This window comes from Colias philodice, chromosome 18, assembly GCF_061535455.1.
Source record: "Colias philodice isolate Cphi_HAF_F1 chromosome 18, ilColPhil1 Martin Lab GWU primary, whole genome shotgun sequence".
Taxonomy (NCBI): Eukaryota; Metazoa; Arthropoda; class Insecta; order Lepidoptera; family Pieridae; genus Colias; species Colias philodice.
Window position 1 is genome coordinate 1,957,743 of NC_143103.1, and position 122,141 is coordinate 2,079,883.

At 34.3% G+C, this 122,141-nt stretch overlaps 6 protein-coding genes and 1 long non-coding RNA gene across 13 annotated transcripts; 3 read left to right on the forward strand and 4 right to left on the reverse strand.

Moving 5' to 3' along the window:
* The first annotated feature begins 20,533 nt into the window (after nucleotides 1-20,533).
* On the forward strand, nucleotides 20,534-32,905 carry Cpsf100 (cleavage and polyadenylation specificity factor subunit 2). 2 transcript variants are annotated; one of them, XM_089706624.1, is made up of 13 exons: nucleotides 20,537-20,970; nucleotides 22,757-23,022; nucleotides 23,439-23,684; nucleotides 24,369-24,556; nucleotides 25,593-25,816; nucleotides 26,135-26,284; nucleotides 26,759-26,957; nucleotides 27,333-27,423; nucleotides 27,653-27,839; nucleotides 28,754-28,844; nucleotides 29,053-29,167; nucleotides 31,694-31,878; nucleotides 32,767-32,905. In XM_089706624.1, exons 1-13 carry the CDS (start codon nucleotides 20,822-20,824, stop codon nucleotides 32,857-32,859), a joined length of 2,184 nt encoding a protein of 727 aa, XP_089562750.1. In that variant the 5' UTR covers nucleotides 20,537-20,821; the 3' UTR covers nucleotides 32,860-32,905. The 2 variants fall into 2 exon arrangements, with proteins under 2 accessions (XP_089562751.1, XP_089562750.1); XM_089706625.1 differs by lacking the exons at nucleotides 31,694-31,878; nucleotides 32,767-32,905 and adding an exon at nucleotides 31,022-31,348 and having other exon boundaries at nucleotides 20,534-20,970.
* Nucleotides 32,906-56,261: 23,356 nt separating this feature from the next.
* On the reverse strand, nucleotides 56,262-60,223 carry LOC149480254 (uncharacterized). Its single transcript, XR_016316984.1, has 2 exons — nucleotides 58,764-60,223; nucleotides 56,262-57,940 (listed from the first exon to the last, which is right to left on the reverse strand). It is a non-coding gene; the product is annotated as an uncharacterized LOC149480254 (long non-coding RNA).
* A 273-nt stretch (nucleotides 60,224-60,496) lies between these two features.
* ERR (estrogen-related receptor) lies at nucleotides 60,497-89,935 on the reverse strand. Of its 5 annotated transcripts, none has more exons than XM_089706321.1 (9): nucleotides 89,623-89,935; nucleotides 89,061-89,164; nucleotides 71,593-71,721; nucleotides 67,682-67,924; nucleotides 66,396-66,614; nucleotides 63,504-63,689; nucleotides 62,449-62,607; nucleotides 61,743-61,915; nucleotides 60,497-60,697 (listed from the first exon to the last, which is right to left on the reverse strand). In XM_089706321.1, exons 3-9 carry the CDS (start codon nucleotides 71,713-71,715, stop codon nucleotides 60,535-60,537), a joined length of 1,266 nt encoding a protein of 421 aa, XP_089562447.1. In that variant the 5' UTR covers nucleotides 71,716-71,721; nucleotides 89,061-89,164; nucleotides 89,623-89,935; the 3' UTR covers nucleotides 60,497-60,534. The 5 variants fall into 5 exon arrangements, with proteins under 5 accessions (XP_089562447.1, XP_089562446.1, XP_089562444.1 ...); XM_089706320.1 differs by having other exon boundaries at nucleotides 89,056-89,164; XM_089706318.1 differs by lacking the exons at nucleotides 89,061-89,164; nucleotides 89,623-89,935 and adding an exon at nucleotides 86,627-87,306.
* A 1,644-nt stretch (nucleotides 89,936-91,579) lies between these two features.
* Nucleotides 91,580-96,342, forward strand: bai (Transmembrane emp24 domain-containing protein bai). Its single transcript, XM_089706572.1, has 5 exons — nucleotides 91,580-91,899; nucleotides 92,181-92,301; nucleotides 93,275-93,345; nucleotides 95,390-95,516; nucleotides 95,813-96,342. The coding sequence occupies exons 1-5, from the start codon at nucleotides 91,723-91,725 to the stop codon at nucleotides 95,932-95,934; spliced, it is 618 nt and encodes a 205-aa protein (XP_089562698.1). The 5' UTR covers nucleotides 91,580-91,722; the 3' UTR covers nucleotides 95,935-96,342.
* Nucleotides 96,343-99,095: 2,753 nt separating this feature from the next.
* On the reverse strand, nucleotides 99,096-103,238 carry ZnT86D (solute carrier family 30 member 7). Its single transcript, XM_089706571.1, has 3 exons — nucleotides 102,788-103,238; nucleotides 101,760-101,977; nucleotides 99,096-99,813 (listed from the first exon to the last, which is right to left on the reverse strand). The coding sequence occupies exons 1-3, from the start codon at nucleotides 102,975-102,977 to the stop codon at nucleotides 99,181-99,183; spliced, it is 1,041 nt and encodes a 346-aa protein (XP_089562697.1). The 5' UTR covers nucleotides 102,978-103,238; the 3' UTR covers nucleotides 99,096-99,180.
* Nucleotides 103,239-105,905: 2,667 nt separating this feature from the next.
* Nucleotides 105,906-108,349, reverse strand: LOC149480258 (uncharacterized). Its single transcript, XM_089706846.1, has 6 exons — nucleotides 107,766-108,349; nucleotides 107,503-107,595; nucleotides 107,104-107,169; nucleotides 106,412-106,483; nucleotides 105,978-106,278; nucleotides 105,906-105,936 (listed from the first exon to the last, which is right to left on the reverse strand). The coding sequence occupies exons 1-6, from the start codon at nucleotides 108,058-108,060 to the stop codon at nucleotides 105,906-105,908; spliced, it is 858 nt and encodes a 285-aa protein (XP_089562972.1). The 5' UTR covers nucleotides 108,061-108,349.
* Nucleotides 108,350-109,225: 876 nt separating this feature from the next.
* On the forward strand, nucleotides 109,226-121,445 carry Rox8 (TIA1 cytotoxic granule associated RNA binding protein Rox8). Of its 2 annotated transcripts, none has more exons than XM_089706643.1 (4): nucleotides 109,226-110,282; nucleotides 110,355-110,450; nucleotides 115,569-115,632; nucleotides 118,975-121,445. In XM_089706643.1, exons 1-4 carry the CDS (start codon nucleotides 109,419-109,421, stop codon nucleotides 119,082-119,084), a joined length of 1,134 nt encoding a protein of 377 aa, XP_089562769.1. In that variant the 5' UTR covers nucleotides 109,226-109,418; the 3' UTR covers nucleotides 119,085-121,445. The 2 variants fall into 2 exon arrangements, with proteins under 2 accessions (XP_089562769.1, XP_089562768.1); XM_089706642.1 differs by having other exon boundaries at nucleotides 109,227-110,282; nucleotides 115,551-115,632.
* Nucleotides 121,446-122,141: the final 696 nt, after the last annotated feature.

The following is a 122,141-nucleotide window of genomic DNA, read 5'->3' on the forward strand; positions in this document are numbered from 1 at the left end:
TTCGCCCGCGTTTTCAAAGAAAAACCCGCATAGTTCCCGTTCCCGTGGGATTTCCGGGATAAAACCTAGCCTATGTTACTCGTGGATAATGTAGCTTTCGAATGGTGAAAGAATTTTTAAAATCGGTCCAGTAGTTTATGAGCCTATTCATTACAATCAAACAAACAAACAAACAAACAAAGCTTTCCTCTTTATAATATTAGTGTAGATAGTTATAGCCGGGCGGCCGGCTGGTACCGCCGCAAACGCTACGTCCCGCAATTTTTAAATCTGTAATATCTTCGAAAATATTCACTTAAATCCATGTGTAAAAGGCCATATAGATCTATATTAAATGAACAATGTATTCAAGGTCTTTAATTGGTTAAGTTTAATGCTGTATTGGTTAAAATCGCTTCGAAAATTAGCCATTATTTGTCGTAAAAAGTAAATGATAAAAAAAGTTATTGTGGGTTATCCATAAGAGATAGACATATACCATCACGGACTTTTCTGTAGACCTTTTCAATGTAGTTAGTACATTATTTTGATAAAACTCGTAGGGTGCCTCCGTTTGCACTGTAAGTGGAAAAATTGTAATTATTTACGTAATCACATTAGAAACCTCAAAAATAACAGTAGGTACTTCTCCACTATTTAATGGATGTTATTATACATATAAACCTCCCAATTGAATCACTCTATCTATTTAAAAAAAACCACATCAAAATCCGTTGCGTAGTTTCAAAGATTTAAAGAGACATAGGGACAGAGAAAGCGACTTTTTTATACTATGTAGTGATGATGATAACAATATTAATTCATTAATCTTAATTCTTAATATATATACATAAATCTCGTGTCATAATGTTTGTCCTCAATGGACTCCTAAACCACTTAACCGATTATAATAAAATTCGCACACCATGTGCAGTTCGATTCAACTTGAGAGATAGGATAGTTTATACATGTAGGTACCACGGGCGAAGCCGGGGCGGACCGCTAGTATACCTACCTATATAAATTCATGCTAACTACTTTAGTTAAATTCAATACAAACTTAAACATGCGTGTGTGTGTGTGTTCACGTGTGTGTGTCGTGTGTGGTATGGTGTGTGTGTGTTGTGTGTGTGTACGTGTGTACATCAATATTGAAACAAACTTTCTAGTTGTTTACAGATGATGGAATATTGGAAAACAATAACAATTACTTAGACGATAACATAAATAATTCTGACAGTGTGAGGAAAGATGATGATGATGATGATTATGAAGATGGCTTTTTAAATTTAACAATGTAATTGTTTAACCTTCATTGATATAGTTTTTATTCCATTCTTTTCAATGTATGGTAACTTTAATTTATTTTTCACTTTTATGTTTTTTTTTTTCATTTTAGCTTTTATTTATAAGAACAAGTGTAAATAATATTGTATTCTTGCAATTATTTCCTGTCGCATAGTTAAAATACACTAGCTGATGAGCTGCATGCTTCATTACTTTTTTTTATTTATACACATTATTTAATACTTAACAATCGAATTAGCGTCTGGCTAATTAATTTTAGATTATATTATGTTTGAAGAACATAATATGAAATTTACAGACATTCTAAAATAATTTGAATTTTTTATAAAAACGAAATAAAAAATTGCGTCTGGTACCTATTTAACAACGAAAAAAACGTCTTGCAATAAAAAAATTATGTCTGATGGATCTATCTAAAGGTAAAATATTAAAAATTACGCGTTAAAAAATGACTTCAAATTAGGGAAATTATCCTGTGCAGATGAGATGCGCACTAAAAAACGCAACCACTGCGACCAGCCAGACAGCCCGGACTCTAACCGAAATAGCAAGAGGAACAGTATATCAAAGAACCAACTATACTAAAATGCTCTCTTGTCAACGTTGGTAGCTCCTATACGATAGAAGGGCTATAATGTCATAATTCGTATGAAAACCGCTGTCGCCAAAATCAACACATTCAAACCGAAAGCTAAACAGTACACACAAGTAAACTATGCCTTTTATTGGACAGCTTGATTTTAGTGAAAACTAACTTATCTATTAAATTAAGCTTTAGAATATGTATCCTAACGCACGAATTTACGGTTTATTTTAGAATAACATCCCTAAGTATATGAGACTTTTTGCTCCAATACGAACAAACGTGATAATAAGAATGGTCGACTGTGTCATTCATTGTTATTTCGATTACTATGGTGACAATCGTAATACTTGTAAATATTCTATAATTTTAAGGAAAAACGGCATTATTTCTAAAAAAAAATATTTTCCGATGAAATATTATTCCTTTATAAGTATAATTACAACTTGTGGAAGAATTTCCGCAATGGGAATTGCTGAAACACACCATGTATACACTCATAGGTCTCCAGAGCAACTGAACAGTGACGAATGCACTGGTGATGTGCAAATCACCTGAGTGGCGACAAGGTCACGCACGCTTACGACTTCTAGTGTCTTGTTATTTAGATTTCTATGGATTTTTCAAACTTAAAATGTCTTTATGTATCATACATTGCACTTGTAAGATAATACATACACACACATATTAAGAAAAAACACTATTTTTAACGTTCATGATATTTTTGATGTCATTTTTGTTATTTAAACTAGTTAAAAAACAGTTTAAAAAAGTTCTGTCTTGGACGTCCGTGTGTCTGTATGTGCGGATCCTTTTTCTTGTTAACACGATAGCGACCGAAATACTTTACTAATCGAGTCTTTTTTTTTCTCTTACGCTTGAGTATGCTCAGGAATAGAACCCTTTCATTTTTCAGGGTCTGATTCGATGTGGTTTAATTGTTATTAAATAAACAAAAATAATAATTAATAAATATTTATTAAAAAAAAATTATGAGGCGTGCACTTTTGGATTTTCCAAATTATTTTAAAATGCAATAATAAATTTAGTTAGATTTCATACAAAGTATACATAGCTAATTTAGTATATAACTAGATTTCCGCCGCGGCTTCGCCCGCGTTTGCAAAGGAAAACCCGCATAGTTCCCGTTCCCGTGGGATTTCCGGGATAAAAACTATCCTATGTGTTAATCCAAGTTACCCTCTATATGTGTGCTAAATTTCATTGTAATCGGTTCAGTAGTTTTTACGTGATAGAGTAACAAACATCCATACATCCATACATCCATACATCCATACATTCTTACAAACTTTCGCCTTTATAATATATTAGATTAGATTAGATTAGATATTAGATAGATTTTGATGTTAAACAGGTAATCTAAATTTTTAATTTGTGATAGAAATTTATAATATTTGTCACATATTCATCAGTACACATCGAACCTACTTCCTTTTACATACAGTCATATCAATCTACTACTCAACCAAGCGGTGCATCGTATTACTACGCAGGTTCATTAGAAAAAATTAATCCTCAAACCGGATATAACAATTAACATAACATTACAGCCTTTAACATTGCTGTGACATTCAACAAAAAAGAAATAAAAAATATCAGTAAAAAATTACCATCTCATTGACATTAAAAAAAAAGAAATACCAAACCAATAAAAAAGCTATCTCATTACATAAAGTTACACATTTACCTTTTCAATAGTGATTATTTATTCCTGGCAACATTAATTAGAAAAAGAGCCGACTAGGAGCCGACTACACTTGGTGGTTACTGTATTCTATACATTATATCATTTTGACGCTGGCTATAAATCTCTCTATACGCACCTGAAGCGCATTACCATGATTGCAAACGAGTGCCGCTCCTTGCAGTGTTGCCATTACATGAAATTTCACCTGAAATTTGGCTTTCGAAAAACAAAGACAATTTTATTTTTACTATCATAGGTATGTGAATAGTGCAGCCATACCAATTTGATTCATAGCTAGTAAAATACAGAAACGCAGAGTTAGTTTTTATGTAGGTAAATGTGAAAATAATATTCCAAAAAAGCAATTGATTCATAGCGAGTAAAGCTAGAGCCAATTAATATGTATTTGAATTTAAATTATCTACACAGAAAGAGATATTCTAGAATAAATTACGTTTATTTATCTGTAGATATATTTATCTCTAATAATAAACAAGCATAAAATTTTAATTAAGTATGTCATTTTATTATTCAATAACAAAATTTCCCAACTTTTCGGGAGGCCAAATCAACATAAGGTAACCCCACTCGTAAATTCAAACACTCGTGTAATAACCTCAACTGTGCATTCCTTTTGTGATATATGTTGCTCATATACCTGTTTGAAGTTCCCTGCATTAATAATAAGGGCAGCTTCCTTGAAATCTATGCTGAAAATATCTGAGATTTATTGTTTTTTCAGGTAATATTTACTTACAGTTGTTTACGCAAGTTTCCTTCTGAGAAATGTATTTATTATCTATACTAATATTATAAAGAGGAAAGGTTTGTAATTATGTATGTGTGGTTTACAAGCATAAACTGCTGGACCGATTTTGATGAAATTTGGCACAGATAATCTTTAGACCCTGAGAAAGAACATAGGCTACCTTTTATAGCGAAATATGTACCACGGCCGAAGCCGGGACGAACCGCTAGTGTATAATAAAATGGTGTTTATCATTAATCTCAATATCATTATTTCTAGTTAGCCTCTTAACAAAAATACATACAATCAAATCTATCAAAATTACTGGATGATAATCATCGTCACTCTAGTATTAATCAGTAAAAGTATTGTTACCTGTTTAATTAAAAAATATTATCTACCTTCTACTTTTTAATTAAACAGCTTATTACTTTACAAGTCTAAAACAGGCGTATGTAACAAACTAATTACTTGAGTACTATTTCCTCACACCTTATTACCCGCTAAAATCCACGACGTCACTGCGTACGCTTCATTGTTCCACCTTCTTTGTTACTCGCACGGTAATGACTAGAACTTTCTGGAAATTAAACACGACTGCGGCGCGAAACTCCACACTCATATTACAGTTGTATTACACGTTCAGTGTAAACTAATTTTCCTCTCATTTAAGTTTGCCGTGATATATTATCTTAGACGCACAAGGACTAGCGGTTTCGGTATTTTCTTTTGGTTATCTGTTTGTTGGTGAGCCAAACTTCGGTATGAACTTATTAGTACAACGTAGTATTATATGTGTCGAATATAAGTTATAATGTTAATAAGTTATTATTATAAGACTAATGTTGGTGTTTTCATTATTAAGAAATATTATATGTTATTGAGGGTTTTCTGTCTTTGCAATTGCCCCGGTCAAAGTAAAACTATGCAATATGCATACAATTTAATCAAAATATTCTACAATGTACAATAACAGTAATTATAGTAAACTAACATATTATTAGATGTATATTCATACCCGGTAAATAAGCTAGTATTTCGCAGCAGGCAACATTCTTAAGAAAACTGCCGTCACACAATTGACGAGTAAAATTGCAATTCAACTCCAATCGTATGTTCGATTGTTGTAACAGGGTGTAACACACACCCGTTCCAAGTGAACTATAAAAGGCCACGTTCAAGTTATAGACACTACGCAGCGATAAAGTTGCTCGGAAATACTAGACTACATTGAATAGCTTATAACGTGGATGGGATAAACCTTAGATACGATATTTTCTATACTTATATTATTCTGTTGTCTGTGGTATTGTTAACGGTATTTTACTGTAGTTTATGGTACATACTTCTTTTAATGGGATTAAAAAATATTACATTTAAAAACATAGTTTCATTTCATTTCATCATTCAATTTAATTATAAATATCTACGCTATTTTATATTTATAAATATCTAAAAAAATGCAATGCCAGTAGCATAAATGAAAATTGCATTAATATTTCGGATTAACAGATAAATTAATCATCGCCCATATAGTCACGTAACAGTTAGGTACACTATTCTGCATCTAAACGGGGTGATTACCATGTCATAAAATATTAATAGGACATTGATGAGTCCCTAATTCGTATATCGCCACATTTGCATACAGCTGATAACCCTATAGACTACAAGCCCGCATAGGACAAAAATATGGGTCAAATGAACCACCAGGGGACATATCTAGAACGATAGCAGAGCAAAAAATAATAAGATTCATCACTATGCCGTCACTTGTAAGCTGTCCAACTGAGTGCAGATGAGAATTGAAAAGTACAGGTAGACTCGGTAAATTTTGGTCATATATTTTTGTACGGCATTCTTAACCATCGATAGATCCATTAAAAATAATAAGAAACCGCTCAGTGCCGTACAAAAATGGTGGTCCACCAAGTCGGAATTTTTATTTAATTTCCGAGAGTTGCCGGGGGTAAATTTGGTCATTTGACCATGTACGGCATCTGTGTCATACTATTGCTATACTGCTTTTAATCCATTATTCCGCAACGCCGTACAAAAATCATGGGGACAAGGGGAAAAAATCGAGAGTTGCAATCCCCTCTCTTTCCCCACTCCACGGGGTCATTTGACTAAGTACGGCTTCGGTTCCAAAACATTATCTAGCACTCAAAAGTACTATTAAAAGCAATGCCGTCAAAAAATAATTGTTCTTTTAAATGTATACCAATAATCATCTTAATTTCATCGAATTCTTGATATAAAGAGCTGTAAGGTCATTTGACCCTGTACGGGAACTTTTTTTTTAACATGATATTGTAAAATTCAATTGTTGTATAGTATTGCCGTTCAAAAGAAACCGTTCTAAAAAAAGTTATAGAGAAATGCAAAACCAGAAATTTTGTTAAAGTTTAAACATCGTAGATTAATGAAATATAATAGTTTTCTACACTTTATCCGTTGTTTTAAATAGTATTAACATAGATAAATTAGGAAAAAACGATGCCGTACATTTTTGTGCAGACCACATTTTTTAGGCTGATGAAAGCGACGAAAGCTACAATTTTAAGGGTGCTTTATGGCCATTTGATACAGTACGGCATTAACATATTTTTACCCAACTACGGCAAAGCAAAAGGAGGGTTATGGTTGTTTACAGGTCATGTATGTATGTTCATCTATTCCCTCGTAACTTCTAAACTACTTATCAGAATTCGACAAATGACATATCATTAGAAGCGTCTGAATTGTTCACTGGATAACCAGCGACCAGCTAGCTAAAGGCCATATGGGGTTTCACAAAATCTAATGTGGCGCCCTCTAGCGGACAAAAAATAAAGTTAAGATAAATATGCAGTATTTGGTATCATTTAAAAGCGCTTTACTTGTACATTTTGAATATGTATATATTACTAGCATTTGCTTGTGACTTTACCTGTATTCATGGACTGATTGCATATAATTCATATCTTTTCGTTCATAGCTTTTTTATTAGTTCATCAATTTAACGGAGTCCATTCCACCTGACTCCGACTTTCCAAGGTGATAATTAACCACCTCGAGCTTCTTAATATTAATGTATATTGCACGCCTCATAAGCGAAGCGTTGAGGTGGGTACTACTGTCACTTCGCGCAAAACATCTGATTTTTCAAACTTAAAATGTCTTTATGTATCATACATTGCACTTGTAAGATAATACATACACACACATATTAAGAAAAAACACTATTTTTAACGTTCATGATATTTTTGATGTCATTTTTGTTATTTAAACTAGTTAAAAAACAGTTTAAAAAAGTTCTGTCTTGGACGTCCGTGTGTCTGTATGTGCGGATCCTTTTTCTTGTTAACACGATAGCGACCGAAATACTTTACTAATCGAGTCTTTTTTTTTCTCTTACGCTTGAGTATGCTCAGGAATAGAACCCTTTCATTTTTCAGGGTCTGATTCGATGTGGTTTAATTGTTATTAAATAAACAAAAATAATAATTAATAAATATTTATTAAAAAAAAATTATGAGGCGTGCACTTTTGGATTTTCCAAATTATTTTTATATTTTATTATAAAAATATAAATAGACCGGGAGATACTGACACAAAATTTCGAGTCATTTGTAACAGGATGGCGGTTCTACAGGGGTCTTAGTACACAATGACAAAAAGAAAAATGATGGTGTGAACGCTGGTACCGGTGGGTTAGTCGCGTGGGCGTTAGTCGAACTCGTCGGAAAAATAGCGAAAGTCAAACGATTTGTAACACAAAAATTTTAGAATTTACCGATAGCCCATAAAAAAGAAGTAGGCGGTAGTGTCATGCCATACTTTTCCGGTATGACTTACAGCCCGCCATACCGACGCGAATGTGTTGATTTAAAAAAAACAATTATTCAACCATTTGTACCAAGCTAACTTTTGCACAGGTAACCATCGTCGTGCAGCCATTTACGAAAATCGCCATGCCATACTTTTCGGACGATTCCAAATGGTCGCCATACCGCCGAAAATCTGCAAATTTTTTTTATTTCGCCTATCTTTTTGTACCAGTATTGCATTTGGCTTTTTGGAGAGTATTTGATAAAATGTGACCATTATTATATTTGCCATACTTCTAGTAGGGGGAAAAAGTGCTGTCATACTTGAAAAATAAATTTATTATTAATTTATATAAGTGAAGATTTCCAACACCTAGATCTTTGAAACTTTGTATTTATATTCGTTGATCCTCAAACTTACAGGAAAAATAAGTGCCATACTGTTACAAATCGTTTGACTTTCGCTATTTTCCGATGAGTTCGACTAACGCCCACGCGACTAAGCCGCCGGTACCAGCGTTCACACCATCATTTTTCTTTTTGTCATTGCGTACTAAGAACCCTGTAGAACCGCCATCCTGTTACAAATGACTCGAAATTTTGTGTCAGTATCTCCCGGTCTAAAAGCAAACATTTCGTTATATGGATTTTTTTCTTTTTCAGATTTTTCCCCTTTGAACCAACGAAAATGTACGGCACATGAAAAAATATTATCTATGCATAAAATACTTTAAAAATAAATTTATTTCGTGTTGTGTCAAATGACCCCCTGGAGTGGGGAAAGAGAGGGGATTATAACTCTCGATTTTTTCCCCTTGTCCCCATGATTTTTGTACGGCGTTGCGGAATAATGGATTAAAAGCAGTATAGCAATAGTATGACACAGATGCCGTACATGGTCAAATGACCAAATTTACCCCCGGTAACTCTCGGAAATTAAATAAAAATTCCGACTTGGTGGACCACCATTTTTGTACGGCACTGAGCGGTTTCTTATTATTTTTAATGGATCTATCGATGGTTAAGAATGCCGTACAAAAATATATGACCAAAATTTACCGAGTCTACCTGTACTTTTCAATTCTCATCTGCACTCAGTTGGACAGCTTACAAGTGACGGCATAGTGATGAATCTTATTATTTTTTGCTCTGCTATCGTTCTAGATATGTCCCCTGGTGGTTCATTTGACCCATATTTTTGTCCTATGCGGGCTTGTAGTCTACTATTGCCTCCCTCATGTTGGCAAATTGCCAAATTATTTTATAAATTTCAACTATTATTTGATTTTAATTAGGTAATTCAATTGCTTAAACACTGGGTGAATTAAATTTTGATGTTTTGTCTATGAAGGAATTAGGAATTATTACACGTACCTAACTAATATACTTCGAAATTACGATAGGTACTGTATAACAATATTGTAAAATGGCAATATGTACTGTAAATTATTAGCTACTAGCGGTCCGCCCCGGCTTCGCCCGTGGTACATGTTTACGTTTTCTCTACGTAAAAACCATCCTCGTACTTCAAGGAATATAATAAAAAAAGAATTATCGAAATAAGTTCAGCCGTTCTCGAGTTATGCGCTTACCAACACATTTTGCGATTCATTTTTATACAGGGTTATTATTATTTGTAAAACACCGGCAACCTCGCAGGACAAGATAGCTAACATCTTAAGTAACAACATTTGATCTACGACTTTTGGCATAACGCAATAAATTATTTTTAAATGATTATTTAAGCTTTTATTGTACTCTCCTAACATTTGTAAGTCTATGTTCTATTCATTATCGAAAGGACGACGCGACGCCCCCTTTCCCCTCCCGTTCGCTTCTTGTTTACGTAACTTTTGGAATGCGCGTAGAGTTTATAATATTCAAACGGAAAATTAAATGAATATTTATTTTTGTATGAAAATAAAATCTAACAAATTATCAAAAGTCGTAGAACAAATGTTGTTACTTATGATGTTAGCTATCTTGTCCTGCGAGGTTGCTGGTGTTTTACAAGTAACCCTGTATATAAGATTCTTTTCTTCAGGAGCATTGAATGAAGACAGATACATTATTCAAAGGAAAACTATAATAGGTAATCTTAATAAGGTATAAGCTAAAAAAATTCTCATATAATATGTATAAGCTTGTATAAGTATTAATATCATAGTCAACAAGCGCGACGTAAAATTTAATATTGTAATAAAGTTTTTCAAAATTTCATTTCTAAGCTCTGGCTCCAAATCTGGCTTACATCGTCTAACATGTAATATTATGAAAACAATAACAGATATAGAACGTGCACCAAAATAAACACAAAAGGGTGTAATTATCCCCGCCATAAGGCTTAATAAGTCCTATTTATTTTCCCTTCCTGTGATAACGATCACATAATGTGCTATCAACATTCTTGCTTCTTGCATAGTTTGTTTTCTGCCCTCGTACCTCGTCTTAAAGCAGTATTATCTCCCGTGTGGAAACATGATAGCGCTATATGCGTCGTATAGCGCCATCACTTTTCCACACTGGAAAAAATACTGCTATAGCTTGTAAGACGTCATGAATATGATACATACATACGAAGCCTTTAATTCCGTATTTTTGTTTATTTATTAAAACTTCTCTGTTACCAGGCACGACGAAAATAAGCACAATTCTCAGAAACAGCTCGCAAGCCTGGAGGGCGCTACACGGCTATAATAACAAACAAGCTAGTCCTTCCCTTGATCTTAAATTTCTGTCTCATTGGACTGTTTGACATTTCAAGCGGGAAAAATGTACATTATAATTAAACGTACTTTTCAGAATGATGCCTTTTGTTCGTTTATTTTGTGTTTATGTTTAAACATTCCTTGTTTATGTTTATTATGCAGCAGTAATACATCTCTAAAAATGTATTAAATTAACTTAAATTATTATTTTAATTTGAAGGGGAAATATTTGTATTAATACCTGTAAAATAAGTATTATTATCACCATATAACAACAGCTAACACCTAATATCACTAATAATAATGTTGAAATATCTTCTCCATATATTTCGTATCTGCATGTGTTGGAACAAGCACGTCTGTGCCTAGGCACTGTCTGCGTCGTCAATATTGGTTAATTTGCTCCAAGCTCTGTTCGCAAGTGGGAAAGTTAAACCTTACCTCCAATATCTTACTTCTTTAATGAATGTAACTACTTACTTTGTAATTTAAGCAGTATTTGATTAATGTTTTGGAACAGGATTGTTCTAAAGAAATTAAAAAAAAAAGAAAAACCAATCTCCCGCCAAAATTTGACATTTATGTAACAGGCTCAGGTCAACAGTCATACAGCCAAGTTTATTTGCGCAAAATAAAAGCACTACGGAATATACAAAAACAAAACTGAAAACAGCAACGCTTCTGATGGTACCAATCTTCCTGCCAGTCACTCACAATAGACCCGATCACTAAGTGAACAAAATGCTGTCACAAACATTTCCTATGTGGCGAATTGAATCTGCATTTTTGAACGCGAAAATTTTTAAAGCCTTTATATTTCAGGCTTGCCTTTCATCCGCAGAATGAAATTCCACAATAGATTTTTTTTTTGAGAAATTGTATAGGAGTATTATGTAGTGAGCCATAGACAATGGTTTAAACTTCGAACTTTAATTAAAAACTAAAACGTCGACGAAAACCAAACGAAAACCAAATACCGTTAGTAATAACGGGCCTATGTTAGTATTTTGGACATATAGTCAGAGCTTTTAAAAATATAAGTGTTTATTATAAGTGATTTATATTATATAGTTACAAAATGAGTGATACCTACAATCTTCTTTGTGATTTTTTTAAAATTATTCACCCGTTGTAATTTCTGACGTGATCTGACAGAGTAAACTTGGCAGATAAATAAAGTAAATAAAAATACTGTTGTAAGTATAAATGTTTTCAGTTTTCAGTTAAATATTTATATTGTATCAAGAAACAGTAAGCGTTAAAGTTAGCAAATAATAAGAACTCTCAAAGCTCAAAGCACGTTTTTTGTTATGTTCGAAATATCTGTTACAATTTTATTTACAGTAAGTAAAGAAAGTTCTCAATATTAAAGAAGTATATTTTTCATTTTTCTTTTGATATGGTAACGTTTAACGTATCTACTATCTACATATTACTACCTAGTACGTAGTAATGAATGTAAGAACAAGTAAAATAAAACAATTGTTATGATTGTTTCCACAGAGCAATTACCTAATATTGTTTCTAAAATATATTAAAGTACTAAAATCGATGGATAATATAGAACTCTGAACTACACTTAATTATGTGAAGCGTATTTCTCTTTCATCACGTTATGTTCTCTTGAAAAATTAGCCTGTCTTTTCCCAAGGTCGAAAAGTTCATCGAATTTACAATTTTGAATTTATTTTTAGTATCCTTTAGAGTTTAGATATTCGATTTTTGTTGCCATTTCATAATATTATGCACTATGCAAGTATGCCTAAGTAGAAAAAAATAATTTGGAAAATCCAAAAGTGCACGCCTCATAATTTTTTTTTAATAAATATTTATTAATTATTATTTTTGTTTATTTAATAACAATTAAACCACATCGAATCAGACCCTGAAAAATGAAAGGGTTCTATTCCTGAGCATACTCAAGCGTAAGAGAAAAAAAAGACTCGATTAGTAAAGTATTTCGGTCGCTATCGAGTGTTAACAAGAAAAAGGATCCGCACATACAGACACACGGACGTCCAAGACAGAACTTTTTTAAACTGTTTTTTAACTAGTTTAAATAACTTAAATGGCATCAAAAATATCATGAACGTTAAAAATAGTGTTTTTTCTTAATATGTGTGTGTATGTATTATCTTACAAGTGCAATGTATGATACATAAAGACATTTTAAGTTTGAAAAATCAGATGTTTTGCGCGAAGTGACAGTAGTACCCACCTCAACGCTTCGCTTATGAGGCGTGCAAAAACATCAACATCAACATAATTCTGGAATATTCCACATAAACGTATCAGATACAATACTACAGATACAGAGTCAATAAATATTGAAATACAATGACAAGCGCACATTGTCCGCAGCCACCGAAACTGGAGTGGTGGGCGTTTCTGATAATGGCCTTTGGTGTGTTCGCGATATTCCTGCTTATCAACTTTTTTGTTAAGAAAATCAATGGTATTTGTTTGTTATGTGTTAATTGTGTAGTAGTTGTAATGTATTAGTTATTGTTTCTTTATAACATTTTAGTTGATACTTATTCGTATGCTTAATATCAAAAACAGAATGTGTGTTGTAATGTTTATTAGAATCACATGGTCTATGGGGCAGATGCATGTTTTGAAATATCAATTTTAATGATCAATTTTTTTTACAAAGATGTAGATGTTCCTTAATTTGTACATCTTAATTTAGCAGTTTTACACGAATATATAAAATATTTAACAGTAATAAATTATAGATACCCGAATCGAAGAAAGATATAAAAGGATGTCCGAAAGATCCACCAATCAAACTACGCAAGTCAGGGAATCTCTAGAACTGGGGTATCAAAAGGAAGAAATTAATCCAGCTAACGTTTCACTTGTTTTCAACAAAGAGGACAATTTAAAAACCAGAAATAAAGAATTTTTTTTTTTTTTTTAATCTTTATTTTATTAACGAGGGTTTGATCAAACATGATCATGCCACCCTCATTGGCATTACAAAAAACAACTATCTACGCTTAATACCAAGATTAACAAATTTGTAAATAAATCTAGCTTCCTTTGAAGAAGGAAGCGCCAAAAAAACATTAACATTGCCCAACAATCTAAGGTTCAACTCAGCAGCAGATCTCTCAGCCTCGTTCCGGACACACTCCACCATAATATGGTAAACATCCTCCACTATGTTACACACACTGCAATTGGGGGATGACGATTTACCCATCAGATATGTGAACATATTTAGTGGGATATGTCCAGAACGAAGTCTGAGAGCAATTACAATTTCAGATCTACTTAAATTGGAACTGGTAAACCAAGGATATTGCCAAATGTGCGGCTGAATGGTTTTATACCAAATCGCTTTCGATAACGATCTCTCGTCGAAATGCTCCTTCCACATCTGACCACAAAATTCTCGCAAACAATAGAAATAATCGGTGTGTAATGGCAGGCACGTGAATGGTACTCCTTCCGTAACTGCGGTCCTGGCAAGGGAATCAACTTTTTCATTGCCAGGAATACCCACGTGAGAAGGGATCCATTGTATCTTAATTGATTGATTACTATTGCAGGAACCATTCCACAGCATTTTCAAAATGCTGTAGGCAATCGGTGTGCCTCGAAAATTCGAGGTACATCGAGCCAGGTGATATATAGCACTTTTAGAGTCTGTTAATATAACAAATTTACCATCTCCCAATGAATTAATATATGAAATAGCTTCTGCAATAGCAATCAGTTCAACGTGCATGATAGAAATTGAAAAATTAATGTGCAACTGAACGGAGCAGTTCAACTGAGGATCATAAATAGCTAGGCCGCATGAGTTGCCCAGTTTCGAGCCATCTGTGTAAATATGATAGAAATCTGAGTAATTGGAATTTAAATACTCTATCGCGAGTTGTTTTAACATTTGAGGCTGATATCTCATTTTTGGTTTATTAATACCCCTGATTTCCAGTTCCAACACATCCCAAAGATCCACATTGCTGACCCAAGTTTGTAAAGTAAACATATCCAACTGACTGCTAGAATGCATAGGCTTTTCCTTTAACAAATCATGAGCCAAGGCTAACAAAGGAGTATTACGGCGGGCCCAATAACCGTTTTTACAAAGACTACTCAACTCATTTATGATATCAACTATATTATTATCATAAAAAGCTTTGCTTTTTAGCCAATACTTGCCAGCTAAATAATATCTACGCACCCTTAGGGGAGGAAGAGATAACTCATTCTCCATAACATGTATAGCCGTTGATTTAATAAAACCACCTATAACTCGCATGCATTGATTTTGTATCTTATCCAGAATACTTAAATTAGTTTTACAGCTATTACCATATAGAACACACGCGTAGTCTAACTTACTTCGAATCATTGCAATATAAATGTGTCTTAACATAATTGGATGAATGCCCCAATCCGACCCAGCGATCACTTTGAAAAAATTTAACAACTTGAAGCATTTTTCTTTGACATATTTTATATGAGTGAACCAGCGCAAAGATCGGTCAAGCCACACCCCTAAATATTTTACGCTATCAACAGACTGTATTGGGATACCTTCAATGAAAAGATTAATAGACTCTCTACGCCAACCCCTTTTGAATATGCAAAATTTTGTTTTATGGATCGAAATGTCCAAACCAATAGCACACAATAGTTCGACTAATTTATCCAATGCTCTCTGTAAGTGAAATCTTCCATACTCCGCGCTACGGCAATTAATAAAAAGAACAAAATCGTCTGCGTACTGTGAAATAGACACATTATTTATATTTTTACAAATATCTATGGTAACAATATTAAAAAGGAGTGGAGAAAGAGGGTCTCCTTGGGCTAGGCCGCAAGAGGTAGATCTTCGAACAGAAAAGTAATTAGATCTAATTTCCAAGCGTCTGTCCTTCAAAAAATTCCAAATATATCGACATATTTTGGGGCTAACTCCTAACTTTTGCATAATTCCAATCAAACTTAATACATCGACATTATTATATGCGTTATTTATATCTACAAATGTAGCGAGGCAAATATCATTTCGAGAAAAGCCCATTTGTATTCGCGAAACTAAGTTACTTAAATTATCAAGAGTAGAACGGCATCTGCGAAACCCAACAGTATTAGGAGAGAAAAAATTGTTTCTTTCGATATACCACTCTAAGCGTTTAAGAAGAATATTATGAAAAACTTTGCAGAGGCAAGAAATAAGCGATATAGGACGAAGGGAACTAGTACTTTGATCATTTCGACCGGGTTTTGGAATAGGTACAATCGTGATATCTCGCCATTGTAATGGTACAAAGCCAAAGGAATAAAAAACATTAAATAACTTCAGTAAAACTCGTTGTCCGTTTTCAGGTAAATGAGCCAGCATAGAGTATGAAATATTATCACTTCCTGGTGTCGAGTCCTTATGACGCATACAAGACTTTAATTCCTGCATGGAAATTTGGTTGTCCAAAATAGTCATGCCAGCGTCAAAAATAGGATCCTTAGGGACGGCCGAGTCGGGTGTCAAATTCTGTAAGAGATTATCGGCACTCTCTTTATCGACACAAGGGCGCGATGTGTTGATGCCTTTCAACCAGCTTATCTTATGCCACATTTCACCTAACTTAGACTGGCCATCAATAGAAGAGTAAAAATCGTGGCGTGACCGATTTTGCGCTTCCCGTATCAAGCGTTGAGATTCGCGGACTTTAGTTTGTAACTTTGCAAAATTATGTGGAGTCGGGTTGCGGCGAAAAGTGGAAAGAGCTAACCGTCGATCTGCTACACACTTTGATAAGATTACATTCCAGTAAGGTTTCGGTTTGAAACTACTTGCTGGATTGTGACTTAGCTTAACAAATGGAATATACAAATCGGCAGCTAAATTAATAGAGTTAATAAAGTTATTATACAACGATTGAGGATCTTCATTAGAAAATACCCAGTGATCAAATTCTTTTTCTAAAAACAATGTATAAGACGACCAGTCCGCGTTTTTAAAATTACGGCGCAAAGTATAATGCCCTCGTGTGTTATCCCATTGCGAAGTTATTTTAATGATAAGATGATCGCTACCTAAATTTTCACTTAAGATGGACCATTTCAACTTTAAAGCTATATCGGTAGAAGCCAGGGATATATCCGGCGAGGACTGTTGCAAATTATTATTAACAAGTTTTAAACGCGTGGGAGTGTTACAATTATTCAACGTAATGAGATTACTATCCAAAATAGCGTCCTGAATATTAATGCCACGCGTGTCTATTTTATTTGACCAGTTTGTATTATGTGCGTTAAAATCGCCTAATAACACACATTTCTTATCAAAATTACTAAAAAGAAGATCCCAATCTGATTTATTTGTATTTATCGAAGGGGGACAATATATGGACGCAACATATTTTATACCCTCACAATTAAATATCTCAATAGCTACAATTTCAATACCCGACCTTATATTAGTTAAGTCACATTTTAAAGTTGCTCTAACTGACCGGTGAACGATTAAAGCAACACCACCATACCCGTCACACCTATCTTTACGGAAAATATTGTAGCCACTTACTCTTAACTCACTCTCAGGCTCTAACCATGTCTCATTAACAGCAGCAATGTGAATCTTTTCTTGGTTCAGTAACTGTTCTAATGCATTAGCTTTTGGGCGAATACTCTGAGCATTCCATTGTATCATATTAAGCTTTATTTTGTTTTTAGTTACAGACATTTGTAATATTCAATAAATCAATAACATACTGTAAGATTGGCCAATCAGAAATATTTTCCACAATTACAAGCATTACCCATTCAATACAACTTCTAATCACACTTTGCACTTTAGTTTTAAATGTGGCTCCTTTCAGGAAGATTATGTCCTTTAACCTGCTTAAAAGCTCACTGAACTTAACGTCTTTCTTCTCCTTATTCTCTGTTGTATTCTTTACTTCTGATTCTTCTACTTTTGAGGACGTTTCAACATCCATAAACTCTTTAAAAATATTTGTCCTTTTTGGTGTATGAGAAAAGCTTCTACTCCTTCTGCTCTTCGATAGAAATGAGTCTTTGACGACATCCGCGTACGTTGACCTCCGACTTGGCGTTACCTGAATAGATTCAACAGGCAGAACCTCAAATGAATTACCGTCGACGTATTCATTTATGGGGAAATAATCTTCATTATCAGCAGAGTGTGAGACCTTATTTTTAGTAGAATCCGACGGAACGTAGAGAGAAAGTGCTCTTCTATAGGTACAATTATACTCCGCCATCAACTCTCTAAGCTTTCTTTCCTTTTGGTAAGACGGACAAGAACGAAACAAAGACATATGTTTTCCTCCACAATTAGCACACTTGAATGTTGATGTATCACAGTTAGGATGGTTCTCAGAACATTTTGGACATACTACTTTTGAGGACACACATTTGCTTTTAGTATGTCCAAGCTTCCAGCAGCGCGTACATTGTGATACGGGAAATACGTAAGGGTCTACTTTGATACGCAATCCATCTACCGATATATAGGGTGGGCGGTAAGAACCTTTAAAACAAATGCGAATGGATTCGCACGACTTCCATCCTGAACTCTCGCTACTACTTCGGCGGGAAAGTCTGTGAACGGAAAATACCTCGCCCGGTTCTGGACACGAAATATTTTTAATAATCTCTTCTTCTTTTAAATCCAAATCTACATCTTTTATAACGCCATACGAAAAATTAACTTCCATAGCCCTTTGAATTCTCCACCCCATTTCTTGAAACTTTTTAGACTTTTCAAGTTTTTCCACCATCTTCTCGTTACACACGTCAACCCTAATTCTATAGGGGTTTATATATTTAACACTCTCAACATCCAAAATATCTTCACCGCTAAATAATTTAGCTAAAGAAAACTGCTTCGGTAAAATTTCTTTTGAAGAAATATAAACTTGAAGTTTATCCTCCACAATCTTAGTTTTGCATCTTTTTTCTTTTCTTTGAATTAAATTCCAATCATCCTCATCCCTCCCTCTTTTACTTGGTTTATGCTCACCAATAGTTTTCTTCGGCGTCTCAGAACAAACTTGTATGTCTTCTGAGGTATCGTCAAGTTCCTCGTGACAATTTGAGTGGTTTAAATTAGTAATATTAACGCTTTCGCGCTCAGAATGGATTAGATTATCAGTATCCATTATTTAATTCAAAGGCCGACGCGCGGCTGCCGCAGGTAGAAACCTAACGGTAACCGCGGTGAGCCGATACCGCACGCGATGACTCAGTACGCAACTTATTACGAAGTACGCGTTCACCTCGATCGAGTGACGAACCGAGACTGAGAAATAAAGAAGACCTAGTGAAATCTGGACCGAGTTTTTTAGACGATAATTATGTATCCGATTGGATGATTGTTTATGGTCGAAAAAAAAGTAATAGTTACGTACAAGATAACGGTAATGGTAAAAGAAATAGCAAAAACAGTAATTTTGAATCTGAACGTGACGATCTGAAGAAGTGGGTTGAAAATCTTATTATCAACATAGTTAAAGACGCTATGACTTTTAAATAAAGTATCCCACTTATAGAATTATTTTAGAAGTAGCCCTAGTTTTATATCGATTAAGGACTGTGCTTAAATAAATACTTACATATAATAATGAAAGTGTTTTATGAAGTGAAATGCAATTTTTACTACCTTCACTCTTAACCTTTTTGAATAAAACTAAAAGCATAATTGTGAACTTATGTATAGTTACCAAAAAAATAATGAAGGTAGGTATTTGTATTACCTATTTTTTGTATGTCCTATACTTGTACGTATTATATGTATGAACACAAAAGATCGATGAAAAGTTATAGGTACAGGATATCGGTACCCTTGTTATTTAATGTTCCGTGACTAATGTTATGTGCATACTATTATAATAATTCCATTAAGTATTCTTTCTGATTTATTTTGGGGTCCCAAACTCCTAATATCTTCAGCATTAATTTGTCTACTTGTCAAAAACCGTACATTATTAATTTTATTCGTAAAGAAAGTATTACAGGAATACGTGATTTTTCATAGCAAACATCATCAAATAATTTTGTGAGAGCCGAAACCTTCGACTTTATCAACATACTCTTTCGAGACTTTCATATCCTAGTTACTATTAACGCTGGTCGATTACTGTTTTTATGAATAATGGAGACCAGTGGATTCAAAATAATGAAATAATTTCTGCTTTAATAATAATAATACACGAATAATAGGTGGACTTGCTCACACCCCTACGGATTGCCTTCGGACGATGGCGGTGGTGGTCGCTTACCATCAGGGCCATCGAAGTTATTGTACTTTGACGCTATCTCAATGTTTGACGCAAATATTTTTAAGCTATTACATAGCTTTTATCTCAGAATTTGAGCGCGGCGACCGAATGTAAAAAATTCCAACCGGCACAGCGATGCGATGCTGCTATGAAATAGCTTTACCGCGGCAGACCTCGAATGCCACACGTATTTTTTTTTTTTTTTTTCTGCAACGATATCAGCGAGAACTGCAAGATCTCGATGCATTCTATGTAATAAGCGATGATTCTAAATGCACAGATATTAGGAAAAAACTAATGCATCTGTGGTCCTGTAGAATTAAGAATGTTTTATTGTATAATGTGAACCGGGTACTGTATATTGTGAATAGCGAGGTTAATAATTATTTAGGCTAGACGAATAGAATACATATTTGCAAATGCACCAGGATATATTAAAATCTCAAATTACCATTATGAAAAATTAGACTGTCAATGTCTCAAGCTGTCAGTGATTACTGGCAATGTCAGAATTTGACAAACGAATTTGCCGTTTGTTTTTGTGGCAGTATCGCGGCATTTATATTTGTTACTTTTGTATTAAAATTTAGACCAAAAGTTTGAAATCGAGCACTTATAATTCAATAAAGATAGCTTCTATTCGTGAATATTACGTTATGATTAATTTTTAATATATAACTAGATAGCTCCTGCAGTATTAAATTTTGTAAACATGACTTCAATTGTAAAATTACACTGTATCTCTGGGGTTGGTGATGAATCTCCGCCTTGCTATGTATTACAAATTGATGAATATAAGATCCTGTTGGACTGTGGATGGGATGAGAAATTTGATATGGACTTCATAAAGGAACTGAAGAGGTAATTTGAGGTTATATAGTAAACAATAAAAACGAGCAGTGTTTTTAAAGTGAAACTTTTATTACATCGTCTCAAACTTTTTGGTCTGTGTAGCGCATGTCGCGTGTATCGCGGCTGCCGAGTAGGTATACCTACTCGGCAGCCGACCGTCACGCGACATGCGCTACACAAAGCAGTGTTCGGAACCGTTCGAACAGTTTCACTTTTACCGTGGTTTCATAAAACCACACAACATTTTTTGTTGCAAAATCATTTATAATTAAGAATTTATTATAAATAAAAACTATATTATTTATTTAGGAGTAACAGAGACTCGTTAAATTTTACTTATACTCTTATTACTCATATTCAAAAGTAGAACAATGTCATTTACGTTACAATTAACCTTTAAGTATGGACGTGGAGTCTCACAGGCTACTCAATGTTTACGTTTTCATAGTTTCACCTATTTCCCCCCGCTCCCCGGGATTGAGCGGCTCAGTAGCTTTTGTTTTAGTTGCCAAACTGCCAACGAGGGAGGAGGTTGTGTCGTCCGGTGAATATTACGTGAGTAATAACCATCCAAAAATGGACTGGAGCCTGTCAGGCTACACGTCCATTGTTGTCATATAATATATTTTATAAGGGCGATTATGTTTGTTTCAGATTTTGTAGTACAAAATATCAAATTATAAATAATGCCGGTAATTTTTCACCAAAACTACCGTCTACGACTTCTGTTCAGGGCCCTGCGCAAAAAATTTCCGTGTCGCTGATCCAACTTTCGAACAAAAAGTGAGTGAGTTGTTAGCTACGGATTAGTCTGACAATGAAGAGAATATTGAAGGTTTTTTTTTATATTGGAGTCCGAACTAATACAAAATCATGAGAGTGACAGTGATGAAGATCAGGACCAAGATCAGGACCATGATCAGGACCAAGATCAGGACCAAGATCAGGACCGGGAACCGGACCAGGTCCTAGGAGAAGAATCGGACAGTTCCAAAAGCTGTGGAAAGAGGAGATTTTTTAAAAAAATCTAGCACTCGTGCTTGTAGTGCCTCATGTGCAAAGACGTGTTATAAATACTTCATTGCCAAGAGAACTGAGGTTGACTATGAATCGCTTTTTAGGTAATGATATGGTTACAGAAGGTGTCCAGGATCAAGAAACCATTCAAGGGTCCAGAAGAGCATGTAGAATCAGTCCCGCGAAAAAACATAGGATAACTACCTATGTTTGTGTTGGGTGCAAGAAACCTGTGTGTCTCCAATGTTCTAGACCTTTGTGCACTGACTGCCAATAAATTAGCGTTATTAGACCGTTGTCAAAATTTTTTGTATTAGTTACCTGAAGTAGGTATTTTGTGTTTTTGGTTCCTTATATATTATATTTTAAGAAAAAAAGACTCATTTTGTTATAGTCATAAGTTTGGCTGTTTTTAATATCTAAAAATGTAGCCTAAGTAAATTTAGACTTAAAAGTGTCACGATTTTTTATTTTTTACATTTCTATATTTTTTTTAATAAAAGTTGATTACATAAGCACGTTATTTTATTACTAAATCCCTTAAATTCAATATCCAATCAGCTTTAAAGCAACCTTATATCAAATTCTCAAAAAAAAAGTATGTACATATAGGAGCCTGTGAGACTCCACGTCCGCAGTAGTGTTAAGAAAAAATGACGTCCATACTTAAAGGTTAAAATTAATACAGCTTCTATAATAACGAATTTACAGTAATTAAACCATAACCAAAAAGATGGATCAAAGAATTGGTAAGACATTTCAAAAAAATAATTTCCAGGCACATAAACAGTATAGATGCAGTGCTGCTATCTCACTCAGATCCCTTGCATCTCGGAGCTTTACCATACGCAGTGGGTCAGCTTGCTCTCAACTGTCCCATATACGCTACACTGCCAGTGTACAAAATGGGCCAAATGTACATGTATGACTTGTACCAGTCACATAAAAATGTGTCTGACTTTGATCTGTTCTCACTAGACGATGTAGACACAGCTTTTGATAGGATAACACAGTTGAAATACAATCAGAGCGTGGATATTAAAGGTATGTTGTTATAACTTAGTAAATAAGTAACTTCTATATCACAAAATCATCATTAATTCATAACCAAGTCTTAGATATTGAAAAAAATTGTATCTTCATAGACTGAAATTGTGTGTTATCAGAACAGTTACATCATACAAAATTTTATTTTGAAGTGAAAACTTCTTTAGCGGCGTTGAGCACTTTTTCTGTAATGGGTATGAAATCTTAAACTCACGTCAGGACACATGACCTGATCGAAAAAGCATAAGACGGATACCATTCCAAAATATCAAACATGCTCAACGTTAACAATCAAGTTTTCACTTCTGCCGGCACTCCCGGAGTGCAACCAGTCTTTTTTTTTTTAATTTTATCAGGTTGTATGAAATTTATATCCAGTCCAAAATTTTTAATATTCGACTCCAATATTACAGGTAAAGGTATAGGCCTGCGCATCACACCATTACCAGCTGGACATCTACTCGGAGGCACCATCTGGAGGATAGCTGCACCGGGCGAGGAAGATATAGTCTATGCACCAGACTTTAACCATAAGAAGGAGCGTCACTTGAACGGCTGTGAAATAGAAAGAATTATGAGGCCGTCTCTGTTGCTTTTGGGCGCTATGAACGCTGATTATGTACAACAAAGAAGACGGCTTAGAGATGAGAAGCTTATGAGTAAGCATTTTTACTTGAATTAGTTTTCAAATAAAGTAAAATTATACAATTAATTTTACATAAATGGATGTACATTTATAAAAAAACTGTGATTTTATAATAAACTAGCGGTCCGCCCCGGCTTCGCCCGTGGTACATAATATTTACGTTTTCTCTACATAAGAACCATCCTCGTACTTCAAGGAATATAATAAAAAAAGAATTATCGAAATCGGTTCAGCCGTTCTCGAGTTATGCGCTTACCAACACATTTTGCGATTCATTTTTATATATAAGAAAGATTAAATTAAACAAGCATAGTAAATTTGATAGATTAGTATAGATCTATACTAATATTATAAAGCTGAAGAGTTTTTTTGTTTGTTTGAACGCACTAATCTCAGCAACTACTGGTCTGATTTGAAAAATTCTTTCCGTGTTAGATAGACCATTCATTGAGGAAAGCTATAGGCTATAATATATCAACTTGCAAGTTAGTTAGTAAAGCTTAATGTTTATTAAAATTTAATCCACGGTTACTTTTAATTGGCAGAACATTTTATTAAGTTCATCTCATATAGGTAGGAATATATTAACCCATTGAGCCCCAAACGGCCCGATCGGTCCATGACACAATAGATTTTCTATTGTGTCTGTGGTTCCTGAGTTATTAAGCAGATTATTGATATAACTACTCTTTTACAGCAACAATCCTCACAACTCTCAGAGGCGGTGGTTCAGTCCTAGTGTGTACGGACACAGCTGGCAGAGTGTTAGAACTTGCACACATGTTAGACCAATTGTGGAGGAATAAGGACTCTGGTCTTGTAGCATACTCGCTGCTTCTGTTGTCGAATGTCAGCTATAATGTGGTCGAGTTTGCTAAGTCACAGGTAAGTGGATAGACTATAATTTAGAATATTATTCTACTGTGGGGCAAGGCTGCAGATATAGAAACTATATTTATCTTACAGAAAAGAGCCATTCGCTCTATATATAATTTACGTGCTCGGGACTCACTAAGAGATCATTTTAAGAATACTGGTATCCTTACTGTACCATCACAGTATATATTTAATAATATTTTGCATGTACACAAAAGCTCCGACTTGCACACAAGAGTAGGAGATAGACACGATTATGGCACAAGGAACAGGAATAGAATTGAAATGCCATTTTTCCGATTAGCTAAAGTTAAAAATTCATTTATGGGTCAAGGTATACGCTTATATAATAGAATTCCTCACAATATTAAAGAGTATAGTAGTTCTAAATTTAAAACTTATATAAAAAATGTACTAGTTCAGAGAGCGTACTACAGTATTCAGGAATATATAGACGATAAAGACCCATGGAGGGTTATCGCGTAAAAACCACAGGACAGTTCTTTGGCATATTATGATATATTATTATGTAGTTAGATATAAGTTACATATTATGTAATATTGACATGATTTAAAAGAGCAACTATGGAGTTTCTTGCCGATTCTTCTCCGTAGATACTGCTTTCCGAATCGGTGGTAAATGTTAAAAATACTTATGTAATGACGATTCGAAAGTGCTACTAAATAGTAGTCTAATTGAATAAATGAATGTTTGAGTTTGAGTTTGAGTTTGAATTGTTCAATAGTTATTGTAATATATTAAATTTTCAAAATTCAAATTAAAAAAAAAATTGTGTGTATCTAGTTTTCATAGGGTAAATAGATTAAAAAAAAAACAAATTAAAGATTCTCCAAAATAAGTTCTATAGTGTTGAAAAAATACTGTTTTCAAGTTAACAATCAAACTCGCATACTGTGAGTAATTAGAGGCAATAAAAAAATTATATGTATTTCTTTTTGTATTTTTTTTTACATTATCATTAATTATTTTCTGAGAGAAAAATCTATAAAGGTATTCACATAATCTAATTGCAATTTATTACAGATAGAATGGATGAGCGACAAGCTAACACGCGCGTTCGAAGGCGCGAGAAGCAATCCATTCGCGTTACGCCATTTGCACCTCTGTCACTCGGTAATAGAGGTCACTAGAACGCCGGGACCAAAAGTGGTTCTAGCTTCGTTCCCAGATCTCGAAACAGGGTTTGCGAGAGATCTGTTTCTGCAGTGGGCGCCGAATCCTCAAAATTCTATCATTTTAACTGCAAGGTAGGAATAAAAAAATTGCTTTTAAGAAAATTAAATTTCATGTTGTTTTTTTTTTAAGTAGCAATTATCAATTATTATTACCATAAAAATATTGTATTGAAATTCGTTGTGGTTTAAATAAAGGTAGCCTGTACTTGATTTCTGGTAACAAGATAACCGAAAATGAAAACACAAATGTATTTAGTGAAAAACTCCCTTTTTGTATTATCAACATAAAAATCTTATCGACAGACCTCACCATTAAACTATATAGAAAGACAACAGTAAACTGATTATTTCTTGAAAATTTGTTAAACAATTTTTTTTAATAAATTTCAGAACGTCTCCAGGCACACTAGCGCGTGATTTAATAGAAAAAGGCGGTGATCGCACCATAGAGTTAACTATACGAAAGAGAATCCGTTTAGAGGGCGCTGAGCTTGAAGAGTTCTTACAGCAGCAGCGGACCAAAGTCAAGGATCCTGTTAAGTATGTAGAACTGTTTATAACTTTATAGCTACAGTATACTTGTTTTTAGTAATTTCGGGATAACTGATTTGATATGGTTTGATAATATTTGTTCAACTGTCGAAAATTATCTTAACAATAATTTCTTGGGGTACTATCTAAAAATGTATTATAATTCATTATAATATTTGCCTAATCTCATTATTCTAACAAATTAGAAAATATATATTCTGCCTTTTTACTAATGTAAATTATAAAGATTTTCGATTAAACTTATTTTCATTCTATTCATATAAATCTTTCAAATTTAAGCATCATGATTGTTAAGTATGTACTTTGTGGACTTTGCATATTCAGTAGTTTTATTCAATCTGAAAAGTTTGTATATATTGTCTGCTTTTCATAATTTAATCAAATATCCAATCGGAGTAAATACCAATTCCATTCCTATATCCTTATAGGATTTCTATCTACCCTCAATCAAATTAATTCCAGAGAGGAATTGAGCGGCCTTTCATCCGACTCCGAATCGGATGGTGAACTAGAGATGTGGGTGGTGACCGGACGGCACGATATTCCGGTTCGATCGGACCAACGTCCGGCCGGGTGCTTTAAGACGAACAAGCGACACCACGCTATGTACCCGTGCCATGAGGAACGGTCACGAGCTGATGATTATGGAGAAGTTATACGGGTGAGTTTGATAATAAGGTTGCCTGGAAGAGATCACTTCTAAGTGATAAGGTCGCCTAATAAACTATACTGTTTTTTGTTTTGTATATTAGCAATAAGTTTTCTATGTAAGTATAGTTTTATTGAAGAGTAAATAAATAAATAATGGTGGTAATAATGGCATGGCAAGTTAGTCATAATAAAATTTTAATACAAATGCTTGATAAATATATTTTTTTAAGAATAAGATAAAAGCAATTGCGCTGGCAGGATCACGGGTCAGGCGACGCCCCGGTAAGGCAGGAAACGCGGGTTTGAATCCCGCCTCGTGATCGAATTTTTCTATTCTTAAAAAAATGATTAAAAAATGTTATTAACTTATTTCATTCGGTTTTAGCCGGAAGATTACAGACTGGCTGAAATAGTAGATGCTGAGGGTGAAATACGAGACGTGCCTCCCGCGCCGCCGCAGAAACCAGAGCCTGAAGGTACAAACACATTAGCATAAATTGTGCTCCTATCAAATAGAACAAAATATAAGTCAAATTTATGGCAAACCTGGCCTTAGAATAAGAAACTACTTTGTAAAGATTCTAATCTTAAAGGTTTTATTTTTTTTTATTTTATAAAAAAGTATTTTAATATAAATTATTTTCTTAAAAAATAGAAATCTTTCCTCTCTTAAACAATAAATTAATTTATAATAATATTTTGCAGAGGAAGTAACAGAGATCCCTAGCAAGTGCGTGTCTTCGGTTCGACAAGTGGCAGTACGAGCGAATATACAATACATCGAGTTGGAAGGCCGCTGCGATGGGGAGTCGTTACTGCGTGTGGTTGCGCATGCCAAGCCACGTGCTGTTGTGGGGCTGCGTGCTGGGAAAGTGGCCCTTAGCACGCTCAGGTTAGAGGCGCTTTCCGCTTGACACATTACAGTCTTATGATGTACTGCACTCCGGGAAAGTGGCCCTTAGCACGCTCAGGTTAGAGGCGCTTTCCGCTTGACACATTACAGTCTTATGATGTACTGCACTCCGGGAAAGTGGCCCTTAGCACGCTCAGGTTAGAGGCGCTTTCCGCTTGACACATTACAGTCTTATGATGTACTGCACTCCGGAAAAGTGGCCCTTAGCACGCTCAGGTTAGAGGCGCATTCCGCGTGACACAATTACACTCGTATGATGTACTGCACTCCGGGAAAGTGGCCCTTAGCACGCTCAGGTTAGAGGCGCTTTCCGCTTGACACATTACAGTCTTATGATGTACTGCACTCCGGAAAAGTGGCCCTTAGCACGCTCAGGTTAGAGGCGCATTCCGCGTGACACAATTACACTCGTATGATGTACTGCACTCCGGGAAAGTGGCCCTTAGCACGCTCAGGTTAGAGGCGCTTTCCGCTTGACACAATTACACTCGTATGATGTACTGCACTCCGGGAAAGTGGCCCTTAGCACGCTCAGGTTAGAGGCGCTTTCCGCTTGACACAATTACAGTCGTATGATGTACTGCGCGCAGGGAAAGTGGCCCTTAGCACGATCAAGTTAGAGGCGCTTTCCGCGTGACACAATTAGGGTGCCTTTCTACATCAATATGTTGAAATAAAATTTCGTAGACCGCTACAAGCCAATGCTCGCGAACCAATGAATGTCAAATTTACTTCAAACTTTGGTTCGCGCGGCAGCCGCGTAATTTTTACGCACCGCTAAAGTTGTGTGATGTGTTGCTGTTTATGGGTAAAGTTGGTTTTTAAATTTCGAGCCGTTTCTCACTATTTTTATTATTTTTGGAAGGTTGTAATAAAAATGTCTTGTTTTACAGGAAACACTGTGAAAACGAAGGAATAGAAAAAATATTTACACCCGGCAAAGGTGAAATTGTCGACGCAACTACAGAGTCTCATATCTATCAGGTATAGTTGATTTCTTACTTTTTTTGTTCTTGAATCGAACATTCTTTGAAATGAAACTTTTTTAAGCGTGTTGAGAGTAAAATTTCAAGGTCGCGTCATAACAATATCGTCACGGCATGGAGTAAGACGACGATTTTGGTATCTTTCTTGCCAAAAAAGTTTTACATGTGTGCTCACTTTTTTAATATACTTAATTTGTATATTTCAGGTGAAATTAACAGACAGTCTGATGTGCGGTATAACATGGCGGGGGGCGGGAGACGCGGAACTAGCGTGGCTGTCGGCCAGCGTCGCGCCGCCCAGACAGCGGGAGCCCAACAGCGGTAAGTGTGTTTGTTTGTTTGTTTGTGTAAAGTGGCGGGCTGGATTAGTAGATAGAAATGATAAAAATATTTCTTTACTAGATTTCCGCCCGCGGCTTCGCCCGCGTTTGCAAAGGAAAACCCGCATAGTTCCCGTTCCCGTGGGATTTCCGGGATAAAAACTATCCTATGTGTTAATCCAAGTTACCCTCTATATGTGTGCTAAATTTCATTGTAATCGGTTCAGTAGTTTTTACGCGAAAGAGTAACAAACATCCATACATCCATACATCCTTACAAACTTTCGCCTTTATAATATATATTAGATATTAGATGGTAATGCGTACGGAAAGTGATTTCTTAGAAGTGCAGATTACTATGTATCAACTTACACAGGGTAAATAAAAATTAGCGCATCACCTCGCAGGCAGCTTAACTATATCAATCACAACAAACATTTTTTCTATGAATACAAATTTTGATAAATAACCCAAAAAATAAAAATATTTCCTCGTTTATTAATTGCTCTGTATTTTGTGCATCGGCGATACAACACGTGCCGATATTTTGCTTACGCAAGGTGCGTAGACTGTAGAGTAATGCGAGTTCAGAGGCAATAAATAATTGTTTATTTTGTATGAAAAAACTTAAATTTTTAAGTGTTAATTAAAATCAAAGCGTAGAACAAATGTTTTTGGGACTGATGTAGTGAAGCTGCCTGAGAGGTGATGCGCGTGTTTTCATTTCCCCTTTATACGTGTATCGTTAACGTAATTGACGCTTAGGTTTGATTAAAATAATGATGAAAAATATAAATGTAATGGCATATAGACCGGGAGATACTGACACAAAATTTCGAGTCATTTGTAACAGGATGGCGGTTCTACAGGGTTCTTAGTACGCAATGACAAAAAGAAAAATGATGGTGTGAACGCTGGTACCGGCGGCTTAGTCGCGTGGGCGTTAGTCGAACTCATCGGAAAATAGCGAAAGTCAAACGATTTGTAACAGTATGGCACTTATTTTTCCTGTAAGTTTGAGGATCAACGAATATAAATACAAAATTTCAAAGATCTAGGTGTTGGAAATCTTCACTTATATAAATTAATAATACATTTGTTTTTCAAGTATGACAGCACTTTTTCCCCCTACTAGAAGTATGGCAAATATAATAATGGTCACATTTTATCAAATACTCTCCAAAAAGCCAAATGCAATACTGGTACAAAAAGATAGGCGAAATAAAAAAATTTTGCAGATTTTCGGCGGTATGGCGACCATTTGGAATCGTCCGAAAAGTATGGCATGACGATTTTCGTAAATGGCTGCACGACGATGGTTACCTGTGCAAAAGTTAGCTTGGTACAAATGGTTGAATAATTGTTTTTTTTAAATCAACACATTCGCGTCGGTATGGCGGGCTGTAAGTCATACCGGAAAAGTATGGCATGACACTACCGCCTACTTCTTTTTTATGGGCTATCGGTAAATTCTAAAATTTTTGTGTTACAAATCGTTTGACTTTCGCTATTTTTCCGACGAGTTCGACTAACGCCCACGCGACTAACCCACCGGTACCAGCGTTCACACCATCATTTTTCTTTTTGTCATTACGTACTAAGACCCCTGTAGAACCGCCATCCTGTTACAAATGACTCGAAATTTTGTGTCAGTATCTCCCGGTCTAATAATTCAATGAGAAAATTCTAAAAATTCTAATGATAAAAAAGCAAAAAGCTTTCACAATACTATATATTTTTAGACTTTTAGACAGGATAAAATAAATAAAACAGAATGTACATATTATTACATGGTTTTTATTGTATAATAATATTTTAATTAACAATCCTGTACAAAACAATAAATTTCCAACAGAAGACACAGCAATGGACGAGATGGTATCTCTCGAAGCGAGTACGGTAACCACAGCTCGGGTGGCTACATTCGTGAACGCTATATATAACATAATATAATAGACTAGCTTTCCGCCTGCGGCTTCGCCCGCGTTTTCAAAGAAAAACCCGCATAGTTCCCGTTCCCGTGGGATTTCCGGGATAAAACCTAGCCTATGTTACTCGTGGATAATGTAGCTTTCGAATGGTGAAAGAATTTTTAAAATCGGTCCAGTAGTTTATGAGCCTATTCATTACAATCAAAGAAACAAACAAATAAACAAAGTTTTCCTCTTTATAATATTAGTGTAGATAAAATTATGTTTCCACATTATGTTTCTTGTTCAACCGACAGGTCAGGTGTCGCTCTAGTAAGGCGAAAGACGCGGGTTCGATTCCCGCTTCGTCATCGATTTTTTCTATTTTTGAAGTGAAAACTTCTTTAGCGGCGTTGGGTATAAAATCTTAAACTCGCGTCAGGACACGTGGCCTGATCGAAAAAGCGTAAGACGGATGGATATCAAACATGCTCAACGTTAATAATCAAGTTTTCACTTCTGCCGGCACTCCCGGAGTGCAACCCGTCTTTTTTTTTTTTTCATTTTAACTATGTGTTTACAATATTGTTGACCAAAACATTTTTTTTTTCCAATAGAGGACACAGCCATGGACGAGATGATATCTCTCGAAGCGAGTACGGTATCCACGGCTCGGGCAGCTACATTCGTGAATGCTGTCAAGTTATCAGAACTAAGAGGTGCGCTCGGAAAGCACGGGCTTTCGGCTGAGTTCAATGCGGGCGCATTGGAGTGTTGTAATGGCACTGTTGCTATACGGAGGGTGAGTTAAAATATGGGAATATATTATCTTGATATATAATTATAAAGGCGAAAGTTTGTAAGTATGGATGTATGGATGTTTGTTACTCTTTCACGTAAAAACTACTGAACCGATTACAATGAAAATTTCATTGTAATCACACATATAGAGAGCACACATATAGAGGGTAACTTGGATTAACACAAAGGATAGGTTTTATCCCGGAAATCCCACGGGAACGGGAACTATGCGGGTTTTCCTTTGAAAACGCGGGCGAAGCCGCGGGCGGAAATCTAGTGTATATAATATTCTCTATCTACCCACAGTAAAGTGCTCCCCCCCTCACTTTACTTTCATAACAACATGGGAAAAGTAGGTATATGAGGGTAGGTTGAGTAAGGGTGCTTATATAGGTAGTAGGCGGAGGTTACAACGTGTTCATGATAAAGATATTTTCAAGAGAAAACACGCAGTAAAGGCCTAGCGATGCTGTGTAGTTATCACAAACTGAAAGTTGTTAAACTGTTGCTAAACGGAGGGTGAGTAAAGGGGAGGGGGATGTGCCTAGAAAGGGGGGGAGGTTATGGCGGGAAAAATAGGTGGAAAAACAGATAAAGGGGGGAGGGAATGGGTATGGGTAGGTAGGTTAGATTAGGATAGAGGTAAGAAATCTTGTCTCGCAATAATAGGGCTTAGATACCCTGTTTTTATAACAATATAATTTAAGTAGTAATTATTTAATTCTTTCTTATATGCATATTGCATCCATATAGTACAAATCAGTTAAAACTCTAGTAACTTACGATTTATTGTATAATTTGCAGAAAACTAAAACCACATGATTAAAACAGTGTAACTTTTAATACTGGATATGCTAAAATATAGATATAATTAGTTTTTTTTTTACAGTTGGAGAATGGTCGCGTGGCGTTAGAAGGCGTACTGTCGGAAGAATACTACAAAATCAGAGAACTGCTCTACGAACAGTTTGCTATTGTTTAAGTGATAATTTAATGTATAATAGTATTAATAAATTTATTTGTCATAATTTATCTTTTTATTTCCACTACCTCTTCCACAAATAAATTATCCTACAATAAAAACAAAAATCAATTTAACTATATCAATCATACCACAGCTACTTTTACATATAAATCAAATTTCTCAATAATCAATGAATCACCGATATTTAATAAAACAAATTTAACATTTTTATTGCAATATATGTATATCCTTACAATAAAAATAACAGAAAGTATACACCTTCTCTCATTTTTGTGATTTACAAGTTATTAAAACTTAAAAGTATGCCGTATGGTAATTCTTTAGTTAGATACGTATATATACCTACATCAAATATTCAATTTAAACTTTATCAATAAAATGAATGGGTATGCTATGTTGATACTTATGAGATATAACAAAATAAAAATTCCCCGACGAGAAATTGAAAAGGTATAATATCGATAAAGCAAAGCGAAGATGTCGCTCATTTGCTATATTTCGATTATCCGCCCTCTATCCACTTACCACTACTTACACTACTTACCACGATGAAACAACACATTTCCATGGAAGAATATTTGAAATAGGATGCGCATTTGAATACCTCCAAATTTTATAAAATTCGGATAGATGGCGGTGGCGGTGGCGGTTTTGTACTCTATAAGAAACAAATTTGAAGAAATTGACCATTTTATCCTTCTGCATTCCACCCAGACAAATTTCATCAAACTCAAAGACTGCGATAGTAAATATCACGCATCGCATAAAAAATAAATCTAATCATACCTTTAAACACATTACGAATTAAAACATTTGGCCATGCTGAGATTGTGGCTGGGCACATAATATACATAATGTAACTTTTTTATTATTGAAGGAAGGGGAAGCCAAAGGAGGAAAGGTGAAAAGTAATTATACCTTTAGCGTAAGCGAAAAATAGCTTAGAAAATTTGATATTTATAACTCAACAATAGTTACTATTTGTGTAAGTGCACATTTTTTTTATACTTACATAGCTTTATATTATTGGTATAAGAAACCGAATTTAAATAATTTTGCAAGTGTGGCACCGGCCTTATTTAGCACATTTTAAGCTAATTTTTGAGTTTTTTAAAAAGCAAAGCGATACTACTATCCCCTAATAATTATATGCATTATGTTGACATTATGATTTTATGTGTTGTATTCAGGGCCGGACCGTGAACTCTTGGGGCCTTGAAACTACCCAGGGGCCTTTTTTTGGAAATGTTCATATTAGTTTCATACTTACTTTCGCAATTTTGTTATTTTAACATAATCCAATTTTATTTTAAATCGTTTCATTAGTTCAGGAGTCTATCGCGGACAAACAAAGTGACACGTATTTTTTTATACATAATATAGAGATAATAAAAATATAATAAAATAATGTTATCTAATTGATTATAAATTAGTAAAAGAATCTGACAGATTATGTATGAGACAGTTATGTTATTTAAATAATAATTTAGCTAAGTAATTTAGAAATCAACCTTTCTGCATTTTTGTACAGCAAATTATTTTGAAGTAAAACTTCTTTAGGCGCGACTAGGGAGTAACTCAGATTTATTTTCTGACGGAAGTAACGCTTACTATAGTCTGCGTAGTTTCCGCCATTTAAAAATAATAATTCTGATTGGTTGTAAGTATATGTCATATACTACACGCTTCTTGACTTATACGCCAGCTAGTGGCAAATATCATAATCAATTAGGATTATTTATTTTCAAATTTTCAAACGGATCAATTGTGAATAGCAAAGTGAATGAAAAATTCAACAGTTTTAAAAACATTATTTTAAATTGCAAAATTTTTTGAAAATCTCTAAATATACTTGTTTATTTATTACTTTTAAAATAAGTAAATTAAAAATAAAAATAAACATGTTGCGGATTATAATCAATCTATTTTAAATATTGCTGAAGACAAAGTAGTATCCATAGCAACAGATATGTATATAGGTTGTCATTCAGTTGAACAAGAAGCATATGTACGCCAACAATTTCATAAAATGTCAGTTATTGATACAGGAGGATCGCCTTATGAAATCATAATAGTTCTTAACAAATTTTACATTATTACAACCAATATTGATGTATCTGATGGCTTAGCCAACGGTTGTGTTGGAAAGTTAGTGTATATTGAACGTGATGACAGTGATAACATCATACGCTTATGGCTTGAGTTTCCTGGTAAGATAGGAGAGAAAATTAGGAAAAAAGCTGCCCATCATATTCAAACTCTAAACATTAGTAGAACAGCAGTCCCAATTTTACGAAGATCGTCATCTGTACCAATGAATAGAAATAAGACAATATTTGCAAAGAGAAATCACTTTCCATTAGTATCTGCTTGTGCGCTTACAATACATAAGTCTCAAGGTGGTACTTTTGATCAAAGCGTTTATGAATACAATAAAAGTCACAGTCAGCAGCTGTTATATGTAGCATTATCACGAGTAACTGATATAAATGGATTGTTCATTGTCTCAAACACCGATGACAACAAATTTTATCATGGAAGAAAGCGTCCAGGGGGAATAGTTGATTTACAGTGTGAATTTGAAAGACTTTCAAATTCTCGCCTAATAACACAACAGGAAGAATTATATAACCTTGTAAATGAGAGTAACATTACACTATTTTCCTTCAACTGCCAAAGTTTACGTGCTCATGCTTAGATTACAAAATAAAAGACAGATGGAGCGTTGCCGAACTAAACCGAATAATTTATCGTCATTTCCATAAAGCTATGTGTGCTGTCATTTCGCCGTTGCACTGTACGTACACGGTGCTTCTGTGTGGGTGTTATGTTACCAGATATTGAAAATTTTCCCAAAATTTTCCCCGACTACGGAAGAAAGAGGGTTATGTTTTTCGAGTGTAGGTATGTATGTATAATATTTCTTTGACACGCCCTGCAGTATAAACTGATGGATCGATTTTGAGTTGTGACTTATGAGGTGTCATTGCAATCATCTGAATTATGAAGGTAGCTGTGGTGGTAGTGACGTAGGCTACATAAATTATTAGCAGTCATGTTTTAATTTTTATTTTAATATAAATTCGGGTTTTTGATATTATTGCACGCCTCATAAGCGAAGCGTTGAGGTGGGTACTACTGTCACTTCACGCAAAACATCTGATTTTTCAAACTTAAAATGTCTTTATGTATCATACATTGCACTTGTAAGATAATACATACACACACATATTAAGAAAAAACACTATTTTTAACGTTCATGATATTTTTGATGTCATTTTTGTTATTTAAACTAGTTAAAAAACAGTTTAAAAAAGTTCTGTCTTGGACGTCCGTGTGTCTGTATGTGCGGATCCTTTTTCTTGTTAACACGATAGCGACCGAAATACTTTACTAATCGAGTCTTTTTTTTTCTCTTACGCTTGAGTATGCTCAGGAATAGAACCCTTTCATTTTTCAGGGTCTGATTCGATGTGGTTTAATTGTTATTAAATAAACAAAAATAATAATTAATAAATATTAATTAAAAAAAAATTATGAGGCGTGCACTTTTGGATTTTCCAAATTATTTTATAATATTGTAAAAATTATTTTATCACCTATCTACTAAAGTTATACATGGACAAAATAATTTTATTCAATTTTTATTAAATAAATTACATTAAATTTATTAAATAAATTACATTAAAAAAAGTTTTTATTTTTCAAAACATATGAATGCGAATAGCGGTAGTTTTTAGTCGAGAATGCGGGACATTTTATTTTCATCATATCCATCATGTGTTCACATGAATTAAATCGCAAGCGAAAACGACGCTTTTTATAAAAGTAACAAATAAATGTATAATGCTTTTTAAAATAATCTAATAATGACCATGAACTTTTATTGCACTATACAAATAATCACATTCACGATCGAAAAATCCAACAGCACTACCCCGAATATCTTTTAACCATTTTACCCCTAAAAATGGCAAATTCATTTTCAAAATACTGGCAGCATACGTTGAAGTTTTGAATTCCTTCGTATTTGTAAAATTATTATTTGTATACAAAATTAAATAAGCCAAATAATCTACAGAAAATCTGTAAAACGATGTTTTATCTTTTTGTTTGTTTTCGGGAACAAGTTTTACAGCGTTTTAATATCACAAGACAGCATTTTTTTACTAAAATATCAAACCCCTTTTGACGTATTGCATGACACTAGAATCGCTATAGCACTAGCGGAGGAACGTATTCGTTTTTGATTTCGTATTTTCTTTGACAAGGGCGATGAATGATTGACATGCTCCATCTGTCTTTTATTTTGTAATCTAAGTGCTCATGTTTCTGATCTGAATGATAAAGTATTAAAAAGGTCCACATTGCTGTTATTTTCCGAAACTTGGATGAAAAATGACGAACAAATTCTTATTGAAAATTTTTATTGCGTTACCCAATACAAACGACCCAACTCAACTGCTGGTGGAGTAGCTGTATATCATTCATCTACAGATACACTGAACAATGTAACACCAATTCAAAATATTTCACCAACTATATTATCACAAATTTCCGATGAGGTTTCACAAATTGGTGACATCGCCTTGGTTCGATGTGTTAATACGAATGACCAACCTGTGATTATCGTTGTTATTTATATTTCTACAAATACTAGCCTGACAAATATCATAAAATTTATTCATCAGCAATTACTTCACTTCACAATTGAAGGTTCTCGACTTTTAAATAGTAATTATCATGAATTACCGATGATTCTAACTGGAGATTTTAATGTTAATTTTCGCTCTCAGGAATCTCAGCCGTTAATTGATTTTTTAGAAAAAATTTGATTTATCTATGAATACTTCTCGACTTCATTCAACAACGCGTTTCGGTACAACGATAGATGCTGTATTTTCAAGAAAAGTAGCAAATTTAGAGAGTAAAATTTATGTTTCACATTATAGTTACCACAAACCTATAATTTCGTACGTAAGAAATTATGATGACATTCAATTACCTGTTTCGAATGAATAATATTAATATAACATTTAAATAATCTTTGTAAAGCACATGAATAATAAATATAATTAAATTATAATATAATATTTATTTATTTAAGTTAATATTTAATCATTTCAGTGATATATGTCGTCAACGCCAAAGAAGTTTTACTTCAATCGCGCGTAAAGGTTACACGCACACACTTTTTTATTTGGTAATCACTTTGCAAGTCTTTTGTTAGATCACAATTTATGGAAAGAAGTGATAAATTATTTAGCCGATCATCGATTGTTGTTCTATATTTATTTTCTACATATGACATCTTGGAGAAGGAGCGTTCTGCTTCACAGCTAGTGATTTAAAAAAATCTTTAAAATGGTGTAGCAGTTAAGGAACACGTCGATAAGTTTATTTTCGTACATGAGCATAAAAATTATGAACGTTCGCCAAGCGTGTGGATGGCTGTTTGTGTTGGAATGTGAATGTGAATGTGAATTGTTGAATGTGAATATGAATGTGAAAGTGAATGTGAATGTGAATGTTGAATGTGAATGTTGAATGTTAAATTGAATGTGAATGTGAATGTTGAATGTGAATGTGAATTTGATTGTGTTTGTGTTTATGTTCGTGTTCGTGTTCGTGTTCGTGTTCGTGTTCGTGTTCGTGTTCGTGTTCGAATTTGAATTTATTTTTGAATTTGAATTTGAATTTGAATTAAAATTTGAATATGAATTTGAATTTGAATTTGAATTTGATTGTGTTTGTGTTCGATGTTCCAATTTGTTCGATGTTCGATGTTCGTTGTTCGTTGTTCGTTGTTCGTTGTTCGTTGTTCGTTGTTCGTTGTTCGTTGTTCGTGTTCGTTGTTCGTTGTTCGTTGTTCGTTGTTCGTTGTTCGTTGTTCGTTGTTCGTTGTTCGTTGTTCGTTGTTCCAATTTGTTCGATGTTCGATGTTCGTTGTTCGTTGTTCGTTGTTCGTTGTTCGTTGTTCGTTGTTCGTTGTTCGTTGTTCGTTGTTCGTTGTTCGTTGTTCGTTGTTCGTTGTTCGTTGTTCGTTGTTCGTTGTTCGTTGTTCGTTGTTCGTTGTTCGTTGTTCGTTGTTCGTTGTTCGTTGTTCGTTGTTCGTTGTTCGTTGTTCGTTGTTCGTTGTTCGTTGTTCGTTGTTCGTTGTTCGTTGTTCCAATTTGTTCGATGTTCGATGTTCGATGTTCAATGTTCAATGTTCGATGTTCGATGTTCGATGTTCGATGTTCGATGTTCGATGTTCGATGTTCGATGTTCGATGTTCGATGTTCGATGTTCGATGTTCGATGTTCGATGTTCGATGTTCGATGTTCGATGTTCGATGTTCGATGTTCGATGTTCGATGTTCGATGTTCGATGTTCGATGTTCGATGTTCGATGTTCGATGTTCGATGTTCGATGTTCGATGTTCGATGTTCGATGTTCGATGTTCGATGTTCGATGTTCGATGTTCGATGTTCGATGTTCGATGTTCGATGTTCGATGTTCGATGTTCGATGTTCGTTGTTCGTTGTTCGTTGTTCGTTGTTCGTTGTTCGTTGTTCGTTGTTCGTTGTTCGTTGTTCGTTGTTCGTTGTTCGTTGTTCGTTGTTCGTTGTTCGTTGTTCGTTGTTCGTTGTTCGTTGTTCGTTGTTCGTTGTTCGTTGTTCGTTGTTCGTTGTTCGTTGTTCGTTGTTCGTTGTTCGTTGTTCGTTGTTCGTTGTTCGTTGTTCGTTGTTCGTTGTTCGTTGTTCGTTGTTCGTTGTTCGTTGTTCGTTGTTCGTTGTTCGTTGTTCGTTGTTCGTGTTCGTGTTCGTGTTCGTGTTCGTGTTCGTGTTCGTGTTCGTGTTCGTGTTCGTGAATTTGGATTTGAATTTGTATTTGAATTTGAACTTGAATTTGAGTTTGAATTTGAATTTGAATTTGAATAAAAATTTGAATTTGAATTTGAGTTTGAATTTGAATTTGAATTTGATTGTGTTCGTGTTCGTGTTCGTGTTCGTGTTCGTGTTCGTGGTCGTGTTCGTGTTCGTGAATTTGGATTTGAATTTGTATTTGAATTTGAACTTGATTGAATTTGAATTTGAATTTGAATAAAAATTTGAATTTGAGTTTGAATTTGAATTTGAATTTGATTGTGTTCGTGTTCGTGTTCGTGTTCGTGTTCGTGTTCGTGGTCGTGTTCGTGTTCGTGTTCGTGAATTTGGATTTGAATTTGTATTTGAATTTGAATAAAAATTTGAGTTTGAATTTGAATTTTAATTTGATTGTGTTCGTGTTCGTGTTCGTATTCGTGTTCGTGTTCGTGTTCGTGTTCGTGTTCGATGTTCGATGTTCGATGTTCGATGTTCGATGTTCGTTGTTCGTTGTTCGTTGTTCGTTGTTCGTTGTTCGTTGTTCGTTGTTCGTTGTTCGTTGTTCGTTGTTCGTTGTTCGTTGTTCGTTGTTCGTTGTTCGTTGTTCGTTGTTCGTTGTTCGTTGTTCGTTGTTCGTTGTTCGTTGTTCGTTGTTCGTTGTTCGTTGTTCGTTGTTCGTTGTTCGTTGTTCGTTGTTCGTTGTTCGTTGTTCGTTGTTCGTTGTTCGTTGTTCGTTGTTCGTTGTTCGTTGTTCGTTGTTCGTTGTTCGTTGTTCGTTGTTCGTTGTTCGTTGTTCGTTGTTCGTTGTTCGTTGTTCGTTGTTCGTTGTTCGTTGTTCGTTGTTCGTTGTTCGTTGTTCGTTGTTCGTTGTTCGTTGTTCGTTGTTCGTTGTTCGTTGTTCGATGTTCGATGTTCGATGTTCGATGTTCGATGTTCGATGTTCGATGTTCGATGTTCGATGTTCGATGTTCGATGTTCGATGTTCGATGTTCGATGTTCGATGTTCGATGTTCGATGTTCGATGTTCGATGTTCGATGTTCGATGTTCGATGTTCGATGTTCGATGTTCGATGTTCGATGTTCGATGTTCGATGTTCGATGTTCGATGTTCGATGTTCGATGTTCGATGTTCGATGTTCGATGTTCGATGTTCGATGTTCGATGTTCGATGTTCGATGTTCGATGTTCGTTGTTCGTTGTTCGTTGTTCGTTGTTCGTTGTTCGTTGTTCGTTGTTCGTTGTTCGTTGTTCGTTGTTCGTTGTTCGTTGTTCGTTGTTCGTTGTTCGTTGTTCGTTGTTCGTTGTTCGTTGTTCGTTGTTCGTTGTTCGTTGTTCGTTGTTCGTTGTTCGTTGTTCGTTGTTCGTTGTTCGTTGTTCGTTGTTCGTTGTTCGTTGTTCGTTGTTCGTTGTTCGTTGTTCGTTGTTCGTTGTTCGTTGTTCGTTGTTCGTTGTTCGTTGTTCGTTGTTCGTTGTTCGTTGTTCGTGTTCGTGTTCGTGTTCGTGTTCGTGTTCGTGTTCGTGTTCGTGTTCGTGTTCGTGTTCGTGAATTTGGATTTGAATTTGTATTTGAATTTGAACTTGAATTTGAGTTTGAATTTGAATTTGAATTTGAATAAAAATTTGAATTTGAATTTGAGTTTGAATTTGAATTTGAATTTGATTGTGTTCGTGTTCGTGTTCGTGTTCGTGTTCGTGTTCGTGGTCGTGTTCGTGTTCGTGAATTTGGATTTGAATTTGTATTTGAATTTGAACTTGATTGAATTTGAATTTGAATTTGAATAAAAATTTGAATTTGAGTTTGAATTTGAATTTGAATTTGATTGTGTTCGTGTTCGTGTTCGTGTTCGTGTTCGTGTTCGTGGTCGTGTTCGTGTTCGTGTTCGTGAATTTGGATTTGAATTTGTATTTGAATTTGAATAAAAATTTGAGTTTGAATTTGAATTTTAATTTGATTGTGTTCGTGTTCGTGTTCGTATTCGTGTTCGTGTTCGTGTTCGTGTTCGTGTTCGATGTTCGATGTTCGATGTTCGATGTTCGATGTTCGTTGTTCGTTGTTCGTTGTTCGTTGTTCGTTGTTCGTTGTTCGTTGTTCGTTGTTCGTTGTTCGTTGTTCGTTGTTCGTTGTTCGTTGTTCGTTGTTCGTTGTTCGTTGTTCGTTGTTCGTTGTTCGTTGTTCGTTGTTCGTTGTTCGTTGTTCGTTGTTCGTTGTTCGTTGTTCGTTGTTCGTTGTTCGTTGTTCGTTGTTCGTTGTTCGTTGTTCGTTGTTCGTTGTTCGTTGTTCGTTGTTCGTTGTTCGTTGTTCGTTGCTCGTTGCTCGTTGTTCGTTGTTCGTTGTTCGTTGTTCGTTGTTCGTTGTTCGTTGTTCGTTGTTCGTTGTTCGTTGTTCGTTGTTCGTTGTTCGTTGTTCGTTGTTCGTTGTTCGTTGTTCGTTGTTCGTTGTTCGTTGTTCGTTGTTCGTTGTTCGTTGTTCGTTGTTCGTTGTTCGTTGTTCGTTGTTCGTTGTTCGTTGTTCGTTGATCGTTGTTCGTTGTTCGTTGTTCGTTGTTCGTTGTTCGTTGTTCGTTGTTCGTTGTTCGTTGTTCGTTGTTCGTTGTTCGTTGTTCCAATTTGTTCGATGTTCGATGTTCGATGTTCGATGTTCGATGTTCGATGTTCGATGTTCGATGTTCGATGTTCGATGTTCGATGTTCGTTGTTCGTTGTTCGTTGTTCGTTGTTCGTTGTTCGTTGTTCGTTGTTCGTTGTTCGTTGTTCGTTGTTCGTTGTTCGTTGTTCGTTGTTCGTTGTTCGTTGTTCGTTGTTCGTTGTTCGTTGTTCGTTGTTCGTTGTTCGTTGTTCGTTGTTCGTTGTTCGTTGTTCGTTGTTCGTTGTTCGTTGTTCGTTGTTCGTTGTTCGTTGTTCGTTGTTCGTTGTTCGTTGTTCGTTGTTCGTTGTTCGTTGTTCGTTGTTCGTTGTTCGTTGTTCGTTGTTCGTTGTTCGTTGTTCGTTGTTCGTTGTTCGTTGTTCGTTGTTCGTTGTTCGTTGTTCGTTGTTCGTTGTTCGTTGTTCGTTGTTCGTTGTTCGTTGTTCATTGTTCGTTGTTCGTTGTTCGTTGTTCGTTGTTCGTTGTTCGTTGTTCGTTGTTCGTTGTTCGTTGTTCGTTGTTCGTTGTTCGTTGTTCGTTGTTCGTTGTTCGTTGTTCCAATTTGTTCGATGTTCGATGTTCGATGTTCGATGTTCGATGTTCGATGTTCGATGTTCGATGTTCGATGTTCGATGTTCGATGTTCGATGTTCGATGTTCGATGTTCGATGTTCGATGTTCGATGTTCGATGTTCGTGTTCGTGTTCGTGTTCGTGTTCGTGTTAACTGCTTCACCATTTTAAAGATTTTTTTTAATCACTAGCTGTGAAGCAGAACGCTCCTTCTCCAAGATGTCATATGTAGAAAATAATTAATATAGGACAACAATCGATAATCGGCTAAATAATTTATCACTTCTTTCCATAAATTGTGATCTTACAAAAGACTTGCAATGTGATGACCAAATAAAAGAATTTGCAGCACAAAAATGCAGAAAGGTTGATTTCTAAATTACTTAGCTAAATTATTATTTAAATAACATAACTGTCTCATACATAATCTGTCAGATTCTTTTACTAATTTATAATCAATTAAATAACATTATTTTATTATATTTTTATTATCTCTATATTATGTATAAAAAAATACGTGTCACTTTGTTTGTCCGCGATAGACTCCTGAACTAATGAAACGATTTAAAATAAAATTTGATTATGTTAAAATAACAAAATTGCGAAAGTAAGTATGAAACTAATATGAACATTTCCATAAAAAAGGGCCCCTGGGTAGTTACAGCCCAGGGCCCCAAGAGTTCACGGTCCGGCCCTGTATGACTTTCTTCATATTTTAATTAAACGAACGAGCAAACGAATTATGAAGTTGTTAACTGCGAATAATAAAATTTTCGCCAGCGGCCGCCATCTCCACACATAAACACAGCGCTTGCAGCGCCTCTACCAATGATTAATGTAACTACTTTACGATATGATCAAATAATTGAAGTAAAACTTCTTTAGGCGCGACTAGGGAGTAACTCAGATTTATTTTCTGACGGAAGTAACGCTTACTATAGTCTGCGTAGTTTCCGCCATTTAAAAATAATAATTCTGATTGGTTGTAAGTATATGTCATATACTACACGCTTCTTGACTTATACGCCAGCTAGTGGCAAATATCATAATCAATTAGGATTATTTATTTTCAAATTTTCAAACGGATCAATTGTGAATAGCAAAGTGAATGAAAAATTCAACAGTTTTAAAAACATTATTTTAAATTGCAAAATTTTTTGAAAATCTCTAAATATACTTGTTTATTTATTACTTTTAAAATAAGTAAATTAAAAATAAAAATAAACATGTTGCGGATTATAATCAATCTATTTTAAATATTGCTGAAGACAAAGTAGTATCCATAGCAACAGATATGTATATAGGTTGTCATTCAGTTGAACAAGAAGCATATGTACGCCAACAATTTCATAAAATGTCAGTTATTGATACAGGAGGATCGCCTTATGAAATCATAATAGTTCTTAACAAATTTTACATTATTACAACCAATATTGATGTATCTGATGGCTTAGCCAACGGTTGTGTTGGAAAGTTAGTGTATATTGAACGTGATGACAGTGATAACATCATACGCTTATGGCTTGAGTTTCCTGGTAAGATAGGAGAGAAAATTAGGAAAAAAGCTGCCCATCATATTCAAACTCTAAACATTAGTAGAACAGCAGTCCCAATTTTACGAAGATCGTCATCTGTACCAATGAATAGAAATAAGACAATATTTGCAAAGAGAAATCACTTTCCATTAGTATCTGCTTGTGCGCTTACAATACATAAGTCTCAAGGTGGTACTTTTGATCAAAGCGTTTATGAATACAATAAAAGTCACAGTCAGCAGCTGTTATATGTAGCATTATCACGAGTAACTGATATAAATGGATTGTTCATTGTCTCAAACACCGATGACAACAAATTTTATCATGGAAGAAAGCGTCCAGGGGGAATAGTTGATTTACAGTGTGAATTTGAAAGACTTTCAAATTCTCGCCTAATAACACAACAGGAAGAATTATATAACCTTGTAAATGAGAGTAACATTACACTATTTTCCTTCAACTGCCAAAGTTTACGTGCTCATGCTTAGATTACAAAATAAAAGACAGATGGAGCGTTGCCGAACTAAACCGAATAATTTATCGTCATTTCCATAAAGCTATGTGTGCTGTCATTTCGCCGTTGCACTGTACGTACACGGTGCTTCTGTGTGGGTGTTATGTTACCAGATATTGAAAATTTTCCCAAAATTTTCCCCGACTACGGAAGAAAGAGGGTTATGTTTTTCGAGTGTAGGTATGTATGTATAATATTTCTTTGACACGCCCTGCAGTATAAACTGATGGATCGATTTTGAGTTGTGACTTATGAGGTGTCATTGCAATCATCTGAATTATGAAGGTAGCTGTGGTGGTAGTGACGTAGGCTACATAAATTATTAGCAGTCATGTTTTAATTTTTATTTTAATATAAATTCGGGTTTTTGATATTATTGCACGCCTCATAAGCGAAGCGTTGAGGTGGGTACTACTGTCACTTCACGCAAAACATCTGATTTTTCAAACTTAAAATGTCTTTATGTATCATACATTGCACTTGTAAGATAATACATACACACACATATTAAGAAAAAACACTATTTTTAACGTTCATGATATTTTTGATGTCATTTTTGTTATTTAAACTAGTTAAAAAACAGTTTAAAAAAGTTCTGTCTTGGACGTCCGTGTGTCTGTATGTGCGGATCCTTTTTCTTGTTAACACGATAGCGACCGAAATACTTTACTAATCGAGTCTTTTTTTTTCTCTTACGCTTGAGTATGCTCAGGAATAGAACCCTTTCATTTTTCAGGGTCTGATTCGATGTGGTTTAATTGTTATTAAATAAACAAAAATAATAATTAATAAATATTAATTAAAAAAAAATTATGAGGCGTGCACTTTTGGATTTTCCAAATTATTTTATAATATTGTAAAAATTATTTTATCACCTATCTACTAAAGTTATACATGGACAAAATAATTTTATTCAATTTTTATTAAATAAATTACATTAAATTTATTAAATAAATTACATTAAAAAAAGTTTTTATTTTTCAAAACATATGAATGCGAATAGCGGTAGTTTTTAGTCGAGAATGCGGGACATTTTATTTTCATCATATCCATCATGTGTTCACATGAATTAAATCGCAAGCGAAAACGACGCTTTTTATAAAAGTAACAAATAAATGTATAATGCTTTTTAAAATAATCTAATAATGACCATGAACTTTTATTGCACTATACAAATAATCACATTCACGATCGAAAAATCCAACAGCACTACCCCGAATATCTTTTAACCATTTTACCCCTAAAAATGGCAAATTCATTTTCAAAATACTGGCAGCATACGTTGAAGTTTTGAATTCCTTCGTATTTGTAAAATTATTATTTGTATACAAAATTAAATAAGCCAAATAATCTACAGAAAATCTGTAAAACGATGTTTTATCTTTTTGTTTGTTTTCGGGAACAAGTTTTACAGCGTTTTAATATCACAAGACAGCATTTTTTTACTAAAATATCAAACCCCTTTTGACGTATTGCATGACACTAGAATCGCTATAGCACTAGCGGAGGAACGTATTCGTTTTTGATTTCGTATTTTCTTTGACAAGGGCGATGAATGATTGACATGCTCCATCTGTCTTTTATTTTGTAATCTAAGTGCTCATGTTTCTGATCTGAATGATAAAGTATTAAAAAGGTCCACATTGCTGTTATTTTCCGAAACTTGGATGAAAAATGACGAACAAATTCTTATTGAAAATTTTTATTGCGTTACCCAATACAAACGACCCAACTCAACTGCTGGTGGAGTAGCTGTATATCATTCATCTACAGATACACTGAACAATGTAACACCAATTCAAAATATTTCACCAACTATATTATCACAAATTTCCGATGAGGTTTCACAAATTGGTGACATCGCCTTGGTTCGATGTGTTAATACGAATGACCAACCTGTGATTATCGTTGTTATTTATATTTCTACAAATACTAGCCTGACAAATATCATAAAATTTATTCATCAGCAATTACTTCACTTCACAATTGAAGGTTCTCGACTTTTAAATAGTAATTATCATGAATTACCGATGATTCTAACTGGAGATTTTAATGTTAATTTTCGCTCTCAGGAATCTCAGCCGTTAATTGATTTTTTAGAAAAAATTTGATTTATCTATGAATACTTCTCGACTTCATTCAACAACGCGTTTCGGTACAACGATAGATGCTGTATTTTCAAGAAAAGTAGCAAATTTAGAGAGTAAAATTTATGTTTCACATTATAGTTACCACAAACCTATAATTTCGTACGTAAGAAATTATGATGACATTCAATTACCTGTTTCGAATGAATAATATTAATATAACATTTAAATAATCTTTGTAAAGCACATGAATAATAAATATAATTAAATTATAATATAATATTTATTTATTTAAGTTAATATTTAATCATTTCAGTGATATATGTCGTCAACGCCAAAGAAGTTTTACTTCAATCGCGCGTAAAGGTTACACGCACACACTTTTTTATTTGGTAATCACTTTGCAAGTCTTTTGTTAGATCACAATTTATGGAAAGAAGTGATAAATTATTTAGCCGATCATCGATTGTTGTTCTATATTTATTTTCTACATATGACATCTTGGAGAAGGAGCGTTCTGCTTCACAGCTAGTGATTTAAAAAAATCTTTAAAATGGTGTAGCAGTTAAGGAACACGTCGATAAGTTTATTTTCGTACATGAGCATAAAAATTATGAACGTTCGCCAAGCGTGTGGATGGCTGTTTGTGTTGGAATGTGAATGTGAATGTGAATTGTTGAATGTGAATATGAATGTGAAAGTGAATGTGAATGTGAATGTTGAATGTGAATGTTGAATGTTAAATTGAATGTGAATGTGAATGTTGAATGTGAATGTGAATTTGATTGTGTTTGTGTTTATGTTCGTGTTCGTGTTCGTGTTCGTGTTCGTGTTCGTGTTCGTGTTCGTGTTCGAATTTGAATTTATTTTTGAATTTGAATTTGAATTTGAATTAAAATTTGAATATGAATTTGAATTTGAATTTGAATTTGATTGTGTTTGTGTTCGATGTTCCAATTTGTTCGATGTTCGATGTTCGTTGTTCGTTGTTCGTTGTTCGTTGTTCGTTGTTCGTTGTTCGTTGTTCGTTGTTCGTGTTCGTTGTTCGTTGTTCGTTGTTCGTTGTTCGTTGTTCGTTGTTCGTTGTTCGTTGTTCGTTGTTCGTTGTTCCAATTTGTTCGATGTTCGATGTTCGTTGTTCGTTGTTCGTTGTTCGTTGTTCGTTGTTCGTTGTTCGTTGTTCGTTGTTCGTTGTTCGTTGTTCGTTGTTCGTTGTTCGTTGTTCGTTGTTCGTTGTTCGTTGTTCGTTGTTCGTTGTTCGTTGTTCGTTGTTCGTTGTTCGTTGTTCGTTGTTCGTTGTTCCAATTTGTTCGATGTTCGATGTTCGATGTTCAATGTTCAATGTTCGATGTTCGATGTTCGATGTTCGATGTTCGATGTTCGATGTTCGATGTTCGATGTTCGATGTTCGATGTTCGATGTTCGATGTTCGATGTTCGATGTTCGATGTTCGATGTTCGATGTTCGATGTTCGATGTTCGATGTTCGATGTTCGATGTTCGATGTTCGATGTTCGATGTTCGATGTTCGATGTTCGATGTTCGATGTTCGATGTTCGATGTTCGATGTTCGATGTTCGATGTTCGATGTTCGATGTTCGATGTTCGATGTTCGATGTTCGATGTTCGATGTTCGATGTTCGATGTTCGATGTTCGTTGTTCGTTGTTCGTTGTTCGTTGTTCGTTGTTCGTTGTTCGTTGTTCGTTGTTCGTTGTTCGTTGTTCGTTGTTCGTTGTTCGTTGTTCGTTGTTCGTTGTTCGTTGTTCGTTGTTCGTTGTTCGTTGTTCGTTGTTCGTTGTTCGTTGTTCGTTGTTCGTTGTTCGTTGTTCGTTGTTCGTTGTTCGTTGTTCGTTGTTCGTTGTTCGTTGTTCGTTGTTCGTTGTTCGTTGTTCGTTGTTCGTTGTTCGTTGTTCGTTGTTCGTTGTTCGTTGTTCGTTGTTCGTGTTCGTGTTCGTGTTCGTGTTCGTGTTCGTGTTCGTGTTCGTGAATTTGGATTTGAATTTGTATTTGAATTTGAACTTGAATTTGAGTTTGAATTTGAATTTGAATTTGAATAAAAATTTGAATTTGAATTTGAGTTTGAATTTGAATTTGAATTTGATTGTGTTCGTGTTCGTGTTCGTGTTCGTGTTCGTGTTCGTGGTCGTGTTCGTGTTCGTGAATTTGGATTTGAATTTGTATTTGAATTTGAACTTGATTGAATTTGAATTTGAATTTGAATAAAAATTTGAATTTGAGTTTGAATTTGAATTTGAATTTGATTGTGTTCGTGTTCGTGTTCGTGTTCGTGTTCGTGTTCGTGGTCGTGTTCGTGTTCGTGTTCGTGAATTTGGATTTGAATTTGTATTTGAATTTGAATAAAAATTTGAGTTTGAATTTGAATTTTAATTTGATTGTGTTCGTGTTCGTGTTCGTATTCGTGTTCGTGTTCGTGTTCGTGTTCGTGTTCGATGTTCGATGTTCGATGTTCGATGTTCGATGTTCGTTGTTCGTTGTTCGTTGTTCGTTGTTCGTTGTTCGTTGTTCGTTGTTCGTTGTTCGTTGTTCGTTGTTCGTTGTTCGTTGTTCGTTGTTCGTTGTTCGTTGTTCGTTGTTCGTTGTTCGTTGTTCGTTGTTCGTTGTTCGTTGTTCGTTGTTCGTTGTTCGTTGTTCGTTGTTCGTTGTTCGTTGTTCGTTGTTCGTTGTTCGTTGTTCGTTGTTCGTTGTTCGTTGTTCGTTGTTCGTTGTTCGTTGTTCGTTGTTCGTTGTTCGTTGTTCGTTGTTCGTTGTTCGTTGTTCGTTGTTCGTTGTTCGTTGTTCGTTGTTCGTTGTTCGTTGTTCGTTGTTCGTTGTTCGTTGTTCGTTGTTCGTTGTTCGTTGTTCGATGTTCGATGTTCGATGTTCGATGTTCGATGTTCGATGTTCGATGTTCGATGTTCGATGTTCGATGTTCGATGTTCGATGTTCGATGTTCGATGTTCGATGTTCGATGTTCGATGTTCGATGTTCGATGTTCGATGTTCGATGTTCGATGTTCGATGTTCGATGTTCGATGTTCGATGTTCGATGTTCGATGTTCGATGTTCGATGTTCGATGTTCGATGTTCGATGTTCGATGTTCGATGTTCGATGTTCGATGTTCGATGTTCGATGTTCGATGTTCGATGTTCGTTGTTCGTTGTTCGTTGTTCGTTGTTCGTTGTTCGTTGTTCGTTGTTCGTTGTTCGTTGTTCGTTGTTCGTTGTTCGTTGTTCGTTGTTCGTTGTTCGTTGTTCGTTGTTCGTTGTTCGTTGTTCGTTGTTCGTTGTTCGTTGTTCGTTGTTCGTTGTTCGTTGTTCGTTGTTCGTTGTTCGTTGTTCGTTGTTCGTTGTTCGTTGTTCGTTGTTCGTTGTTCGTTGTTCGTTGTTCGTTGTTCGTTGTTCGTTGTTCGTTGTTCGTTGTTCGTTGTTCGTTGTTCGTTGTTCGTGTTCGTGTTCGTGTTCGTGTTCGTGTTCGTGTTCGTGTTCGTGTTCGTGTTCGTGAATTTGGATTTGAATTTGTATTTGAATTTGAACTTGAATTTGAGTTTGAATTTGAATTTGAATTTGAATAAAAATTTGAATTTGAATTTGAGTTTGAATTTGAATTTGAATTTGATTGTGTTCGTGTTCGTGTTCGTGTTCGTGTTCGTGTTCGTGGTCGTGTTCGTGTTCGTGAATTTGGATTTGAATTTGTATTTGAATTTGAACTTGATTGAATTTGAATTTGAATTTGAATAAAAATTTGAATTTGAGTTTGAATTTGAATTTGAATTTGATTGTGTTCGTGTTCGTGTTCGTGTTCGTGTTCGTGTTCGTGGTCGTGTTCGTGTTCGTGTTCGTGAATTTGGATTTGAATTTGTATTTGAATTTGAATAAAAATTTGAGTTTGAATTTGAATTTTAATTTGATTGTGTTCGTGTTCGTGTTCGTATTCGTGTTCGTGTTCGTGTTCGTGTTCGATGTTCGATGTTCGATGTTCGATGTTCGATGTTCGTTGTTCGTTGTTCGTTGTTCGTTGTTCGTTGTTCGTTGTTCGTTGTTCGTTGTTCGTTGTTCGTTGTTCGTTGTTCGTTGTTCGTTGTTCGTTGTTCGTTGTTCGTTGTTCGTTGTTCGTTGTTCGTTGTTCGTTGTTCGTTGTTCGTTGTTCGTTGTTCGTTGTTCGTTGTTCGTTGTTCGTTGTTCGTTGTTCGTTGTTCGTTGTTCGTTGTTCGTTGTTCGTTGTTCGTTGTTCGTTGCTCGTTGCTCGTTGTTCGTTGTTCGTTGTTCGTTGTTCGTTGTTCGTTGTTCGTTGTTCGTTGTTCGTTGTTCGTTGTTCGTTGTTCGTTGTTCGTTGTTCGTTGTTCGTTGTTCGTTGTTCGTTGTTCGTTGTTCGTTGTTCGTTGTTCGTTGTTCGTTGTTCGTTGTTCGTTGTTCGTTGTTCGTTGTTCGTTGTTCGTTGTTCGTTGTTCGTTGTTCGTTGTTCGTTGTTCGTTGTTCGTTGTTCGTTGTTCGTTGTTCGTTGTTCGTTGTTCGTTGTTCGTTGTTCCAATTTGTTCGATGTTCGATGTTCGATGTTCGATGTTCGATGTTCGATGTTCGATGTTCGATGTTCGATGTTCGATGTTCGTTGTTCGTTGTTCGTTGTTCGTTGTTCGTTGTTCGTTGTTCGTTGTTCGTTGTTCGTTGTTCGTTGTTCGTTGTTCGTTGTTCGTTGTTCGTTGTTCGTTGTTCGTTGTTCGTTGTTCGTTGTTCGTTGTTCGTTGTTCGTTGTTCGTTGTTCGTTGTTCGTTGTTCGTTGTTCGTTGTTCGTTGTTCGTTGTTCGTTGTTCGTTGTTCGTTGTTCGTTGTTCGTTGTTCGTTGTTCGTTGTTCGTTGTTCGTTGTTCGTTGTTCGTTGTTCGTTGTTCGTTGTTCGTTGTTCGTTGTTCGTTGTTCGTTGTTCGTTGTTCGTTGTTCGTTGTTCGTTGTTCGTTGTTCGTTGTTCGTTGTTCGTTGTTCGTTGTTCGTTGTTCGTTGTTCGTTGTTCGTTGTTCGTTGTTCGTTGTTCGTTGTTCGTTGTTCGTTGTTCGTTGTTCGTTGTTCGTTGTTCGTTGTTCGTTGTTCGTTGTTCGTTGTTCGTTGTTCGTTGTTCGTTGTTCGTTGTTCGTTGTTCCAATTTGTTCGATGTTCGATGTTCGATGTTCGATGTTCGATGTTCGATGTTCGATGTTCGATGTTCGATGTTCGATGTTCGATGTTCGATGTTCGATGTTCGATGTTCGATGTTCGATGTTCGATGTTCGATGTTCGATGTTCGTGTTCGTGTTCGTGTTCGTGTTCGTGTTAACTGCTTCACCATTTTAAAGATTTTTTTTAATCACTAGCTGTGAAGCAGAACGCTCCTTCTCCAAGATGTCATATGTAGAAAATAATTAATATAGGACAACAATCGATAATCGGCTAAATAATTTATCACTTCTTTCCATAAATTGTGATCTTACAAAAGACTTGCAATGTGATGACCAAATAAAAGAATTTGCAGCACAAAAATGCAGAAAGGTTGATTTCTAAATTACTTAGCTAAATTATTATTTAAATAACATAACTGTCTCATACATAATCTGTCAGATTCTTTTACTAATTTATAATCAATTAAATAACATTATTTTATTATATTTTTATTATCTCTATATTATGTATAAAAAAATACGTGTCACTTTGTTTGTCCGCGATAGACTCCTGAACTAATGAAACGATTTAAAATAAAATTTGATTATGTTAAAATAACAAAATTGCGAAAGTAAGTATGAAACTAATATGAACATTTCCATAAAAAAGGGCCCCTGGGTAGTTACAGCCCAGGGCCCCAAGAGTTCACGGTCCGGCCCTGTATGACTTTCTTCATATTTTAATTAAACGAACGAGCAAACGAATTATGAAGTTGTTAACTGCGAATAATAAAATTTTCGCCAGCGGCCGCCATCTCCACACATAAACACAGCGCTTGCAGCGCCTCTACCAATGATTAATGTAACTACTTTACGATATGATCAAATAATTGAAGTAAAACTTCTTTAGGCGCGACTAGGGAGTAACTCAGATTTATTTTCTGACGGAAGTAACGCTTACTATAGTCTGCGTAGTTTCCGCCATTTAAAAATAATAATTCTGATTGGTTGTAAGTATATGTCATATACTACACGCTTCTTGACTTATACGCCAGCTAGTGGCAAATATCATAATCAATTAGGATTATTTATTTTCAAATTTTCAAACGGATCAATTGTGAATAGCAAAGTGAATGAAAAATTCAACAGTTTTAAAAACATTATTTTAAATTGCAAAATTTTTTGAAAATCTCTAAATATACTTGTTTATTTATTACTTTTAAAATAAGTAAATTAAAAATAAAAATAAACATGTTGCGGATTATAATCAATCTATTTTAAATATTGCTGAAGACAAAGTAGTATCCATAGCAACAGATATGTATATAGGTTGTCATTCAGTTGAACAAGAAGCATATGTACGCCAACAATTTCATAAAATGTCAGTTATTGATACAGGAGGATCGCCTTATGAAATCATAATAGTTCTTAACAAATTTTACATTATTACAACCAATATTGATGTATCTGATGGCTTAGCCAACGGTTGTGTTGGAAAGTTAGTGTATATTGAACGTGATGACAGTGATAACATCATACGCTTATGGCTTGAGTTTCCTGGTAAGATAGGAGAGAAAATTAGGAAAAAAGCTGCCCATCATATTCAAACTCTAAACATTAGTAGAACAGCAGTCCCAATTTTACGAAGATCGTCATCTGTACCAATGAATAGAAATAAGACAATATTTGCAAAGAGAAATCACTTTCCATTAGTATCTGCTTGTGCGCTTACAATACATAAGTCTCAAGGTGGTACTTTTGATCAAAGCGTTTATGAATACAATAAAAGTCACAGTCAGCAGCTGTTATATGTAGCATTATCACGAGTAACTGATATAAATGGATTGTTCATTGTCTCAAACACCGATGACAACAAATTTTATCATGGAAGAAAGCGTCCAGGGGGAATAGTTGATTTACAGTGTGAATTTGAAAGACTTTCAAATTCTCGCCTAATAACACAACAGGAAGAATTATATAACCTTGTAAATGAGAGTAACATTACACTATTTTCCTTCAACTGCCAAAGTTTACGTGCTCATGTTTCTGATCTGAATGATAAAGTATTAAAAAGGTCCACATTGCTGTTATTTTCCGAAACTTGGATGAAAAATGACGAACAAATTCTTATTGAAAATTTTTATTGCGTTACCCAATACAAACGACCCAACTCAACTGCTGGTGGAGTAGCTGTATATCATTCATCTACAGATACACTGAACAATGTAACACCAATTCAAAATATTTCACCAACTATATTATCACAAATTTCCGATGAGGTTTCACAAATTGGTGACATCGCCTTGGTTCGATGTGTTAATACGAATGACCAACCTGTGATTATCGTTGTTATTTATATTTCTACAAATACTAGCCTGACAAATATCATAAAATTTATTCATCAGCAATTACTTCACTTCACAATTGAAGGTTCTCGACTTTTAAATAGTAATTATCATGAATTACCGATGATTCTAACTGGAGATTTTAATGTTAATTTTCGCTCTCAGGAATCTCAGCCGTTAATTGATTTTTTAGAAGAAAAATTTGATTTATCTATGAATACTTCTCGACTTCATTCAACAACGCGTTTCGGTACAACGATAGATGCTGTATTTTCAAGAAAAGTAGCAAATTTAGAGAGTAAAATTTATGTTTCACATTATAGTTACCACAAACCTATAATTTCGTACGTAAGAAATTATGATGACATTCAATTACCTGTTTCGAATGAATAATATTAATATAACATTTAAATAATCTTTGTAAAGCACATGAATAATAAATATAATTAAATTATAATATAATATTTATTTATTTAAGTTAATATTTAATCATTTCAGTGATATATGTCGTCAACGCCAAAGAAGTTTTACTTCAATCGCGCGTAAAGGTTACACGCACACACTTTTTTATTTTGATCATTTCGTGAAAGAACCGCGCGTTTAGTTGCCCATATCGAGAAACGATTTCTTATCATTGATCTGCTCAAACCACATCATGTTGTGGCCAATAGACAATTAACCATTTCATGAAATGCGTTATGCGACCATTTCGTGTAATGATTAATCATTTCATGAAATGAGCAAATCTACGATATGGCCACGGCATATAATAGTATATTAAATAACCAAATAGTTTCAATAAATAAGATTTATTTTCTATAAGTTGAAAATCAACATGCAAACATCCTTTTACATGTTAGCAAAAGTTATTGAAGTAGGTATGCGATTTTTCATCAATTTGTTTTTCGAAAACTACAGATTTTTTTTTTCAAATTATCGCCTATTTTTTTTATCGGGGTTTGGGGGCCCTTTTAACCTATATGTATTTATTTAATATCGTCTGCCCATCAAGCACGGGCTGTATCACATAAATGGAGACTGGAATTTTTTTTAAATTGTGTTTTTCTTTTGCCGCTATAATCGGAAATAACAAAAATGGAGGTTAAAAAATAACGGTTGGATTGGGTGGGTGACCTTTTTTTTGATTATTTGAAGGGAACCACTGATTTATCGCTTTTTTTTTAAACTATACATAGAAGACTAAGAGTTTATAGATCCTTCTATATCATAGATGAGTAAAGGAGATAGTAGCCTGTAGCAGGTCGAACTTCACCCATCTAATGACCAGATGAGCTATTTTTTATCAAATTGGTTTCATTTATAAACACTCAGTATGTCTGTCGTAAGTATTCATGGCTATTTTCTATGAAATTAATTTGAATAAATTAGTCTGGATTTAGTTTTAAGCTATTGCATAGCTTCTATCGCGGGCCTTGAGCGCGGGGACCGAATCGAGAAATTCCGTAACGAAAAAACCTCCCCACTCCGACGGACACGGAGGTGTGGCTTGAAGGCATGCAATAGCTTTACCGCGGCAGTCCCCGAGTGCCACACGTCTTTTTTTAATAAAGAGAATATACGTTGGTAGAATATTGAAAATGACAATTGAACAAACATATTATGTTAATTTGCGACTAAACATGATTGCGTGCAAAATACTATTGTTTCAATTTTCCACCAATTTTCATGGCAAGATTTGGATCATTTAGGTCATTATGTACGGTTAGCACCATAGTAAAGAAAACACAAAGATAATAATTTTATAATTTATTTCACATTTCTCCAGGCCCATATCACCTGATAACATTTTGGAGGCACACGAGAAGCGGGTCATCGATCGAATAAGTGACCACAGCCGCCCATGAGTTCCACAACACCATTAAATTACATTGTTTAAACAAACATACTTCATTCATTACAAAAATAAGACACAAGTCCACCTACTAATAAATATTTAATCTGTAATCCTTGGAATGAATATTCAATATACACAATGCATTTCGTTGTTTCGTTTTATGAAAAAACGCCATCAAATTCCGAACGACCACAGATTAAATTGAAAAGAAAAAGATAAAACTTAAAAGCTAATCTGGCACATCGCACACTTTGTACAAGTATCACACCCGCCTGTATCGCACCAGCGAGAACTTACATACTATCTATAAATATATCAAATATTCTTAACATAAGAATAACTAAAGGACGCTTTATATAACATTCACTGGAAATAAACCCACCGTACCAACTATGTTTTTACGGTTATATTTTTTTTTTACCGCTCAAAAATCTGTCAAATGGGTTCGTCCTTAATTTATGTACTGTAATTCTAAAATACAGTGATTGTTTTTGTACTTTTTGATTCCACCATTTGACAAATACTAGAGCGGTTTAATTTTTTTCAAGAAGCTTATATCTAATACACTGGAGATTTCAGTATGAACATACAGGCGTCATTCAAGGTCATATTTTCTTGTTACAAGTTAATGTTCAAGCTGAAATCTCCAGCGTATTAGATATAAGCTTCTTGATTTTTTTTCAAATAAAATCATAATATTACCTCTCTAGAAACAATGATTTGTATATAAATTTATCATCGTAACCAAATGTCACCATCAAAACTGTTCGATAAAAATACTTAAACTACAAAATAAAGCGACACTCAGATCCTATATTGACTGTTCGCGGTATTTTTTACATTTTTAAATGACACTTGTGTATGGTAACAGATTACTGAGGTATTTTATTGTATATAATACTGTTCCACTGCCCATATATCTATTTTAAATACATAACATTTATATGTACACATATTATGTAGTAGGAATAATAGATATTTTTTACGTCATATAACATTTATAATCCATTAAAAATATAGTATCTGAATACAAGGACATATATATCATACACGTGGAACAGCTGTAAAAATAGTTCATCTTTAAATAAATCTATGAATCGTTATGTAAATATCAGGAGATCTATCAGAAATATAGATAGGGAAATGAAAACCACTATGTGATTTCAATGCCAGTTTAAAAATTGATAGAAACCGGCTTTCACCGCCGAAAACAACTTGTATTCTTCCTGACTTCACGGTCGAAGAGAGAATGCAAGGAAAATTAAAAATAAATGCTTACAACATAATGTTAACTAGATTGTTGTTTTGTAACGAAAAAAAAACGCGACAATTACAAACCGAAACAATATTCAGCAAGCGATAACAAAAATTTAAAACTAGCCATATTGGATTCTTTCTCCGACCTCATTTAATCTCATATCCTCACCGCAAGTAAAACTACGTATATTTTTAATATTATACAAAAATAGTAACAAGTTTTGTACTAAATCCGTCCATTTTGTACATTAACGGCGCGGGGACGCGATATCTATTTTCCCGCCAAATATAACCTAAAAAGCTTAGATTATGGATTGGTCTCCGCGCGCGCGCTATGACTAGATACCGCCGGCGTACTCGAAAAATGCGGCAACTAATAGTACGCCGAATTCGGCGTACCCAAGCCAGTCGTGTCACAAGCATTGTGTGGAGAGGGCGTACCGATAGTTTCTAAAGATTTTGGACAAAACCTGAAGTAAAATGCCCGTTTGTGCCATAAAACTGTTTAAAAAAATACAACAAATAATAAGAAAGACACTGGGATCACGTACCATTAGGAATAATCGTATTATTCGATATTTCACCTGTACTTTGAAAATGTTGTTTACGAAAATACGACGCCATTTAGTGTTGCCGTACTGCATATCCCAAAAACACTTTTAATTTGAACTTATTTTATTCATAATGTTTTTTTTTTCAATACTATTACTAACGCATATATATAAAAAAATGATAATAACAATAATTTATTTCTGTTTAACCTTAAACAAGGTGACTGACTAATATATATGTTATTTTTTTATTACAGCTTTTTTACTTTTAAACAACCTTTGTGATAGTATAGTGGCATCGCAAGTGGATTTGAGTCGCATGTTCATGGGTTCGATTCCCGGCAAGGCCAAAATGAAATAAAAATATTTTTCAAACTTCTTTCCAAGATAGCCCATTTCGCATTTATGTAGCTGGCAGTACAATTCTTCACACACACAGCACACTAGCGTACTTACAAATTGCCTTACACACACTACAGAACTGAGTTGCCACACTCACGGAGCTATTGTTTTTAGGTGGAGCGGTATCTAGTCGTAGCGCGCGCGCGGAGACCAATCCTTAATCTAAGCTAGAAAGTATTTTTTTTTTACAATTTTGATCGTGTCTTCACAGCCATTATATCAGACTCAAGTCTGTAACATAAATTCACGTCCGCACCGAACATAATCCATTGTTTTTCATTGAAACTAATTATCAATTAAAACATAAACAAGGTTTTTTTATACATATAACTACAACTATTTATTCATAAATCATAAAAATAAAATGTGATGTTTGCATTAATATACTAATTGCATGATCATTATTGTTTATGTTATTGATAAAAATACACAAGTGATGGACTATAATAATGAAAAAGATACTGTTTTAAAAGTTTAACAAAACCAATGTGATAAATGCAATAATATTTCATTAACTATATCGCGTCTCCGCATTCCACAACACAAATTTATACAGAAAGAAGCTTCTAGATCCTTCTTTATAACTTTTATGTTTCATGTCAAAGTTTTAATAAAGGAAAAGTCAAAACATTAAATATAATTTGTAGATTCAAAAATCATCAGTATTAAATTATTGAAACAAAAAGCTTAAAAGTTATAAAGTAGTGACCTGACGCACACATTTATTCTGAATTTTTAACATGGGCAGAAAATGTAAACGAAAAAAAATATATCTGTAATTCATCTTTTTTTTTCCATATCCCATTAAGTATACAGATAATAAATAAACAAATGGGAACTATTATAAAAGGTGTCACATCTTCAAATTAAGTGATAGAGTTCAGTTAGTTTGTTCATTTACATTTTCAGCCATTGTTAATTACCTTATATTCTACTCAAAACTGTAAACAATACTTAACATTATTTACCGTCTCCCGACCTATGTATACACATTCAAAGTCTAAAAATTTTTACACCATCAGCCGCGGACCGAGACAGACTTTAGACAAAGTATTTTTACATTTTTGCCCCCACCCCCCACCCCAGAACAAAACTTTAACACTTTAAGCCATAGTTCACACTCTTTCCTACGAGCTGTAGAAATGCAAGTCTTAAATCTTGTACACAACCTTTATAACACAATCCCATTATAGTCTACCATCTTGTTTCCGCTGACACATATTTTTAAAAGTGTGGGTTGGAGGCTGAATCACAGTGTTCAGGCAAATAATCTTCACTTTGTTGTCAACCCAACAGCTTCACAGCACGCTGACAACTCATTGCAACATAATATAAAGACTGGACCTATATTCTGTAAAAACCAAAGTGACTTGCTTCAAGACGGGAACATGTCTGGGTTCGGGCACATAACCTTCCAGTATGAGTTAAGGGCTTGCAGACCGTGCACGGCACACGATAATGTCCCACATATATACATTATATTATGTTCCCTAGCATTGTTCATCCACAAATTCACATTTCTGCAGAAAGAGTTAATCCGCAAACGCTGCGAAATGCTCTATGAAGCCGATTCTTGCATTTCTCCGCTCTAAACCTGTCCGGATCGCAAAGGGTTTCAGTTACTCTATTCCCGTCGAGCTGTCCCCATCCGTTCAATCCACATCGTGTCTCTCTAACTTTGTCGCTTCCAGTCTACGTCTCACTATCCCCTTAGGTCCACATCTCACTATTCCTATCCCCATCCGGTCCACAAATCACTATATCTTTTTCTTCTATCCCTGTCCACTATTCCCTTAGGTCCACATCTCACTAGTTCTTTCCCCTTCGGTCCACATCTCACTATTCCTACCCCATCCAGTCCACAAATCACTATTTTTTTTCTTCTATCCCCATCCAGTCCACAAATCACTATATTATCTTTTTCTTATATCCCCATCCAGTCCACAAATCACGAGCACCTCTACCGCAGACACGCCTCAAGCATCTCCACGAACAGTTTGTTCATGGGCGCACGTCGGTCCCTGTGCACGGCGGCCCAAAAGCGGCGTACTGCCACATCTGCGAGCCGGAGCGCTGGTAGTACTAGTAGGAGTTGTTGGAGAGCGCCGTTCGCGTTGCACGGCCTGTGTGTGAGATATATGATAATTACATTGAGGTATTATTATAAAGAGGACACCACGAACAAAATCCGTGCGACAAGCGCGGCAACGCGGGGTGGCTATACTCGGATTTTTAATTAGATAAAGTAAACTGACGTTTTCTGTGTTGTCAGTTTTTGATGAAATAAAAATAGCGTTGTCACAAAGTGAATGATTGAAAATTGGGAATGAATGAAATTGAATCGATCGTCTAGTGAATATTTAGTTTGTAACAATATAACATCAAATAAACACAACAATGACAACAAACACAACGTAATTAGTTACAATTAACGAAAAAATTACAAAAACAATAACGTAAACAGCGTAACAATAAAAATAAAAAAATGATTATAATTACACTCTACTAGTAACTTATATCTTATGTAGCTTTATATATTATAATTAGAAATAATGTTATTTTATAGTTTGAAATGATGAACTATTCAGTCATTGTTCATTCATCTGATTGAATGAGAAATTAATTCCTCACTATTACTTTAAATGTGGCAACATTATTTTACAAAGTGACATTAGCTGCTGTCAGTTTACTTTATCTAATTAAAAATCCGAGTATAGTGAGTCATACAATTTGCAAATATTCTGCCTATTATTACTTATAAATTAAAACCAATCAATGTAACAAATAAATATTGTTTATGTTATTAAAAAAATTTGAATAAACTTATTAATTAAAACCAATCAATGTAACAAAAAAATGGTTTGAGACGATTGACTCTAACTCGTGTTAGAAAACAGTGTGTATTTAAAATTTTATTTGCAAATACAGTTGATTTTTTTGGTTTGTGTGAAAGTGACAGACTTTACAGAATGTAGTTTTAATTTATTATGTTAATAAATAGTCCCCTGCATATGCTACAAGGGACCAAAAACACCCATATACATAATGGTTTTAGGTGTTGCCTGAGTGCAGAGACCGCGTCGATGAGCACGACAATTGTAGGTAAGAGACTTAGGAACTGTAAAGTATTATTTCGATTTGGTTATACAGAGTGATTATATTCGTTACCTGAGCGCGCTAACAGCGTCGTTGAGCGCTTGCAGTATGGTGTCGCGGAAGCGGCGCAGCGCCGCGTGCTCGTCGATGCGCGCCTCGCTGTTGGCCAGCGCCAGCGCCTTCAGCAGGTAGCACTCCTCGCGCAGCGCCGCCGCGCGCTCCAGCCGCCGCGACACGCCCGCTATCTGCGCACATACATACACATTAAAAGAAAAAAGAAGAAAAAAAGACGTGTGGCACTCGGGGACTGCCGCGGTAAAGCTATTGCATAGCATGCCTTCAAGCCACACCTCCACGCCCGTCGGAGTGGGGAGCGTGAGGTTTTTCGTTACTAAATTTCTGGATTCGGTCCCCGCGCAAAAGGCCCGCGATTGAAGCTATGCAATGCTTAAAAAAATAATAATCGTATCCTAAGTTTAGGTTTTACCGCTTGCATCATATTAACAATCGTTTCATAAGTTTGAGAATCGGTTTTACCGCTTGCTGTTACTGTCCCTAATAGATTATTATTTAATAAGTAACATAAATTATTTGCCATTTTAATTTACACATAACCTAAAACAAAACATAACCAAAAACTGTGAAACCCGCCATAATATATACTTAAACATCAAAATCTTAAAATGAGGGTAGTTTAAAAAAATTCGATTTTTGAGTTCAAACAAAACAAAAGGTACAACAACCATATTTTATCTACTTGTAACAAATATAACCATACCTGCTGGTACAGATCATGTGCACCCAACTCCCTAGCCTGCGCCTCGTCTATCGCGAGGTCGGCAGCAAAGCGCAGACGCAGCGGCGCGCCGCCCGCCAGCGAGCGGTACGCCAGCATCAGGCTGAGCATCTCCGCCCATGTGCTTTGGAGTAGCCGCATCTATGTACACATGTTTGGTTACTCTAATGCTCCTTGGAGAACTTTGCGAAAGCTACGTGTTCTCTAACGAGTCATATTGCAAGCTAGAGTATCTTCTATTGAAACATACTGCATACCTTATAATTAAATAAAAAAAGACGGGTTGCACTCCGAGAGTGCCGGCAGAAGTGAAAACTTGATTATTAATGTTGAGCATGTTTGATATTTTGGAATGGTATCCGTCTTACGCTTTTTCGATCAGGTCACGTGTCCTGACGCGAGTTTAAGATTTTATACCCATTACAGAAAAAGTGCTTAACGCCGCTAAAGAAGTTTTCACTTCAAAATAATAATTATTACCATCAACACGATAAACCACACATAAAGCAGTATACCTTATGGGTACTTAATTTTTTTTTTATTGTACATAACAGAATACTGTGCGGCTCGTGAGTTGGTAACATCGGAGTATAACACTGAAACTAGACATATACCGTTTTCTCTAACGAATCATGTTGCAAGCTGTAGTTGTTCTATCAAGCTCGCAATCCTATTATTTGGAAGATAATGATAAGCACTGCACATAACTTAAATAAAAAAATATAAAAATTTTAACTTAAAAACAGACACAAAATTTAAAAAGTCCCTGGATAGTAACTAATGCCTACAACTTTAACAAAAACCACTTTAACGGTAAAACATATTGTCCAACTTTAGTCATTCATTAAATTGTATTAAAAAATCATATAAAAGTAAAAACAGAAACGCATTACAAAAAATCCCTAGATACTCCCTAATAACTGCAAGATTAACAAAAAAAAAATGTTCTTACAACAAAAAAGATTATCCAAGTACCAGTCATTCTTCCTCCTTCCTTTTTCCTCAAACTGAAATCAAAAATTCTCAACTCTACTCACCTGATCATTCAACGTCAACTCAGTGAAGCCGGGTATCTGTTTGGCCCAACCAATAACGCCTACTAACTCCCGATCATATAGTTCTGCCAATAGGGCCAGTGTCCTTGCTGTGGGGTCCGTCACACCCGCGGGGGGTGCTGCACATGATAATAGTTCTGGCTCGTAGGACGATAGCGCCTCTAGCACCTGGAAATATGGATATATGTATAATATGCTACAGATAACATTAAAAGCTAAAATTTACTCATTTTAGCTTTTGTTGTTTCACTTAACGATTACATCCTGTATACTTACAGGGTGTAATTGTTAAGTGTGCACAGGCGATTATTCCGTAACTATTGCATATATCAAAAAACTATAAATTGATATCGAAAGTACTTAACCTAATGCGTAAAATGACAATAAAAACTTTTTAACACCCTGTATACAAAATTTAGGTTTGGGTCACGCCAAAGTATCCTGTTATCTAACTTCTACATAAAATACGGTGAGAATTGAACTCTGTCATGTTGAGAAATGTTAGTTAGTAAATAGGATGTTTTAAAAGCTGGTAACCATAAGGCAACTACTGATACCACTTCTAAAACTATATAATTTTAGGATACAGGAAATGACACTTTTCCAAATATATTTTCCGCTTCAAGGACATAAAAAATCAACATACTGATAACCATTTTAAATTACTATAATCAAAAATAGGTATTCGTAAAAGTAATTTGTGTTAGAGTTATTTTAACTGCATTATTATGTTTTTATTTTGTGTTATGTTTGCAGTTTATATGATAAAGCATAAAAAAAAGTTAAACATAACTAACCTAACCTAATACGGAAAGACATAACACTTGGCCACACACACGCACGCATTTGTTTAAATAAAAATCTTATGTGTAAATATCTATATATCTTTTTGTCTGCCTCGTCATTTTTACAAGAGTAAATAGTCCTGAAAATTAATTACGAGTAGTCTATACATATAATAAAACAGTAACCAGACCATTTCTGTACATTTTTTTAAGTTTTGTCAAGCAATATGGATGTTTTTTAGAAAACAAAAACACTTGAGAGGTGTCAAGGGGCACCCGGATGGAACGAAGTTACAAAATAAATGTCTTCTCTCTACTAAAGAGAGATAGAAACAGACAAAGAAACACGCACACGCCTTACAACTATAGCAAAAGTGTCGTTACTATGTACTTTTTGTGTAAATTCTGTCTAGCCCCTTTCGCAACGCGCGATGAGAAACTTCGTTCCATAAAAAATATTTATTTCTATTTATAAACATGTACATACAAATAGAAAATGTAATTACATAATATATTTTTATTAGAAAGTTCATTGTCCTTCATATTGTATCTTTGATATTTTTGGTCGAATATAATGGATACTTCTGCGAACATTTTTTCATAAAAAGACAAGGAATTACGATTTTGGTATTAATAATGTCATATAAAAATTACTTTACGATGAAAATAGTTTTGTTTTTTATTTCATTGTCTATTCATGAATAAAGAATAGTCGCAGAATCCGTTATACTCAATCAAAAAAGGTCAAGAATATCCCCAATATGACGGCCACGTGCAATATGTATTGTAACAACAGCTCTCTAATATCTATAAATATGTGACCCTGAAATAGTTGACTAAATTGGCTCTAAACACACTAATCGCCTAAAATATCACATTTGTTAAATTCTAGTAGGAAGTAGCTATCAATTTGTGACAAATAAAACGTATTAAAATTACATTGAGCGTCTACAAAAGGAGGGAATTATCATCAATAATCAATAATATAATAAATTCAATCAAAAAATTGTTTTTAAGAATTTATGCAGCGTGCGTTTGTTAGCTTTAATGTTTTATCGAGTAAATTTTGAATTTAAAGACAACTTCCAGAGCTGGAGATATTTTTATTTAAGTGTGGTCGAAGCATCGATTTATTTGGGCTCAGACGTTGTTTATACGACGTTTGACCCAACTACCCTCACTTTGTTAATAGTCGTTGACTTACTGTGATTTGTTATCAACTGTCTACATCAATTAGGCAGTTGTGTAGAATCGCAATACATTCTTATTACATTCAAACTAATATTTAACCCGGCCTCCCGTGTGTTATTTCATATATTACATATTATATAAGGAAAAATACAAAAACTAAATAAATGTCCTACATAATAATATCGAATTAGGAGTGCGTAGTCAAGTGCGGGAGCGGCACGCCAAGCACACTTTACGGCGCCATCTTATCTCTTACCTCGCGTAGCATGCCCGTGCGCAGTCACTTGCGGAATTGTAACGACTAGCACACACGGCAGTACCAGGGCACTATTGGCTACATTACATTTCATCCAACCGGCTACCCAGCACGAATTGGCATGACTTGCATACTATAGAGAAGTAAAATTGGCACTTCTGGCCACGTTACACAGCACCCAGCTGATCACCCAGCACGCTCACCTTGATATCATCGAGCTGCGGGCGCGGGTGCGCGGGCGCGGGCACTTTCGGTTCTAGCATGATTGGCACACACGACAGAATCAGGGCACTATTGGCTACATTACACTTCATCCAACCGGCTACCCAGCACGAATTGCCTACTGGCATACTTTAGTGCAGTACAATTGGCACTTCTGGCCACGTTACACAGCACCCAGCTGATCACCCAGCACGCTCACCTTAATATCGTCGAGCTGCGGGCGCGGGTGCACGGGTGCGGGCTGATCCGGCGCCCGGCGGTACTTCTGCCGGCCCCCACGCACGCGGTCCAGCCGCACGCCCTCACGCAGCGTGCCCGTGCGCAGGCACTTGCGGGATTAGCACGACTAGTACACACAACAGTTCCAGGACACTTCTGGCCACGTTACACAGCATCCAGCTGATCACCCAGCACGCTCACCTTGATATCGTCGAGCTGCGGGCGCGGATGCACGGGTGCGGGCTGATCCGGCGCCCGGCGGTACTTCTGCCTGCCCCCACGCACGCGGTCCAGCCGCACGCCCTCACGCAGCATGCCCGTGCGCAGGCACTTGCGGAACCGGCACGCTTGACACGCTTTGCGGCGCCGCTTGTTGATCTCGCACTCGTTGGACGCGGGACACGTGTACTCTATGTTGCCCTGGTACCAAAAGCGTTGTCAATTAAAATAAACAATCGATAAAAAAAAGAAATGAAAATCTGGGTACCAAAAAGTATTTTCACACATTAATACAGCGTTGACAATTGCAAATAACAATCGATAAAGAAAAAAGAACTGAAAATCTGGGTACCAAAAAGTATAAGTATACAGCGTTGTCAATTGAAATAAACAATCGATAAAAAAAATGTTAATCTGGAAATGGAATAAAATATACAATTGTTACTCAAAGGATTTCTTCAATTATTCAAAAATCATTAATCATCCCAAAATAATTTAAGTTACTACAGCATTAAGCACTAACACGGAGAAACCTTAAAAATCCCAAACTATTAGTTACATAAATGTATTTTCAAAGATAAGGAAAATGAATGCACTTTTAATTTTTCCTTGTATCCAAACTAGAATCGGTATAAAAATCTGAATACTAAAACAATAACAAAATCTTCATATCTAAAAGCGTTCAACTCGTTACGTAAATATCTTAAAACAACACAGAGTTTAAACTGAACTTGGTCAAACTTTCAGGGTCGCGTATTACGAGACATTACGCTCCGCCCGCAATCAGTGGCGTATTTATTTTGACAGAATCAAGTTTAACATTAAATAAATTAAAACAGTTGCGAAGTATATTAATAGCCCGACCACATACAATATACATTAAACTGATATCATACAAGAAACTGTCAAAATGTTGAGTGCATTATCTTCTTAAACTGAATATGATTCTAGTTTTTAATGAAAAAATTAATACAAAGTTAATATCAAACTCAAACGTATATTGATTCAAAACGAGTAAAAGTTGTTAACCTTTGAATATCTTTCACCGATACCCTTTACCCTATTACTGATTAGACTATAATGTAAAAAATGTTTTATTCTTTATAAGGCCTATGTCAATAATAATTAATAAAATATAAACATCATCTCGATTTCTTAAATTTATCACTTATATAGAGAAAACACGCACGCACGTACACACACACGCACGCACACACGCACGCAACTACGCACACACTTAAACCCTTTTGGGTAGGACGGGCTCTAACCTGTATGGTCCGTTTGAAGAAAGCCTTGCACGCTTCACAACTAGCGACTCCATAGTGGAAGCCCGATGCCACGTCACCACATACGAGACAAACTCTTCGTGGTGCGTCATCGTCTCTAGCCCCACTCGCAGCAGCGGCTGTGGTGGAGGAACAGTGCTGTTGCTCTGGGCTGGCGTTCCCCACGAGGCTTCCCTCGCCGGGGGACACGCAGAACTTTATCTCCTCCTTCGGCTCTATATCTAACTGTGGAAGAAAGTTGTCGTTCTTGTCTTATATCAAGCTATATTGTAAACAACTTTTTAATCGTGCACTATGAATAGAGTCGACTTAACACCATATTCAATGGCTGTTCAAACAAGATAATAAAGTTTAAACCGAAAATGTTTTCTGGACTAAGTTAAATGTCTGTCTAGATTGCTATCTGAGGAAATACGTTGCATTGTTTTTGTGAAAATGAGATTTTAATAAACCATTATTATTCTTATACCTACTTGTAATAAAAGTCAGCAATACACTGACATTCAGAAAATCCATAGCTTATTTTTAAACGTATGTTAAAAATTATTAAAAGAATTAAAGAAAAGTTTAAACACAATTTCCATGTAAAGGTTGAAAAATTGGAAAGTTTATGTTGATTATAAAATTGATAAATGGTTCATGTCACATTTTAAAATTAGTATTTACTACTTAGAAGCACGCAAGTCTAGTTATATCATCCAGTACGCAAAAGAAGAAATGCTGATATTTTTGCTATTGTTGATTTATGTTATGGTATAGTTCCATAAATACAAATATATTTATAATCAGCGACAAAACAAATTACTAACTATTTATAGAGAAAACGTAAACTAATCATGAACAAATTCTACCGCTCAATAAATACCTAAAGCTCATTTTCCACATCCCGCCCACCATATATTTCAAAGAGAAAGGCATTAGAAAATATATTTTCATCACACCACTTGAACTATGATCGTTACCGCCCTTGAAAGTTCACAATATTATGGGCCATCTTCACAATTGGCAGCGCTGGGCGAGTAGAGGCAATCACGATAGTATAGAGAGCCTATAGTAGAGCCATTTTAATAGGCAACATTTGACAGTTCAACAAAATTCAAAAACGTAACCTAGTAACGACGACATAGAATAACATGATATTTCGTTTTGTTAGATCTGCACATTTGCTTAACTTTTTTCAATTACGATTACATATTTATAATAATAATGACCGATACAAGTAATTTTAAGATTTCATTTTACTGATAAACCATTTAGTCCATTGAATAAAAAGTTCTAGAGTGCGTGTGTTAGTAACGTAAGATGTTTCTTCGGAAACATGTCAAGAGTCCCTAGGTAATAAACATACTAAAACCCCGGGCCACTAGGAGGAGCCCCGGAGTGGGGGGAGGGGGGAAATGAGTCCATTTTTTCATTTTTCGCTTAAATCTCAAAAACGGTACATGTTAGAGAAAAACTTTCAAGGAAAAGTTGAAAGGCCATAGAATTATCTACAAGTTGTACCTGAATCATTTTTTCCTATATCCTACCGTTTCTGAGTTATACGCAGTAAAACATGATTTTGGCTCAAACAATTTCCACATCAATCGATCAAAAAATATTTCTTTCTTCCAAAAAACTCAAAAGTGCAACTTGTGACCGGTACTGATAGATTGCTCTTAATTAGGTCTATAATTGGTAAAATAAACACATTCCTCCATGGAAGCCTTTAGGAGGAATCGATTGTCAAAATATTATATTATGGTAGTTTGAGTTACTGAACTTGATCTTTTTATTTTTTTCTTCCAAAAAACTCATAAGTGCAACTTGTGACCGGTACAGATAGATTGCTCATAATTGGGTCTATCATTGATAAAAATACCAGATTCCACCACGGAGGCGTTTACGGGGAATTTAATTTTATTAGGGTAGTTACGATACTTGAACTTTTTATTTTTTTTCTCCAAAAAAACTCAAAAGTGCAACTTGTGACCGATACTGATAGATTGCTCTTAATTAGGTCTATAATTGGTAAAATAAACACATTCCTCCATGGAAGCCTTTAGGAGGAATCGATTGTCAAAATACTATATTAGGGTAGTTTGAGTTACTGAACTTGATCTTTTTATTTTTTTCTTCCAAAAAACTCAAAAGTGCAACTTGTGACCGGTACTGATAGATTGCTCTTAATTAGGTCTATAATTGGTAAAATAAACACATTCCTCCATGGAAGCCTTTAGGAGGAATCGATTGTCAAAATACTATATTAGGGTAGTTTGAGTTACTGAACTTGATCTTTTTATTTTTTTCTTCCAAAAAACTCAAAAGTGCAACTTGTAACCGGTACAGATAGATTGCTCATAATAAGGTCTATCATTGATAAAAATACTAGATTCCACCACGGAGGCGTTTACGGGGAATTGAATTTTATTAGGGTAGATACGATGCTTGAACTTTTTATTTTTTTTCTTCCAAAAAAACTCAAAAGTGCAACTTATGACCGGTACAGATAGATTGCTCATAATTAGGTCTATCATTGATAAAAAAAACCAGATTCCACCATGGAGGCGTTTAGGAGGTATTGAATTTTATTAGGGTAGTTACGATACATGAACTTTTTAACTAACTACCCTAATAAAATTCAATTCCCCGTAAACGCCTCCATGGTGGAATCTGGTATTTTTATCAATGATAGACCTAATTATGAGCAATCTATCTGTACCGGTCACAAAATGCACTTTTGAGCTTTTTGGAAGAAAAAAAATAAAAAGTTCATGTATCGTTACTACCCTGATAAAATTCAATTCCCCGTAAACGCCTCCGTGGTGGAATCTGGTATTTTTAGAAATGATAGACCTAATTATGAGCAATCTATCTGTACCGGTCACAAGTTGCACTTTTGAGTTTTTTGGAAGAAAAAAATAAAAAGATCAAGTTCAGTAACTCAAACTGCCCTAATATAATATTTTGACAATCGATTCCTCCTAAAGGCTTCCATGGAGGAATGTGTTTATTTTACCAATTATAGACCTAATTAAGAGCAATCTATCAGTACTGGTCACAAGTTGCACATTTGAGTTTTTTGGAAGAAAGAAATATTTTTTGATCGATTGATGTGGAAATTGTTTGAGCCAAAATCATGTTTTACTGCGTATAACTCAGAAACGGTAGGATATAGGAAAAAATGATTGAGGTACAACTTGTAGATAATTCTATGGCCTTTCAACTTTTCCTTAAAAGTTTTTCTCTAACATGTACCGTTTTTGAGATTTAAACGAAAAATGAAAAAATGGACCCATTTCCCCCCTCCCCCCACTCCGGGGCTCCTCCTAGTGGCCCGGGGTTTTAGTATGTTTATTACCTAGGGACTCTTGACATGTTTCCGAAGAAACATCTTACGTTACTAACTCACGCACTCTAGACCCCCCTTGGAAGGATTCATTCAATGGACTAATTCTAAACATAATAAACAATTTCTCAATTGAAGAACTGACGTCGCTACAATTTTGTGTCAATAAACCTTTTTTCTTTTTAAATAACAGAGATGTTACTCTAAAAATCGAATTTGACATCTAGAATCGAATACATTGATTACTTGTGAATAAAAATCATCATATAAATTAATAAATTCGATTGACAAATGTTTCAAATCCGTATCGATTAATTCACTTTAATCGATGTTTTTAAGCAGGTTACCTCTCTTCGAAGATAAAATTGATAGACGTCAAATGTTGCCTATTAAATTGGCTCGACAATAAATGTCTATGATCGGCCGTCATTGTAGATGTTTATTCATAATCGCCGTAATTGCATCAAACATCGACGATTTGTTGGGCCAACGCTGCCCATTGTGACAAGGGCCCGTTAGGAACACTCCAAACATATTACAGGCCATTTAAAACCCTATTGCTTACGTCACACGGCTGCATCATTGGCATCGGTCTGGGCTGCTGTTCCGGAGGCGAGTACTGCGGTGGCGGTTCAGCCTCTTGTTTGACACGTCGCAGTAGGGGCTCACCACTCACTGCTGACATCATTTGCACCTGGAATAAGAGGGTAGACGTCAATATCAGTCAGGATACTTGAAATTTCGTTTCGCTATTTCGTCATTCATTGGTCCAGAAACACATAAGTAGGTGAAACTGAACATCCCCTAGATGCAATTAAAATAGAAATAAATATGCAAGCTTCGCGTCCTCTAAGCCGCAGGCGAAATATGTAGTATAATATTAAAATAATACACATCATAGGATCTTATTAAACAAACAAACAAACAAAATATTTTATTGTGCACCACAGAGAAAAGTACAAATAAGGACACAATACATTAGTTAATAAAAGAGCACAACAGGCGGTCTTATCGCTCAGACAGCGATCTCTTCCAGACAACCTGGTGGACAATTTATATAATAATATTTTATATTAAAATATTATATTATATCCGAATACGGTAAACAAATAAATTCTAACGATCAATAAACGCTTATATGAATAAAGATAAGCCCAAAAGAGAGATTGGATACCACAAACGTTAATAATATTCCGAATAATCTTTTGTTTCATAAAAGACTATCTAATTACATTCCTGGAATTTCCGATTACAACCTTAAACGCTTCATCCTAATCCTTCATATTACCTGTTTAAATTCCATACGAAACCGGAGAGCATAAAAAACAACAAAAGAAAATCTCAGAATCCATCAAACGCAGGAAGTAGTTGCTCAAATTCAAAGTATAATTTCCCTTTTTTCAGCTGCAAACGAAAGCGTCATCTATTTATTTTTAGCTTGAAAAATACTACTAAATCGCCTTGAAAAACTGCCGTGTACATAGCACGATTATCGTCATATAATTGTTTCACGCTCTCACACAAACGTTTCATGAAGAAAGTACAATAAAAGTTAAATATGTATAAAATAGGTCACATTATTTGCAAGTTAGGTCATAATTTTATTATTCAGATAGCAAATAGTCGAAAATAAAATTATTATCTTTTACGCAGCCAAGGATTTAAGTTCATCGACCCAATGACATTGCCGGGTTGTGATAAAAATTCTCGTGACGCAACCGGTGCAATAATAAGATTATTAAAATAATAGCTATCTTTCGGAGAGCGATCGGGCCACAAGTGGTTAAATATACTGACAAACACACAAACACAAATTACGCAACACTGGCTCAATATTACTATTCACACTTATGTGACTTCCTTGTTATAATTTATTAATGTAAAGCTAAAACGGAAAATTTTCCTGGTTACTCTTCCAAATGGATACCTACATCTAAGGATGGTCACAACTCAACAGATTCTCGAAAGTTCCAGTATGAATAACGAAAATAACATAGAATTATGACTGTAGGCAATCATCAATACATATAATAAAATCGTAGAAAAGTGATGTCTGTACAATGAAAATATAAAAAAAAAACTTAGCAGGTGTTATTATTAAATCGATCCTGAACCCAAAACTGTAGTTAAAAAAATTTTTGTCTGTTTGTCTGTTTGTCTGTTTGTCTGTATGTTCGTGCACGCTAATCTCAGAAACGGCTTATCCGATTTAGATGCGGTTTTCACTAATATATTGTGGTAAGCTTCACTTAACATTTAGTGTTTATTTCATGTCAATCGGTTCATAAATAAAAAAGTTATGACCATTTAAGTAATCACGGCGAACATTTGCTAAGGCATTCTATACATGAATAACTTTATTACGTAAATAATTATACGCTAAAGTTATTCCTTGACATGTCCAGATGATCATATCGAAAGTACCGTGGGGTGGGGGGGGGGTTTAGCTGAGGGGGGATCAAAGGACCTTTATTTCGATTTTTGCTCATAAGTCTTAAACCTGCACAAATAGCATTATGGTTACTTCTAGGTAAATTTTCTACATAAAATGTCTTTTAAATTATGTCGTAGGTATTATATTTTTAACCCCCAACGCAAAAAGAGGGGTGTTACGTCCGCTATGTGTGTTTGCGTGTCCGTCTGTGCAACCGTAGCTCGCTAACGGGTAAAACGAATTAGATGCGTTTTTTTTTGTTACATTAGTTGTTCTTAGGTATAGTGTATCAAAATCGGTTCATCCATTTATTATATATAGGGGTAAAAGTGGGAATGGAAAAAATGAATGTTGTCAGTTATACCCAAGTGATATAGGTATCAAATGAAAATAGACGACCTGTCAGAAACAATTAGTCAAATTTTATCAAAATCGGTTCATCCATTTATTTTATATAGGGGTAAAAGTAGGAATAAATAAATGAATTTTATCAAATATACTCAAGTGACGTATCTAATGAAAGACATGACGTGTAAAGTACAATAACACATATTTTATCAAAATTGGTTCATCCATTTATTGGATATAGGTATAAAAGTGGGAATAAAAAAATGAATTTTGTCAAATTGGGTATATTTGACAGTGGCATATCAAATGAAAGGGCATGACATGACGTGAGAATTAGTATAATGAGGCATCTAGGTATTTAATCAAAATCGGTTCATCCATTTATTGGATTATAGCGGTAAAAGTGGGAATGAATAATCGAATGTGGTCAAATAATATACTCAAGCGGCATGGCATATCAATTGACGTCTGAATTACAATTAGTCATGTTTTATCAAAATCGGTTCATCTGTTTATTACATATAGGGCACCTTAGGGGTGATATAGTGGGGATAAATAATCCAAATGGAGCACCAAACGAAAGGATATGACGTGTACATATAGGTACAATTAGACATGGTTTACATCAAAATCGGTTCTGCCATTTACTAGGGGTGAAAGGGAAAAGTTGAAAGTCTGTGAAAGTAGAAGGATATGGGAGCGGGAGGATAGCCATACCCTGGAAATTTTGAACTCTTTTGTACCTAAGTTTTTTTAGCTCAGTTTAGTAATAAATTTTACTAACAGTTATTTTGTGTTATTATTTATTTTATTTCTTAACTGTAAAATAATCTGTAAGTACTTATAATTTAGTTGTTTAGTAGTACGTGTTTCAAGACGTGTTTACTCAATAATTGTGTGTTAATTAGTAACTACTATGCAGTCACTATTCCACGCGAACGAAGTCGCGGGCACAGCTAGTATTTAATATTTTCGTATTTGGGGTTGAAAGAAAACTGCAGATATTCTATTTATATATCCAAGATATGAAATCTTGGATAAAAGTTTTTATATGAAACTTATGGAACCCTTTTTATATTTATATCCTATAGAAATAAAAATATTTGATAGTATCAATTAGGAGTCGTCAAAATCTTAACATCTAACATCTGCTGATCAAAACAAGATCAAGCCTTCCACCGCTTCGCATCGCACATGTACACATTCAAGGCCATCCTAAAAACATAAGAGCGATTTGTCAAGTCATCAAGCGCAGAGCCGTAATGTTTACAGCAAGCCTATCCCAACACTAGCGCCGTTGAGCCGGGCCGCGTGAGCCGAGCGGCGAGGCCACCGCGGTCCGCGTAGCCGAATAACGAATTGCCATTTATCTACGAACCTCCAAGGTGACTCCACGGACACACGGTCGATGAACTGGCGCGCTTGTTATTATGAATATCTATTCGCGCCTCAACACACCGAAAATCGCATGCTTACGCGATTTTATCGAATTCAAGGCCACCCGCCCGCCTGGGCTACTTTTTTGTCAGCCAAATACCAATGAACGGCTAAAAATTGACCGTCTATTGGACCTGACCAAGGACAACGTGATTTAGCACACTTTTTACACTTTGGCGAGTTCCTACAGGAGGAAGAGTATCTCTCTCCATTATCATTTAATCCTAAGCAAATGTGATGAACCCCGAAGTATTTATGCATAACACTCCTTAAGCAGTAATCCAAATTTTATTATAATACAGCTTTACCTTTTCATGATTAACAAAGCCAATTACTTTTGTACAATTTACGTAATTAAAAATATAAGTCAGAGTGCTCCTTCTAGAATATTCTCATTTGAGTGATACTAATTAGTAATTACTTACTTTACTTTAGTCACTTCAAAGAATAAGTAGGTTATTTCGTAAATCCCAAACCAGTTCATTTTGAAAAATCTATTACGTTATACATATAATTGTACCTACTGCTCCACATTATGATCAGAATACCTATTCCTTTAGAATTTATTTAAAGAACATTCCAAGTATGACTGACAATGGTTATTCTTATTTATATCGCAATTTTTATTTTTTATCATGTGCATACTCAAAGTTTTAGGCATTAAAATTTCTCTTGAAAATCTTATGAAATTTATTATAATCGCATGCAGTATAGCTCTATGCAATCAATAATTAGTTATTGATACTATACTCATGAAAGTATTAGAGAAATTAATAAATTCACAGCAACGTGTTCATTTATGATTTTTCGCTTATCGCACACAATAAAAGACTAGGTTTTTATTTGCCTCTTTATCAGAAACATCGTGACGTACATTAGCAATAGCCGATAGAAAAAAATATCAGCGACGCGACGCATTGTTTATGAAAATCCCGGACCTACCACAACATTATGATCGTTTAGCATTGCCAACGTCTTTGCCATATTTTTCCATATGTTATCATATCGATATCTCTTGCTACACGATAAAAAATCAACTTCAAATAAAATATCAATTAGCTGTCACGCTGTTGTTACGAAAGTTTTCAATTATAAAGAACCACTTAATTGAATCGTTTTAGGCATTACCGGTTTTTCTTTTGTTCCGCTGTAATATCACAAACATCGATCGAGCTATTTTAAGTTATCTCAAATATCGGATATCGACAAACGTGTGGGCTGTAAAACTCGTTATTAAGGTTAAGAGATTTATGTAAGGAGACTAACAATTCTAACACGGACAAAACGTGTTCGTATCAAAAACTGAGAACATAATTAGTAATTACAAAACTGACAGACTTTTTTGCGAGCTGTAATTTGCTTCGCTGCAACTTTTGACAAATTGATTTAGGTACCTTTTGAGGATATGTTACAAAAAAATGTAATTGAGAATTAACAATCGAGAATTGTATATTTGCTGAATCCGGCATTCCAAATCGGTTACCATGGTAAATGCTTCTGCATGTTATACATAATGCAAATATTCAATCCTTTCCCATACATAATTGAGCCGTGCATATTGCATACACTTTTGCAATGTACCTACGTAATACTACAAAAATACACTTAAATTGAACTCAATAAAAATTTTAAGAAAATTATAGCTTCAGTTCTAGTTTAAATAACTTTTCACCACGCTACTTTTCTTATAAACGCAAAGCTTTTGATTTAAAATAAAATAAATGAATTTTTTACCCAGAAAGTTATTCCTAAGTATTTGGAACGTATAAAATCAATAGAGCTCGTTCGTTGGAAATTCTCGAGATATTAGTCAATGGAAATGTAGCTCCATAAGTATTCTTTTAAGTCTTCAATACTTACAAGAACCTAGCGTTGAATGAACATACTCATCCCACAAGACGATTGACGTTAGAGAAGGAACCGAATTCAGGGCCGTACGCCTGTATAAGAGCTTCGGACGATATTCGGTAAACATTCAAGCCGAGCATTGCTTAACATGTTCTCGAAATTAGCGCAGCGATTGCATTTGATTGGCACGTTAAAAATAGACAAAAAAGTCTACTTATATAACGTGCAGCATTTGCGTGTGGTCCCACAACGTCCAAGGTAACATTAGTTATTCACAGACAGACCGCCCGTCGATGATTTCACTACTCCCAATCAGAGAGTCTTGCAAACAAGTTACACACTTGATCTTTGCGATAGATAGCATGTCATTAAAATTAAATCTAATTGGAATACGGAAGAACAGCTATTTCCTTGACCAGTTTTGACAGGCAGTGTTTATCCTAACACTGTTTGAAATTAATTTGAGAGTAATGAATTCGGAAGACCAAATACTTCCTGCAGGTACTTTTTGAATATACGATTAACGATGTGCGATTATAAATTGCATTTTGAATTTCAAGGATACCTAATTAAATGATCACTCTTTAGTGATAAGGGCGCCCTCTGTGCTAGTTTAGCTATAAGTTTTAGTTTTAAGTAATTTGTATAACTAGCATAGTAAAGTGTTATAAATAAATAAAAATAAATGTCTCTAGCTCAAAAGTCAGCATTATGATTTGTACATAAATATGTACATCATTATTTGTGTCCCACGTACGAACGTACTGTAGTAACTAAATCTATACTAATATTATAAAGAGGAAAAGTTTGTAAGTATGTATGTAAGTATGTATGTATGTATGGTTTTCACGCAAAAACTACTGGACCGATTTCAAAAATTCTTTCACCATTAGAAAGCTGCATCTTTACTGAGCAACATAGGCTATATTGCATTTTCAAAAAAATTAGAGATCCTTACCAAAAATGCAATAATGTAACCCAAGGTGTAAAAAAATCCTCAATAAAACTTCTGTCATCGCGTGCGCTGCGGAATCTATTGAAGATAGAACAAAAAAATGTTCTACGGTATTATAGAATGGATCAATGTCTACAAGAAAGTCCGCGATACCATATGTCCATCTTCAGTAGTTATGTTACTACAACAACTTTTTTACGTTTTCAAAGTAAATAGAAGTGCCGACAGTAATCAAACCATGTTATCCATACACATATATTAATCCTTATCCCATTAAATGATGTTTTATTATAGACTGTTTCAATACCAGCAAAATACTTTTTAAATGAAAAGAATTGGATATTCCATTCAAAAGATATAACGAATTTTTAAAAGTGTCAATCTACAGAAAATAGTAGGTATACTGTTCGAGCAGGCCGTAGTGCGGGGGTCACGGAGGAATTCTACCAATATGCGTCTTGACGGAACACAGTGGGGTTTTGGTCGGTAGGAATCCGACATAACCCACGGCCCCTCCCCCGGAGGCCGTGGGTATCTATGAAAGATTTCCCCACTAAAACAAAAAAAAAGGCCTTAGTGCGGGACGGGGTAAAGGTGATTTTCATGTGATTAAAAATTAAACCTATAGTCCGACCTATAGTAGACTTTTCACTGTAACGATATCGCTATCTATGCGTGTGAAACCGCAGGGCATTGCTAGTGCTATATAATTCATGTCAGGTGCCAAATCACAAAAACCTACGTAATCTCCGGAAGAATTTTATTCTCGTTCCAACTAAAAAAATCAACCGACTCCTACTGTAAAAGTTATTTTTACGAACAAAACAACACAAATTATTCAGATAGTGAGTAATGAAATAAATTTAGAAGCACCAAAGCTACATGTCGAAATAGCATTTAGTTTTATGATTCCAAGTAATCAAATCATAATTTTAAAATATCAAACCTCAGTTAATTATGGGTTTGCGTAATAATATATCAATGTCTACCCGGAGGCGAATCTAAACGGGCCTGGGAGATTCGTGTTAATCGTGAGTGAATAATTTAATTATAATTATCATCTTAAAGAGAATCAGACGTCGCGCCTAGCGTTACGTATATGGGTAGGTCAGGTCCGTGAACCTACAAAGAGAAACCCAGGCAAATTCGGCGGCGGCTGTCGAGGTAAAAATAAATAGAGGGGAGATACGAATAGGGTGGGGTGGGAAGGCGGGTGGAAGGTGCGAGGGCGCGGGGCCGGGGCGGGGGTTGCGTCTAGACGGCGGCCTTGACCGTGGCGTGGTTTCCGCGCGCTCCGACCCACTGTCGCAACTCGCAGCCCACCGACCGACTGCGGAGCATGCCTTGCCACTTCGAGCAACGGTATACGGGAACGGCGAACGTGCAGCGTGCCCTTACTACATTATTACCCTAAACGGCCATCACGTATCACCACTTATATAAAACGACAGATATGGAAGGTGGTGATTTAATTTCAACTGTTAAAAGAACTGTTGCGTTACATAAATAAAATATATAAAATTATACATGATTTGAATTTAAAATAAGCCAGAATTATTCATCTTTATTAAAAATTCTTAAGTGGCAATTTATTAATTTATGAATATTCTTTACAAATTGTTACTTTTTAAAGCAGTTATCCTTGTCCATGTCTACACTCAATATCTAGATATATAAAGTATAAAAATAAGGATACAAGGACAATAATGTTAATGTTAATAAAACTATAAACGCATTAATAAATAAATGGCCCCTCATAATGGCAGCGAAAGCCCAAAGAGCGAGCGATGAAAATGAGCTAGAACAAGGCGGTCGGTAAGGCGCACGCCGGTCTGTGAACTCTAGCGATTCGACATTGTGCCGACATTGAGTCGGGGCTAAATAATGCAGATAGCGCGGTGTCAACGACCGACATCGCCCAATATCACCACGCGGACAACTACCAAAAACACCTGCCCAGCTCTACCGCTCTACCAATCTAACCGCTCTACCGCCCCGACCAATAGGCGAGCGGCTAGATACGACCTACCACAATCTCTAGGCAATTGTGGCAACATTTACATACTTTCTGAAGCGATGCGTGACACACGAAGGTTTCGCAAACATTCATCATAAATCACATCTCATCGCCGTTCTCGGTATTGGGATATTGAAATTCCTTCATGTAAAACAAAGGAAGGCATAAGCAAAACTAATCTGATATAAAAGCAGAACCAAAAAATTCGGTACTTAGCTTGTTTTAATATTGCGTGACACAATCATTATCTTAACGATAATAGGTACCTATATATCACAATTCGTAAAGTATTAGTAGGTACAGGCCTGCAAAATTGATCATGTAAATGGAAAAAAAAGCAATTAATTTAAGTATTAAAAACAGGAGCTAAAAATATAAATGATGTTTTAATTATAAAAACACAAAATACATCAAAATGATAATTTTTAATTGCACGAAAAACATTAGGTACCTACCTACCTACGTAATGCGCATTCTGCATCTTTGTAAATAAAATTGAAAAGGTATGCAAAGGAATAAGGTGACCCAGTCACACGTTACATCATTCGTACCGCACACGACAATGAATGTTAAAAACAATAGAAAGTGGTTAAAACGCAGTGAATACATTTCAATATAATACATGTAAAGAGGGGCTTATGATTTTATATAATTCGGAAATGGTTCGAAGCTCGAATGTCGGTTGATTCACGCAGACGCTGAACTAGATGGGGCGGGGGGTGGTGCGACGGAACGCCGGGTGACATTGCGCGGCCGATGACATCGCGCCCGACCTATACCAAGGCTCGCGCCGCGGAAAACTACGCCTCACCGCTCTCTCCCTAATCACTCTTCAATATTTTTCGGTGGCAATCAGATGAAAAACAACATTTATACATCCATATAAACGAGTTACTTTATCCGTCTGACAATGATTTAGAGCTGATTAACTACAGAGCGAAATAAGCTACATAAAATATAAGCCTAGGGAAGATTAGATCGCAAACTCATGAATTTTTATTCCATTTTAACGATATCTTTGTGCTATTTATGTTTTACCGTTACCTCTAAAATTTCCAAGATATCTTAAAAAATTTAAGGTTGAGTTGGTAATTACGTATGATATCCTCGTCACAAAAGATGGAGTATGAGATAACTGATTACGGGTATTGCATAATATAAAGGACGGGTCAATAAAAGTATTACATTTATGCGACAAGCATGACAAACCGAAAGCCGGGATTACTTATAAATTCACAAAAAGTACAATTTCGAAGGCGCTTTTTCTCTCATACAACCGTAATACGGTCCTGAATAATAACATATTTAGGTCACGCATTTGAGTAGATCCGAGAAAAGAGTAAATACATAGAAGTGAATTTAAAAAGAATGTGAAGAAAATAAAATGAAAAGTCTCGCGGCCTAATAACGTGGTATTTAATAACTGGCTTTTGATAGCCTGACCTTTCAATTAAAACAGTGCTTTCTAGCGACACATCCATAACGCAATATTAAAATAACAAACCATACTTTATCTTTGCAGTGAATAAAATAGTGCATGATAAAAATGTCAAGTGTATTTAGACAGTCATTTTATATCTATTTTATTGCGTAATTAGTCAAAGGTACGGAGTACAAAATTAACGGGTGTTAGGCTATTACCTAAATTAGTTCTACGTGGTACTGGAAGATACAGCAAAGTAGGTAGGATTCTTATTCCTAAATAATTGTCTGGTTTTAAAATTCCTGGCTTGAAAAGAATGGAAGATTTTGTTAAACATCATAACGCAGTCGAGAATATATATTAAATGTCGTAATTATTAGGTACATGCCTTTGATTAAATTGACACGCTCAAGTTTGCTTATCAATTTTCACGGATTACACAAAGAATACTCACATTTTCACATTGCATTCCACACTAATTTTATCAAATAACATCCGATACATTATACACACGTTTAAAAACTGCAATTTCCATAACCGTGATTTCAGGACCATCCAGTTTAAAATTCATAAAGTTTACGACGCGGATATTTACAATCATGATGGGGTCGACGATACAAAACCAGCTTGTAACGTTGTAGATGTAAACAAACGTAGCGACAGTTACGCACTGGCACGCACTGCGTACGCGCACATCACGCCTCGCCCCACCAGCGCACGCGCCGCCCAAGCACGTGCCCATCGCCTTTCAGATTGGTCCCTTCGATAATGCCGCCACGAATAACTCACGTATATATAGCCCTTCGAAATGCAACAACGAATGAGTGCTGCAGGTTAACATTTTCCCAAGTGACCCCAATAAACGGCGCTCACCATTGGCTGGTCGCTTCGAAGATTTACCTGCTTTTACGTTATGTAAGAGTTCGTTGTTTACATCGTTTAGGTTATGTATAAAAGATACAGCGCTGTATTTTAGGGGCTATTATGAAATGATTGGGTACAATTGTGGTACCTAAACATTTTATGAAGTTTCTGAAATAATTTCATTGATGAGATCAAGATTTTAGACACACACCTAAAATATAATTAAGGCCAATTGAAATTGCCGAAAAAAAATCTGCTAATCATAAGTGTATTGTTTATATTCATGCACAAAGACCTAGTCCGAACTTTGAATAAAACATTATATGATATTAAATATATGACCGATAACTATGATGATTTAACGCATGATTCACCACGAGCATTATAAATCAAGCCGAGTGCTTATCGTCAAGAAACAACCACTAATTAAATAACTGTAATTACAGCACTGCAAAAATACCTACACTGAGATAGGTAATTGAAAATATGAAATAAGAATATTTGAGAACGTAATATCTTAAACTATAACTTAAAAAATACTTCAAGTTAAAACCAATCAAATAAAAATTTATCAAAATGTGTAAAAAGTTAGACAACGCCTAAAAGTCTAAAAGACGATACCCAAGGCCACCATAAAAATTAAAGGAACATAAAACAAAGTACCGTTGATAACAGAAAACTAAAAACCCCAAGGGTACATAAATTAAATTAACAAAAGCCATGAACAAAGATAATACATAGCAATACCTGGGCAGACTAGAATTGAAGCAATTAGTTACCTCTATAATTGTTATAAATAAAAAATAGGACAGACTACCAAATATAACAGTTAGGTTTTTTGGCGATGACTCACACACGGAGACATTATACGTATTACACACATAGGTAACAAAGAGCCTTGGCGGCAGATATTTAGTCGTTATCGACAAAGCCTAGGCTGTCTATACGTATGTTGTGTTAGGACAGGCACGCGGCGGCGCGGCGCGCAGCCGACAACCTCGAATTTTGGATATAGGGTCACCACATAATGCCCAAACGTGATTTATAATTGACAAGAGAGCTAAAAGAGCTTTGTCATCTTATGCAACAGAAGTAGACTTCGTTGCATAACATCTTAGACATCATAAAATTGATCTACATTCTTGAAAATATGGTTTTATGTTTCTGAAATCTCATAATCAAGACAAAGAAAATTTGCCTATTAATTTAATCTCAGCATTATCTAATGCGATGATCAATCAGCTCTGTATTACATAATTTATCAGTAATTGTGAATGTGAAGTCTAAACTGGTTATACTTTAAGTTTCACATCTGCTCAGAAATAATTAGAACCACATTGCCAACCCTACGACAATAATAATTGTGTGGGAGAGGCCATTCGTGGAATAGCAGCCTCTAACCTTGTGTGAGTGAGTGCTACGTACAAAGAGGATTTTGGTAGTGTGCGCGCCGCCAGTTCATTGTCAAGGCCAACCGCCAAATTTCCCGCTCCAGCTCCCCTCTCCTGATACCCCTACTTCAAGTTGTCAATTATGTGTATTCGCAAACTATCGAATTGCCAATCATGGCTTTCAATCGAGGAACTCACCCCCTTAGCTATCACCCTGCTACCTACACAAAATTTTCATGTCAAAAGTAATAGGCGAGTGCTTATGTACCAATATAATTTTATCGGAATAACGTTATCACTTTCTCTTTTCCTTGACTCCGTGTATTGACGCATTTCTAAGTTAAAGATTAGAAGTTAACAACAAAGAATAGAGTTGTGCTAATTTCACAAACTTAAGTCGCAATAGGTTACAGATGTTTTATAAAATATCGTAACAATGTAAAGCGAAAATTTCCAATACGATTACGATAAGACTCGAAACGTGTCTGGAGAATATTAGATCTATGAAGTGGTGCAGAAAACATCTATTGCCCTAACTTGGTTGCTCACTACGGAAGTGTTACATTTAAATTATTTCTTATCTATTGAAGACCATGACCAAAGCTACATATGATCTCGTGACCCCAATCGATACAATATCTTTGTTGACGTTGATAATTACAAATGAGATGGATCAAATGGTTGGTGGATAGCGCAAATACATACTTAATAAAATCCATTTAGATCATTGAATAGACGGTGGATTTTTATAAGGCCCGAAATATTTAGACAAGAAATGCTAACAAACTGTGAATGTAACACTAGACAGTTTTATTTCGTGGAGCGCCTCGGCGACCTTCGCACCCCAGACCTAGAAGAAGTCGAGTAGCCTTGATTGTTCCAACACAGTATAATTTTATGAGCCTCCATATCGCTGTTAGGTAAATCGTGACAAAAGATATCACCACCAATAAACGTGACGCTCATTTTTACATGAAATATATCATGTAAATAAATTTAAATATAAAACAAATGCATAGAATTAGGTGATAAAATTTTGGACATAATTTCAAAATCACAAGACAATACTCAAAAAATCGACAAATATCTCAAATATTTTTGAATTCAATGTTCTCAAATACGACTTAAATAAACAGATAGAATAAGGAAGTTTGAAATCTATATTAAATAAAAATAACAATAAGATATAAGTTAATTATAGCATGTACTTAGCATATTACAGACAACATAATATACTTGTTTTATTAAATATGAAAATTGAGTGTTTCATTGAAACATTCTCAATCTAATTGTAAAGTTTTCGAAATAACAATTATCTGCATGGTATTTACTATTTATGCTATAAAAATTCACAATCAAAATTAGAATTTTTGAAACCGCGGGGCACGACAAGTGCAGATCATATTATTTGTGATTCAACAAAATATGAATAAATATCCGAAAAATCTTCGTAAATTAATATTATGCTATAATTCGTCTGTAGATAAGCAGCCAAGGCCAACCCACTATACTATCGTATGCAACTGCAAATCAGATTAGATACAAGTAAACTTCGTTAAAATAATATGGCAGAACTCTCATTTTATCTGTGCCTGCTTACACAGCCGTTACCAAATTTTCTTTACGTCAGAATAACTATAGTTTCCTGATCAGCTCGGTAATATTTTTTGCGACATCTAATGATTTAGAGTTAGTTCAAAACGCAGATGATTAAATTTTTATATTATTTTTCTTACATCCTTTCGTCTGGCCGTATTCATTCTTTATTTCAAACAAAGAACCCGTTCTCAAAGACGCCATAAAAAATAGCCCACAGATGATGGATTAGATTTTTTTGTTAGCTCAATCATGTATTTTTCTTGTGCATAGACTTGCATAATTTTTATTATTAACACCTTTCACCAATCATTTAGACGGCCTCGACCTATACTTCAAGTTGAGCATATTGTTTGACACGTTTTAGCGCTCGTTTTGAAGGACCAATTATAATTAAAATTGAGCACCGCTTCTAAATCAAGTACCGGGTGATCAACGTTAAGATCACTAATGATACACTATCGACATTTTATGTTTAAAGGCAATATTGTGTTCGCAGGTAATTTAGCATTACGTCATACTTTTGGCAGTCTAAACAAATTGCCTGCGTTACGTGAAATAGGAGCGGCGAAACCGTTATAGGCTTCGCTAGACGCAGCTACGGCTCGGCGATCGATCACGGCGAGTTGAGGCAGGTCGGGTCTACGTTACTTTGCGTTTCGCACGTGTAACGTGAACTTTCCGATCCCGAAATACGTGCACATAATGTGCTATGAACATGTAATGTACCCAGTCATGTATATTGATGTTTCAATATAAACATCTTATCGCTTTAAATATTTAACTTCAAAATCGATATAGGATGTAAAAAAAAACAGAATAGTTCGCCTTAAAGGACTTCCGCACCAGGTTCGTGTGTTAGAATGACAAACAGGATTTGAAGGCAATTTTTGACTACTCAATCGACCGATTGTTAGCCACTTGCGAATACTAAATGAGTGCAGAGGCCGATACATAGTTGTGGCTATGTTATTCTATCAGTCTACATTGTATGAGTGGAAGAATTGATAGCATAAATTGTGCTAGAGCACATTCAAATCATATATTATTTTATTACTGCACAGAGAGTGTACAGTTTCAAACGAGCTAAAAGAATAAGGACTAAAAAAATATAGAGCACCAAATATTGGAGATAAGAATGTAATGTTTTGTTATAAATGTGCGATGATAAACTGTTAGGATAGGTCAAGAACGGCCGCTTTTCGCAAAAATGAAAATAATAGAAAATTTCTTTTTACTCCGGCTATTTTAATAGCGCATTTGGAAAAAGAAAAAAACGTACGCACCACATCGTCCATCTCCATCCAGTCCATGTCGGCGCGGTTGTGCCGGATTAGTTTAGTGTTATTTGGGTCTAGCTATCACGCCAAAGCTAACAGTACTGAGCGTCGCGACGTTCGACACGCGAGTGCAGCGTCGTGTCGTATGTTGCACCGAAAATTCGTTCCCGCTCCTCTCCCCTGCACCCCACCTCAACCCCGCTCGCAAAATTTTTCGAATCGCACAACGCCATCTATGGACGATCGGAAGCCCCCTCCCCCTCTGGGTGGCCTTGAACTTGACAACACATCGCGAACGACCCAGTTTCGCCGTTCCCGCCCCCGCGCCGGCCGCGCGCATTGTCACGGCCGCATCAGCTGAATGGAACCGAATGCCGAGTGCAGCATAAAGAATATTTTCGCGCCACACCACTGCAACTCTCGTTTTCATTGTATAATATTACATCACTAAGTGGCGCGCTTATTTACATCGGCCGATTGAAATGAAATGTAAACAAAATCAACAGTACACGGAAAATATTCGCATAATTGCAATAAGTACTTCGTTGTTCGATAAACTACAAACGATTCAATATAAATTAAACTGTATAAGTATTACAACTTATACTTACGCATAAATTATAATACATCACAAAGCGCGTTTGTATAATAACAATGTTTAGCATAAAAGTTCTAATTAAAAAAAGTTCATTACTTTATTATTTTTCCTAATGGCAACGAAAATGTAATTTACAGTTATAGTTTTTTTTATTTCACGATTGAGATATCTCATAAATTGGGATGACTTAATACGCATCCCAATTTAAAAAAATGAGAAAAACATTTTACTTATTTTTTTTTTCCTTTCATACATAAATTTAAGACTTAAGAACTTTTATTGAATAACACTTTCTTTTATTTCATCTTGCCATCTCATCATATGAATACAAATAAATAATATAATTATATCTAAATAAAATAGGAAAACCAAGATGTATGATGACCAAAGAATGTCTATTGATTTGAGAATGTCAGTTAAAAATAGTTTACTTATATTATAATTTATAGATTTTCCTCTAACACAATTCTGCAAAAATAGATAAGTTTTTATTTAATTCTTAATTATAATTGTTGTCGTCCTTGAAACTTATAAATTATTATCTGAGTGATGAAGATTACAGTTTTAAATAAATTGAGAACAGAGCCATCTAGTTAAATTAGCAGAAACTTATTCATAAAAATAATTGTTTGTTATTCCTTGTGTTATAATAATAATATTATCTTCTTCTTATATATAAAAATGAATCGCAAAATGTGTTGGTAAGCGCATAACTCGAGAACGGCTGAGTACGGAAACGATTTCGATAATTCTTTTTTTATTATATTCCTTGAAGTACGAGGATGGTTTTTATGTAGAGAAAACGTAAACATGTACCACGGGCGAAGACGGGGCGGACCGCTAGTTTATAATAATTTTATAACTGGCTGTTTTTAACATTAACTACAATAAAATTTACTTATGCATTAATGGAGCTAGCAACGTTTTAAAAAAAGTCATTTTAGTATAGTTGGGTTTTTGATATACTGTTTCTCTTGCTATTTCGGTTAGAGTCCGGGCTGTCTGGCTGGCGGTAATGGTTGCGTTTATTAGTGCGCACAGGAAAATATACTTAACTTTAAAGTCATTTATTAACGCGTAATTTTTAATCTTTTGCCTTTAGGTAGATCCATCAGACATAAATTTTTTATTGCAAGACGTTTTTTTTCGTTGTTAAATAGGTGCCATGTGCAATTTTTTATTTCAAAATAATTAAAATGTCATCGAAATAACTGAAATTACAGCAACATGTATTCTAAAATTCTCTCTTGTCAACGTTGCTACCTCCTATACGATAATGTATATTTTTTTCTTTATTGGTGATGTGAATTATAATAAAACATTTTGAGTAAAAATAAACAAGGCTTGCAATAGAAAAGTAAAACATGGTTTTAAAATCGATTTTGTACCTGCATTGACAAATATAATATTTATGACATTTAATATTATTATATTCATCTTTTCTATTATTATATTATTTATCTCACTATTAAAACATCAGAAAAATTGCCTAAGACAATTAATGAGGTATTGAAGCATTATATACTTCACAATTGTAATTTGAGAATAGATACTTCATATCTTATTAATAGTTAATACTATGTATAAAATGACAAGTTATCTCTATACTAAGAATATAAAGTTGAAGATGTACTTATGTTTGGTTGTTTGAACACTTATCTCAAGAACTACAGGTCCAATTTGAATTTTTTTGTAGATAGTCCATTTATGGAGTAAGGCATCACATATGACATGGATGATTGTGTAAAAATATAAAAAAAAAATTATATATAGTGAAAGGCCCCTTCACTTGTACAGTTAAACTTATAAAAAAATTATATAATAATAAAGAACTCACCTTACACAAAAAATATTAAATAGTCCAATGCTTTGGAAAGATGCATTTTGCTGGCCGTAGCAGTTTGAGTGTGGTCACTTGTAAGTTCAATCTGGTTGAGCGGCAAAGACTGAAATTTAAAATTTAAAACCATTATATTATATGTTAAGCCTAATATTTTAATATATTTATTAGTTAATGTAATTTTGGTATTGAACGTTATTGCATATTAAACTTAAAAGTTAAAATCTATGTGAACTATCATTCATCACATCATATCATTAAAAATATACACATTGTACAATTGTGAAATGAAAATAATCATTACTTAGAAAGAACCCATATAATAATTGGCAGTAAGTTTTCCACAAATATAAACATTTTCTGTTTCTACAATATTATTATTAATTAATTTGCATTATTGTTCATTGAGAGGGATAGTATTATTTGCATTTGTTACATATAAGGAGTACCTATAGAATAAACAAGTACAGACCTTCCTCATTAAAAGTACCCTAAGTTTCTAGGAGTTGGTATTATGTAAACATGGAGTAATGATACGAAATAATTTTTATGACTCATACTTACTTAACTTTATGTGTTCCAAAACCAACTAGTTACATAGGATAAAACATCCATAAAATAACTTCTCTAATATCTAAAAACACTTCAAAACTTCGAGAATAATAATCAGTGCTCTGTGTTAAATTTATGTATTTGTAGGTTCGAAGAATCGTTATTTACAGTACTAAATGATTTTAGAACCAGAAAGATCTACACTACGGTATTAAAATTGAGGTAATATATAGCATTCGTTGCAAAATATTGCAGTTTTATTAAAAAGTTCCCAATCTAAACAACTTTTGTGGTTATAAAATTGACATTTGACGTTTGTTAATTTTTTTTTTATGTGATTGGGAATTTAGGGTAGCCATAAGCCATTAAAAGTACATAAAATAAAATTAATTAAAAAAAATATTTTTAAGTCCTAAATCCTATCCCTATCTAATATATTGTTTTGTGTTGTGTGATATATGTTGATTACCTTTACACATGGGCTGTGCCTTTATACGTGTCGAAGTGGTATCATATATTATGATCATATGATCGTGCATCGTGCAAATGCAAATCATTCATTCGCTAAAAACTAGTTATTAAAATAGTTTTTAGCGTATATTCTGATTGCGTACAGGTTGATTCAAAATATGAACCAGTTGTAATGTACAAAATTAAACCAACTTCGAAAATTCTGTCATTAGAAAGTGCGCAAACATCGAGTGAATTTAGCCAAATTCTCAAAACAGCGTCGTGTCGACTTTGTTTTCTCTGTGCATTGTGCACAATTTAGCCCTCTATCTAAAATGAACCAATTTTGATAAAACTCACTGATGCCTGGGTTGAAATATAGGTACCTTACATAACTGTGTTACATAATACTATGTAGGTACAACTAAAGAAATCATTTCAATCCTAAGTTATTTTTGAGTTAAGCATGGACAAACATACAAACAAAAAAACCTACTTAACATACACAATATATGAAATTTGAAATTTTGATAACCTCGTTTATTGAAGTTGGTTAAAAAAAGATTCTATGCCTCCTTATGGTATTCATGTATGCTTAGAATACTATAAATAATGATTATTATTGGTGTACATAATATATATGTTAACGGAAATGTATATAATCCGTCATTGTATACAATTCCTAGGAAATGTATGTAATTCCTAAAATCGTACGGAAATGTGTGAAATAAATTATTTTATACACATTGCCTAGGAAATCTATACATTTCCTAAATAGCAATCGGAAATGTAAAACATCTAAGATATTGGAAGGTACGCGGGTCGATGGGGGGCGGGCCGAAAATTCGTAATCAGAATTTATGGTTTGGATAAGGGGGTGGGTTAGGTTAGGTTCGTGTTTTTTAAAATTAGATAGAAATAGGAGCCCCACGAAGTGGGGCTCCGTCGGCTCACGACCGTCTTTTTGTAGAATTTTGGAAAAAGACGAATTTCGGCATATTACAAAATGCCGGCCGTTTGTAATACGGCGGATTATACAATCCGACTGGGACGTGTACAAGGGGTCTAGCGGGACGAGGGGACTGATTACTAACCAAATGAAAATTTGATTTGATTGAATATAAGTTGATTTAAGAAATGTTAATTAGTAAGATAATATGAACATATTATTATTATTTTACGGTAATCACTGTTACCCGATACAGTGTTTTATTACAGAAATCATTTATTTTATACATTTCCTAATACGATATTGGAATTGTATACAATTCCTAGGAAGATTATACATTTCCTAGGATATCTATGCATTAAATAGTTTATTAAACAATATTTTATACATTTCCTAAATGGTATCGGAATTGTACACATTTCCTAGGATTTGTATGCAATTCCTTGATTTCATACATTTCCGGTAACGTAAATAATACGAAAATAAAACGAAAATTTTATAATTTAAAAATTAAAATCTATCTAGCGAATAGCCTCGCATCCACGACATAGTTTCTTATTTAAAAAAAACACACGACGACGTTTCTCTTCTGTCGGGCCAACTCATCGGTATCTTTTTCAAACGAATACGAATTTATGTTTGTTTTCTCCTCGTAAAGTTATGACATGTTTAATACTATTTAGCTTATAAATAGAAGAACATATAATAGCAAAATGGAGGTACAATATCTCGCTATCTTGTTAAGTATATTTTGGTGTAACTGCGATGCTATTATGTGGAGTTTGGCACCTAACACCCAAAAATGTTTAAAAGAAGAGTTACAAGGAAACGTGCTAGTCGCTGGAGAATATGAAATTACAGAAGTTACTGGTCAACGTGTAGATTATGTTGTAAGTAGAAGTTACATTACACAAGTATTTTTGTTAAGGTTACCGCCATATAAATTTCGGTATTCAGTCATTGAGGTATTATTACGTAGTACATAGTAACTCAATGTATTCAGTCCAGCTAGCCTATAATACAAGACAATCCAGTAATTGGTTGAGATTTAATCTTATTAGAATACACATCATCACACATATAAATGAAGTGTGAAAACTGATCCACTCAATATGACAATATTGTAGCCAGACTATGTTCATTTAAAATGTTTATTTGTTTTATTTGCCAGGTCAAAGACTCAAAAGGCCACATCTTAGCACAGAATGATAACATTAAAAAAGGAAAATTCACATTTGTGACAGAAACATATGATACATTTGAAGTTTGTTTCATATCTAAAATGCCACCTGGTAAGTATGAAAAAATACTAAGTATAAGTTGACTTGATCGATAAAAAAAACCTAAAAGTTTTTACTGGACTATGTGCATGAAGAAGTGTATAAACTGTTACTACATAATATGTTATTGATAAATAAACATTATCATTTATCATGAATGATCAATCTATATTTTAACGATAATATTACTTGCTTAACAGTCTCTATACTTTGTTGGATTATGTAGTTACTTTGTTTGTAATCAAAAGGCATAGATAAATTTGTTATTCAATAATTAATGAAAACCCATGGTCCTTAGTGATGGTAACTTTCACCCACAAAATCTAGACCATTGTACTTATAGTAAGTACAAATTTTTCTGCTACATAGTCATCACACCATCTTATAAATTAGTATACTATCATAAACAATTACAATCAACTATGATAATTATTAATGCCTATAACAAATAAGACCTGAATGTTAAAAATCTCGTAATACATTCACAAAATATGACTGTTAATGTGTGTCAGTGACCTCTTATCAATCCATATATATCATTATAAATGCGAAAGTAACTCTGTCTGTCTGTCTGTTACTCAATCATGCCTAAACTACTGAACCAATTTTCATGAAATTTGGTATGGATATATTTTGATACCCGAGAAAGGACATAGGCTACTTTTTATCCCGGGAAAATGACGCAATCCCACGGGAACGGGAACTATGCGGGTTTTTCTTTGACTGCGCGGGCGAAGCCGCGAGCGGAAACCTAGTTTAGTATAAGTTCGATTCATTTCACATTTTCACTAATATGGTTTCATTATGGTGATGACTGATCAGCTTTCGGTCCCTTGCTAAGCTAATTTTTGTTTCATTGTGATTAAACCTAAGACCTCTCTTAAACCACTTGCAACACTTAGATGCTGAGAAATAAAAAAAATGTTATTGTTCATTAATATGAGAAATATATAAATAAATAGTAATGTATTGTATTATTTTTCAGAACGCCGTGGTGTGCCACAAGATGTACATTTAGACATTAAAGTAGGAATTGAAGCTAAAAACTATGAAGGTGTAAGTATTTACTGCACTAATTTTAATAAAAATATATGGTTATATATTATTGTTTCAATAGATTTAGTTACTACTATGTTAGTACTTTTTAGTTTTTACTACAATATAATATGCATTTAAGTTTTATCTTTTTCCACTTTTTATTTATTGAAGTGAAACTTCGTTAGGCGCGTTGACAGTAAAATTTAAAGGTAGCGTCATGGCAATACCGTCACGTCATGGATTAAGGCGACGATTTTGGTATCTTTGAATCTTGCCAAAGAAGTTTCACTTCTGACACATGTGCTCGGCACACACGCTCTATTTTATTACTTTAATTTTCAATGCTTATATTTTATTTTATTTTTATTTCTACTTTTTGTTGGTGCGCTTCACAAACAACAACTTCTAGAATACATGGGTAAAGTGTGCTTATTTACATTGTTGAGTGTCTGCATTATTTTTTTCAGCATGCTACTGTTTTTTTTCTCATTTTTGTATTTATGTATGCTTATGTAATATATTTTGCTTAATGCCTTTTACAAGCTTTTTTTGTCTAATAAGAAAATGTCTAATAATGAAATTATTGATCCATCTGTCCATTATGTCTTCACTTAAGTTTTTTTTTATCAAATAGTCAATATTGGGATCAAAAAATTTATTATTAAGTATTTATTTTACTATTCTAAACTCTAACAGCCGTACAAATAAACGAGTTATAACATTTTATGCAAAGAATAAACTAAGAATAAGGAAAAATCATACAAATAAACACGAAATAAATGTAACCTAGTATAACTTCGTAATAAGTATTCATACTAATGCTATTCCGTCCTTATTACGGCTACCACCCTAGTATAAGTCTGACATAACCGAGTTATAACATGTCTTTTAGTACATTGTGCTGTGTTTTACAAGTTTTAGAAGCAATTTTCAATCTAAACTTGAGATAATAGCAATGAGAGTAATACGAGAAGTAGAAAAAGTTGAGCAAATTAATAATTTCATTACGTACCTATTGAAATGGAAAATTTTGTATGAAATGTCAAAATATACGAAATTATGAAAAACCCTTTTGATATTTATAATGATTTATTTATTTACAACATGCGCCAAACCATATATACATAAAACATATTTCTAAACTTATCACAATAATATACACTTTCGTTGAAAATATAAATCTTCTAAGCCTGGAGTTGTATGTTTTGAGTACCAGTTATTTGGCAACTCTCTATCTCAAGGTGGGTTTATCTTCTGTTCTCCAGATATTGGATAGGGTTCTCTTTCATTTGCTTGCATATTTAATGATATATTTAAATTATTTCCAATAAATATTTAAAAAAAATAAATAAACAGAACATCGTATGATGAAACTTCACAACAAATTCGACGAAGTCAAACGAGCGTCAGCAAAATGACAGCACCAAGGCTTAACCGTAGACAATTTCAACGTTTTTCATAATTTTGTGAATGAATTGCGACGTTGCCGCTTCGCGCCTATTGCATAGCGTGAGCATAGTTACATCGACGTTATTCCAAATTTATTTGTAAGAAATTATGACATCCTTATTCTTATCATATCTATGCATTGCATAAGGTTTGAATAAGCAAGTTTTTATTTGTACGGCTGTAATTCTAATACATATATAGAAAACCAGAAATCAATTTGATTATCACAAAATGTGTGTACATTGCTATTCCATTAATTGTATGAGTGTTTTTAACTATTATCATATTTCCTAACAGCATTTATTGTGTGATTGATATCATTTTATCATCTGTGTATGAGTGTTTAAAGAGTTTGCATGTATTGGCCATTTTATATAGTTCACTACACAAATCCTAAAGCCTTGTTTGTTTTAACTTTTAAAGACATAACCTCACCTTTTTTTTTACTATATAAAAGAGATATTTCTAGCAAGTATTGTTCGTGTTTAAAAAAACCCTTTTAACTAGAATTTGAGTGCATTGAAATAGACTATTAGCAGAACCAAAGCAGACTATTTAAATAAACATACTTGATTTGTTTGTATATATCTAATGTATAATATATAATATATAGATTGGTGAAGCCGCCAAATTGAAGCCAATGGAATTGGAGTTGAAAAGATTGGAAGATCTCTCCGAGGCGATTGTCCAGGACTTCACTCTCATGAGGAAGAGGGAAGAGGAAATGAGAGACACTAATGGTAAAGACATTTGAAAACCTATGTGATTCAACTAAGAGTAAGATCGATTATGCGCCATATAACATATTGTGACGTCATTGGTGTTCATTCAAACGAATATAACCTAAAAAAAATTGTTTGTATTTAAATAAACTAACAAACAATAGACATATGAAAGTCATTGACTTTCCTATTCTTAGCTGAATCACATAGCTTTTTGCGTTCATTTCCATATAATGCAAAATTGATATTTATACATGACAGTCAAGTTTCTCCTGACTTTGCTTAACAATAAAATGTATTTTTTTTTATTTCAGAGTCAACAAACAACAGAGTCCTGTTTTTCAGTATATTTTCAATGGTGTGCCTGTTGGGACTCGCGACGTGGCAAGTGCTCTACCTCCGTAGATACTTCAAAGCCAAGAAACTTATTGAATAACAACTTTATTTATTTGGGTGTAGTCACACTTGTGTCCCGCGCTATTCATATATTATTTACCTATAAAATGATAACATTCTTAAAATAAGTTGAATGAAATATGCAAGTTTTTATCGATTAATGTGCATAAGTAAATAAGTATTAAATTGTCCTATTTTTATGAATTTAATACTCTGTTATGTTCCTGCTTTTGGTTTTGTTTGCACAAATGTCTATAAATTCTGTGTCGAGACTAGAACAAAACTTATCTCTGGACCAATATGCTGTGGCTACACCGTTTTAGATCTCGCGGCGATAAGTGGTCGAGTCGTCGCGTAATATACAATAACTTAAACAGATTTATTTAATATTTTTGTTGTATGTATATGAATGATTTTGTCTAAGGATGTATAAAAGTATTTGAAATAATGGCGTGTTTTTTTGTATTCCAATAAATTCGTAAATAGAACATGAATAGAAATTCTATTACATGATATTTTATGTAAGTTAAAAACCTTTATATATTTATTGAAATTGTGATGTATTATTTACTTAATTTTGGCCGACATTCCTCGCATAATTGGATCGTTATCTGCAAGATATCAGTTGTTTAACTTCTTAAATTATAATTTGAATTTTCTCCAAAATTATATGGATACTTAAGTACTTAATGATAATTGCAGCGTTAACAATGAAAATAAGTAATAAAACACCAGTTTCAATTAATATTTTATTGCTGAATCTAAATACATCTGCTTGGTAAAAAACATAAGTTTGAGTAACTTGTACACTTGTGGATTGTAGAATATTTCTCTTTAAAAACCCTTCCTTTGAAAAACATCTGAACGAAAACCATAAATAATAGATCAAGATGTAACATTAAAATAATTTACATATAAGTTATAAAATTAAGATACTTGAAACAATTTTTTCTTATAGACTATTGTGTAATGTAGGCTATATTCATTATTTCAAATCCATATTATTTGCGAATTCGTATTATATTAACTAATTCCAATAGATGTTGATTTATTACTTTGTGACAATATTTTTAGCTCATCAAGAACTTACCTAATGATGCAAATTATTATATAATTTAAATACAATTTCTTTAGTATCACCATAGTATAAAGAGAGCAAGTAAGTTATCTTCGCACGAAGATACTTCGCGTCATTTGTATGTACTTGGAGCGCTTGGCCACGCCCCCCGTTCATATACGTACGCAAGCTTGACGCACGCACACAACGTCGCTCGGTTACTTCTCATAGACGGTTCTCGTAACTCGTTAGGGGCGCGGGGGCGCTATTGCTGTGAGCGGTCGGTGTTTGTATAAACAATTATTAAAAATACCAACGTGACATGTTAGAACGCTGCGCCTCGGAAGTTTAGGTACCGTGCGCTCCTAAACGCACGGCCTACTTGTTATCTTTATACTATGGTATCACTTATTACAATAATCATCAATAAGTGGTAAAACGATTGCAGGTTGGCATTCCCATCAATAATATTACGTAATAAATTGTTCAATTATTGTAAACACCTTTATAAATGCGATATTTTGTTACACTTAAGCCAAGTAACATTAAAAAGTACCAATTCAATAAGTTCATACATATTATATTAAAATTGGACAAGAAAAGTTTAAGACAGTGCGCGCACGAGCAACTTTGTCTCCGCAACTTTTTTGTCTCCGCAACTATTTTGTCTCTCCCACCCATGGGCTAGTATGAAAGTGCGCGCACGTAGCGACGCAACTCCCCATACAAATTGATGGGAGAGACAAAATAGTTGCGGAGACAAAGTTGCTCGTGCGCGCTAGCTCTAACAAAATATTTATGTGTCAAATTTAATTTCCCTCTAATTTGCATCATTGAAATGTAAAGTGACGCCCGACAAGCATCCAATTAAAATTATATTGGGTAATGTAGTTCTAACTTCTCACTATTGTTAATTAAAAACTTTCAATTCAAATGCCATTTTAATTTAAGGAAAATACTAAATGGTAATTATAACAATTAGATTTCATTGTAAAATTTACAATATTGGGTTTTTAATATTTACAGTACCTATCATATCGGTGAGAGGGAAATCGTTAAATGCATGCTTGCAACCATTCTCAATAAAAGTATTTTATTTTATATAAATATAGTTAATAAACATACATAAATACCTATATTTTTTTTCTCGTAACTAGACAAATAATGTAACAAGCAATATTCCGTTTCTCAATCATTTTCGTAATTAAAAGTACCTACATCGTTAATAGGGCTTTTGTAAAATAATGTGCATAATATATTTAATAATTTATAAGGAAACAATATTTGCAACGAGAACTTTAAATAAATATCGATTGCATGGAATGTATAACATTTACAAAAATAATATAAAAGTAAGTAAAAATAGAAAGCATAAAAAAGTGTAAATAGAAATAAGTAATTTTCTTTTAATATTTTCCTAGAATTAAAATCATAAAATACATAATAAAGGTACATACGACATAATAATATTATGTTATTGCAGATTTTCAAATCAACAAAAATAAAAATACGGTTTGTTGACCGGCCAATTTAGGAGGTTAAAACAATCTCATATTATGGTTAATTAGCTATTCACTTTTGATACTTTTTATGATACAAGAATTTCTCGTTGATTACAACTTCCTAATCTATCTTCGGGCTTCGATAAAAATATTTTCAAGTTATAGAGGTCACTACATTCGCCTCATAAGTTTGGTGTTTTGTACCTGCTATTTCTTCTAATCGTATAAACATGTTAGAAAATTGTCTAGTTTACCCGAGTTCTATAATCTCTTACTGTAACTTGGTAACATAATCTGAGCACCGCATATCAAATTACTTATTGCAAAAAAGTGTAGTCTTTCCAGTTGTACTAGTCTAGATATCATTTACGCATGAATAATGCAGTTTATGCTACAAGCACAGGACTATGAACTGATTTTAGTAAAAATTAATGTTGGTTAGTGATTTATAATCATTTCTCTAGGATTGATTGATTTCTACAGTCTGTTATAAATTCAGCCGAAATAATAAGCTATGAGGTGTAAACATGAATACTAAAGATAGTTCTCACATTGCACACATTTTTATTCATTTTCCAAATTGTCAAATTCGTAACTCGCTCAGTCCGCCCGTCTCTGATTACCATAAATAAAACTGTGACACTTGTATGTGCAAATGCTATATATAACACTCATTTACTCTATCTTATATACAAATTAAACAACCAAACTGTACACCAAGTACTCATCAAAGCGGAGAATAGTCTAATTGTACTGTTAAATGTTTCACACCCGCCTCTCGGAATATTCTAGCGGCTTGTTCCGTGACATACCGCGGATCCACCTCCCTCGCTACCTCTAGCTTTATAGCACCAACGTGAACATCACTACACAGAGTCCAGAAGTGTGGCTCCTGCACCGCGTGCACGCCGGCCAGGCCCACGACGCGCGTAAATAGATTCGGTAACGCGCGTTCGATCGAAAGCGGCGTCCTTTGCATTAACACTCCCGCCGAATCCCGCACTAGAGGAATCACACTCGCGGCGATCAACAGCGCGATAGCCATCGAGCAAATCGGATCTGCTCTCATCCAGCCGAACATTCGCATTAGAATGGCGGATATAATCACTCCGACGGAACCTAGCGTATCGGCCAGGACGTGGAGGAATACTCCGCGCATGATGGCTGATCCTGCGCCCGTGGGCGCCTCAATATCGTCGTGCGAGTGGCCGTGGTCGTGGTTGTGCGAGTGGCCGTGGCCGCCGTGCGAGTGACCGTGACCACCGTGCCCATGTCCGTGGCCATGGTGGAAAGCGTAAATACCAACCATGTTCACTAAGAACCCAAGAATTGACACCAAGAGTAGACGTTCGTGCTTTACCTGAAAAGTAATAATTTTAAATGATTAACAATTCATAGGAGATCTTAGCGCCTTATCTAAATTAAGACGAAGTTAATTTATTTAGAAGAATGAATTAATATTCTTGCTTGTATTATACCATTATCATATTAGGTACCATTGTATTGCTATATTTTTAACCGTATGAAAAATCGTAGGTATAGTATTTATTTTTATCCCAGGTCAACCCAGACAAGCGTCTTGTCATTTATTGTTCTTAATATCATGTTTAAACAAAAAAAAAAACTATTACTTCAAAGAATGCCGAATGGCTGTGATCTTCCAATTATATTTCAACTTACATGATGCATATTTTATACATTTGACCTTTTAATAATAATCAAGTAGCGTGGTATCTTTTCAAAATAGTATAAACATGATATTATACTAATTAATGGTATTTTGCATATTGTAAAAACTAGCATCTAGTTTGAAGTCTCTTATTTTTATTTCGATACACAATAGCCGCCTTTTTTGTTAATTTTTGGAACATCATTATTTATTACATACCTACATACATCTATCTATCTCTACAGTGTCTGTAACCTTTTTCTTTCGAATCTATTTGATATTTTATTTTTTAATTAAACGTATTCCAAATACATGTCATACGAATGGAATTTCGATAGAAAGTTGCTAGGTATTACGAAAGGCATTACTGTAAAGTATGCTAACGTAACAAAAAACAAATTAACTTGAGAAAAAATACGTGCCGATTCGTCGACTTATCATTTGATAAAAACGTGATAGTTTGTAATTTGAACATACTCAAGATCACATAATAATTTCGATATTGTGAAAAATGGAAAAATCAGCATAAAACATATATCTAGCTGTATAGATGCCTACAAGCTGAAAACTTTTCCGTCTTTATAAACCCATCTACAAATAATTGAAATCAGTAACAATAATTAATTGATTCAATATACAAATACCACAAATATTAGTTAAAGCAATTCAAAAAATTGTTAATTGGAATAAAGCGACACTCGCACAGATCTCTTATAGGTAAGTATTAATTATAATACTTTCAGAAAATCTAGATCCTGAATTTGTTTGAGAATCTGAAACTAGGTAGGTATAATCTGAGAAAAAACCAGTTTCACAAATTTTATGTATTCACTTGGCCACTTAATTTTATTATTCCAGTTTAGACTATTTAGATTTTTAATAGAAAATTTATATTCCTTGCTCCAAATTTGTTGCCCATCAATGTTTCATTTTAGGCAAAAATAATTCTTTATGAATGGTAAGATCTGTTATCAGTATAGTTATCCAACAATATCACAATTTAGTAAGGATTAAGTTATTATATCTACTGATAAGAATGCAAATACCAAAGTTATTTGGTTTTTAAATTTTATGTTTTATAATTTTTTTATAACAGTGCAAAGATATATTTTTTACATTAAAAGAAAGGCTCTTAAACATAAAAAAGTGTTAATTTTCCATCTCAGACCTATGTAAAAAAATTAATTATGAGGAAAAAAAAAGTTGGCAACCCTATTGCCACAATTTTTCAAATTAGTTGTTTCTAGATTACAGTAATTTGAGAAAGCCATTAATTGCCATGAAAGCTATTACATAAATACCATATCATTCTATTGACCTACTATTCAATTCCATTTCTAGGAATTCATATTATGAATAAGTAATACCAGTTTGGTTTATAGTTTTTAGATGCTATATTTTTCAATGTTTATGTTACCTTGTTTCAAAAGCAAAACCAAATATATTAATCAATGAAAATAAATCAAATTTAAGTTAAATAGATTAAAATAATGTGAACAATACAATAAAATCCCAGATAATCCCCAAATATATTCACTTCAATTTTTAAATAATTAAATATTAATATTGAATTTTAGTTGTTCCAGAGCATGTTTAAACAAACTCATCCGCTTTATATTAGGCATAGATATACATACCTCCGGTGGTTCAATAGCTCTTTCAACAGCCTCGCTCATAATGAAGAATGCGATAAACAATAAGAACAGGCCATTTACAAAGCCAGCTAGCACCTCAGCCCTCGCGTAACCATAGGAGTACCGTTCATTTGCTCTCCATTTTGATATCAGGGACGCAGCCAGGCCAGCCACCAAGCCCGTACAGTCAAAGAACATATGGAAAGCATCGGATATCAAACCTGTAAGAGACAATTTAATAATTTGTCTTTTGGATATAAATTGTGATTTATAGGATGTTGAGTTGTGATATTTTGCTCAATATGGTGGCTTGATAATCTATATTATATAAAACTCAAAGGTGACTGATATAGTGATCTATCAACGCACAGCCACCAACCAAACCACTGGACGTATCGGGCTGAAATTTGGCATGCAGGTAGATGTTAGGACGTAGGCATCCGCTAAGAAAGGATTTCCCGAAATTCTTGCGGGAACGGGGAAAAACGGGGATGCACGTACAAAGTCGTGGGCGGAAGCTAGTTACATAATATATACCTAATGACTGAATATGATTTTACTGTTTGTAAAATGTATTACAATTTACATGTGCTTATAAAAAGTAAACATGTTTATAAATCGAATAATAACTTTAAAATATATTGCAATAGGTACATTGCAGTATCTATTATTTTAGAACTGATTAGACAGGATTTTTATATAATAAACTAGCGGTCCGCCCCGGCTTCGCCCGTGGTACATATTTACGTTTTCTGTACATAAAAACCATCCTCGTACTTCAAGGAATATAATAAAAAAAGAATTATCGAAATCGGTTCAGCCGTTCTCGAGTTATGCGCTTACCAACACATTTTGCGATTCATTTTTATATATAAGATTAAACAGTAGTTAAATTTTTGTGTTTTTATATAGTCAACAAACAATATGGTATCAATTAGGTATAAATTTATAATAAAACAACCAATCTTCGAATAGGAAAACAATAATGTGCAATTCTTACAGAATAAATAAGAAACATCAATTAAACTTACCCAAACTGTTGGTCCATATGCCATAGAACAGTTCGACGAAGGCAAAAGATAAGTTAAGTATGAGGAAGAGGAATAAATTCCTCGAGTTCTTGTCTGAATAAATGAGTCTAAACCAGTTGCCGAATTTTTCCGGGATACCGGTAACACCACCGCGTGAATGCCGCGTATCTTTTTGAGTCAAAGGTAACATTGTAACGATTAATTTTGTATTATTTTAAGTTATTTCATTTTAAACTACCTAAACAACACAAACTATGACCACAAATACTGCATACGTGTACTTGAACCGCATTTAATAACCTTACAGTAAAATCGATAGCAAAGGTTTATTGAAGATATCGATTTTCTGTAAAAATTATTTATAAATTATGCACATATTTTATAAAAAAGCTCTATTAACAATATTAAACAAATTTAGACTTTTAATCTTGTTCACAGCCCATCTGTCGTTATCGTCACAGATTAAGTATTAGTTACTACGTAACAGATGCGACAGTGATGTTTTCCATAGTTTCAGTTGGCCAGTTGTGGCGCTGCTGTAGCCTTATCAATTTTGACAGTAAAAAGTAGTGTTGCCTACCAGTTCGATATCTATATCTGATTATCGATACTTTAGTGAGGTGCCCATTGTATCGATAAAAATACTACGTACTAGCACAGACTAAGATATTAAGTAAGTTCCAAGCGTTATTATTGCGGATAGGTATTAAAAATAAAACAGATTTCGTTTTCAATGTTTATTTATATAATGCTCTTTTTCTTAATTTATTTGTTTTATATTTTTTTAAAGCAATTTTATGGATTCCTGCCATTTTTTGCACATATCTTTCCTCTATAGCTCCCTTTAAAATTTTATTTATAATATTGCTCCAGTTATGGACATGAAGCCTAACAATATATGTTAAAAACATTTTTCTTAAACACATATTGTGTGTTTTCTGACACCCTAACCAGGAAAACTCCAAATCTTGAATTTTTTCTCTTAAATTTGCCCCAATTTTGTTTTGTATACAGTTATTGTTTAAATAATTATGTATTAAACAACTTGCTTCCCTGTACAACACTAGAAGTTTGGAACTTGGATAAACTAAATTACTATTTTTTAAAAGTTTATATTCCCTTTGGCGCATGTAAGAATAAATATTATCCTCTGTAGATTTACTAGTAAAGCTCTTCATGCAATTTTTACAATTATTAACACTTTTGGTCATTTTTCTGCAAATGTACCCTGCAGTATAGGCAGAGCATTGGACTTTTACTTTTTCCAAAATTACATTTGCATTTTGGATTGACCCACGGAATGCTGAAACTTGAGTTTCCTGTGAAGTGGATGGTGTGGAGACGTAATTTACAGTTTGCTTATTTTCGTCATTATTATCTTCAAATAAAAAATTTGTGTCTATCAATGTGTCTCCATTGTCCACTTCACAGTTGGCAAATTTTGAATGAGGGCTCAACAGATTTGAAAATAATAACGATTTAAATGAATAAATAAAAGTATTCGCATCTGGGTTAATATTACGATAATTCAGAGCCCTCACACGTCCAAAGAAATTTTCCAGTGGGTCTTGATTAATATTTCGAGGATAATAATATTTTACAGCATACTTTTCAAATAATATTTTAGTTATCCTAATAAAACTTTCTAAAGTTGTAATCCAACCATGTACAGATGGCACCCGTACAAGACGAGGTTTTCCTGATTGTAAAGCTATTTTACTGGATGTGTCTTCAAATTTTATTTCTTTTAATTTTTTTATGGCTTCTGTCCAAAACTGAATGTGTGGGGAGTTTATTTTCACTGCTTTTCTCATTTTCCCTTTTGTTGCGCCTCCAGGATAACAATTTACGCTATCGAATAATTCGTCGAAGAACTCCACAACTTCCGCTGTAGTAGCCATACTGCTACTGCTGCCCGTGTGAATGTTATCTAAAATTAAAAATATTTGTAAGAAATAAAAATCTTGGAAACACATAGTTTTTATTGTTAATATTATTTTTAGCTTAATCAATCCCACTGCTGGGAAAAGACCCTAAAACTCCTTTCTTTGCTCTCGCCTAAAGCGCCAGTTGACCAGTTATGCTTGAATGAGTTTATACAATGACACAATTAATGCGTCAATTCTGAACAAAAGAACACCGCTCTACATACCTTCTTTGTGGTATTAGTGTTCTTTTTTATATGTTATATATGAAATTATAACTTAAAAAATCATAAAGTTAATTTGTAATGACATTTTTTTACTTTTAAATATCCACATTTTAGTTTAAGCCGAATTATTTCTATATAGAACGTTAAATTGTTAACTTACTGAGTGCGTTGGTATATTTTAGCATAGCAGCAGTTCGAGCACTTAGAACTTGCGCAGCTACACTCACTTTCATTTTTTTAACTTTATTTGGGTCAACATGGTATACCGTTAATTTAGGCAATGCCCTTGTGTGTCCTAATTTGCTATCCAAATCGTAAATGAATTGTATATCTTTCCAGGTTGCTGTTTTGCCATTCCAAATTATATTTTTATTAAGAAAATTGTTTCTCAATCCTTTCAAAAGATGAGGTGGGTCAAAAAATACACTTAAATTGTATCCACAAATGGTTACTGTGCCATCTGAAAGTAAATTAAAATAAATTGAAAAAAAAAAAAACAAACACATATTAGATAGGTACCAAAATTAAATAAAAAACTAACCATCTCTTTCATTCTGATTTTTTTTTTTATGAATGGTAATCTCCCTTAAACTTTTAATGGCGGATCTAAATGTAGAACCCTGGTCACAAACTAGACCCAATGGTATTAAACCAGTTTGTGCCACTTCTTTCACAAGCTGTTTCAAAATATTTTGAAGTGCAGCTGAAGAAACAGTCCCTTCGCAAAAATAGAATGCCACAGTTTGACGCCATGACGAACACACACCCCTAATCATAAATACTAGAGCGTGGTCACAAAACCTCATCTTCCTTGTTCCAGCTTCATCAACAAACCCATAAATAGTATCATTTTTTTCATTATACGTTAAATGTGGTGTTAATGCTATTTCGTCAAAGACGATGGTACAAAGTTTTTGTCCAGTAGTCCAATTTTTTGTTTGTTTTGCTATATATTTAAAAACTTTCTTATTCATCCCTGGTTCTATAATTATTTTTTCTGTAAGACGATTCAAAGTTCTTAAGTTGGGCAAAACAAACATTTTTTCCAATAATCTGTATGATTTCGGGCTTTGCTTCCACAATACTAGTGCAGTCAACTTTTCATCTAAGGTGAATCTTCTAGCCATTTTATTTTTGCGACATTGCTTTAACTGCATCAACAGAATGGTCTGTGCCTGTTTGCTTAGACCATCAAAGTTTTTAAACAATACTTCATTATTTCCATAGGCAGCAGCCTGTTTAAGATTTTGTGTGGTTGTTTTACCCAAACTGTCAGCAGTTATTTTGGTAATTTGCTTCATAAATTTTCTTTTCTTTGGGCAATTTTTTTTCATAAAATCTGAAAACAAAATTTATGATACAATTTATTTTGATGATTCATTGTGGTGGTGTGGTTAATAATAATAATTTTATCACTGAAAGAGATGTGAAAAGCACTTGTTATGTACATTATATTACTAATAATAAATTACCTTTACGCTTTTGAATGATACTCTTATTTTCATGAGTAGTTTTTTCTTCTACTGTGGGTTCAGTTATATTTCCTGAAAATAAAAGTTATTTTAGTATTTGTAGTGAGCCCATCCATACAAAGACAATTCCACAGTTCCTATTCAAATGTTGTAAACAAAGCCTCAGATTTAAACAATGGCAGTTTAACTGTGAGATTGATAAGTCACATACAATAAACATATCTAAGTAACCACAAACTTAAAGATAGTGCAAGTGCACACTATACATATTGTGTGATCCTACATGTGTTATATAATTTATGAACACCACATTTTTTAGCATCTGTCAACCTTAAAAAAAAACCTTTTTCTAAATCCCATGTCTCTTGCAATCTGCACTAATAAAATCAAAGTTAACCAGTAAATAAAACCAAATACTAACCTGCATCTTCACAAAGAGTACGAAATTCTATTTCTTTGTTTAAGGAACATGAAGTTTGGTCTGCCATATCTGTAAATCAGTAACAAAACAATTACTTTTAAATATAAAGTACCTACAAACATTACATACATATGAAACTTTGAATCTAGTAACAGCTAATGGAATTCTCTTAAAAACAGCTTTATAGTAAAATCTGAGAACATGAATAAAAAACTTACTAAAATTTACAAACATGGATTTATCAACCTATAAACTATCATAAATCACATACCTGTAGGTCTTTTCATAACAACTGGAATAGCTGGAATGCATGATGGATGTTCATGATAATCATCACCTAAAACCAAAGAACTTATATAAATCTATACTATATATTATACTAATATTATAAAGCTAAAGAGTTTGTTTGTTTGTTTGAACACGCTAATCTCAGGAACTACTGGTCCAATTTGAAAAATTCTTTCAGTGTTAGATAGCCCATTCATCGAGGAAGATATAGGCTATATATCACCACGCTAAGACCAAAAGGAGCGAAGCCACGCGGGTGAAACCGTGGAGCGCAGCTAGTAACTTATAAAATCCTGTCCTGATTACTATATTATGATTTATGTTAAATATAATACCATATTATAGGATAGCTTAAATAAAAATTTGAGTGCATAATACATACCTGCCCTTCCAATGACCAACATATTATCTGTAACATTTTCATCCTCATCTGATCCCACTTTGTGATAATTGTGATCACTCAGAGCATTTTGTACTGTAACAAGTAAATACATATGTAACATTTAAAAATATAATTCAAACACAAATAGAAGGTATGTAAAGTATGTCAAAGTATTTGTTTGGAGCCATGAAACCTGTCTTACCAAATATCAGCTATTCACATAATTTTTAATCATGTTATTTATAGCTCCAGGTAGAACTCACCAGTTTCACTGGAAGACAGGGGCACGCCGTGCGCTATTTCGTCATCCGTAAATAGGCATGGGTATGAATGCCTAAGCCTCTTGCCTTCTTCATCGAACTGATATATATCGAAGTGTTTCTCACAAACGCGTTTGTGTCGAAGTTGATCTTTCGACAATCCGATGAGGGAGGAATTAGTGGGCACCAGAAAGGACATCCACAGGTTCCTCAAATAATCATTCTGCGGAAAACAAAAAAGCCGATTCGTCGCATTGGTTGCGGTGCAACCACCGACACAGCACTTTAATAGTCCCATGGCAAATTTAGCACTTCTTTACAGTAGAACACTATAAAGACTAGTAGAAGGTATCGTATCAAAAAACTAAGGAGTAATTGGATATTTTGGATCTCAACTCAAGCAAAAAGCGAGGAAATACACAAAACACCAGTACACTCAACTCAGTTATTAGACACAATCTGTGGACACAATGGTCGTTTCATTTAAATAAATGTCAATTGTCAATTGTCATAACATGGCTTCTCAAAATGGCGCCGTAGCCGGAAACAAGTAGAAAAAAAAAAAAAAAAGTACAGGAAGTAATGCAGCGCCACAACTAGCCATTTTGAAACTAGGCTGTCAGGGCCCTGGTTATCGTCGATTATTGTTGGCACTTGGCAGTTGGCAACTTGGCACTTTGGCAGGTGGCAGTCGGCCACAGATCTGTGCAGTCGGCAGATATAATTAATTGTCAATGGTCTCTAATCTATTCTATAGTGCTGATCAACGACCACAGCAAAGAGAATACAAATACTATGGACCACAGTGTACAACCCACACTGTACAACGGCTGTTGATTATTTGTTGTAATTTATTATTATTTTGAAAAATATATTGATTTTTATATTTCAATTGTATGAAACAATACTTCTGCTAAAGGTAAAAATAATCATTGATTTTTAATTTCATCCCTGGTACGGTTAAAATAATAACAATGCTTTAAAGTTTCTGGTTTAAAAAAATTAAAACACATCATTAAAAAAATCTTGAGTTTTGTTTTTAATTTTAGCTGTTTTGCTTGACTACAATCATAAACCATACACTAATCAATTTCGTATTGGTTGTTATGATTTGACATTTAGATCATCCAATAGAAATACAGATCTAGCATCAATTTATTGTAATAGAAATAGAATCTGTGATGATTCATGAGCCTTCAAAGCGACACACATTTCCGGAAAAGATATTTTTATTGTCTATGTTTTAATATTTATAACAGTTTATGGTTAGATAATAGAGTTTTAAAAATGCAATTAAAAATATAATTAAATAGGTTAAATTATTGGTAATAAACAATTATTTCAGATTTTAATATTCACAATCAAAGACACTCTTTTCTTGATTTATTTGATGAAGAAAAAATTTTCCCTCCAACATTTTAAAAACATTCTACCGGAAATTCGTCTATAGATGCGTTTGTTTCCGAAAAGTGAACGTTTCACGAGTCAACAGCAACGTCTTTCGAGAAGTTCTAGGCGCTGTTTGCGACATTTTTCTTTCTTTTATCCGTCATCCAATGTTTAATGTGATGAAATAACACGTTGTTTAGCAAGTATTCTCATAATAAGTGTTCATAGTCGTAATAAAGTAACCGCTAGATTACGATATAAGCTAATATGGGCGACGAAAGCCACCCGAAAACTCTCTACGTCGGTAATTTAGACGCGAGTGTGACAGAAGAATTCTTATGCGCGTTATTCGGACAAATAGGTGAGGTAAAAGGTTGTAAAATAATACGAGAACCAGGTAACGACCCTTATGCGTTCCTTGAGTTTACAAATCACACGTCGGCGGCTACGGCCCTGGCCGCCATGAACAAGCGAGTATTTCTCGACAAGGAAATGAAGGTTAACTGGGCTACAAGCCCGGGTAATCAGCCCAAGACGGACACAAGTAACCATCACCACATATTCGTTGGTGATTTGTCGCCAGAGATTGAAACACATATTTTAAGAGAAGCTTTCGCTCCATTTGGTGAGATTTCGAACTGTCGAATAGTGCGCGACCCACAAACACTCAAATCGAAAGGCTATGCCTTCGTGTCATTTGTTAAAAAGGCTGATGCTGAGGCGGCAATCCAGGCTATGAACGGACAATGGTTGGGCTCGCGTTCTATACGTACCAATTGGTCGACACGTAAGCCACCAGCCAAAGGTGCAAACGAAGGCGCGCCGACCAATAAACGAGCGAAACAGCCGACATTTGACGAGGTTTACAACCAAAGCTCACCGACAAACACAACTGTATATTGTGGAGGTTTTACTAGTAATATCATTACTGAAGATTTAATGCAGAACACATTCTCACAATTTGGTCCAATACAGGATATAAGAGTATTCAGGGACAAAGGTTATGCATTCATTAGGTTTACAGCAAAGGAAGCAGCGGCTCATGCTATAGAAGCAACACATAATACAGAAATAAGTGGACACACAGTAAAATGTTTCTGGGGGAAAGAGAATGGAGGCAATGAGAGTCAGGTATGTTGAGAATCCTATACAATTGATTTATATTATTAGAATGGGAATCTTATGACCCATATTATCTTGCAGAGTACGAGCAACCCACCTTCAGCGCCGCCAGCAATGGGAGCACAAACACAGTACCCCTATGCGTATCAACAAGGAATGGGATACTGGTATGCTCAGGTAAATAAACAAATCCATTATTTAATCATTATATAACTATACTAGATTTCCGCCCGCTGCTTCGCCCGCGTTTGCGAAGGAAAACCCGCATAGTTCCCGTTCCCGTGGGATTTCCGGGATAAAACCTATCCTATGTGTTAATCCAAGTTACCCTCTATATGTGTGCTAAATTTCATTGTAATCGGTTCAGTAGTTTTTACGTGAAAAGGTAACAAACATCCATACATCCATACAAACTTTCGCCTTTATAATATTAATATAACTATATTATTATAATTTGATGTGTAAACTGATGATAATTGTAGGTTTATGTAATATATTCTTGTTATGCTTAGCTCTATTATTATGTTTTGTATGTAGACTTATTTCTGTGTAGTGGTGTATGTAGTAAAATTCATGTAGGTATATTTAATTAATACATTTGGTTTCCATGGATATTATATAAGGCCTCTATGGTGATCAATGATTTTGAAAGTAATAAAACCTGAAATTTACATTCTAATTCCATAATTTTTACTAACAATTTATAAAAATTAAAATTATTTCAAAATTTATGGCTATAGCAAATTTTTCTATAATTTCAATGTAAATTTATTGAAGATATTTCTATTTTTTTTTTGCCAAAATATTGATGAAATTTTTTTTAGGTCAGAGTGAAAATATTATTTTGTTTTTATAAATAATGTTTAATATTTTATGTACAGAAAATGTATATAAAAATATTTGCAAACTCATTACAAATACTGTATACAAAAAGTGAACTTTGAACCTTCTACAAGAAGTTTAAAATGCACTAAAACTAGTGACAGAATTAAAAAATAATAAAGTTAGCTCTATGTCTTAAAAATGATCTGCAACGTTTTTAATACATGTATAGGAACAAACCTAGGTTTAGTATTAGCATGCTTAATAATTCTAGTCATGTGGTATGTCCGATTCAATGAATATAGATATCTCCAATCTCCATAACAAAAGCACATTGTTGCTGTCTCAGTTTATTTAGAAAGTGCCACAGAGATTCCTTTGTGCTAATGAAATTGTTTATTTGAATGTCAGTCTTATCAGCTAACAGCCTTAATACTTATACAGCATATCTTTTTGATTAGTTATTTTAAACAGGTGTAAGGTTACTTATATTTAAAAGTTAATTGATATAGAACAAGGTGTACATTGTACATCCAATAAGAATTTAATTTGGACTGACAGAATAGCAATATTTAATGTAGAATTTCTAACTTTGTTGTGTTCAAATAATTTTTATTTGGTATACAAAAATTAAATATTATTTACTTTCTACAGTATGCAATGTTACAGTAAAACTCATAATGTACTTTGACTCATTAATCTATACTAATATTATAAAGCTGAAGAGTTTGTTTGTTTGAACGCGCTAATCTCGGGAACTACTGGTCCGATTTGAAAAATTATTTCGGTGTTAGATAGCTCATTTATCGAGGAAGGCTATAGGCTATATACCATCACGCTACGACCAACAGGAGTGGAGCCACGGGGGTGAAACCGCGCGGAGCGGCTAGTCTTTAAAATAATTAGCTTCATATCATATGCAGTGAGAGACTTTAGCGTGTTGAAAATCCATTTATATACTACATGATTAATATGTAGTTGTATGTAAATGTTTAAAATAAAGATTTTGCCATGTCATTATCTGAAGACAAATGAAAACTCGGCATGTGTCAGTTATCTCAGTAATTGGGTCACACTCAAGGACTGTGTGAGTCAGGTTCATTGCACTAATCATTTCTGACATGTTAATTTTATTGCTACTAATTATTTGGTGTAATTGATGGCATCTAGTAGGCTTTATAGTGATAAAAACGTCAGGTGATTTAATATAAGCAGTATAGCTTCGCTTTTGTATTGCAATAGAATTGTTTTTTGTTAACAGCTATTGCTTGTTTTGGCTCCTGGATTGGCCACCTATAAATAAGTCAAAAATAAGATAGGAAAACCTATAAAGATACAAAAGGATATAATATATAAGAAAAAAAAACTTGTGTCTTTCAATAATGAAACTTTTAAACAATATTTTTTATAATATTATGTATAATAGTTGCTATTTATAACAATCATGATTTCTTTAACGCAAAGAAATGCATAATACATTATAAGTGGAATGTACTGTATAAACATTGTTTACAGTTAGTTAGTAGTTACGTTACAGATATTTGAACAAGTTTTAAGTGTATACTTAATTATTTCATTAGGGTAACCTTCAAATTGTATGAAACACATATATTTATCATTTTATTATACTACTAGCTGTGCTCCGCGGTTTCACCCACATTGCTCCTATTGGTCTTAGCATGATGATATTATTTTAGCCTATAGCCTTCCTTGATAAATGGGCTATCTAACACTGAAAGAATTTTTCAAATCAGACCAGTAGTTCCTGAGATTAGTGCGTTCAAACAAACAAATTACAATATTAGTATAGATATGTAGGTGCGATGAATCTGTAAATTTTGCTCACTTGGTAAGTTTAAAATTTTATATATTTATTTGAACAAAACCTATTTTTGACTGTAGAATTTCATATTCAGTCAATGTTGGTAGTATTTTAAAGAAGCCTATAATATTTTATTGTTTTGTATTGATTTCCATTAATAATTACTTATAATGATAGGCCTCTACTACATTTAATAAATGGTCTCACTTGAATAGCGATGTGAAATTATTAGTAAACATAATATTAGGTATGTATTGCGAAGCGATTTTCGCCGTCCGCGCATACATTAGGGTCACGGCCAAATATAGTGTAACAGGTGGTTATAAGCCGTAAGTGGCCATTTTTGCTGACGTTATTACAATGGATATTCTGTGAAAACATCGAAAACTGGTTATATATAGCTTAATAGATTTAATAATTTAGATGATTTATTGATTTGTCTATATTTCAATTTTTTTTTTATTTTTTTGTTAAACTTAATCTAAGGTTAAAAATTAACAATGTAATTTTTACCACAAAGAATTTAAGGCGATCTATTTTAAGAACTTGCGCTATTCTTTTCATGAATTTTAATTAATGATTTACACTAAAATGAGTACCTACTGAACGAAAAAACTTGACCTCATTAAACTAACTAGGTTTTTAAAGTATCCAATTTGTCTCAAGAATCTATGAATAAAACTATGACTTCGGTTAATGATCAATTGTTTTAAACATTATACATGCTATTGTTACCAATGCATTGACCACTTAAAAGAGAAATTATTTTAATGTTTTCTAGATTCTAGTAATACATTTATTGACAACTAGATTTCCGCCCGCGGCTTTGCCCGCGTTTTCAAAGGAAAACCCGCATAGTTCCCGATCCCGTGGGATTTCCGGGATAAAACCTATCCTATGTGTTAATCCAAGTTACCCTCTATATGTGTGCTAAATTTCATTGTAATCGGTTCAGTAGTTTTTACGTGAAAGAGTAACAAACATCCATACATCCATACATCCATACAAACTTTCGCCTTTATAATAGTATTAAGATTAAGATTAAGATATTAGATATTAGTTATAACCACAGACATAGATAGACTACGCAAGTACCGCGATCTGTATGAAAACCAAGCGTGTCATATTTTTTGTACTGACCTTGACGCGTTATGACGTCACGAGCGCTTTTTAGTGATGGTAATTTCATTTTACGCTAAATCGATTAGGACGCCACTCGCGCGGCGATTCTAGTATCGTCCTATCCCATCGAAGTAAATCGAAAGAAATCAGATCAAACTAGATCTATGTCTAAGAGGTAATTAAATAAATGAATCGTAATCGATTACTAAATCGATTCAAGACAGAAAAATGATAATTACCATAGACAGAGGAATGATAAAATAAATTTATAAACCTTTTAATATTCTAACAAGTAAACTAATGTGTTTTAGCTTTTTCTTACATATGCCCATTGAGTTACCGTGTACTACGTACTAGAGAGGCCATCGAAAGAAAGTAATGAAATTACTGTCAATCAATCAATCTTTATGTCCCGTTGCATCAATCCATTTTTCTTTTATATTCGGGTTACTTGGAAAACTGAAAAAACAAACATAGTCTAAGCAATAAGGAGTTTTGACAAAAAAAATCTATGCCCTTTTTTCTGAAAAATTGCTCCTTCAAATTATCATTTTTCTGTTCGATTATAAAATCGATTAGAATCGAGAACTGTTGCATCAAATGAACATCACTAACCACAAAATTGGACAGAAAAATGAGAACAGAAAAATGAGAAGACGCTATTCATTGCTTGTTATCATACGACTCGATCTTTACCGTGCCAAGTAAAAGCCGCAATGTATTCCGAATCATTTCGTATGATTTGGTATCCGTGTTTGTCACGATCGTTTTCCACAGATATTCTTTATTTGATTTTAAAATAAATAGTGCATATTCTGATTAGAAAATTACTTACCGGTGGAAGGAAACATCTCTGCTAACTCGGCCACTCACAGCTGTGGAGTTTCTACAGTTTATAACGGCGTAATTCGGCATTTTACTTTATTCAGCTTCACGTCTTTCCTTGGCGAACTGCAAGCGCGGACTGAGTGTAGGCCAGCGTCAAGTAAGTTTCATAATCTTAGTTTGGACACGGGAAGTACATACACTCGCTTAGTCTATCTTGATACATGTCTGTGGTTATAACTCTTAGAATCTGGAGCATGATAGAATGTTGTGTATTTTACGTGTAATGTGTGTATCCTATACAACCATATTATAACAAAGAATAGTACATATTGAAATATGAAATAAGAAATATTTATGGAAAGTTTATTAGATACTGATTACTGGTATGATTCAGTTTATCCTATTCTACTAATACATATTTTAAATGTGAATGTTTGTGAGGCTTATAGTAACTGTATGAAATTTAGTACAGAGGAAGGTCTGGGTTAACACATAGGCCTTTTTTTTAATCCGCTGGATAACACACAACTATGTGTTAATACAGTATTATAAATCTCTACAAATATACTAGAGTTTATAATAAATAAACATAAGGTTTGTATTGCTTATTGTAGAAATTTATGTACTTTTAATAAGATTGCATGTGAAATATGTGCTCTCTTATGAATTGATACATTTTCCAGGGCTACCCCGCGATACAGGGCTACATGGCGCCGGGTTACTACCAGCAGTATGCGTATAGCAACCCGCAGGCGGCAGCAGCTGGTAAGATATACATAACACTTTCTAAACAAATATTGTACTAACTAGATTGACTTCGGCTTCTGTAAGTTTCTTATTTTGTTCCTCAGTTTTATTAATTTAGTATAATGTAATGAGGAACACCATATTAAAAAAACAGAAATAGAGCACTACTTCTCCTAGGTATGCAAAAGTCAATTTCACATGTGGAAACAGTAATGCCATTTTTTAAGTATTAAAATATGTCAAGATCCAGAAAATAGGTATTTTTCATTTTGCATATGGTTCTTTTTAGTCTGATTATTTTAAATACACATGTAAAATGCAATTATTATTTTACAAAATTAATTGTAGTTCAGTGTATAAAAAAATATTTTTTTACACAAAGAAACTGTTTACAAGCACGTCTGTTGAAGCGAAAAATACCGCAAGATTGACTCCGCTCACAGTAAAGGTACTGTTGTAATAAGGAGTGTGTGACACATGTCGCATACCAAGCTTATTTATATGTAAATAATATAAATAGCAATATTGATAGGTTCAACATGTTGCTTACAATAAAAAAATACCGTTAATTTATCTTTCTGTATAGAGAATTCCGCTTAAATACAGTGCATATAAAGTTTTCAAAAGTATGTTTTAACATAAAAAGTTAAAATTGAAATTATGTATTTGAAAATACCCTGCGCACGCGCAGGAAACGAAGTAGGTATACTGTTAAGAAGTATCATAGAAATTCGTAGCATAGGAGTAAATACAATTTAAAGTACATAAATCCATATTCATTAGCGATTTACGTCACTACCATTAACCTAATATGTATATCGTTAGATATTATTCGGTCATTTACAACAATTGTTTAGATTTATAACTTTAATTTTCATAAGCAATCAAATTTGGCTTCTTTTAATACGCTTTTATTAGCTTCACCTATATGCTTGTATGTAACCGACATGTGTGTATAGAACCGAGTCCTTTTATACTCGATTTTGAGCTACTTTAAAAGCATAGATTTAATTTAAAATTTGTACATTTATGAAAGATCGATGGCCATACAGTAATTTCATATAGTTTGTTTTTTTAACTATAATTATATAATCTTAACTATATAAAATATTTAATCTTAACTTAACCACCGTTAAATTCCTCACATTCACTACAACATAAAAAATTACAACCGTGCCGAATCCTATAATTTATCGCAATTTTATCGCTCCTTATCTCACCTTATCGTAGTACAACTGTGATGATACTTTTATTCTTAGCTCTCGTTGTTTTTCTCATTTGTATTTGTTATAATTTTAGACGTTTACAGAGGTTTTAAAGCACAAAATTTGTTTATTTTATACAATGAAAAATAAAAAGTTAAAAACTTGTGTTATTTATTGGATTTGTATAAAATTTTGATATGTAATAAAATTTAAACATGTTCAACATTCAGTTAACCTGGTTCTCTAATAGATTCTTTAGATGGAAAACATTTAGGCACATGTCACAAAGTCATAAAGTTCTTATCAGCTATTGAAATTGCATAACCAGGAGGAAAAAGCAAATATTTGCTGCAGTATTGTTGTTACATTTATTTCAAATATTGTTATGAGTATTCACTCATAACAATATTTATATTTGGCATTCGCCAGCAAATCACTTTATGTTAAAACAGGATTTTCGCGGGAATACCAAATAATTTTCCTAAATTATGTAATCTATGTAACTCGTCATAATAATATTAACTAATACTTTGTCTAAATTAATTATTGTTGTTACACAGTTTTTATGAGGAAAAAGGGTTTTACAATTATTCAATGTTACTAAAATGTAATATTGAATTATAAATAAACAATTCACTTGGTTAATAAAGTCAATAAAATCATAAAGTTGATGAAAGGTGGTAAAAATGTATCGTAATCATATAGCTAAATGATTTAGACCGGGAGATACTGACACAAAATTTCGAGTCATTTGTAACAAGGATGGCGGTTCTACAGGGGTCTTAGTACGCAATGACAAAAAGAAAAATGATGGTGTGAACGCTGGTACCGGTGGCTTAGTCGCGTGGGCGTTTGTCGAACTCGTCGGAAAAATAGCGAAAGTCAAACGATTTGTAACACAAAAATTTTAGAATTTACCGATAGCCCATAAAAAAGAAGTAGGCGGTAGTGTCATGCCATACTTTTCCGGTGTGACTTACAGCCCGCCATACCGACGCAAATGTGTTGATTTAAAAAAAAACAATTCAACCATTTGTACCAGGCTAACTTTTGCACAGGTAACCATCGTCGTCTAGCCATTTACGAAAATCACCATACCATACTTTTCGGACGATTCCAAATGGTCGCCATACCGCCGAAAATCTGCAAAAATTTTTTTTTTCGCCAAACTTTTTGTACCAGTATTGCATTTAGATTTTTGGAGAGTATTTGATAAAATGTGACCATTATTATATTTGCCATACTTCTTGTAGGGGGAAAAAGTGCTGCCATACTTCATAAATAAATTTATTATTAATTTATAGAAGTGAAGATTTCTACCACCTAGATCTTTGAAATTTTGTATTTATATTTGTTGAACCTCAAACTTATAGGAAAGATTAATGCCATACTGTTACAAATCGTTCAAAATACGAATAAAATCATACAATAAAAAAAAATCTTACACACATTCGCCACCTCCCACAGGTATGGCATTATCACACTTCTATTTATAATCATTCAGGAGTTGTTGAAAAAAAAATTTAGGGTGTTACAAATGGTTCGGCGAAAAAAAAAATTTGCAGATTTTCGGCGGTATGGCGACCATTTGGAATCGTCCGAAAAGTATGGCATGGCGATTTTCGTAAATGGCTGCACGACGATGGTTACCTGTGCAAAAGTTAGCCTGGTACAAATGGTTGAATTGTTTTTTTTAAATCAACACATTCGCGTCGGTATGGCGGGCTGTAAGTCACAACGGAAAAGTATGGCATGACACTACCGCCTACTTCTTTTTTATGGGCTATCGGTAAATTCTAAAATTTTTGTGTTACAAATCGTTTGACTTCGCTATTTTTCCGACGAGTTCGACTAACGCCCACGCGACTAAGCCGCCGGTACCAGCGTTCACACCATCGTTTTTCTTTTTGTCATTGCGTACTAAGACCCCTGTAGAACCGCCATCCTGTTACAAATGACTCGAAATTTTCTGTCAGTATCTCCCGGTCTAATTAATAATCATGTTAAAAAATTTGACTGACTATTTTTATCATGCATCAAAATAATAAATATATTTAGAAACATAGTTATTATGGCTTCATGGTTGAATGTTCTAATATTGCAAAATTGCATTAAATGAACAATAATAAGTAATTATTTGTTATGTGAATTCCAGCGGGGTACCGCATGAGCATGCCGGGCGGCAGCGGCGGGTCGTGGGGCGGCGCGCCGCAGCCGGTGATGTACGCGTCGGCGATGCCGTCCGCGCAGTACCCGTCGCAGTAGCGCGCCCACACTGGACCCCCGGCCCGTGCACTGGCGCGTCTTACCCGCACCTTGCACAGTCGAAACCGATTGCAGTCTAACCGCCGCGAAGTGACGCCGAATTGAAGTCGCTCGGTCTAGTGTCACCGTCGCTGGCCTTATTGAAGATTGAAAAGAGGACACCGGCTGGACGATCGTGCGGTCGCGAGTGAATGACATTTAACGTGTAGTGCTCGCGTGCTCGGTCAGCGTGTTTGTGTTCAAGTTGTGTGCCGGTGATTGCGGTTGAGTGGTGTAACTATGAAGGTGATATGCAACTGAGCTTAGGAAACTAACGATGTACTTCATGTCGCTTCGCTAGATGGGAGGTATGGTGTACTTTGATCGTAGTTGGCAAAGATGGGTTTATTAATTTTCGTTTGTGTACTGCAGAAATAATTTGTGATGCTCATGTATGAATGAATTTTGATCTGTCTATGAGACATATATCCAAATTGGATCGCAATTGAACATGACAAATTGTTTCTCAAGTATTGAAATAAAATAGAGTTTTATAAGGTAAACAAGTTTGTCAACTGATAAGGGCGGTTGCATATAGTTTCTTCTTAGTTATTTAGACACGGATTGCATTAGGTTGTGATTGTGTCAGTTGACTAAATTTTTGCGGGCTTTGTGAGTTTCAGTCTGAGATGTTATCTATGACGTCTGTGTATTATTTAATGTTTGTATTGTGTTTATTATTTCAAAGTATGTTCTGCAGAAAATGTTTATAGAATTATAGCAAATACACTCGCATGATAGTTAACATACTGTTCTAAGAACTCACAAGCGCCGCTAGGTGTAAATAAAAGGTAAAACGCGTTAGTCCACTATAGTCTATAAATTCGCGATAATTGTGAAGGTAACGAAAAGTTGAAAAGGGAAAGAAAACAGGTCTCTGGCAATGTTTGATTAAGATTTGTTGTCTTTCGCGTTTGTAACTTTTCTAATGAAAATAAATAGCAGTTGTCGATATGACCCACCTCATGCGTGATGGTAATGCGATAGATTCAGATCGTTGCGATATTTCTGACTGAAAAGTAAGGGAAAGTAAACAATGTCTCCCTTCGAAACCACAATCAATAGTTGTCCGATATAGATGAACATTGTTATAGAAGCGATTTTGCTATGTTAGCCGAAATTATTTTCAATTATGTCTAACAGAGCAAATATATTTTATAGTAAAGAGATTGTCTATTCCTATTTTAATTTCGACAGTTATATGATTTCTGTCCTTAGTCACAAGGTATTCTTAAATACGAGAGTTACGGCTCTTTAAAATTTTGGTAGCCCTTCCTGTTAGGTTCATCTTTAGGCTACGAATTCAATATCGCGATTTTAAATTCTTAACCTAAAGGTCAGTTACATTCGAGCATTCCTTAACGATCACTGTGGATTTTACACTTGCCAAATATTTGCATACATTTCACCTGTGATTTGACCAAACTTCGACTGTACGTTTTTGTACATAATACAGTTTTTTACACATTTTGTGTTAACAGTTTTAACTTTTGTTTTTCTGACATCTTTCCCAAATCGAGTTTAAAATTTACACTTTTTAAATATCGCTGCATGAACCTCGCATTGTTTCTATCGGTGCTAACGAAACGGTACTAACTGAAACCCGTCTATACCGAGGGTCCCCTGTCCCCCAAATCCTGAGACTGTCTCAGTGCTCCGATGCCTTAATCACAGTACAACTGACTTATACAGCGAATCTGTATATTAGCTAGGTTTCGTCCAGTGTAATTGTTACGGTATTCTGACATATCCGGATGACGTAATTCTACGGGTGAAAGTGACGCGCAAACCAGAGAGAAGAGTCGATTGTTTGTGGGCGGGATAGTTTGCGTATGTGATTGTAAACAGCGCCATCTAGCGAAAGAATTGTCGTTCGGAAGCTCACGGCGCCCACGATCTACATAGATAGGACATAACGAAATAAATTATAAATTTAAAAAAAAGTTATATTTAAGGGAGGTTGTGTCGCGAGTGGGCTCGTGTACATAAGTTGATATTTATTGGTGCCCCGAAGGCAGACTGAGATCCGGAACACTACTCGACGCGCCAGACCGTTGTGACGTATTTAAGTTCGGCACATGTTGTTTTGTTTGTCTGAATTGTTATGATTTATTGTATGGAATCACTGGTGAGTCAATAAAGCAGTGGGTCTGGGATCGGGTGTTTGATTTACGATTGAATTAATGTATGGTCCATTAATTGAACGACACACGTTCTTCTGTGATTGATATTGCGTATGCAAACGATATAATGAGAAATTATTGTAAAGTCCTAACGTCATTTTGTAAAAGGAAGAAATAAATAGTTTAAGTTGATTAATAACTTTTTGATTTCAACTTACATTGACGTGGTTCCTATCCCATTAAATTACATCTCATGAATGTAATGCAAAATAGCATTTAAAAAACTTGATAAAAGAGCTTTTGACATTTGATAAAAAATACTAATATTTCATTGGTAAGAAACATTTATGCATAGAAATCTAAATAACAAGAAACTAGAACTGCTTTAATGTCATAAATATGAAAACCACTGTCGCCAAAATCAACACATTTAAACCGATAGTTAAACAGTACACACAAGTAAACTGTCTTTTATTGGACAGCTTGATTTTAGTGAAGTTTTCACTTAAATATTAAATTCAGCTTTTTAATATATATGCTAACGTACGATTTTACGATTTATTTTAGAATAACATCCATGTACCTAACATGAGACGTTTTGTTTCTTTTTGCTCCAATACGAACAAATTCGGCTTTTCTACAACAGAGGGCGTTAATTTTCAATAGTTATGACTTTGAACCTAAACACATTGAAATAAGGTTGATATTTGTATTAAACGTGTTAATAAGAACGGTCGATTGTGACATTCATTGTTATTTAGATTTATATGGTGACATTTGTACATAATATGTACTTTTAAATATTCTATAATTTATAAGGAAAAACGACATTATTTAAAAAAAAAAATACCGATGAAATGTTATTCCTTTATTAGTAGAATTACAACTTATGGAA

Coding starts and splice junctions, on each gene's coding strand:
- Cpsf100 (XM_089706624.1), top strand. CDS start 20,822: ATGACTTCAATTGTAAAATTACACTGTATCTCTGGGGTTGGTGATGAA. Junction 26,958..27,332: donor ATTATGGAGAAGTTATACGG/GTGAGTTTGATA, acceptor ATTCGGTTTTAG/CCGGAAGATTACAGACTGGC. Junction 29,168..31,693: donor ACAGCGGGAGCCCAACAGCG/GTAAGTGTGTTT, acceptor TTTTTCCAATAG/AGGACACAGCCATGGACGAG.
- bai (XM_089706572.1), top strand. CDS start 91,723: ATGGAGGTACAATATCTCGCTATCTTGTTAAGTATATTTTGGTGTAAC. Junction 91,900..92,180: donor GTCAACGTGTAGATTATGTT/GTAAGTAGAAGT, acceptor TTTATTTGCCAG/GTCAAAGACTCAAAAGGCCA. Junction 95,517..95,812: donor GGAAATGAGAGACACTAATG/GTAAAGACATTT, acceptor TTTTTATTTCAG/AGTCAACAAACAACAGAGTC.
- ERR (XM_089706317.1), bottom strand. CDS start 82,044: ATGGTCCTGAAATCACGGTTATGGAAATTGCAGTTTTTAAAC. Junction 71,722..82,002: donor GGAAATTGCAGTTTTTAAAC/GTGTGTATAATG, acceptor CTCTTATTCCAG/GTGCAAATGATGTCAGCAGT. Junction 61,916..62,448: donor CACATGATCTGTACCAGCAG/GTATGGTTATAT, acceptor GTATGTGCGCAG/ATAGCGGGCGTGTCGCGGCG.
- Rox8 (XM_089706642.1), top strand. CDS start 109,419: ATGGGCGACGAAAGCCACCCGAAAACTCTCTACGTCGGTAATTTAGAC. Junction 110,283..110,354: donor ATGGAGGCAATGAGAGTCAG/GTATGTTGAGAA, acceptor ATTATCTTGCAG/AGTACGAGCAACCCACCTTC. Junction 110,451..115,550: donor TGGGATACTGGTATGCTCAG/GTAAATAAACAA, acceptor TACATTTTCCAG/GGCTACCCCGCGATACAGGG.
- LOC149480258 (XM_089706846.1), bottom strand. CDS start 108,060: ATGGGACTATTAAAGTGCTGTGTCGGTGGTTGCACCGCAACCAATGCG. Junction 106,484..107,103: donor TGTTATGAAAAGACCTACAG/GTATGTGATTTA, acceptor TTTTATTTTCAG/GAAATATAACTGAACCCACA. Junction 105,937..105,977: donor TACAGATTATTGGAAAAAAT/GTTTGTTTTGCC, acceptor ATCGTCTTACAG/AAAAAATAATTATAGAACCA.
- ZnT86D (XM_089706571.1), bottom strand. CDS start 102,977: ATGTTACCTTTGACTCAAAAAGATACGCGGCATTCACGCGGTGGTGTT. Junction 101,978..102,787: donor CATATGGACCAACAGTTTGG/GTAAGTTTAATT, acceptor TGTCTCTTACAG/GTTTGATATCCGATGCTTTC. Junction 99,814..101,759: donor GAGCTATTGAACCACCGGAG/GTATGTATATCT, acceptor ATTACTTTTCAG/GTAAAGCACGAACGTCTACT.